The following is a 144179-nucleotide window of genomic DNA, read 5'->3' on the forward strand; positions in this document are numbered from 1 at the left end:
CAGGATATCTTATGGCAGTAATGTTGTTTGCACTAGATACGTTTCCTCAATTTATTTTAAATTTTCCTGGATAAACTGTGAATAAAGTGTGTTCAATGTAATATACATTTTTATATACATTTTTTTATAACACTAATCTCTGCTACGAACTCTTCAGTCAACCCTGAGGAGGGATTCGGATCACTGTCAGGGACTGAGTTTGCTAGAATGAATCGTTCGCAATAATCTAGAAAAAAATATTTATTGAATCTACAAAGCTTCTGAAATTAATATAAGTGTACCTATGGCGTCAGGAAAATAAGAAAAGCTTTTTTCCACATCGAAAAGAATTGACACTTTCAAGGAATTGAATGTCCCAAGAAAGGTTATCACCATTGGTTATGCTTTCAATCGAAAAAGACCTGACAATAAGAATACCAGAGCTCAACCAGTATGTATTAGACAGATTTGTTCCAATCATAGAGAGGAAAATAAACTTACTAATTAATTAAGGTGATTAATCGGATAAAATGTTCTGCATTTTTTTATTTTTTAAAAACAGAATTTTATTTAATATAACATGTCATATAGCATTTGCATCTAAAGTTATGCTGATTAGTCAATGAGTCAACTTTTTAATGCCATCCCTATTTCCCCCCAGCGCAGTATTTTTGGAGTGTACAATAGCTGTATTTTATGCTTATGAATATAGCAATACTCGCAAACTCATATTACTGTGAAAACCCACGTGTTTTCAGTACCATTGCATACGAGTCTAATTACCACTGCTGACGCACCTGGTCACTTCGGACGCGCTACTGCACGGGCCCACTAGCTCTACCCTACGCTGAATCCATTAGATAGTATTCCTATACTTTAATGGCCACCTAGTACACGTTGGTTTGTGTTCTTACACTGCACTTTTTATGTAACACATCCGCATACTGAATTTACAGACAAATTGTAATTTTTCAACAATTAGTTATGATGGCTCTCTTGAATTTCATCTATGCTAAATATAACTTTTGCACTAACTGTAGTCTGTATAGTTTCATGTTCAATTTTTTATGCAAAACACGCCACACATACGTTGTTGACATTTGCAACTCAAGTGAAGCACAGGGTAACGATTTTCTCGGGCTCCTTCTGAAAGCTCCTCTTACTCGTTCAACGTCATTTGCACTCACACCTGGCCCACCATGTGTCTTCTTGGCACACAGACACCCTGTTTCAACGAACTTCTCATGCCGATTGTAGTATGCCTTTCATGTTGGTGCTGCTTTACCGTACTTCAACCTAAATTTTCGTTGGACATCTGTTGCACTCTTTGTTTTGTCAAATTGTAGGACGCAGAAAGCCTTCTCACCTGCAGAAGCGCCACCTAGATTTTGGTACCACCTAGTGGCGATACATGGAACTACCCGTTACACCTGCAATGAAAAAAAATACAACTTCAATGTTTCAAATTATTTACTTCGTTAGTTTACAAAGCTACTAGTTTGGCTACAATATATTTTTTAAAGTGTTCCCGGACTTTTGAAACAAACTGTATATATATATATATATATATATATATATATATATATATATATATATATATATATATATATATATATATATATATTTGGGCGTTACAGAGGGAAGGGATTCCAAATTTATGCCAAAAAGAGAGTATTTCAGTAGCTTCTTATTTTGAAATTCACCAAGCAGCATCGATTAAATCCTAGCGAGGTCTCTACCACTAACAGAATAACACAAAACAATACTCGGATCGAAAAGCGCAACAAGAAATTAAGAAAGGTGATGGCATCGATTATATGCTGCACCCAGTATATAGTCCTGACTTCGACCCTTTAGATTATTACCAGTTTTGGTCCATAACGCAATTCCTAAAATCACAATACTTCATCAAGCAGAAAGATATGGAAACAGTAGTAACTGATTTTTTCTTTGTGGGATTTAGCACACACACACACGCACAAAAAAAAGTTTGCAAACCATGTCAGGGGTTAATTTTGGCTTCTAAGCAGGACTGCCTGCCTTCAGATCCATATCAGAGAGCCTAACGCCTTAACGTACTTTCAGAAGCTTGAACACGACTATTTTCAATTTTCTTTCAGAAATGAAATGAAAATTTTCAATGTAAAGTTCTATGGTTAAGCCCTTTAAGCTAAGGGAAACGGATGATTATGGCAAGTGAATGATGATGGAAGAATTGGTGGAATGTAATGTGGGAGGAAACAGGAGTATCCCGAGAAATCTAGTGGACAGGATGTACTCCACCACAAAGTTCTATGGCCGGGGATCGAACTGGGAATGCCATGCACCAGACTTAAGGTCTATAAAACTGAGCCACCGTGTATACTCCATTTTGAAGTTTCTGTTTCAGTTCCATTGTATTGAAGAGTGAAGTATCCCTTGGAAACTTTCTTTTCAGAACAAACGAGTTACAGCATTTCGTCAGATTATTAATGAAATGTTAATTTGTGAAATATGAACAAAGCCGTCTGAGTCGTTTCTGAAACAAATATTGGTTGAAAAAGCTCTTTCCACGAGTAAATTACCGTTACTAGTTTTTTTTTTCTTTTTAACGGAGAAACGAGTTATACACATTACAAAGTTGCTAACGAAATATTGATATATGAAATATAAACAAAATCCTTTGAGCTGTTTTCAAAAAAAAAATCTAAATTTAATTTGACTCAACAGACATTTAGGTAGCACCTAAGAAGCAATAATAAATACAAGTACTTTTAAACATTAATTTCCACTTTTCTCCCGTTGTTCCATCTGTTCAACAGGTGGCAGAGCGTTATGATTTCTAGATAGGACGAAATCTATTAATTGTATTCGTTTTAACAGTTTGTAAAGCCTTTTGTTATATAGCAATGTGCTTCCCTGACTCCTTTATATCAATCCTTTGCTATAAGAAAAATATATTCTTTCTCTTAAGCAGAAAAAACTGAAATTCTCATTAAACATCAAATACACGACTGTTATAATATTTCGTCTGGTGTCTTTTGTTTTAAGTCTAGGGAAATGACTAGAGGTTAAATTAGAATTTTTATAATTTTAATTTTTTAAATTTTAGGTTTCTATACAAGCAATCAGAACTTGAGAATTTCTTGAAGGTTCTGATGAAACGCAATAATAATAATAATAAGAGTAAATGATGCGCTGCTTTCCCAGACTTATAACACACAAATGACGTAGTAAATCTAATAAATGAGCACAGTGTGGTGTGGTTTTCATGTGGAAATTTGAAAATAGTTGTTGTGCTATGTACCAGGTGACATTTGGGGAGGGCAGGGGATAATTTCCCTCCTTGAGTTCAAGAAACACATGTTTTTTGTACTAAATTGTATACTAGTAAACAAATAAACCAGATAACACACTTATGTCAGGTGACACTCTGGTCCTCCCTCATGGCAAAATCGGAAATGATGGTTCTGAGTACAATGTTGAAAATTAAAGCGTTACTGTGCTGTATAATAATAATAATAATAATAATAATAATAATAATAATAATAATAATAATAATAATAATAATAATAATAATAATAATAATAATAATAATAATAATATCTTTTAAACTAATCGTCATTGTTGGTTAAAATACATTAATGTCGTTGCTTATTCACTGAACCAAAATTGGAACAATGATCTAATATGAATTATTATACAGAGTCCCGAGTTAGAAACCCGGTGAATTCTAAAATTTTCCTGCAGCTCCACATAGGGTACTCGCTAACGCTCTCGCGCTTGGTGCGAGCGGTCCTGGGTTCGTTTCCCGGTGCGGACACGGTGGAAAAAATGTATTTTTTTTCCCAAATGTGGAATTCCTGGTACACCTTCCAACTGCAGGAAGAGAAATCACGGACACGATATAATTTAAGATAAACTTGCGTGGTGGGTTTTTGAAGCAAGGACTTCTACCAACAAAAGCAACACTCTACCACAGAGCAAAGTGAATGATGAAGATACCACGGTTTTTTCATTCTTGAAGAAAATAATTTAGTTTTTTTCAACCTTATAACGAACGATATTTCTTTCTAATTTCAAGAACTCTACTTTATTGTAAGCATTCTGCTAACGATTTTTTTTCTTTATCGAATAATCTCACACTCATAACGTATTCCTTTCTATTTTAATAATTCGTACTTAATTGCACGCAGTGTGCTAAGGACGTATTTTCTTTACCGTAAAGTATCGAAATATCCATACACACTTGGTAACTCGTTGTTTATTATAACTATGAAAACTTATTAATGCTACGACTGCTAAACTAACAGAAACCACAAAAAACAAGTTTCCTTGTGATGAATATCAAACTATTGATTTCAGTTTATTATTATTATTATTATTATTATTTTACCGCTTTCATCCAAGCAACTACCATTTGCGCCCTAGTTTTTAAAAGAAAACCAACAGAAGCAAATTAAACGTTTTCCCCAATTTGGCACGACCGAGAATCGAATTAGAAACACCATGTTATTAAAAAAATCTCGTCATAGCCACTGGACCACCAAAGAGAAGGGCTTCGTATAATTATGTGGGAGGAAACAGAGAACGACGAGAAGAAACTACGTACACGATAAAATTAAGGGTAGCCTTTTGTGTGATAGATTATTGAAGCAGGGACCTCTGGCAGAACATGTAGTGCTCTAGCGTAGACCAAATTGTTTTATGAAATAACCATGTTTTCTTCTTCTTGAAGATAATAATTTAGTTTCTTTCAACCTTATAACGAGATTTCTTTCTAATTTGAAGAACTGTACTTAGGGATGAGCACGAGCGAGTTCGAGCGAGTTTTCTTTGAAACTCGACTCGACTCGAAACAGACATCCTTTAGCTCGACTCGGGAACTCGGCTCGAAAAATTTCCTCCAACTCGACTCGAAACTTGACTCGAATTTTGCTCGAGTTTCGAGTCGAGTCGAGCCAAAACGATCCAAATCGAGCTAAATCCTGTATGTAGTTTCAAGTACTCTCTTGAATTATTCCACATAGACAATATAATTATTATCAATGTTACTACTTCTACTACAAATTATTATTATTATTATTATTATTATTATTATTATTATTATTATTATTATTATTATTATTATTATTATTATTATTATTATTATAACACCGTGTATAAACATGAAAGATAGGCGGTATGTATCTGGATACTAAGAACTAGTTGACTGCGACCTAGGTAGTCGTGAAGACTGTTCATGAGGTTGGAATTTGAATTCCGGAGGAGCAAGTATTCGGGCTCGAGCCAAAATTTGTTAAAAGTTATAGGGCGCCGGCCAAACATGTTCAAAACTACTCAGCCCGGGTTTAGGGTTGTCAACGGCTCGAGCGGCTCAACTCACAGCTCATTCACTATGGAGCCGAACCGAGAAGTAGGGATGCGCACGAGTTAAGACACGTTTCGAATTTCGATTCGATTGCTCGTAAAAATCTTGATTCGACTCGAATGTCTCGAAAATCTTTGCTTACTTTTTAAAATTATTTCGGAGAAACAGCTATTTGCCTTGAAACCAATACCGTACGGTACCAGCATTTATTACTTTGAAAAGGTACAGGTATTTTTAAAGTTACTATTTAACCTTTCGCCAGCGGGCTTTGATTTTCTTCTTATTTGAGTTAATTAAAACTAATAATTATATGTCATGATATTTGATAGTACTTTAAATATGCTAACAATACTTAAGTATCTATCCAGATATCTAATTTGTATAAAACTGTTACGTTAAAGTGAACTTCATAAATTGTCTAAGTGAGCAATTGATAGTCTATAATAATTTATTGGACTTCGTAAGAAGTTAGTCAAGTGCTATATCTGGAGAATTGGATTAATTCTGATTTAATCTGGAGCATTGAATTAATTCTGATAAATCATTTTGATTTAAATCAAGATTTAAATCACTTAATTTTTTTTAAAAATAATCAAATGATTATTAAAATCAAATTCCGAAATAAATTAATTTGAAGTCAAAATAAGTAAAATCCCGTTTCTATTCTGTTATTTCAATTATGCAGGATAATAATTTCAATTATGGAGATATGTACAGTACAGTATGAAAACGACTGTTATGCAGAGGATAATTAGCGAAAATCCCGTTTTAAACGGATAACAAGGCAATCTTCATTTCTTCTTTTGTAACATAGTGTTTGTAAATCGTAAACTATTCCAACGGGGAAATCGCCATTCGAATTTGACTAAAATTCTTTTATGTGCATGTCTGTTTGTTCCCAGATATACCGGGTGAGGCATTTAAAACTGTTTTTGGAAATATCTTGAAAACCACAAATCGGATTTGAAAAAAGTTGTAATAAAAGTTGTTCGTCTCGAAGGGGGACATCCAATGATACCACACTCGACCCCCTACTCCCACCCCCGGGGGCGGGAGGGGGTCAACTTTGAAATCTTAAAGAGGAACCACCATTTTTATTACATATTCTGATTCTCCGTAAAAAACAAAAATACGTAACTTCTGCATTGAACATTTTTTTTCGTTGCGTGATAGATGGCGCTGTAATCGTCAAAAATCAAAATGGCTTACAAACGAGAAATGAGGCATTTAAAACTGTTTTTGGGAATATCTGGAAAACTACAAATCGGATTTTGAAAAGTTGTTGTAAAAATTGTTGGTCTCAAAGGGGGACATCCAGTGATACGACACTCGAACCCCCTTCCCCACCCCTTGGGGGCGGCAGGGGGGTCAACTTTGAAATCTTGAATAGGAACCACCATTTTTTATTTCATATGTTGATTCTCCGTGAAAATATACGTAACTTTTGTATTGAACATTTTTACGTTGCGTGATAGATGGTGCTGTAATGTACAAAATAAAGATAGGTTACAAACACTCGGGAAAATTAAAGTGTTAAAAAATACACATCAGATTAGAAAAGTTAATACTTGTGATATTTTCGGAAATACCACCAAATTACATCATAGTTGATTCCTCCTCTACAATCTCATATTAGAAAGGCAGTTATTATAAAATCTGTAATGATAAACCGGTGTTTTATAGCAGAAACACTTGATCCTCCAGAACTTAATACATTACTATGTCCACATTGTTAGTGTAATTTCTGTCACAGATGTCACTTAAAGAGACAGCATTTGGAAACACTTAAGGTTTGTTTTTATCAATGTATTAAAATCTAGTTTTAGCGTTTCTCAGAAACAACGACGTGGATGTAGTAATAATTTGTTCCCTTCGGGATGCTTTTTTAATATGAGTTCCCTTGCCTTTCACCATCCGGAGCAGGACGTTTGGGCGAAAGGCCGTTTCTGCGCAAGATGTTTGGGCTCAAAGCCGTATATCTAAATAGGTTAATCTACTTAAATAGGTTATAATTATAATGTATTTCATAACGAGGACCCGGATGTTTTCGCACTAAAAGCCTTGAAAAGAGACACTAATATCACTAATACTCTTTCATAAAAAATAACTGCACAACTTAAGAAATTCAGAAAGATGAAATTTGACATCAATTTTCTAAAAAAACAAATCTTCAAAAACTAAATTTTCGTTACGTTATTACAGTATGCCTTATGGTAAACAGTCTCAGTTGCATTAAATGCTTAGGCCTAGTTTTGTTCTAGCAAATTTTTGTATATGCCTAATGAAGAAGGAAAAAAAATCTTATGTTACATTTACCATGGCATTATCATTGCATGACGGAATTATGAGCCAAACCCAGCAAGTACCGTAAGACGGGGTTACTTTGCACAAGATTTAAGCCATTTTAAAGAAAATTACTGGGAGATTTACGGGATTTGGGACTTTCAGGTTGAAACCTACCCAAATTGCACGATTTCTTATTTTAAAAATTTAATGTTAGTCATTCCTATGCGTATAAACTGAAATCCTAGTAATTTCTAGTCTAGTCATTAAAAAAAAAAAAAAAAAAAAAAAAAAAAAAACTAAGTCTTTGGGAGTAAAGCCTCTCTCAAACTACTTTTCTGGATCCGCCTTTGTTCATAGTTTATTTTCCAACAAGAAATTCATTTCAGCATCTTCCTAAATAGGAAATTTACCTAAATTTAGAATGCAGGAGGTTCCATTAGTAATAATTTCCTATCTAAGTGGTATTTTGGACCGGTGCAAAGTAACCCCGAGTACAGACTGAAACTCCCTTCTCCTAGTTTTACTTTTTTAATGACTTTAAAACGTTTCGCATTTCAATTTCAACTATTGCATCAAAGTTTCATTATACACGGTAGTATTCTACGAAACTGACTTAACTTTGACGGAAAATCTTGTACTTGATATCTTTCAAATTTTGGCGGCCTTTACAGTGACTGCTTTCCATACCTCTACAACAATGAATCCTCTCGGTAATTGGAACTGATGTTAACGCCAACATTATAGCCAAAATACAGTTAAATGTTCTATCTTACGGTACCAGTTGAAACTTTCTGTTTTCTGTTCATAGTTTTGCCGACAGAGAACTGTGAAACTCTTCATATTTTGTGCAAAGTAACCCCTGATGTGCAAAGTGTCTTACGGTATTCTACAATATCAACAGTTTCAGAATTTCTGTACAACAGTACGAATTTTTCATCTGCCCGAATATATTTTCTTCTTTCCATGGGAGGGTTTCTTCTCGAAGCATTGCCTCGTACACTAAGTTCTGCTTTTTTCTGTCCTTCGAAGTGTATCAATAAACTGCAAACTCGATCAATATCGTTCCTTTATGTTAGATATATTATAAAGGACAGAAGTTTAGTTTGGGGTGTCACAGGCTGCCTACAGTAAATTTTATTTGGACCACTCCTCCTATTTCAATGAATAGCTAGTGCCTATTTTTATGAAATCTGAAATAACTTTCTGCTAATACAATAGTCTCAACTATCCGGCCTAATGGGCAGATCGAATAACAGAAAAAGCATTCAATAAATACTCACTTGCTGAAACACCCACCCATAGGATTAAAAACTTAATTTTTGTTCCCAAAACAGATCTTATTCATTTTTCTGACCTCTTGGTACAGACCAGTACTTAATAAACATTTCGTATGTTTTGTAACATTTCTTTTAATAATTTATTATAGAAAACGAAAATGCAAAAATGAAAATATGTGCAGTATTGTACACATTTTAATCACATTTTTAAAATAACTAATCTTACAGAAAACTTTTTTTTTTACACAAATTACATGTCCTAATTACATACATCTTAATTTATTAAAAAAGAAATATTCTTCCAAAACTAAGTCGCCTAGTACGGAGCAGGCCGGTAGCAAGCCCAAAAATGTAGGGGGCTCGGCTGAAGTTAGGAGGGACCCGATCCAACCATATTATAGTTCATTTGCAAGACTACCGTGAAAATTTTAGAGGGGCAGGAAAAATTTAGGGGGAAACCAGCCTCCTAGACCCCCTGAATACGAGCCTGGTACGGAGATCTGATACTAGAGATGCCGATAGTCGAGAATTTGCTGCATTTTTTTAAATTTATTTTCTTTTTACTGGTACAGATAAGTTGTTCATGACGTTCAGGAACTTTGCTGTGTTCAAGATGTTATTTTTAGTTTTTGGAAAATTGTTGGGGAAGTTTTTTTGAAATTTCCAGTGCCTATTTTCATATTTTAGTGCCTACATATCCGGATTCTAGTTATGAAATACAGTATATGTAGGTAAGAAACCTATTTGTATAAAAGGTTTTGTGTTCAAACATTTCGCGCCCAAGCGGCCGCACTTAAACATCTCGCTCCCAAATGTCATGGACCCTGACCATCGAAGTGCTTGTTTCAAGGCGAGTCCTCTTGCCTCTCACCATCGTGGTGCTTGTTTTAGGAGAGTCTCGTTGCTTCTCACACATCTCCATTGTTTACTGAAACAAATGTTCGAAATGGTGCCCGTTTTCTGCAACACACATTACCAATTTTACATGTACAGCGAGAGTCTGACCATGGATTGCGACGCACGATCGCAGTCCTTGATTCATAGACTGTAATTTTAATGATAAAAAATGTATCGCAGAAAATAGTCACCATTTCGAACATTTTCTTATCACTTGTCAACGGCGTTTAGGGATGGGCAAGTTCGAGCGAGTTTTCTGTGAAACTCGACTCGACTAGACTAGAAATAGATTTCTTTGAGCTCGAATCGAAACAAACATATTTGAGCTCGACTAGAAAATTTCCCTCCAATTCGACTCGAATTTGGGTCGAGTTTCGAGTCGAGTCGACATAAAACGAGCCAAATCCTGTGTGTAGTTTCAAGTACTCTCTTCAAGTATCCTACATAGACAATATAATTATTATCAATGATACTACTGCATATTATTATTATTATTATTATTATTATTATTATTATTATTATTATTATTATTATTATTATTATTATTATTATTATTATTATTACAACACCGTGTATTAATATGAAAGATAGGCGGTTTGTTTCTCAATACTAGAAACTAGTTGTCTTCCGACCTCGGTAGTCGTGAAGCTTAGGAGGCAAGGACTTCGGAGTTTGAGATCCAGAGGAGGAAGTATTCCGGCTCGAGCCAAAAAAATTAAAAGTTATAAGGCGCCGGCTAAACAAGTTCAAACCTGCTCGGCCCGGGCTTAGGCCTATCAACTACTTGAACAGCTCGGCTCACATCTCATTCACTAACGAGCCGAACCGAACAATAAGCCGAGCTAACAGTTCACCAAACCGACCCTGCTCGAGCTTTAGACTCAATTCAACAAAACAAAGGAAATGGCTTATCCCAACCGAGCCGATGGCTCACCTCAAGCGAGCTGGGTCGAGACATCGGCTCAGCTGAGCCGAGGCAAACTAAGGTCGTTATAAAAATCGCTTGTCGTCTTGTTATCGAGACGAGACTAGAGGCAACCAGTGTCCCCTCTCGTGAGCAGCACAAAAAGTATTCTACTTTACTGCTTGCATTTTACATCACTTTCACTTTGCAGTCTCATCAGGCCATCATTTTAAAACGAGTTAAAACGAGCAGAATGAGAGCTATTTATCAAACTCGATTCGCCTCGAAACTCGAGTTCATAAACAATGACTCGGATAATCCCTAACAGTTTTTACCCATTTTGATTTATTGAAGATCACTGCGCTATCTATCACGCAACGAAAATTTTTTAGTACAAAAGTTGTGTGTTTTTACATGCAGAATGGGAATCAGGAATAAAAAACGGAGTTACTATTTAACATTTCAAAGTTGACCCCCTCCCGCCCAAGGGTGGTGGTGGTAGGAGGTCGAGTGTGGTATCATTGGATGTCCCCCTTCGTGACGAACAACTTTTGTTACAAATTTCTCAAAATCCGATTTGTAGTTTTCCAGATATTCAAAAAAAAAAAAAGAAAGTTTTAAATGCCACATTTCTCAAGTGTTTGTAAGCCATTTTGATTTTTGTCGATTACAGTGCCATCTATCACGGGGCGAAAAAAAATGATCAATACAAAAGTCACGTATTTTTTCACGGAGAATCAGAATATGAAATAAAAGAATGGTGGTTCCTATTTAAGATTTTAAAGTTGACCCCTCCCGCCCACGGTGGATGGGGATAGGAGGTCGAGTGTGATATCATTGGATGTCCTCCTTCGAGACGAACAACTTTCATCATACTTTTTTTCAAAATTCGATTTGTAGTTTTCCATATATTCCCAAAAACAATTTTAAATGCCTCATTTTTCGTGCGGTTAAGCCATTTTGATTTTTGTCGATTACAGCACCATCTATCACGCAAGGAAAAATATGTTCAATACAAAAGTTACGTATTTTTTTTTCACGGAAAATTAGAATATGCAATAAAAATTGGTGGCTCCTATTTAAGATTTCAAAGTTGACCCCTCTCCCGCCCCCCGGGAGTAGGGGGTCGAGTGTGGTATCATTGGATGTCGCCCTTCGAGGCGAACAACTTTTATTATAACTTTTTTAAATTCCGATTTGTAGTTTTCCAGATATTCCCAAAAACAGTTTTAAATGCCTCACCCGGTATATTAGAAACTTTAGATTCCGAATTCACGAAATATGCAAGCCCTCATCCTTTGTCTAGTGATTAGTGCACGTACCTACATAGTCTCTCTGCTGATAAAGGATAACGTAAAATCAATCAATGAAATATGCAGTACACATGAATCCATAAAATTAAATATAAACCATAATATTCATTCGACCCAAAGAAAAAACTTAGAAGTCAGTTTAGATGCACATGATAATTTGAGGTACACTATATAGAGCCAAAGTTTCAATAAATACTTAAGGTATTTTTTTGGCGTCTAATACTAGATGAACACGTTGGGCGTAAGGGCAAAATCTCATGCTGTACATTTGTAATTTGTCCTTTTGAAGAGGCGGACATGGAGATCCTGAAAAAATAAATAAGAAGATAAAGCACCAGGCAGGAATAGCACAAATATGTAAAATAGTATATCTAAGTGTTTAATAAGGGAAATAATAAGTACCAGTAGTTTCGAACTACAGAAGAATATTTCCAAATTAACACCTTCTTTACTTACATATTCACAGTTAAAAATATACCTGTGGTGCAAGGGGGCCCTAGCTCGATCCTCCACCAAGTAAGTTGGTGGTAGGCAACATCATGTCCGTGTTTTTTTCCGGATACTCCCGTTTTTCCCACATTATCATTCCACAATTTCTTCTATTGATATACCACATTGACTTGACACCTAGTCTTCCGTTCCAAGCGCTGCTATCGGCTGAAGGAATTCCACTCCCTTTCTCCTGTTTACCAACAGCTGAACCCTTATTGGCTCAACGCGTGGGTGTGTCGAGGGTGTGAGCTTTAGTTCGCATTTTTGTCACAGATCAAGACATTTTAGTAGCACTATAGCATCATTCACTTGCCTTAATCATCCATCTCCCTTAGCCTAAAGGGAATACCCATGGCACTATAAACTGAAAAATTTCAAAAAATTCACAAATACATGTACGTGGGTTTTCTCGGGGTTCTCCCGTTTCCTCTCACTTTCTTCATTTCACCATTTTATTCCTTTCTCATCATCATCACCCCCTTTAACCAACACGGCATAACTATGGGACATAAAACTGTGAAATATTTCATTTAATTTTATTTCAAGAAATGCGTAACATACAACTACATGTGTTTCAGTAGCTGTACGTTTGCATGCCAGTCTTTTATTGTTTGACTTTCGTACGAACTCTATCATAACTCGTCAACAAAACATTGTGACGGGAAACTGTCTAGTCTCACAAACAGTGCAAAATGTACAGTAATTAAAGTTAGGTTGAGCGTTGTTCCAAATTCGAATTCTATTGGCTTAAAGACTGAAGCAGACCCCCAACACTGGCATTAATATAACTGAAATTGTACATATTATGTAATTACTTATTTTCTGAAGGTTTAATTTTAACTTTTTGAAATACTTCAGTAACAACGTAATAATCAGTTTCTCAACCAGTAATTAGCAGGAAAAAAAATCCGCTAAAATTATTTTTTTTTATCAAGTCACATTCAGAATCAGATCTACAGGATGGTTGTAAATCCAATACCTATTTTTAATTTAGATTATTTTTAATTTAGATTATCCTAGAAACTAACATTAGCTCCAGCTAGCGTCTAATACTGTTTACTAATGTGAGGTTTACCATTTATGATTTCAGAAGCTGATCTAGTGAAAACCGCAAAGTGGCTAATGTATGCAGCGTAGAAGACAGAGCTAAGATTGCCACCAAGTATGAAATTTGGAGGTTGGAGGTCGGTCGCAGCAGTTCTGATCTAATTCTATGCGAATTCTTCCTTTGGGGTTGGGCTAAGGAATAAGTGTACAAGTTAAAACCAAGGGCTATTAACAGTATTGAACAAAAGATTTGTAAAGCGTTTGCAGATGTTCCAGTTGAGATGCTAAGAAGAGCCGTAAATTGTGTTCCTAAAAGATTCCAGAAGGGTGTAGAAAATGCGGGTGCATACGTTGAAATGTAACTTAATAACCAAATGGTACACCCTAATAACGTATTCAATGGAAATAGAACTGTGATAGGCTGTTTACTTTTTGAAATATTCATTGTTACAAATAGGCACTGACTTTACAACCACCCAGTACATTTCTTACTATGATAAAATAGTCACAAAGAAGTTTATGAAATAAAAATGGAATTTACAGATTGGATAAAAAGTCGTGGCAACACTGTTCCGACGTCAGAGGGGTGTGTCTCAGCACTACAAGAATTACATATACGATAACGAAATATGAGGTGATAAAGTGTGGCGAATGATAACGACTGTATGTAAAGCCAGATTGTCATTTTACAAGAATCTTGCTTCCTACCTGCTATCGACCTCCCGCTGACAAAGAGAAAAACTGTTTTGCCGCATCCGAAACAACCGATTCTTTTTTTTTATGGGGAGGAGAAGCGCGCCAAAATACGTTTTTAATGAGGAGGTTCACTATTTGTCTACTAGAATACAGTGCTACATGGGTGGAGATATATTTCTTGGTTTCAGAAAGTTATAATGTGTAAACAGTAAATAGAAAGATCGGGTTCAAGATTTTTTAACGACAGCTACAAGATTCTTGTAAAATGACAACCTGGCTTTAGTCAAAAGCTGCAGTCCCGTAATGTAGAGGAGTAAACTGGAAGAGTCATAACAATATGTTTCGGAAAGGCGAACAACCTGCGTGAATGAAGATCGACACTGCAAGTGGGCGCAGTACACAACAATGTTTCCTGGGACTTCGTAACGACCTTTTCGCCAAAATGGAGGTAACACTTTGCAGTAAGCACTACGACAAAAGAGGAGCCATCAATGCAATGAGTGTGCGACGCCTTCCACACATGTGGCAGAAAATGATAGAGGTCGGAGGTCATTAAATTGAAGGAATTAAACAGATGTTCTACGCAAAAAGCCAGACACAAATTACAATAATGTTGCCATTACTTTTCATCCAGCACTTGCAGTACTGAGTTAGTTAACTCAAGTGCGAGAAAGAAATTCACTAGATGTTATTAATGTTTTTCTTGAAACATCGTAACACCGAGTTCTGTATCTCGTTTAAATGTAGCGTTATATTGGGCACTCTAGTGCCGAGCATAAATTTTCAGTAATTAATACGGGCATCCAAAGGACTTGTTTGTACATTCATTATACCATTTACATATAATTTATAGTAGCCACATCCTGAATAAAGAAATATAACCTGATGCTTAACTACTTCTCTATTAGCTATTGTTATGTTTCCTATTAGTAAACTTAAGAAAAACATGCGCGCAATTTCATTTTAGGGTGCGCTACCAAGAGGATATGTTGAAGGGTGCTGAAAAGTTGTTGGGTAATGCCACATTCGAGAAGAACACTCAAGATTTCAAGAAAAACGCGCCCAATCCAGGCTCGGATCAAATAGGACAATGTTCCAGGGTTCATTACCGCAAAAATTGTCCATTTTCCAACATAAGTCCATTGGATATCAATGGCGGGATATTTTGAAGATTGAACTATTCGCGGAGATATAACAGTTTCCAAAATTGAAGTAAAATATGTAAGCCAAAGAATGCATATTAAATTATATATATATATATATATATATATATATATATATATATATATATATATATATAATTTTATATATATATATCTATATCTATATATCTATATCTATCTATCTATCTATCTATCTATCTATCTATATATATATATATATATATATATATATATATATATATATATATATATATATATATATATATATATATATTTATATTATATATATGGATCCGCTGTAATTGTTCAGCACAGAGGTTCCCACCCACAGCACGGTCACCTGGATCGAGTTCCACAACACTGGTTGAGTTGATTTTGAGTTTAACGCCCCTTTAAGCAGCGAGGCTATGCGAGACGGAACCTACTAATGTGGAATCCGAACCACATGAGCTCCCGCCGGGAATCGAGTTTTCACAACACTGCGTTATCGATACTCGATCATATGCATAACATTACCTTCGTTTCAAAGTTCCTTTCTGATTGATTGAGTAGGGCTTAACGGGGACGTCAGCACTGAGACTACTTGTTCCACATCATCGTCAACAGAACTGCTCAAAAACGAACTGCCTTAAATGACATTTAAAAATGAATATAGTAAAATATAAGGAGAAAAATGCTACAAATTAGAAATAAAACGTTGGTCAGTAATGCCTCTTGTGTCGATAAATAAATATGAAAATAACGAATATACAGGGTGGCCCAAAAGTAGATATACACCCCTGCATTGATCAAGTATAACATTCTAGTTTATGGATTTATTTGCTTCGACTGTTCTGGGCTTACGTCATAAGTAAAATTACGTTAAGAACAAATAATAAAGAGGCTAGGTCTACCTGTTTGATAACAATACGAAATGATATAAAATACTGTGTGCTGATCAGTACGGGACTGTATACTTACTTTTGGGCCATCCTGTATAACATTAATAAAAATAGTAATAACAGTAATAATAGATAAAAAATATAATAGCAATGATAGTAATAATAAAAAGAAATATTAACGTTTGAGGCGAACTTTACCACGTGTGCCAAGTACCGTCCACTCACTATCCATCAGATCGTCTTCCATGTCAAATTTCAAAGAAACTGCAGTTTTTTTTCTTAACTACCCTGGGCCTGGTTGTAGCCACTGATGACTAGCGATAAAATCACAAAAAGATCCATGTTTAATCACCTAGAACGATCCAACTTCAAAATCTATCTGTCGTTACGACCATTGTTGGCACAAGCAGTTGTTGTATACGAACAACTTGCTAAGCTCCATGTTTGAACTGTTTGACCATAATGCGGAAACGAGTTTTGTCAATCTCTACAGAGTTTGTCCTGAAAGTAATGTCAGTAAGTCTATTAAAAATCATTTATTGAAATTATCGTTACAAGTATTTAAAAATCTTCAAAACAGTCTCCTTTTGCGCCGATATATCGGCTCCAGCGGAACTTCCAGCTCTTGTATGCGTTGCAGTAGTCGTCCTCCAGGAATGTCCTTTAATGCTGCGGTGCAAACTGCTTTGATCTCGTCCCCTGTCTCAATATGCTCGTCTTTCAGGGGTGTTTTGAGGCGTGGAAACAGAAAAAAAAGTCGGGGAGAGCCAAGTCCGGGCTGTACGGGAGCTGGGAGATCGTTGGCAGCCCTACTTTGACCAGGTAGTCGGTGGCGATGAATCATTGTTCTAACGAGAGCTGCATTTTCACTTGCACAAGATCAAAAAATAACTCACATGGACAAAGATTCATCGCCCGTCCTCACTCTCCGGATACTCGGAGCACACTGAGAGACAGAGCGCTGCTTAGCTGGATTCCTCCACTATCAGTTTGAACCGGTTAGACTGCGTCACAATAAATTCACTGACTTTACTTTTAGGACATACCCTGTATATGATGACTATCGCTGTAGTCCACGTAATTTCTGGTCTTTATTTCCAACGATTCAAAAGAAACCTTCCATCTCTCCACTGCGTCTACCATATTGGATTCGTCCTCCACCACGGACCTGTTTGACTTCTTTAATTCATGCAAATAGAAACGTGTACCTATTCAGGGTACAAAGAAAGCCTCCGCTCACAAAATTTCGTACGTGGTACTTGTCTAAATCCATGTGTCCGCCATATTGATTTCGCTTTTTAGTCCCTTTTGAGAGGAATTTCTCAAATCAATGAGATATTTGAGTTCTGTAAATCAAAAGCCTCTATATACCAAATTTTGTTCATTTGTATTAGGAAAAAGATTCTTTTCTGCGAATCCGCCATATTGATTTTACTTCTCTTCCTTTGGGGGATGGATTTTCCAAAACATTGTGTAATAAGTGTAATGTTAGTTTTCTGTATATCGAAAAGCCCTCATATACAAAGTTGTGCGCCCATAAATTTATCAGTTGAAAACAAACATTTCCTCCCCCCTGTGACCGCCATATTGAATTACTGTAAATATTATTCTGTGCCTCAGAAAGCTCTCATGAAGTAAATTTTGTGACTTCATATTTAACGAATGAGTGGCTAATGTAATACTAATAAAAATAGTCTATGTAATAGTAATAATACACGCTTTTCCAATACTTTGTTCTACCTTACATGTTATTGGTCAGTTCCCTGGAACAAAAGGAAATTGATAGGAGGACTGTAACCACACTGAGGTTTCACTGAACGTATCGGTAGAAGCCTCATTGAAATCGATCAAGTAGTTTTTGAGCTACTAAAGGACAAATATACTTACTCTTCTTCATTAGAATTCTAATAGTATTGATATGTAATAAGCTTTATGTAATTACTAGATGGCATAAGTTTTATTATAGGTACAGGTGAATAATTTTGGAGATTAGATGTGGTATAGAAAAAATATGCAGATAGTAATTAGGACCCTAAATAAGCTTCACAATAAAATAAATTTTGTACACTGAAATATACTGTAGTGGCGTGTTTTTAGATTTTATCTTTAATAATCACAGTTGGTTAATATGCATTTTGCTGTATAACAACTCGAAGGGTTTCTCATGATCGCGCAAATGGCGGCGTAGCTATTGGCTATCCTGTTACTCTTGCCATCCGACAACATTTCCTCACATTTCGACTTCCGGAATACCTTATAGTCACGACCTATTTTCGCGAACTGTATGTCACTCTTGCAACTATCTATATACGTCCAGGTCACCCTATCCCACTTAACTTCTTTCATTATATCTCCAATAACTTCCGTAACTATATCATTATGGCAGATATTAACATTCATAGTCGGCCAGAGCGAGAGAAACAACAGTTCATTAACTTCATTGAAACAAACACGACAGGCATCATTCATCAACTTCCAGCACACACACGACCCATCTCACAAACCACCCCAGACATTGTGATTACCTCTGCCTCTCTTCATAATCGCTGTAATGTTACAGTTCTGGGGAATCTGGGTAGCGATCATTTACCAATCAAGTTAACAATCACATGTTTAAAATCTTCTCAAACCCTATCCAGTCATACTGCTCGACGTATCCTGCGTTTCGATAAAGCAAACTGGGAAGCTTATAGAACTGATATAGCTACTGCGTTGGCGGAAACTCCTAGTCCAGAAACCGAAGAAGCACTTTATACTACACTAGATACTATCAACACAGCACTTCAAAATGCCGGGAATAAACACATCCCTACTACCAAGCTTACTTCTCCAAGCCGTCCTCCGTTACCTCCGCAATACTTACCTCTCATACGACGTTCCAGAGCCCTTTACAAAGAATATATCCATACCAGAAACGAAGAAGCTCTTCGTCATCATCGTCAACTTCAACGCACCGTCTCCAATTACCTTAAAGCTTATAAATTACGCAACTGGGTAAAAGCCTGTAATTCCTTAGCCGAAACAGCTCATCCAACACAATACTGGAAGCGCTTCCGTCAGCTCACAGGACAATCCACTCGTACTTCATATCCGTTAATAGATAAAGATTCCCCACTACAAGGTGACAAGGATAAAGCCGACGCTTTTGCAACGTATCTCCAGGGAATCTTTACCCCATTACCACCTGCATACTCTCAGCGTCTTCATCCGGTTGAGAAACTTAATTTTGACACCTTTTGTCTTCAACCTGACATCTCTCATACTTTCCCGCACAAGACTGCTCTTACAAAACCAATTACAGTAACGGATATAACTCGAACTGTCCAGAACAAGAAAAATACTGCACCTGGTTTCGATGGGATCACTTATCGCCATATTAAAGAAGCGCCTTATCAGCTGCTTTTCCTCCTTTCTCTCATTTATACATTCATCCTGCGGACAGGCTTTGTTCCTTGTGAGTGGAAGACTTCCAAAACACTGATGTTCCTAAAACCACACAAACCACCAAATACTGTTTCTTCTTACCGGCCCATTCAACTTACTTCTGTGTATTGCAAAATTCTTGAAAGAATACTTGTTCGACGCCTTCATTCTTATCTAACAGAACGTAATATAATCCCTCTGCATCAAGCTGGTTTCCGCCCCGGTTTTAGTATCAATGATCAGTTACTTCGTCTGTCTAATATTATTACCAATCAGTTTAATACACAATTTCCATCTTGCCTAGTGCTCTTCGACCTGGAAAAGGCATTCGATAAGGTATGGCATGCAGCTCTCATATATAAACTTATCCGTCTGACACTTCCCATATCATATATCAGGTTTATCTATAATTTTCTTCACAACCGTATTGCTTATGTTGCTCTTAATGACACTCTCTCGCACCCGATATTTATTCTTTCTGGAGTACCACAAGGGTCTGCCTTATCACCTTTGCTGTATCTTCTATATGTAGCAGATATGCCACCATTGCCGCCAAACACACATATCTTTCAGTATGCAGACGACACGGCATTTCTTACATTAGGCCGGACTATTCACCGTATAAGTACTGAAATTAATGCAGCAATTCAAACTTTTCTCACCTGGTGTACGAAGTGGCGTCTGAAACTCAACCCAGATAAAACACAAGCAATAGTCTTTCTCCCGCCAAAACGCAGATCACGGGTACATCGAAATCCTTCACTACTGAATATCCAAGTAGATAACATGCGGGTTCATCCAGCTAAACATGTAACGTATCTGGGAATTATTTTTGACCAGCACCTCACTTGGCGCCCTCACCTTCAGAATGTAATACAGAAAGCATATAACAGGATTAACCTCCTCAAACGCCTCACGGGTACTACTTGGGGACCACGAGCAAATACCATTCTTAGTACCTACAAAGTTTTCTTACGACCAGTCCTGACCTACGGATTCACTGCATGGATAGCCGCACTCCAGCGTCATTATGAAAAACTGAAGATACTAGAACGACATGCCATACGAATAGCCTACAGAATAAAACTTCCTAGTCCTACTCAAGATCTTTACGACATTATGCCTTTTCCATATCTTCTGTTCCATCTTGAAGCTTTACGGACGAAGTATATTACTAACCGATTCGAGTCCCGGCATCCGTTACTCCTCACCACAATGCAAGCAGACATCCCGTTCAATCCACCTCGCAAATTACAGGATACACCTTTGTCGCTACTCTTTGCACTTTACCGCTATACCCTACCTCCTGATCATCCGGATTTAGACGCAGTTGCAGCTTTTTCATCATCCGTCGTTCCTCATTACATAGCCCCTTCATCCTTTGCACAATAACAACGTTATGTCTTACCAGGGCACCGTTGGTCTTCATCACGTCCACAGTTGGACAGAACATAGCATTCATTTGGTACACTATCACATCTGTGTTGTGTTGAGACAATGCACTTCATGTTCCTCTTTTCATTTACTTCTTCTACTTTTCTTTTTTTTTACCATGATTAAATAAAATAGAACCTGAATAAAATGATGATTAACTCCCCGTGTAACCAAATTGCACTTAGACCATCTATTGTACTTGTATTAGCAGCACCAATACGTATTGTAACCTATGCCAAAGAGAGGGCGTAACCCTCTAATGGCTGGGAGTAGGAACTTATTTTATAAGGATGAAGCAATTAGATGAATAACAATTTCAATGTTACAATATTCCTGTACCCCAAAAAAAAAAAAAAAAATTCTCATGATGTCTACAAATCGCAGTAATGTGTTGCATCGATTTTTCTTTTTGGAAGAGAGATTGCCGACTTCCTTCTTCGAAGGGAGATGGCGACTCACTGTTAATTAACATAACAAAGGAATTAAAGTATTTTTAATGACACACAGTATTGTCGAAGATTCTGGACTTTACAAATGAAGTGAAATAAAAGTTCCACGTTCCACAGGTGTGTTCTTTAGGTTAAAGAACACTGTTGAATGGTTATGAAAAACTGTAGTGACAAGCATGTGGGAGGAAAAGGAAAAACCTACGAACACGATATTGCCCACCAGAAACTAGCATGGTCTGGGATCGAACCAGGGATCGCAGAGATTATTCTCGAGTTCTGTTCCTATTCCTAGATGCAGATCTTACTACAAAATACTACTTCGTTATTGCTATTAGGTATAGGATTGGAAACGTATGGAAGTGGTTGTTAAGTTCAGCGCCCCATTCAGCAGCGAGGCTATATGACACGTTGACCTACTAATCAACGTGGAATCCAAACTACATAGCTCTTGCAGGGAATCGAACCCGGGTCTCCCACACCAAAGGCGCGTACGCTAACCGCTTAGCCACGACGAAACTCACGTACGGAAGTACTGGTACTTTCAGCACTTGGCTAACATTAACATGATATAAAAAAATTCTCACTCCAAAAATGATCACCAAATATGACTTTTAAACTTACCGAAGAGCTCGTCCGAAAGAATTAAACTCCTGTTAATGGCAATGTTGCCGAAGATAATGGATTTTTTTTATTTCCTGGTACACTTTAGCGGAGGAAAAAAAATACGAGATATCAACAAGAGATTACAGTAAAATGTCATTGCAGCGAACTTCAGTTTAACTTTTTCAGGACGAACGGATCAAGGGTTAAGCCAGCAGTTTAAACCTCCATAGTTCGGACCCTAATTAACCTAGAGTGATGATTTAGGTGTATTTCTTCAGGAAGGACGAAACTTTCCAACGGTATGCATTTCTATTACATAGGGAGTCCCACAGCGGAAGGGAGGAGGGGAAAATTTCGCTGTCTTAGTTTCCCCTCCCCCTCAGCATTTGGGAGGGGGGAAACTTGTTCCTAATTGTCACAGAGATATAAGACATATCTCGTTGGAAAGCATAGAAGACAGATTCCAATGAGGTAACTTTTGTGCCACTCATGACCAACCCTTAAAAGAAGAGAAAGTCAAAAATCGGGAAAAAGAACTTTTTCAAAGTTTGTGCGGCTATAGCAACACTATTATTTGTCATACGCAAGGAGGGCACCAAAATTACCTTGTTGAAATCTATGTTCATTTTGCTTTAAATGAGGTATAACTCATATCTCTGTGACAATTAGGGGCGTCGCAAGGGCTGCCATCGAAAAATATACAGGATGGTTAACGTAGGTATGATGTTCCGAAGCTTTTTGCTCCTTTGTTATACGTCCTTCATTTTTTGTACAATAATGTAGACAAATAACAGTGTTGCCCTAGTCCCACAAACTTCGAATTTTTTTTCAAATATTTTGATTTTTTTTTACGGCTTGGGCACGGGCGGCATAAAAGTTACCTCGTTAAAATCTGTATCCCATAAGATTTCCAACGAGGTATGGGTTATACCTCTGTAACCATTAGGGGCGTCGCTAAGGCTGCCAACGTTAGAGTAGACCAAAATGTCGAAAAAATTGTACAGAGCGATTCCCGGTGGAAACACGTTCGGAACTTGGTATTGAACTTTCGCTCTTAATTTTCTTGCATGATTATACCCAACGTCTGGCGTACTCGTGAAAATATTTTTTCCTGTGTACGATAAGTAACAGTGTTGCCAGCCTCTCACAAATTTCCAGAAACATTTTTTTTTTTTTTTAATTTTGTATAGATTGTCCAGTTCACATTCAAATTTCCAGAAACCCTGTCGTTATTGTTCTATTCAACATTTTAGGGGCCGTTTTGAACCCATAAATTTAACATTGTTGCAGGCCGAAACTATGGAGTTAGGCAACCAGTAGAGAAGTTACGTATGGCGGGTTGACAGACGTTGCACGCGCTTTGCTTAAATCTGAATGGCAAAACCTATTACATGCTGGTAACTCCTAAGGCCTCAAGAAACACAGTGAGAGGTACTCGGACGGATATAGATTTATTAGAGAAAAAAAACCATTTCCGCTTGATATCGTGTTACTTCTACGAATTTGCTACAAACTCACTCCAACATATACACATAGCAATTCACTTCCTTTGTGAGTCTCCTATCCTTTACTTGTGTAAGGAGGCATGCACAGTGGGAAGGAGATTCATGGTCATAACAGAACGATGCGCTGAGTAGATAGCACAGGTTCAGCTAGTAATAATGAAAACAGGAAAAGAGAACAATGCATTGAAAGTTCGATATATACGCCGTTTTGTTCTAATAACCACCTTCGATTTTCACTATATACCAGAATAACTTTTCTTTTTTTTTTCCTCCGTCAATATTTTTGTTAAAATATATTCGCTTTAAAACTAGAGTAGCTTTTGCGTCATGAAAAATTAAATGTTACCAATAACTATATAATTAACGTTCCTTCATGAGCTATATTGTTTTCATCGTTTTCGGGGTCGATGAAATGAACAGTGACATCCTCAACGGTGTTTAAGTCCAAATGAAATGAAAGGAAAGGAAACCCATACACACGGTATTTGTCCACCACAAAGTTCACTTGGCGCAAGCTGGGATCGAACCAGGGATCCTTGCACCAGGGGTGAACGCTCTACCACTGGGCCACCGCGGCCCTAACGTTTAAGTCGAACTTTCTCCCCATTTGCAGAGGGTGAGCTGGGGTATGTGAAAAATAAAATGGCAGATTTGTGTCGAATTTATAGTTTCACAGGTCGAAAAAATGTCTGATCCGTTTGAAATTATACTTGCAAGATAGTTGTGTGCTCTGTTCTTCAAAAGAAAAACCGTCAAAATTAAATTAAAGACGTTTTGGAAATTTGGGAACACTGGAGATCGACTTCTGAATCCCATGCAGTAAACAAGAACTTCATAGCCACTGAACCGTCAAAGGGGAGGGCATCGTATAATTATGTGGGAGGAAAGATGGGAACTCCGAAAAGAAACTACGGACATGATATAATTGAGGATAACTTTACGTGGTTGGTTCTTGAAGCAAGGACTTCTACCAACAAAAGCAACACTCTACCACAGAGCAAAGTGAATGATGAAGTAACCACGGTTTTTCCTTCTTAAAGAAAATGATTTAGTTTTCTCAACGTTATAACGATATTTCTTTCTAATTTGGAGAACGGTAATTTATTGCAAGGAATCTGATAAAGATCTTTTTCTTTTTTGAAGAATCTTATAGCATTCATAACGGATTTCATTCTAATTTAAAAATTCCTACTTTATTGCACGCAATGTGCTAAGGACATATTTTCTTTGCTGTAAAATTGAGAACGATCCACACACACCTGGATAAATCGTTATTTTTAAGATATATCTGAAAATTATTAACCCTTGGGGGAAATACAGTGTTGTCTTTAACCATTTATTTACGTCCAATACCAAATATTTAAGTCGTATCTTTTATTGGTTAAGTCAGACATAGACCAAAGAACACCCCAGATGCATTCTGAAACCAGATGATCAATTTGCTGGCGCCAAATGGGGTGAGGCGTAACATCATTGTTGTTTGTTTGAGACAATTTTCAGAAACTTTTCCCGCCCTTACCTTTCAAGATATCATATTGAAATTCTGCATAAGCATTGTTTACACCCCTCACTTTTTATAATCTCTTGTAATCTCTTCGTCAACCCGCGCCCGGGCTTGAGAGGTTCAAGAATTTCAAAAAGATGATTTTCTTTCTGGAAATTTGCCAGACTTCCCCTAACTTTTCATTTCTGTTGTACGATATGGGCATGAGAGTGGTACTCTTTTAAAGGTTGTTTTATTCTTAAGAGAATAAAGCATTATCGTAACTACTAGGAAAGACTTACTATATAGTAGTGGCACGGAAACTCAGCGGTAGAACCCTCACCTCAGGTGCGAGGGGTATCTGGTTCGAACCCCGTACAGCATCGTATCTATGGATTTTCGCGGAGTTTTTCCAATTATTTCCTCTTTTTCATACCACCAATACTTTCACAATAATTTACGCTGATTCGTCATTCGTTTTCCTTAGCCCAAAGGTATAATGGGAAGCAAAATTAAAAATTTCATTTGAGTTGAACATTTAGAAGTTTTTAAGGCGACGTCAATTTTGTGAAATTACTAAGAAATTGTACTTCTTGTTGTATCCGTATTCTTTATCTGCACAGATTCAAGATTGGTAGATATTCAATTTTGTACGGTAAGAATGAAATTTTATGAAATTGGTAACAACAACCTGATTTGATTTGGTTCAACAAATATTTTCGCAGCATCTAATAAGAAAAAAATAAATTCTTGTAAACATTAATTACTACTTTTGTCCCGTTGTTCAACAGGTGGCAGAGCGTTAGGATTTCTAGATAGGACGAAATCTCTTAATTGTATTCGTTTTAACTGTTTGTAAAGCCTTTTGTTATATAACAATGAGTTTCCCTGACTCCTTTATTTTAATCCTTTGTTATAAAGAAATATATTCCTTCTCTGAAGTAGAAGAAACTGCAATTCTCATTAAACATCGAATACACGACTGTTATAATATCTTCTCTCGTGTCTCTTGTTTTAAGTTTAGGGAAATGGTTAGATTTTAAAGTAGAATTTTCTATAATTTAAATTTGACTATAGATTTTAAATTTCTATACAAGCACTCAGAACTTGGGAATTTATCGTAGGTTCTTAGGCTATTGTTAATAATAATAATAATAATAATAATAATAATAAATGGTGCGCGTTCCTATACTTACAATCTACAAATGGAGTACTAAACCTAATAAATCAACAGCGTCTAACATCCTTTTCATGTGAGAGTTTCAAAATAGATGTTGTGGTGTGATAGCAGGATACAAAACAATTTGGAAATTTTGGAAGGAAGGAGTAGAACCAGGGGCGCAATTTGGGGAGGACATTGTAGTTGCTCTCGCTGAGTTCGAGAAACACAAGCATCTTTTTTTAAAAGAATGAATTGTATACTAATGTACTAATAAAATACATGATATTGTTATGTCAGTGGACAATGTGTTCTCTACCATTCATGGCAGAATCCGAAAAGATGGTAATGATTACAAAGATCCACATTAAATCATAACTGTGATTCACATGTGAAATCAGGATTTCAATAAGGTGAAAGATCCATATTTATTATTATTATTATTATTATTATTATTAATAATAATAATAATAATAATAATAATAATAATAATAATAATAATAATAATAATAATAATAATAATAATAATAATAATAAGAAGAAGAAGAAGAAGAAGAAGAAGAAGAAGAAGAAGAAGAAATGATGCGCGGCCTTCCCAGAATTACAACACATAAATGATGTACTTAACCTTATAAATGAACACAGTGTTATGGGCTTTTCATGTGGAAATTTGAAAATAGATGTTGTGATGTGTACTACGGTGCAAAACCGAAGTACAAACAGGGGCGTCATTTGGGGAGGGCAGGGGGCAAATTTCCTCTATGAGGGCAGCGGGCTTTAAGAAAAAGAAGCTTTTTTTTTACTATATTATACAGAGTGGTCCAAAAGTAGGTATACGGACCTGCATCAATCAAGTGTGACATTTCAATTTATTGAGATAATGAATTTATTTGCTTTGGTCTGTGCCAACCTTAAGGCATAAGTGAAAAGAAATTAAGAACGTACAATGAATAAACTAAGTCAATACGTGTACAGATAACGATAAGTAACTGATATATAATGCTATGAGCTGGTCAGTACAGGAGTGTGTACCTACTTTTGGGCCACCCTGTATACTAGTATACAAAAACACCAGATAAAAGTCTTATCTCAGTTGACACTCTGGTTCTCCCTCATGGCAAAATCGGAGATGATGCTGCTGAGTACAACGTTGAGAATTAAAGCGTTACTGTGCTTCACTGTGAAATCAGCAATATTGAGTGAGATATTCCTGAGATTTCCTTATTCACACCAGACAAATACTGGGATGCTACCTAACATATAGGTCCGACGCCACTTTCTTCCTTCCTTTTCCTCGGATAGTGTGATCCCCGAGGGACATCATCCCTCGCACGTAAAGAGCTATCATGGTCGTAGATGCCCAAAGCCCAGAGATGTAACTCGTCCTTTTCACTTCTAAAATTTTCGTCAGGCAATCTCATCACAATAAGGCATTAAGAGATAGCAGACTCTGACCTTGTGTGGAAAGTTAGAAATAAAGGGCCATATGCAGAGTCGTTCTGACGTGTGATTAGAGGCATACTAAAGAGTTCGACTAACATGTTTCCTTCTGTAGTCAGGCCTTTAGTATGACGCTAATCATACGTCAAAATGACTCTGCATAAAGCCTCATGGCTCTGAGTTGATGTACGTACTATTCAAGGGACTTATTCCTTACCAGGATTTGCTAAAATTAAGCAGCATAACACAAGGCAAAATTAGCATGAATCAATTATCCATTATGATTGTTATAATGGTTTTGACATTATGACTGCTTTGTCCATTATCCCAAACTAAAACACAGAATTTGCGTTACGTTGACGCAAACCATTACGGAATTGGACCACAAGAGTTTCCCAGTCGAACTGTGCCATCTGAAAATGAAATGAAATCTTTAAGCTTTACGTTCCACGATTAAGCCAGTTAGGCTAAAGGAGACGGTGATGATGAGAGATGAGTGAAATGGTGGAATGAAGAAAGCGGGAGGAAACGGGAGAACCCCGAGAAAGCCCACGAGCACGGTGTTTATCCACCACAAAGTCCACACGGCGTGAGCTGGTATCGAACCAGGGACCCCAAGCATCAGAGGTGAACGCTCTACCACTGAGCCACCGCGCCCCACTGTGCTAGCTGGCAGGTTTCATTTCTCCATCAGTTGTAGCTCAGAGTGTATAATTTTTATTTATTTACTTAATGCAACGTCCGTTCTTCGCACGGGAAAATAGGTTTGTCGAACCCTCTCTTTTCTCTTAAGATACGCATTGCAATGAGAGTATAATGATAAACACATACAAGATATTTTGAATAAGCTATTTAGTCAAAGTATCACAATAAAAGCCCAGCTTGAAGTAGGTACTAACTGTGTCCAAAATTCATTTCAAACGAGTTGATTGTTTCTCCATGATGTGATTGAGCTCCTTCGTAGATAAGCGGTTAGCTTTTGGCGAGGGAGAATCGGGTTCGATTCCGGGAGATCGGGAGCTCACGTGGTTTTGATACTACGTATAATAAATGACAATGATAATCCCATGATAATCTCTGGACCAGCTAACATGCACGTTCTTGACTAGACTTGAGCTTAAATGCCATTTGGATGTCACAAATCAACTTAACGACTTTGAAATGTGTGGATTCAACACTAAACTCATCATTTTGGACATTTTATTTTTCATTCCTTATCACTTTCATTTCGATTAGAGTGAATTCCTATTTAAAAAGCATTGGTAGTGTCACTATTCTTCTCAGCGACTCTGATATCTATAGATTCAACACTGAAATCAGTCATTTTTTTATTATTTTATTCACGCCCTCCCCTAAGGGTAGGGATGCTAAAATATATTACCCCTGAGACTTAAACGAGCTTATGTGACATCTGGACTGTTACCAATGAGCTTACTAGCTCGACTATCATTCATTCGACACCAAAATAGGTCGTTTTCGATTATTTTTACATTCCACCGCTTTTCCATTCCCCAGGATTGCTAATGAGACCCGTATTTCATTGAGATGACAGACATCAGAAGTATTACGGTTCATTCCAGCGACCCCAAAAAATTTTGGTTCGAGACTAATATCGATCACCTTTGACTATATTTGCATATCAAACTCTTTTCATTGGAATGCCATTATTCATCTCAACGACCCCAAAATTTATGAATTGGAGATAAATATCGGTTGTTTTCCATTATTTTTGCATGTGATAACAAGGCAAAATCATTTCCTTTGTCGATAATACGAACTTTGCATAACAACAGTAATACCAATTACAAATTATCAAAATTTGAAGAGAACTTCAGGTAAAAATGTTGCTCATAATAATATACACACAATAATTTACCAAAATCTGAAACGAAGCAAAAGAATGGATTTAAAGTTAACGGATTTATTTATTATCTTTTATTTAAATTAATCAGTAGATGAGTATTTCAATCTTTTTTGAAATAATAATAGTAATATAATCATATATTAATAATATCGGTACTCAGTCAATTTACTATAATGATCATATAATAGAACGGTTGTTAAAGATAATTATAGAACCCTGAAATAACAGCACTAGCACTATATATATGGTCTTGTGTATGAGAGTCCCTTGTTGAGTTTCTGGCTACGCCACTGATATCTAGTATTAATTAGAGCTATTTCGTAAAAATATATTAATAAAAAAGTATATAAATTTTGAGATTCTCAGTTTATCTGTGAATCCTAGTATTCAGCAAACTGTCACTCGACAGAACTTTTCTGCGTGATGAGTAATAAATTTTCTATGAGCTATTTTTTTTTATTTTATTAATAATAGTGACAAATAAATATTTTCACATATAAATAATAAATGATATATTATCTCAAATGTTACTATAATTACAAATATTAAACGATCTTTATCAAATGTGAGTCTATTTAGAAGTTGCTTTGTAAATACACAACGCTTCGCACCACCTAGTGAGCTTATTATGATTTAATGGCTACATTGCCATTAACGTAGTAGAGTCTCTCAGCACTGGCATGACTTCATTATTTTTTTTAATCTTCGTTTGTATAATAGTAAGGGTCTTCAAAATCACATTTTATTGGGGCCATAATCTATGGGCGCCAAATAAGAAGGGCGCAAATTGACTAAAAATCTAACATCAGATACGCATATTTTATGTCCATGAACTTGGCAGGCCACCTATAGCAGGCCACAATTTCGATTGCACACATCGTTAGTGCTTCATTAGTGCTCGTTAGTGCTGCAAACCCCATCGTTAGTGCTACAAAAATAACGTCTCAATTTTTAAGTCACCATTGGCCTGCTAACTTCAGGCCAACAGGCCAACATATTAAAATCACCCCATATATGAAATTGCCGGTTCGAGCAGCGTTAATGCTCGTTAGTGCCATAAACGTTATCGTTAGTGCTTCTATATATACAGTTTCTAGGATAACAAAATGAGTACGTTTTATGAAGCTGGCAGGCCACCTATGGCAGACCACGATTTCGACCTCATATATCATTAGTGCTCGTTACTGCCGCATACACATTGTTAGTGCTCCAAAGACAACGGATATACATTAAAAAAACATTTTCCGACCTAAATTCATGTCAACACGCCGCACGAAAATTACAGCAGACCACAATCTTAATTTCACCCATCGTTACTACATCGTTAGTGCTCGTTAGTGCTTGTTAGTGCGCATGTCCCATCGTTAGTGCTCCATAAATAACGCCTACATTTTTGAAGAAACGCTTATTGGCCTGCTAAATCATGCCAGCAGACCATAGACGAAACCTACTGCAGACCACAATTTGGATTACTCCAGTCATTAGTGTTTTGTTAATGTTCGCTAGTGAAGCACATCCCATCGCTAGTGCTCTACAGACAACGGCTATTTTTTCAAGAAAGGCATTATTGGCCGACTAATATCGTGCGAGCAGACCTGGGACGAAATCTACGAAAGATGACAATTTTGATTACACACGTCATTAGTGCTTTGTTAGTACTTGTTAGTGCCACATATCATATCGTTAGTGCTCCAGAGGTAATGCATACATTAAAAGGAACATTAATGGCCTGCTAATTTCATGCCAACAGAACAAGAGTTGCACTTATGGCAGACAACAATTTCGATTTCATCGATCGTTATTGCTTAGTTAGTGGTCGTTAGTGCTGCATATCCCATCGTTAGTGCTCTGTAGCTAACGCGTTCATTTTTTTAAATAAAAAGCAACTATTACTTGCCTGCTAATTTAATGTCACAGGCCAAACACAATATTGACGGCAGACCACAACTTCGATTTCACATATCTTGAGTGCACTGTTAAAAATGGTTTCTTAAATTCGAGAAAAAAATTCTCGTATTTCAGAACATCCATTTCTTACCTGTGCACCGAATAATACATTCTTAAGAGCGAGATTTCGATTTTCTAAAATCATTTTGAGAAATAATGACTCAAATGTGAGGAATTATATCTCATTTTTGAGGGTGCAAATGTTTTCTCAAATTTGAGAAAAAAATGTATTTTTCTTAAAATTGAGAAAGTAACATTTGATGAAATGAAACTTATAACCCCAATTTGGAGAAACACATTTCTCAAAGAGATTTGAGAAATATCTTCCTCGAAAGTGTAACGTTCTCTGTCTGGCATCTTACCCATATGCTGTGACGATCACTCTTCACTTCCCTCTTGCTTTAGTGCTTCCCTGGATCTGTGTTTACTACAAGTGTTTACCAGTGTTTCAATATACAGGGTGTTCCGAAAAGACTAGCCTGAAATTAATTATTGGTGTCCATTTCAGGATCACTCAGTAGTATGTTTTTAAGTGGAGGAGTGTAACGTGAATAGAGACTAGAATGAAATTTTTTTATTGTTTATAAAAACAATTGATTGAAAATAGACCTAGAAAGAATTCACGGAAACAATCCTCTTAATTTCAACAAACATAATGTAGTGAAAGGGAAAGCAAGAACTATTTCTGACAATAGAAAGGTAGACCTGTGACGAGATAAACAAGGACTTCCTGATTGACGTCACAGAGAATAACAATTTTGTGGTTAAGAAAGTCCAAGAATAGAGAACAGGAAGATAGAAGAGAAAAACAAACTGTGTATAAAAACACTAGTAAAAATTTACTAGGGTTCAGTTCGTTCAGTTGGTCAGTAAATCATTATCGGACGAAACTATACGAGTCGCGATCCGCACTCTGTACACGCGTAGACTTTGTCCGTCTATCCTTTCAACTGTTGGATGCACTTGGAAACATGTAAGTTGGGATTGTTCTTTATTTGTTTCTTTACATGCATAAGATAATACCAGAGGTAACATAGATCCTAAACTAATTCCTCAAGCACCTTAGGCCCATGGGCCAGGACTGTAATTTTAAAGTAACATTGTTCTCTAATTAATTTGCATATGAAATTAATCCAAGGTTTTGAATACTCATGTCCAAAACTATTTTGACTTAATGGTTCAACCTAATGTTATTTATTTAGATAATGGACTGGAGAAATAGATATAATTTCATTGTAAATGATTGTCAATGTTTAATGAGCTTGTTGGTCCAAGATATTGTGCCGACATTCGCGTCGTGCCTTATGTACAAATTGATTTTAGTTGTGAGGGCCAACTAAGCTCATCCTTTCAATTCAGATTCATTATAAATAAATGATGGACTAGATTCCTAGTATCTTTATTTACCAGTAGTAAATAATGCAAATCCCCTCTCTCTCACGTGACATGGTAATTCACTTATTATAGTGATCTACGCAAATAGTATTTATATTTATGTAATATTCCATTCAGATTCATCTGTAATTTGATATATATTAGTGTAATATCTTTTCGAATAAGAAATGTGTTAAAAGTTCTCCCGGGGCCTGCACTCGCGATCTATACGCATTCAACGCCGTTAAAGGTAACTGAGATGAACCGAACTGTTCTTCAAAGGCCGCTTTTAATCCTGCCCAGTCTTTTGTACGTAAAACATTTTCCTGTGTTTTGTACCAATATAAGGGAGGACCACTCAAACACGTGGGAAAGATGGCCTTTATGCGATCTGACGACCAACCGTTAATCTCGGCTAAACGTTCAAAGTTCGCTAAGAATCTATCTACATTTTCGGAAGGTCCATCAGAGAACACATCTAAAGAAACAGAAGTGATAATCATCGAAACGGGGTTAGCACTATTAGATCTACTGCCAGAGCGCGTATTAGCCATAGTTAACACAATTACCCACTAAGAAACACAACTAAACAAAAAAATGGCACATTGCACTGAGAGAGAACAGCGAAAAAAATACAATGTCACTTAAAGATTAGGAGCAAAGGTCATGCATAGCATAAAATCAAAACCAAAGTAGCATAATCCTTATAATTCCTCTATAAGTTCGGGGAGCCATATTAAACAAATATGAATAATATTGCATTATTACATAAATATAAGTACTAGTGAATAGATCACTATAATAAGTGAATTACCATGTCACGTGAGAGAGAGGGGATTTGCATTATTTACTACTGGTAAATAAAGATACTAGGAATCTAGTCCATCATTTATTTATAATGAATTGAAAGGATGAGCTTAGTTGGCCCTCACAACTAAATCAATTTCTACATAAGGCACGACGCGAATGTCGGCACAATACCTTGGACCAACAAGCTCGTTAAACATTGACAATCATTTACAATGAAATTATATCTTTTACTCCAGTCCATTATCTAAAATAAATAACATTAGTTTGAACCATTAAGTCAAAATAGTTTTGGACATGAGTATTCAAAACCTGGATTAATTTCATATGCAAATTAGTTAGAGAACAATGTTAAATTAAAATTACAGTCCTGGCACATGGGCCTAAGGTGCTTGAGGTATTAGTATAGGATCTATGTTACCTCTGGTATTATCTTATGCATGTAAAGAAACAAATAAAGAACAATCCCAACTTACATGTTTCCAAGTACATCCAACAGTTGAAAGGATAGACGGACAAAGTCTACGCGTGTACAGCGTACGGATACCGCGACTCGTATAGTTTCGTCCGATAATGATTTACTGACCAACTGAACGAACTGAACCCTAGTAAATCTTTACTAGTGTTTTTATACACACTTTGTTTTTCTCTTCTATCTTCCTATTCTCTATTTCTGGACTTTCTTAACCACAAAATTGTTATTCTCTGTGACGTCAATCAGGAAGTCCTTGTTTTCTCGTCACAGGTCTACCTTTCTATTGTCAGAAATAGTTCTTGCTTTCCCTTTCACTACACGTTGTTTGTTGAAATTAAGAGGATTGTTTCCGTGAATTCTTTCTAGGTCTATTCTCAATCAATTGTTTTTAATAAACAATAAAAAAAATTTTATTCTAGTCTCTATTCACGTTACAAAAGGAAGAAACGGTGCACAGAAACGGGGTTCCCAAATACGAGAAGACGGAGAAAGATGTAAACATGCAAAAAAAAAAATCAAACTATTAGTACACCCAGAATGTATATTAAATAAACACCTATAGTTATAGATATTGTTTAAAACATAACACATTTATATCTTCACTTCAACTCAAGAAAATTCCACGAATATCACGATGACTTGTATTTTAGATGCGTTACTTATTCCTACTGCATCAGACAGTTGAACATTTTTCTTTTTATCACTGTCCACTTTCTCAAGACTTTTCTTTTTCATTGACGTGTTTTACTCAAGATTCTCCCGTTTCCTCCAATATTATACCAACTTCTTGATAATTCGGATTCAAGAATTATTCGTCTGTTTCAGATTAATGGCAACAATTTCTGCTGGAGTGTAACATCCCACGCTTATGCTACGAATCTCAGTGAGACGTTATGATGATAATGAGCGAAAAGGCTGTAATGAAAAAAGTGAAGGAATCCCGAGAAAACAGACATAAGATATTTACTCACACTGCCCAATTGACGGAGGTGGAATCAAACTAGGGACCCCATGCATCGGAGGCTAGTTCTATCACTGAGTCATCGCAGTCCAGTATGCCTACATCTCTACCATAAAAAGTTGCCTACATGAGAAAACACAGTGTTCGTGAGCTTTTCCAGGATTCTCCAGTTTCCTCCTACAAGAAACGTAAGCAGGTATTTATTTCGGAGGGGCTCCAAGTTCAATACGAGAACGCAAATTGTATTAAAATACGTACAATTGCCCCTAACATTAGATAAAACTTACATAAAAGTAGCGATTTCGGGGAATGTCCGGAGTTCCAGGACTCACCCCTCCTTCCATCTTCTTCATTACGGCAGCGACATGCAACAGTTTCTGCCCCTCATAAATGAAGTCTTTCAGTTTTACTTCCCACAGTTGTGTTGGGTAGGCTAAAGAAGACGATGATGATGAGAATGAAAAAGATATTGGAATGAAGAAAGTGGGAAGAATGTGAGAACCCCGAGAAAATCCATGCACACTATGTTTATCCACCAGAAAGCCCAATTGTCGCGAGCTGGGAATCCTGGGATCAAAGCAAGGGCCTCATCGCGCCAGAGGTGAACGCTCTACCACTGAGCTACCGCAGCCCCTACGTTAAATTAAGAGCAAATGCGTACAGTACTATGCCACAAATAATCTGCAAACTTGTCATTAAAACGATTACTGGTGGTGAAAAAAAGGAGGCGCCAATCTATGCTCGACGATCAGTACAAAGTATCTTTGTATTACAATTCTATAATAATAAATTGCACGTTGTTTTCTAACGCTGTTTCTAACTACACAGATCACTTATGTATTCTTTATTTCCGTATTATATAAGCTATTATTATATTCTTTATTTATATAAGCTATTTTGCACATTATAACGAATAGCGAAGGGTGTAAAACATTGACATGCCTCCCCGTTCTATTGCAATATAGAAAACAACGTGCCCTACGGGGCTCTGACCGGCCTTCACTTGTTATTGCTGCACTCGTTCTGCCGTGTCGCGACAAAACGCTGTATCTTGAGTTACATTGTTTTGTCGCTATAAGCATTTTTGAATTTCCCCCACCGATACTTATGTTCACCAGGCCCAGCATTGAGCTGAGTCAAATACTTTTGAAAATATATCAAAGAGAATTTCGATGTAAGTAGGAAATTAGCCGGTCTGTAGCGACTTTACGGCTCTTTTTCTCAAAACTGCTCCGCCAAAGTTACAGCGTTTTGTCGCGACAGGGCAGCGTTATTATGTGAATTGCGTATTGAGCTTTGATACTTAAAGAAGCCAACCTGACTGCTATAGCCTATATAACCTGTATGAGGTGGGTCAGTGTTCTACACCCTAACGAATGTACTACAGTAACTTTTAGTCTATGGTAGTATGTTTACAATTCACCCAAACTTACGTTCGAAAGTTGATATGTATGCTGCTCCTCGCCGCTGTCACATGACATGTATCCATTCGCCACCTCAGCTGCATCACCTACTGCGTATTCATATCCATTCGCACTCTGCTACAGCTGAAATCCTTTATCTCGTTTTCTGAATAGTAATTGAGCCCTAGCAATATTACACCCTAGTAAAGCAAAGTAATATTATTTTGGTGAGATTGTTACCGTTACTTTTTAATCATCTATGATATTGCAAATCACGCACTATTCCATTCTCATTTTTAAGAAGTGAGAAAATCTCATAAATGGGAACCTGAAAATTTGCCTTGAGCTCACAAATGAAAACACGCTTGGAAATAGTGAGACATTTTTCCTCAAATATGAGTAAACATTACTTATTTTGTTTTGAACTTGCATTTTTCTCATTTCTGAGCAAGGAAATTTTTAAGAGTGCAGTCTTAACATATTTCAAAATGGAGCATATTGAAAAAGAAACATTTAGGTGCTATCCTACCTGACACTTATCACTTCAAAAGTATTTAATGTTTGTCAAAATAAGTTCCGAGCTAGGGGAGTTCGATAAGGCTGAGGACCTATCGATTTTCGGAAGTGAAAATTTATCGGGTTGTCATTGGTTACTCGAAACCGTTCGAGTATTTGAAATTGTCGAAGTTTCGAGTATTATCAATATTTCGAGTATTATCAAAGTTTTGGGTATTACGGAAATTTCTTGTTTTTATCAATATTTCGAGTATTATCAAAGTTTCGGGTATTATCGAAATTTCGAGTATTATCGAAGTTTCGAATATTATCGAAGTTTCGGGTATTATCAAAAGTTCGAATATTATCGAAAGCAGAGATGGAGTTGGTAAATAGGTCAAGATTTGTGAGTGGGTCAGTGGATCGTGGATCAACAGGATGTTACCCACGCTGACCCACCGACTCATTACGATCCACCGATCCATTCTGCTCAGTGCATTGTAGACAGCATCTCATAAACACTGGTGAATTTGTCTCATTTTATTTTCAGGGCCTCCATTTCTCTTCTTTTTCCATTTGTTTCTATTGAAAAAAGAACTTCGGTCACTTTTGGATATTTTCAATTGTAATAATAGCAATATGACAATACTTGGCTTTTAAGACACAGCTTGTAAGTTTTTAGAGGAGCTAACTACTGGAAAAATATTTTTGAATCACCTGTAATATATGAATTATTATATCAACAATTGAATGTAACTATATGTGCGTGATCATCATGGCCAAATTGCAAAGTCAAATCAAATGACTTTTGGTAATTTGTTAAGCTCCAATCACAACTGGGAAGTTATCATACGCGTTTCGCTTTCATGATAATACATATCCTAAGAGAAAGTCCGAATTTTTCCGAGAAATTGGGTATCTCACAAGTCGTTCAACTTAGATCAAATTAATTATATAAACTCTTTATTAAAAATAAACAGAATATATACTAGCATTTTTCAGAATTCTCTTTTATTGGGGGCTGATTTTCTGTATATTGAAAATTGGTAGTGAATTGATTTGTAAAAATAAGCGAAAACGATCGATATTAGTTGGGAAACAAATTGAGAAACAATTATTAATTGAGAAACAAAACCTACAGTGCTTTGCATTTTAAATCCACTGCTTTCTATTATAATACTTGCTGGAGCTTATGTATGGAGTGCTCAGAGCATAAGGCAATCAAACCAAAAAAATTGCGAGAAAAATAGACAAAATTTGTACTGTAAGGTAAACTTCTCTTTCTAGATTTTTTTTCAGAGAAACGACTATAAACACTATGGAGTTCGTAATAAAGTATTGACATATGGAATACAAACGAAATCCTTAGAGCTGTTTTCAAGAAAATTATTTTTTTTTTTATTTTCATCCTTCAGTAAACTGCTCTTAATTTTAGGGGTAAGAAATAATTTCGCAAACCCCCTGGAGAATCTTATAGAAATCTTCAATTTAAAATTTGGTGCAAATATGTTTGAATAATAAGGCCTGTAGAGGAATGGATACATTTACTTCATGACCAACGGACAGACAGATAGAAGATCAAAAAAATCAATTTTTAATTTGTAGGGGCCATTAAATATGTAAATCCGTGGAAATCTCAAATTCGACTTTTCCAAGATCACCATACTTCTTCCCTCCTAACGTCTCTCGGAAATTAGAAGAAAAAGTGAACATAGTAGGGTCTGAACATTATAATAACTACTAGTAAAAAATTGCTTAGGTATTAGGAGCACGGAAACTCAGCGGAAGAGCGCTAATGTCTAGTGAAAGCACTGATAAAAACGGTTTCTTAAATTCGAGAAAAAATCCTCGTATTTGAAAACATCCGTTTCTTACCTATGCACATTCTTAAAAGTGAGACTTCGATGTTCTTAAAAGTGAGTAATACATTTTTACAAGTGAGATTTCAATGGACTCAAATAATTTTCCGAAATAATGACTCAAATGCGAGGAATGTTAAATAGAGAAATGTGTTTCGCAAAAGCAAGAAATGGTGCACACAAACAGTTCTCAAATATGAGAAGGAGAAGGGAAATGGCACAAACAAAACATAAACATACAAAAAAAACTATTAGTACATATAGAATTTATATTAAATAAACATCTACAGTTATATTGTTTAAACTATAACACATTTAAACTTTCATTTCAACGCAAGAAAATTCCACGAAGAACACGGACTTGTATTTTAAGTTTGTTACTTATTTCTACTGCACCAAACAGTTGAACAGTTTATTATTTTTTTTATCACTGTCCACTTTCTTAAGAATTTTTTTCATTGACTTAGGTTTACTCAAGATTCCAACGTTTCCTCTAACATTATACTTCTTGATAATTAAGAGTCAAGAATTATCGTCTACTTCAGCGTAAAGGAAAAACTTCTGCTGGAGTGTAACGTCACACGATTATGCTACGAAGCTTAGGGAGACGTTATGATTATAATGAATGAAATGGTGTAATGAAGAAAGTGAGGGAATCCCGAGAAAACACACATACGGTGTTTAGTCACACAGCCCACTTGGCGGAGCTGGGATCAAACCAGGGACCCCATGCATCGGGGGCGAGCTCTACCACTGAGTCATCGCGGTCAAATATGCCTACTTATCTGCCATAAACAAGTTGCCTACATGAGAACGCAGTGCGTGCGCTTTTTCAGAATTCTGAAGTCTCCTTCTACAAGGGACGTACGAGGGAATTTATTTCGGAGGGGTTCCAAGTTCAATACGAGGAAAAATTGTATTAAAATTTGTAAAATTGGCTCTGAATTTTGATAAAATTTACATAAAAGTAACGATTTCGGTGAAGGTTCTGAGCCCGGGTCTCACCTTCCACCTTTTTCATTACGGCAGGGTCAAGCGACAGTTTCTGCCCCTCATAAATATACTGAAATTCCACTCCTAATTACAGAATTCAGATTGGAAACAAGGACACAAACCCGCTCATGCTAAAACTGGCAAGAAAAGTACGTCCACATTTTCATTACACCATTATTATTCATCTTTATCACTGTCTCCTTTAGTCTTAAAGCACAATCTTGGGACATTAAACGTTTAAAAAATGAAATGAGGTCTGAGTTTTACGTCCCACAATTATGTCAAAGAGGCTAAAGGATACGATGGGGATGAGAACGAAAGAGATAATGGAATGAATAAAGTGAAAAGAAACGAGAGAACCTCGAGAAAACCCAAGCACACTGTGTTTATCCACCACAAAGCCCACTTGCGGCGAGCTGGGATCGAACCAAGAGCCCCAGGCACCAAGGGTGAACGCTCTACCACTGGTTACCACAGATCCTACGTTAAATTAAGAATAAATGCGTACACTACTATGCCACAAATAACCTGCAAACTTGTGACATTGAAACGATTACTTATGATTTAAAAAGGAGGCGCCAATCTATGCTTGGTAGTCAGTGCAAAATACCTCTGCATTACAATTCCATAATAATAAATCACTTTTTTTATCGCTGTTTCTAACTACAAAGATGACTTATGTGTTCTTTGTTTCCGCACATACGCTATTTTGCACCTTATAACGAATGGCAAAGGGTGTAAAACATTGACATGTCTCCCCATTCTATTGTAATATAGAAACAACGTGCCCTACGGGACTCTAACCTGCCTTCACTTGTTATTATGTGACTTGAGTATTGAGCTTTATTACATAAAGGAGCCAACCTGACTACTATAGCCTTATATAACCTACATGAGGGGGAGTCAGCGTTTTACACCCCAACGAATGTATTACAGTATATTTTAGTCTATGGTAGTATGTTTACAATTTACTCAAACTTACGTTTCAAGGCTGATATTTGTGGTGCTTCTCGCCGCTGTCACATGGTGTGTATCCATACGCCACCTCAGCCGTATCACCGTAATTCGTACTCATATCCATTCACAGACTGCCACAACTGAAATCCTTTATCTCGTTTCCTGTATAATAATTAAGCCCTAGCAATATTGCAACCTAGTAAAACAAAGTAAGGAAACTGTTAAGGGTGAGGTGTACCTGTTTTGAGCCCTGTACACATGCTTATTTGTAGTGCACAGCATCGTATGTATGGATTTTTCGGAGTTCTTCCAATTCCTCCCTCATTGTCATTCCACCAAATATTTATGCTCATTGATCATTCGTTTCATTTAGCACAAAAGGCATAACAGGAAGCAAAACCAAATAATTCGTTTGATTTAAACATTTAGTGCTTTAGAAAATTGTGGAATTAGTATAAATTAAATAACTTGTGTCCGTATTCTTTATCTGCATGGATTCAAGATTTTTATATATTTAATTTTGTATGATAAGAATAAAATTTTGTCGAATTGGTAACAACAACCAGATTCAATTCGACTCAACAGATGTCTACGCAGCACCCAAGAAGTAGAAATAAATCCTTGTAAACAGTAATTTCCACTTTTCTCCCGTTGTTCAACAGGTGGCAGTGTGTTATGATTTCTAGATAGGACGAAATATATTAATTGTATTCGTTTTAACAGTTTGTAAACCTTTTCCTTATATAACAATGAGTTTCCTTGATTTCTTTATTTCGATCCTTTGTTATAAAGAAATATATTCCTTCTCTGAAGCAGAAGAAACTGAAATTCTCATTGAACTTCGAATACACGACTGTTATAATATCTCCTCTGGTGCCTTTTGTTTTATTAAGTCTAGGAAAATGATTATATGTTAAAGTAAAACTTTTTAAATTTAAATCTGACAATAAATTTTAGATTTCTACACAAGTAATCAGAACTTGGGAATATATCGTATGTTCTGATGGTACTCATAAAAATAATAATAGTAATAATAAATCACCGCGGCAATTTGGTCCCCTCTCCCTCGTGGCATAATCTGAAATAAGGCTTTTGAGTACAACGATCAATATTAAAGCTTAACTGTGCTTCACGTGGAAATCAGAATTTGAATAACCTAAATAATAATAATAATAATAATAATAATAATAATAATAATAATAATAATAATAATAATAATAATAATAAAGCCTTAAACGTATTGTTGGTTAAAATACATCAATATCGTTTCTGGTTCATCGAACCAAATTTGAACAATGACCTAATATAACTTTGGTGTGTTCTGTTAGAATCTCGGCGAATTCTCAAATTCTCCTGAGGTAATCCCACCATAATAAGGCAATTGCATTAACAGATGGTGGACTCCGATCTTGTGTGGAAAGTTAGAAATAATGGGCCTTACCAGAGTTGTTCTGACAAGTGATTAGTGCTATATTAAAGATATCGACTAACGTAAGTTTCCTACAGTAGTCAGGTTTTTAGTATGACGCTAATCATGCGTTAAAACGACTCCACATAAGGTGGAATGGCTTCACAGAGAAAAAAATGAAAGAAAATCTTTGAGTTTTACGTCCCACGGTTATGCCGGCTAGGCTAAAGGAGACGGTGATGATGAGAAATTAATGAAATAGTGGAATTAAGAAAGTGGGAGGAAACCGGGGAACACCGAGAAAACCCACGCATACGGTGTTTGTCCACTACAAAGTTCACTTGGTCGGAACCGGGATCGAACCCGGGACTTCATGCACCAAAGGTGAACTCTCTATCACTGAGCCATCGCGGCCCCCGGCTCCAGAGAGATGATATAGTACTAACCAAGGGCCTTATTCCTAACCAGGCTTTGCAAAAATTGTGGAGCGTAAAGCAAAGCAAAGTTTGCAAGAATCAGTTAAAAAAAATAACTGCTTTGTTTATTATCGGAAGTAAAACGCAAATCTTGCATTGAGTCGAAGTAGACCGTTACGGAATGCTTCTTTAATAACACTGTTCAACAAATTTTGATCGAAAGTATGTAAATTCTTTGAAATATCGATTTTTACATTCATTTAAGCATAATATGAAAGGAAATGATAATAGAAAAATTTTCTTGGCTCAGGTTGTGAAAAAAATGCCCTTGTACAACAGTAGCTGTATATATACAAATGTATTAATATTCATAGAACATTTAAGCAAAATCCTTGTAAAAACCTACATTTCACTTTTTTTTATCTATTTCACAGTGATGTGATAAGCTGGGGAGTTAAGAAGTACCCTAACCTATAGTTTTCTATACCCTTGTACTTCCTTTTTCAAAATTGCGCAAATACCAGTTTCACAGCGATACAGAAAATAAAATAACCGTGGTCAAGTTAAACATTAACAATTCCGTAATAAAAATCAGTATTAACATCAAAACATGAAAAATTTGTACAAATACCTTTTTGTGCAAGAACTACATTGCAATGTAGACAAAAGTTTCAAGTGATACCTTGTACAGGATTATGTTTATTTTATTTTGAGCGTCTTCGCTTGGCTTGCCTTTTGTAGGTTACATCTGGAGCATCCCTTGCAATAGTCCAACAGTAGTCGGCCAATATGTTAGAACTTCACTTTCCCTCATATCTCTTCTCCATGGCTGCAATATCTTGATGGAAACGCTCACCATGTTCGTCACTTACTGCTCCACAATCTTCGGAAAAGAAGTCTAGATGTGAATGAAGAAAGTGGAGTTTTAGAGACATATTGCAACCAAGATTTTCGTAGCACAATAACAACTTTGCTACCAGTTGTTTGTAATTTGTTGCTCGGTGTCTTCCCAAGAACTGTGAACAAACACTCTTCAAGCTTTCCCACGCAGCTTTCTCCTCACCTTGGAGAATTTCGTCGAACTTGTGATCTTTGAATAGTTGCCTAATCTGTGGCCCTATGAAAACACCCTCTTTAACTTTGGCATCACTTAATCGAGGGAATTGTCCTCTTAGGTACTTATAGGCCTCATCCTCTTGGTTCATGCTCTTAACAAAACTTTTCATAAGACCTAATTCAATATGTAGAGGGGGTAGCAAAATTCGGTTGCGATCTACCAGTGATTCATGCTGCACATTTTTCACTTCCGGCTGAAGAGTTTCTCTGGTACTCCAATCACTTTTGCGGTAATGAGATCCACGATCTCTACTGTCCCATTCACATATAAAGCAACAATACTTTGTATACCCTAACTGCATACCTAGCAACAGTGCTATTACTTTAAGGTCACCACAAATGAGCCACTGAAAATCGTAATATTTAATGGCTTGAAGCAAACGTTTCAAGTTTTCATAAGATTCCTTCATATGAACTGCGTAACCTACAGGAATTGAAGGAAGTTCATTTCCAATATGTAAAAGCACTGCCTTTAAAGTCACCTTGGACGAATCTATAAAGAGCCTCCACTCCGTAGGTTCGTAATTAATTTTAAGTGCCCTCATGAGACCATTTACATCTGTACATGCCACAAGTGTCTCTTCCATAGTAAAAAATGAAGTGAACATCTTCTCTCTACTCCGATACACTGAAATATTCACTTTTTCCTGCAATAAATTCCATTGCTTTAAGCGTGACGCTAAAATTTCGGCTTTGCTTTTCGAGAGGTCCAAGTCTCTGATTAGATCACTTAGTTCCTCTTGAGTAAGTCTATGTGGTTCACATTGAGGTTCTTCTACAACAAACGTAGGGTCCTTCGAAGTACTTGATTCAGGAGCTTCAACTTCTTGATCATCATAAGAAAAAAGATCGTATTCTTTAGGTGGGTCAGGAACAGGTAGTCCTTCTCCATGTGGAACAGAGCGCATTGCAGAAGGAATGTTAGGATAGATCAAGGCCCGCTTCTTCTTCGTGGAAATTCCCTTCTTGACGGAAGGAACCATACAAAAATAACAGTCTCTGATGTGGTCGCTTGGCTCCCTCCAAATCATGGGCACTGCAAAAGGCATTGAGCGCCCCTTCCCATTAATCCAATTTCTTAGATTGCTGGCACAAGTGTTACACACAATGTGGGGTGCCCAAGATTTATCTTGGTCTCCAATTTTACAACCAAAGTAATATTGATAGGCTTTTCTTATTAGTGGTGTTATAGTCTGCTTTTGTGAGGAAAATGTCACTTCCCCACACACGTAGCAGAAGCTATCCGCACTGTTTACACAATTTCGCGGCATTTTTGTTTATTGAAATCCTCAAACTGTCACTTGAAATAGTTCCGACAAATATTTAAAAATATACATTCGAAATACCAGTATTTTTGCGTGCTTGTAGTTGTACTTTTATGTCCTGCACTACACAAACGTCACACCCAAAACGCTGATAACTGCACTAAACCTGTCTTTTCTAACAATAGCAGAACACTACTGAGATAAGGAACACAATGAAACCAAGCGTTCATACAGTTTTTCCAGTGTTGCCAGATCAGTGTAACATTTTACCCCAAACGAAGCGAATATATTTATTTTTAAAGCGTTATTATTAGACATGCCTGTAAAACGAAAAGTAGAGCTAATATTCGAAAATAACTTTCAAATTCGTGATCAGCACCACAAAATCAATAAGAATTAGCTGATTTTGTTCAATTTACATTTTCATTGTTGAACAGTGTAATTACCCAGTCGAACTGTGCCATCTGGATGGACATAGCTCTCCATCAGCTGTAGCTCAGAGCATATAATTTTTATTTGTTTACTGATGAAATGTCCGTTCTTCGCACCGGGAATATGTTTATGGAAAACATGTGAACCCTGTTTTCCCCCTTAAGATACACATTTCAATGTGAGTATAATGATAAATGCACACAAGATATTTTGAATACGACCTTTAACAAAGTGCCACAGCAAAGGCCCAGCTCGAAGTAGGTCAAACTGTGTCCAAAATCCATTTCTAAAGGGTCAGTTCTTTCTCCATGATTCAATCACAAACAACATACAACGTCAGTTTCAATATACCACGAAAACAATTGTAGAAATACTTTCTCTTCATTAAAACTGGCATTTCGGAAACTCAGTTACACTTATGAAAATTGACGATTTGATACGCATATCCTTCGTTGCCTCCATGCTGATGAGAGTTGAAGTTAAACTTTGAAGTCCATCGAAAGTGTCACTATTCATCTCAGCTGCTTCAAAAATTAGTTTCGACACTAAAGTCGATCATTTTAAATCATTTTTATATTACATCCCCATTGTTTATTCTAATCCACTCGCAATGTCTTTGTCGTTTCGTCTATCGAGAATTTAAGAACTATAGAATAAATAACAACGATAATCCCCTGATAATCTCTGGTCCAGCTAATATATACGTTCTTGACTACACTTTGATACCTCCCAACATGGAGTTATCATGTTGAAAAATTTTCGAAACGCCCTGTATAATAGTGCAGAATAATATATGATGTAGGATATGTAAGGATGTAATGTCGTCATTTAATTTTTCTCGTAATATTAGAAGATAGAACTAAGTTAGGAAGTGCATTAAAGTAGGTTTAGGAATTTATTTCGTATTTAATATCTATGTTTTGTTCATTTCTATCTTAATTTCTTATATTTCTTAAAGATTCTGCTTATTTCTTTTATTTTTCATCTGTAGAACGCTTTTCCTATCTCCAAGCATTCTGAAAAACTCTCCCAGAAATTTCTTTAAAATTTTATTTTAAAATTATCCTTCATAAAATTCTTTAGATTTTTCAGCCATCTTGATAGAAAATCGTCAAAATTCACTCGGTTTTGGTGCATCATCTTCAATCTTGTCTTGTGTGACGTCAGTAGCACAGATTTACAGAATTATCTATAATTGGTCGCTTTCCTTTGAAGTCTCTGATAATTAGCTCATCATCAATCTTCGTAATGTTACGTCACATTGTTGTTGTACTTTAATGGCGTCAGCCTCAAGAGAGCAGTCCCCAGTTACTGCTCGTCAGATATTATCAGAATAAAGTGGTAAAGAAAGCCGCTCCAGAACGGATTTTCCTACTAAAAGATCTAAAAGAGTTCAATTGCAAAATTTGCGATATTTTTGTGTTATTTGTTTGGACGGAACGGAGCGAGCAGCGAGGAGAATTAGTGAAGCAGCCCAATGTAAATTGTCGTCTGTATGAACTATGGACGAAAGCTGATTACTACATGAGTAGGTAGGGCTCTGAATTTTTTTGAAGAACCGTGATGGTTAATGGATATTAACCGGTTCCACTCTCAGTATAGTTGATAAGAGTTGTGTGTGTGTGATGTTTATTTCTTCTGTAAACTGAAATATTCAAGAAAGATCCATTTTTCGTCAATAGGAATTGGTACTCGTAAGGACAACCAATGGATGTGTATATAAACTCACCCAACTGTAAGTAATGTTTCGTTTTATTTCTGAAGTGGCTCAATCGAAGTAACTTGGTAACCTGGATTTGGAAATACTTTTTTTTGACCTCGAAATTCACCAAGTTACATAGTTGCAAATATGGTGTTCAGTGAATTATAATAATATAACCATGTTTTCGTAAATTCCTTTCCCGTAGGATCTATACAATTACTGGACTGGTTAATGATTGAAGTGGGTGCAGCGTAAACTTGATCCCCAAAGGTTTTTTACTTGTAGTACCTATACTAATGAACCACTAACGTCAGAGGTTCCTGTACTAAGAAGCACTAACGATGCACTAACGATTGCACAAGAAGAGATCATTAGTGCTCTTGAATTTGGGGGAATTTGATGCAATGAAAAATTCCTCATGCATTTCTTATGGGAGTTTCGTGATATGTAATTGGTCATAACTACATTAATAGTGAAGCACTAACGAAACCATCAGTGTTTTCCAGAAGCAGTAACGATCCACTAACGAATGGCATTTATTTCTTCGTCAATGTTTAAAATGGGGGCCAAGTCCACGATGGCCCTCTAAATATGATTTACTTGTAGCAGCTACATAATGAAGCACTAACGTTAGGAGTTGATGTACTACGAAACACTAACGATTGCACTACAAGAGATCATCAGTGCTTTTGAATTTCATTGGAATTTGACACAAAGGAGAATTCTCTATGCATTTCTTATGGCAGTTTCGTGACATATAACTGGCTATATCTACACTAACGGAGAAGCACTAACAAAACTATTAGTATTTTCTAGAAGCAATAACAATGCACTAACGAACGACAGTAATTTTTTCGTTAGTGCTTGAAGTGCGGGCAGCCTGATCTTCGCCCCCCAAAGGTTTTTACTTGTATCATCAACACTAGTGAAGCACTAACGTTAGTTGTTGGTGCACTAAGAAGCAGTAACGATGCACTAACGATTGACACTGATTTTATAGTTAGTGCTTCATGGTGGGGTTCAAATTCACGGTCGTGTAATTTCAACTCCACTAATGGACAAATTGACGCACGACCAAGCACTAACTTTGCACAAACACTTGACATTAGAAAAGCAATTCTTTGTCAATCAGGAAAAATCTGGTGACAAGTTCACGGAAATTAATTTCGTATAACGTATTAATTTCGATATACAGCACTAACGTGCAAATTTGGGCACCAACCAGCACTAACGTAGCACAAACGTTTGTCATTAGGAAATAATTCTATGTCAATTACGGAAGAAAGCGGGACCAACTTGACGGAAATTTATTTCGTTTTAACGGTGATATTTCAACAGCACTAACGCTCAAATTTGGGCACTAACCAACACTAACGCAGCACAAATGTTTGGCATTAGTAAATCAATTCTATCTCAATTAGAGAGAAAGGCGAGGCCAACCTGACGTCAAGTAGGATCCGAAATTTAAATTGTTTGCAACAGAGTCAGTCCATTCTGAGTGATCAAGCATGTGTCGCTCGACCATCTCCAAACAATCTAATTTTCTCATGAATGTTTATACTATATCAGGGTACTTCAAAACCACAATTAATTACTTTTAAATCGTCTCGTAACGACGCAGCTTCTACCGCCATTTTGCGTTTTCTCCATTTCAATCGTTTACGTTGTTTTGAATATCTCAGCAACAACGAATTTCCAGTTGAATTTGTGAACAAAACATCTTCTACAGTATAAGTCATCCCTTAATACTTTGATCCCCTTCTGCTCAAAAATACAAAACGCACTTTGTTTTATGTTATGGTATGCTAAAGGAATAACTATTCCCAAAATTTCAGATTTTTTATCCAGGCCCACTGGAGATATTGGACAGTGAAATATGCCAAATTTGCATAATTCCCCAAATTTACGATATTTTTTCAGGCCTTTGGGAGCAGCTACAGATCTGCAATTTTTTTAGTATAAACTTATGATCTTGGACTACTTGCACACAAAAATTCAGACCTCTACGTCAGTTGCTTCCCCTTCCCAAACATGTCTTCAAAGTCCAAAGATGTTGCTACTGTAGGCCTTGATTTCACCTCTTTCGAGTGGTTTTAGGCAAAAATGTTAAGAGGGCAAAGTTTAAGCTCTGCACAAGTTGGACACGCCCAACAATTTTCAATTTGCTAGGACAAACATATGCTGAGATATTCAATACAACGTAAACGATTGAAATGGGGAAAACGCAAAATGGCGGCAGAAGCTGCGTCGCTAGGAGATGTTGTAAAAAATTATTAATTGAGTTGTGGTTTTGAAATATCCTGATATAGTATAAACATTAAGGAAAAAATTAGATCTTTTTGAAAAGGTCGAGCGGCAATTTTTCTTTTTTCTCGATCACTTGGCATGGATTGACCCACCATTGTTATTTGGATAACACGAACGTTTTTATGTGGGCATTAACCAGCACTACAACCACTCGTAACGTAGCACAAACGAATTGCATTATTTATTTTTCTCCGTGGAAAAGTGGTGGGACCAACTTGATACTAATGAATTTGCGGCACTAAAGCACTAACGAAGCATGAACGACGTGTCAAGTAAAAATTGTGGTTGACTGTATGTTCGTTAGTGCTCGCATATCCGTTGATATTATGTTAGCAGGCTAATAACTATTATTTTAAAACAATAGGTGTTATCCGTGTATCACAAACGATAGAAGTTTCGGCACAAACGAGCAAGAACATAACACTAACGTTTTGAGAAATCAAAATAGTGGTCTGCCGTAGGGATTGTTGGTATAAGTTAGTAGGCCAATAAATTAGTAGTGTCTTAAAAATGCGTGCGTTATTTTTGCAGCACTAACTATAAGATTTGTGGCCCTAACGGGCACTGCACGTTATATGCAATTGAAATTGTGGTCCGCTGCAGGTGGCTTGCCACCTCTATTGTCATGAAGTTAGCTGGCCAATATGTTATTTTAATAAGTTAACGTAATATGTGAAGCACTAACGATGGAATTTGCTTCACTAAGGAGCAGTAAACAAATACTAACGATGTGTAAAATAAAAAAAAATCCGATGTAGATAGAATGCATCTAGTTGGAAAGAATATAATGATTTCTTTTAAATGTCGGCGTTATCTGCGGGGAACTTGCGATGAGATTCATCACCAACGACCAATAAGGAATCATTAACGATGTGTGAAATCGAAATCGTGCTCTGACATAAGTGTTATGCCTGCCTGTCCTTTGACAAAAAGTTAGTAGGCCAATAACGATTTTTTTTTATGTATAGGTGTTCTCTGTTGAGCACTAACGATGAAATTTGCGGAATGTACGAGCAATAACGAACCACTAACGATGTGTGAAATTGAAATTGTGTTCTGAAGTACGTATTGTGCCAGGTCTATTGGTAGAAGTTAAAAGGCCAATAATGTTTTTTTTTTTTTTTTTTTTTAATATAGGCATTATATGTGAGTACTAATGATGGTGTATGCGGCATATCAAAGCAGTAATGACCTAGCCATAGCCGTTATCTGTAGAGCAGTGACAATGCAATATGCTGCACTAAATGAAATTGTGATTAGGTGCAGCTCTTGTCCCTGGTCTCCTATAACGAAGTTAGCAGACAAAATGATGGTTTCTAAAAATGTAGCCGTTATGTGTAGAGCACAAATGATATAATATACAGTATTAACGAGCACTAACGAACCACTAACGAATGATAGATAAAATCAAAATTGTGGTCTGCTGTAGGTTTCATGCATGGCATTTTGGCATGAAATTAGGAGGGGAAAATGGATGTTTTAAAAATGTAAACGTTATCTGTGGAGCATTGACGATGAGATATGCAGCACTAACGAGCACTAATGACAGGTGTAACAAAAATTGTGATTTACCGTAGATTTCGTCCCTGGTCTGCTGGCATGAAATTAGCAGGGCAAGAATATCTTTCTTGAAAAATGTATCTGGTATCTTCGAAGCACAAACGGTATAATATGCAGCACTAACGAGCACTAACTAAGTACTAATTAAAAATGTAATCAAAATTGTGATCTTCCGCAGATTTCGTCAATCGTCAACTGCCATAAAGTTAGCAGGCCACTAACAACATTCTTAAAAATGTAGCTGTTATCGTTGGATCACTAATTGTGGGATATGCGGCACTGACAAATACTTATGAAGCTCTAATGACGGGTGCAATCAAAATTGTGTGCTGCTGTGGATTTCGTCTCTGGTCTCCTGTTATAAACTTAGCATACCAGTAATGTCTTTCTTAAAAATATATCCGATGTATGTGGAATACTTAGTATAAGATATAGAGCACTAACGATCACTAACGATTGGATTTGCGGCACTAAAGAGCACTAAGGAAGTATTAATGGCAGATGTAATCAAAATTGTGGTCTGCGGTAGATATCGTCCCTGGACTGCTGGCATGAATCTAGCAGACAGAAATGTCTTTCTTGAAAGATGTAGCCGTTTTCTGTGAGGTACCAAGCATCTGATATGCGACACTAACGAGCACTAATGAAGTACTAATGACGAGTGTAATCTAAATTGTAGTCTACCGTAGATTTCGTCCCTGTTCTAAAGGTATCAAGTTAACAGACCAATGCTTGCTTCTTGAAATATATAACTGTTATTCGTAAAGCACTAACGATGGGATGTGCGACATTAATAAGCACTTGCGAAGCACTAATGACCGTTGTAATCAAAATAGTGGTCTGCTGTAGATTACGTGCATGGATTTTTGGCATGAAATTAGGAGGTGAAAATGGACTTGTTTTTAAAGAAATATAGCCATTATTTGTGGAGCACCAACCATAGGATATACAGCTGTAACTAACACTAGCGAAGCACTAATGAAGGGTATATTAAAAGTTGTGATCTGCCCAATATTTCGTCCCCGGTCTGCATGAAATTAAAAAGCCAGAAATGTCTTTCTTTAAAAATGTACCCGTTATATGTGAAGCACTAGCGGTCGGATATGTGGTACTAACAAGTACTAACGAAGCAGTAATCTCGGGTCTAATCAAAATTGAGGTCTGCTGAAGGTTTCGTGCGTCGTGTGTTTGCATGAAATTAGGAGGAGAAAATTGACTTCTATTTTAAAATTGTAGCCGTTATCTATTGTGCATTAAGGATCGGATATACAGCACTATCAAGTACTAATGAAGCACTAAAGAAGTGTATGATAAAAATTGTGGTCTGCAGTAGATTTCGTCCCTGGTATGCTGGAATGAAGCTACAAGGCGAATAATAGCTTTCTTAAAAAATTTAGCCAGTATATGTGGAGTACTAACGATGGGATATGCAGCACTAACGAACAAAAATGAAATGAAATCTTTGAATTTTACGTACCACGATTATGCCAGTTAGGGTAAAGGAGACGGTGATGATGATCAATGAATGAAAAGGTGGAATGAAGAAAGTGAGAGGAAACGGAAGAACCCCGAGGAAACACACGCACACGGTTTTTGTCCACGACAAAGTTCACTTGGCGAGAGCTGGTATCGAACCCAGGATCCGAAGCACCAGAAGTGAACGCCCTACCACTGAGCCACCTCGGCTCCTCACTAACGAACAATAACAATGGGATGTGCAGCACTAACGAGCATTAAAGAAGAAGTAATGACAGATGTAAACAAAATTGAATCGCTTTCTGTTAAAAGGGCATTTGTAACATTTTTCACAATTTTAACTTTTTTAAAGACGTAAATACTTTAGAGGTAGATATAACAATTTGTGTTAAAAGGACGTGTGTATCTTGAAACGTGTTACAAATATAAGGCATTTTCCTTTTATTCATAAAGGAAACTGTCTCGAAAAAAATTTTTTTGTCATTTCCCAACAACTTTTTTTTTTATTGCACATACGCCCTTTTAACAAAAACCGATTCAATTATGGTCTGCCGTCTATTTCGTCGCTGGTACACTGGCTTCATGTTAGGGGATGGTTTTCTTGGGATGGTTTTCTTGAAGAATATAGCCGTTATCTCTGAAGCACTAACGGTTTCATACCCTGCACTAAAGAGCACTAACGAAGGCTAATGAGGGGCATAATCAAAATTATGGTGTCCCGTAGATTTCGTCCCGAGTCTGCTGCCATAATGTTAGCAGATCAATATTGGCTTTCTTAAAAAATATAGCCTTTATCAGTGAATCACTAACGGTGGAATACACGGCACTGACGCGTACTGACGAAGCATGAATGACGGGTGTAATCAAAATTGTGGTTTCCAGTAGATTTCGTTCCTCGTTTCCTGGGATGAGGTTAGCAGGCCAATAATATATTTCTTAAAGAATGTAGCCGTTACATGTGCAGTACTAATAATGAGATATGCAGCACTAGCGAACACTAACAATGGGGTATGCGGCAATAACGAAAATTAACGAAGAACTAGTGACAGATGTAATCAAACTTGTGGTCTGCCGTAGATTTCGTCCCTGGTCAGCTGGCATGAAGTTAGGACGGCAAACAACAGTTTTCTTGAAGAATGTAGCCGTTATTGGTGAACCACAAACGGTTGGATATGCGGCACTAACGAGCACTAACAACGCAATAATGACGGTTGGAATCAAAATTGTGGTTTGCGTAGATTTCGTCTCTGGTCTGCTGGCATCAAGTTAGCAGGCTAATACTGGCTTCTTAAGAAATGAAGCACTTACAATGGGATATCTCTGCAATACTAAGGACGAGATGTGCAGCACAAACGAACATAACGATCAGATGTGCGGTAGTAATGAGCACTAACGCAGAAATAGTGACACATGCAATCAAACTTGTGGGTTGCCGTGTATTTCGTTACTCGGTTGCTGGCATGAAGTTACCAGGCCAATAATGTTTTTCTTAAAAGATATATCCTTTTCTGTGAAGTACAGTACTAACAGTGGGATATGCGGCAGTAACCAGCACTCACGAAGCACTCATGTCCGGTGTAATCAAAATTGTGGTATCCTGTAGATTTCGTTCCTTGCGTCTCGGTATGAAATCAGGAGAGGAAATTGACTCAGTAACAATAAGATAGACAGCACTAACGACCACTAACGAAGCACTAAAGACAAGTATTTAAGAAATTGTGGTTTGCCGTAGATTTCGTCCTAGGTCTGCTGGCATGAAGTTAGCAGGACAAGAGTTTGCTTTATTGAAAAAATAATCTGTGATCTTTGAAGCAATGACGGTAGAAGATGCGACACTAACGAAGCACTAATAACGGGTGTAATCAAAATTGTGCGTTATTTCTGTAGCACTAAAGATGGGGTTTGCGTAGGGATGTGCACAAGTCGAGTCGACTCTAGATTTAAGCCTGTCTCGACTCGAAAATGCGAGCCAAGAAATACTCTAATTCGAGTCGAGTTGATTCGAGAGTCGAGACATGTCTCGATTCGTGCGTATCCCTAGGTTTGCGGACTAACGAGCACTGGCGAAGCACTAACGATGTGTGAAATCGAAACTGTGGCCTGCCATAGGTAGTCTGCGAATTTCATGGACATATTCAACACCGATAGATGGCACTGTATAACTAATTCACATACTTTTGGATCGCACCTTGTATCTGTAGCTAATTAACTTTTAAGTCGCCGTAAAGAACCTGGATTTATCCGAAAGAGTGACAGTTACAATCTTTCCTTCAGACTCTGAACCGATTTTTTTTTAAATGTCGCAATATATTAGCGTGTTTGTTCTATGGGGATCAACTTTAAAACAAGAAATGGTGAATTTCTATCACTTTCAGTTTCAATAGAGAGTTACTGGAATAAATTAAACCTATTCTTCAGGTGTTGAACATGCTGAAAAAATTCTCGCTATCTATGAAAAATGTTCTTGTACGATACCACTTCTGCTTGACTGGAGAGGTAATTAGGTAGATGGATCCTATTGCCCTGGATTCCGAAAGAAAGCTTAATGCTACTTCTTACTGAAAATGAAATGAAATGCAATCCTTGATTTTAACGTCCCACGTTTATGCCTTTTAAGCAACAGGAGACGATGATTAAAGCAAGTGAGTAATAATGGAAGAATTGGTGAAACGAGAAAGTGGGAGGAAACGGGAAAACTCCGAGAAAATCCACACACTTACTTGGCCGGGGATTGAACCAAGGACCCCACGCCTCAGAGGTAATCGCTCTATCACTTTATTTTTTTAAAGAATTCTCCCCAACCAGGGCATTGTTCACCATGGGCAACTCTCGTACTATTTACGTAATCCAAACACGGCAGGGACCCGAACACACAAATATCGAGCACAGTCAAAATTAGGCTCATGTTCCAGAGAGATTCGAACCCCCAATGGGCTTTTCACCTCGCAATTGTCAGACTTCCGCCTCAGACCGCTCGGACACACACATCGGCTACCACTGAGCCACCGTGGCTCCTATTTCTTACCGATTAAATTTTATGGTGTTTAATATTTAAACCGAAGTAGTAGTGAATATCAACACTTCTGGTATTATTAGAGAGATCTGGGTTGCGATGGTATCTTTGCTTGCGGTGTCGAATCGATTAAAAGAAATGTTCCAATCTGTTACTGTTTTTATTGTTCGGCGACAAAAGTTGAAACCGGAAATGAATAATTTTTACTAGTTCCCGTTTGAGTTGATGGTTAACCAATGAGATGGAACCTATTCTTTGGACGCTGAATCGATTTGAAGAAAGATAAAGCACTTCTCTTACCAGTGGCGGATGTAGCCCGGGGCCGGGGGGCATAGTCCCCCCAGTTTTTTGAGTGACAAGAATAATTTAAGCTATTATTTATACATTTTTGAAAGTTTATGGTAAAGTCACGATAAAACTATCATAGTCTGGGTTTTGGCTTCCTCCAAGTTTTTAACTTCTAGATCCGCGACTCTCTCTTATCGGTTTTCCTCTGATACCTGTGTACGGATAGACAGGCAGATAGAACCGCTCTTTCAGACTTCCGACTCTCGTGGCTGTGTGAATAGCCTACGTCCCTCTGGCTAGGAGACCCAAGTTCGATTCCCGGTGGGAGCTCATGCGGATTCGGATCCCACTTTAAGCTGTAGGTCCACGTTTCATTTAGCCTTACTGCTGCACAGGGCGGTTAACTCAAGTATAATCCCATCCAATTGAAGACTTCCGATACATGTGCATGATTTGATTTAGCGGTGTTATATTTGGCTCATAATTACCGAGCTATAGGTCACTCTTAACTAGCAGCCTTAATATTGGATTAAGAAAGAGGTTTGTCAAGTGCTATATATGGAGTACTGGACTTTATGGTTCAGAAACTTGGACAATACGGAAGTTAGAGAAGAAATATTTAGAGACCTTCAAAATGTGGTGTTGGAGGAAGATGGAGAAGATAAAATGGACAGAAAGAGCAACAAACGAAGATGTTTTAAAACGGATAGGAGAGAAGAGGACGTTTCTAGCCATCATCCTTCGTAGAAACGCCAATTGGATTGGACACAAAATTGCGCAGAAATTATCTTCTTTATACCGCTATAGAAGAAAAGATGGAAGGAAAGCGAGGAATAGGAAGAAGAAGAACACGAATGATCGATGATTTGAAAAACAGAAGAAAATATTCGGAGTTAAAAGAGAAAGCTGAAAATCGAGAAACACGAAAGAAACTGAAAATTTGGTAGAAGAAAAGAAAACAAATTCTCATTAGTCCCAGAACCTACCAAAAGGCAGAATACTTAATAATAATAATAATAATAATAATAATAATAATAATAATAATAATAATAATAATAATAATAATAATAATAATAATAATACAGGGAAAGCGTTTTCAAAATTATGAACAGTTTTGATCGCCCCATATTCTATTTTACTTATACTTAATCCGTACAGAAGAAAATTAATAAAATCCCAACAATATCTGTTGATATCAATATAGAAGAAGAAGAAGAAGAATATATTTAAATTAAATGCTAGGATACGTTATAGTGGATTGTTAAGTGACAAGATGCGTTGGGTGCTGTTGTTTGTAAGTCTTTTCATATTTAAATATTTTAGTAATTTCAGAAATGTTAATCTCTCTGTTTCTTACAATATTTTGTTCAATAATTCGTTATTTAGTTGTTTACAGGTATTGAAGTAGTAATTGCTACGAAAAAAATACTTTTACGCCATTGTTAGAATTCTCCGAGATGTTTCATTCAGTACGTAAAAAAAGACATTGTTGTGTGCATTATTTATTAAAGTACTATAGAAGCCAATATTTTAGCTTTTGAATAGTGTAACTGCATTTACTTATAATTAAGTATTTTGCTATTAAATTAAATATTCAATTACTCTGGTATTCTTAAAAGATACTATTTAATATTTACTATTTAAGATAAAGCTGGCCTTCGTTACGAAGACTTTTTGTGTGTGTGTGTGTGTGTGTGCATCGGGTACCTGAATTCTTTTGAAGGCTACCCCAGAGGGAATCAAACCTGAACATCATATACTAGAGGCGCACGCACTAGAAATTACATTAGAAGGATAGGGTCCTTGATCTAATTGTTCAGTGTCTTAGTGGGTCCTGCAGTAGTTCATTAGGGGAGGTGCAGGCGCGCTAGAAATTATACCAGAAGGCAAGAGTCCTTCCCTTAAATGATTTGTGTGTTAGTGGTTCAGTTGACTTGATTTTGAATTTAACGTCCTTTTCAGCAGCGAGGCTATATGAGACAGGATCTACTGATTAACGTAGAATCCGAACTACATGAGCTCCCGCCGGAAATCGAATCGGGGTCTCCCACGCGTACGCTAACCGCTTAGCCACGAAGCTCTAGTGTGTTAGTAGATCTGGCAGGGGCGTCATTTAGGAGGACACGCGCCTGAGTGTGAGAAATATACATTTTAATCAATATAGTAATATAGTAAAAGAAAAATTGAATTACAAGTGGAGACTGTTCCCCCCAAAGCAAATCCTAAAGTGACGCCACTGGAAAAATGAAAACTGAAAAGAATTCTTTCAGTTTTAAGTCCCACGGTTTTGTCGGCTAGGCTAAAGGAGACGGTGATGATGAGAAATGAATGAAATAAAGGAATGAATCAAGTGGAAGGAAACGGAAGAACCCCGAAAAGACCCACGAACACGGTGTTTGTCCAACACAAAGCACACTTGGTACGAACAGAGATCGAATAAAGGATTCCATGCAGCAAAGGGGAACGGTCTAACACTGTGCCACCGTGCCCCCCATGTGACGCCACTGGAGTTCTGTTGCCTGGTTTATACTGTAATATCCTTATATGCGGATAGGCTTGTATCTTGTTTTCTAATCAGCTATGTGGAAGCAGACACCACGCCAGTTTTTGTTTGTTGGAAGGGACAAGTGGAGGAGCAGGGAAATTTTGGGAACCATCTTTTTTTTTTTTTTTTTTTTTTTTTGTATACCAAAATTGATAGTTTTAAATTACTTGACTTAAATAACAAGACGTCTGGGGGCCTTTAGAGTACATACATAGCTATTAGGGAATGTCCTTCTCCTTGCCCCTTTATGGCATAATAATTGTGCACAAGTAATGCAGAAAAGAAATGTTTATATTTCCATGGGCCTGCCAGTTTCAGGTTGCATAGATATAAAGGAAATAATTTTTAAAAATATCTTTGGCAATGCATCGAAAATTACTTGAAATAATTTTATCGCCAGCTGCTCTTATCTAATTCTTGATCTGCAACAATAGGAAGAAAATTAATTTTAGATAACTATGTATACCAATTTTGAAAGCATTTCATATTAGCGATTTTGATAATACGGTGTTAGTATATTTAATTTGCATTTTATTCCAAAAGGAAATTCTAAATTTAAGTCGAGCATAAATAAAGGAGTTGAATTTCTGACTGGAATTAAACAATCCAACGAAAGAGAGGGAAAAAGAAAAATTAACAGCAAATTTATATATTTACCATTTTGCACAGAACTTTGTTGTATAATACTTGCTAGTGCTTACCAAGATTTCATATTTAAACCAATATTAATGTTACTTAGCTATTTTCTTGTGAACTCCCATTGTTATAAAATATTCGCTCATATCTTGAATAAGATTTCGTAAGTTTAAACAACGAACTGCGTGTGTAAACTTAGTGTATACAAACGTATAGGCACGCAGTCAGAAATTTTTTTTGTTGGGGTGTCCATGCTTTTCGAGGGGAGGTCCAATGCTAAAAACCACTACGTCTGTGTAGTATTGAACGGGTATTATTCTGTGCGATAAGTAATTGTAAAATACTTCAACCTATATTTTCAGGAAAAAATGATAGAACTAGCTTTTTTTATAAGAGAAAGGATACAGATGAAGTGTAAAAGCAAATATTCATTCTACAGCAATCATTCCCCTATTAAGTATAGTTTTATTAACAAAGTGTACAGTCAGGAAAAAAAGTTCTTTCCGTTTGGGAAAAATTCATTTCGGCAATAACTGTGGTATGGCTAGAATGTACAGAAAAGGGCCGCGGTGGCTCAGTGGTAAAGCGTTCACCTGTGATACATGCGGTCTCTGGTTCGATCCCAGCTCGCGCCAAGTGAACTATGTGATGAAAAAACACCGTGTGCTTGGGTTTCCTCCCACTTTCTTCACTCCATCATTTCATTCATTTCTCATCATCACCGTCTCCTTTAGCCTAGCCGGCATAACCGTGAGACGTAAAAGTCAAAGATTTCATTTCTCATTTCAGATTAAATTCTTTTTAATTTACTGAAAACTGTACTCAAATTGTCCTTCCAATATAAAGTTATTTACGAAACTAATTTCAGGAAACGGAAAGAATTTTCTCGCTGACTCTACAAATGTGTGTTGAATTAGGAGAGATTTTAGGGGGCCCCAACCTGGTGGACTTCCCTGTGGGTACGCCCCTGATGAATCTTGTACTTTGAGTAGTATGTGCGTGCCTGTTCGGATGGTTTGTCGCTGTTAGGAGTATGTGTGTTACCGTTACAAAAGAAACAATAGATGCAGTCAGCTGCTTAACAGAATTGTTAAGTAGTTTAGTTTAACAATCAAAACTTCTTTTATATACACAGTGTGTCAAAAGTCAGGGGTCATGAGCCAATGAAATGAAATGAATTCTTTCAGTTGAACGTTTCACTATTATGCTTGTTAGGCTAAGGTTAGACGCATGATTAAGGAAAGTGAATGATGATAGAAATTATGTGAAATGAGAATGTGGGAGGAAACGGAGAACCCCAGGGAAACCCACGGACACGATGTTGTCCACCACAAATTTTCTTGGCTGGGGATCGAAGCAGGGATCCCACGCACAAGAGGTAAGCGCTCTACCACTGAGCCACAGTGCCCCCCCCCTTCGTCCATGGTCCAACTGTGATGTAGGTAAGAATGTGAAAAAAATTGGAAAGATAGGAAAGTTATTGGAAATAAGTGGTTTTCAATTTAAAATTGTATTTTTTTTTCAATTGCACCAGTCGTTTATGATCCACACTGATAAGACACCCTATCTTAAATAAAAAGCAACGTTCTCAATTGATCAAATCATTCCTTTGGGCCCTCACCGTACTAACAATACAGCATTATTGGGAACCAGGTATTCTAGGGTTCGGCATACAACAATGTGAACTCTCCCGTATCATTTTTGCGTGGCCTTACATTGTGTTCGATCAGCATGATCAACTGTAATCGCTGCTTTCCTATTTGTAATAGAGCTCTTTACCAGAGTGGAGACCCAACGACTAATGCAATATGAAAAAAAAATCGCAATTTTAGATTGAAAACCACTCATTTTCAACAACTTTCCTGTCTTTCCATTTTTTCATATCTCCACTCATAACAGGCTATGGCCCCAAACTTTCGATACACCCGGTATTTACTCTATCTTCAGAAAAAGACAAAAAAATCTCAACAATTACTTGATGGATAACCATCAATTTTGGCCAAGATGTTGAGGGTTAAACGTTAGGACTGGAGCCCGTTGATACAGGTTATATTTAAACCGGAAGTGACACACATTAATAATTTCCGGTTTTTACATTGATCACTATATAAAAAAAAAGCTTGTAATAGATAGCGAAAAGAGGCTTCTTGCAACGGATTAAACATCCAGGAAAAACATTTCGTCTCCACCTTTAACTCTTTATTAAAACCGGAAGTGATAGAAACCCACTGCAATTTCCGGTTTCAATATTGACCCACACAGAACAGAAAGATCCACAGACAGTGGATTCTGGTATCAATTTAGCGTTCTAAGAATAGGTTGTATACAATCTTTCCTCTTAACTCTCAATTTAAACCGGAAGTTATAGAAATCAACCACTTCCGGTTGTAACATTGTTCGTCACTCAGTGGTGGTAATGAATAGTGAGAAGTGGTTTTCTAAAACCATCTAAGCATCCAAAGAATATATTTCACCCCACTGAAATCTTTCTACTCAAACCGGAAGTGCTTGTTTATTAAGGATTTGTAATATTAAAGATTTCTATGGAAGGTTTAATTGCATATTTAGATATTCTTTTTTGTAAAAAAAACAAATGCAATATTAAACTTTCTATATAGAGAAGAAAGGGATTTTGAGATTGACTCTCTTGATCCTATAATAATACGGAGCATCGAAAACGTTCTTCCGCTCAGAAATACTTCTCTAAGCACCTTCTATTTTCCCTTTCTTCTCTTGAGGCCGCTATGGCTCAGTAGCAGAGCGTTCACCTCTGGTAAATGGGGTCCCTGGTTTGATCCCAGCTCGCGCCAAGTGGATTTTGTGTTGGAGAAACACCGTGTGGGAGGGTTTCTCGGAGTTCTCCCATTTCCTCTCACTTTATTCATTCCAGCATTTCATTAATTTGTCATCATCACGGTCGGACATAGCCAAGACGGCATAACCGTGGGACGTAAAACTAAATTCATGTATTTTTTTCCTTTCTAGGAGTATTAAGCGAATCCCCATACATTGGACTTTGCATATGAGTAAAGGAAAATTACAATTTTATAGCGAAATTTTCAAAACAGCTGAAGCATGTATTTCTTTATTTTTATTTCAGAATCTTTGAAGGAAATTTTACACTTCCAACTTAGTCGAGTCCCCCACATCGAGCACCCTGTGAATAAATTAAGGGAAATTTCAATATTATTGACATGACTCATCCATTCCCCCCTTAGAAGAAGAATTTTCGAAAAATCTGAAACACATATTCTGTTATTTTTATTAAAGAGTTTATATACCGAATTTTATGTCTCCAACTTAAGCGACTCAACACGTTCGACAGTTTGCGAGTAAATAAATGGAAATTTCAATATTATAGAAAGTGCCCCCTTTTTTCTCTTTTGGAGTAGAATTATCAGAAACCCGGGAATAGGGTTATTTCCTTATTTTTAATTAACCCTTTTACACTTTATGGCTTATATGTCGATCATGACGTCGACCTTCGGAATTTGCTTTATCAATCTCTAGTAAAGCTTTTTGCACTGAGCTTTTTGCATTCTTTCAAGCGGGAATGCATCAAAAATATGTTTCATGGGCATTTTGCAGCCACGCGTGCGATACTTAGGGGCAGTAATATCACAGACATGGACGAAGGCAAAAAGAAAAGGGCAAATTTTAGAGCTTTAAAAAAAAAATAATAATAATAATAATAATCCTGATATATCGTTATTAATCCTAGGATTAATAGTATATCGCCATTAGTCTGTACGTCGTTGTGTTTGTAATGAAGGAATGTTTCCAACTGTACCACTCAAGTTTTCCTATAATGTACCAGAAGCAGGAAAATCCCGCCCAAAGTGGAAAAAGGGGATATTTCAGGATTTTTTTCCTTTTTCGGAAATTCCTCCCCTCAAGTACATAACAGGGACATGCGAGTGGTATCGTTTAAAAATTAGAATCATTCGAAACAAAACGAGGTACGAATCATGATCATACGGTAAATAGAGATTTTTCAAAAACATTCTCAATTTTCCCCTATAACACGTTTTTAGTCAATGTGTTTAGTAAAGTAGCTACAGTGTCATCTCTATTTGTTGTAAGATCATGGTTCGTACCTCATTTATTTGTAATGGTGCAACGTTTCCAACGGTACCACCATCGTTGCGCTGTCATGCACCTGAGAGAATAAATTCCCGAGAAAGGGAATTTTTGAAAATTTGAATTTCCCTCTACTTCTTTATGTAATTTGGATGGTAATTCCTCCCCTCAGTTACACGACTGGGATACGCAAGTGGTACAGTTGGAAACACTTCTCCAATACGAACAAAATTAGGTACAAACAATAATCCTAGAGCAAATAGTCTTGGTGCTAGAGCTGATTTACTAAATTTCCCTCCCCATTTTTGGGTAATAATTACTAATGTATTGTTATTCAATAAGCTCTAGCGTCAAGAGTGTTCATTGTACTATCGTGCTCTGTACCTCATTTTGTTCGTAATGAAAGCGACGTTTCTAAATGTACCACTCCTGGGGAAGCATATTCCCGAAAAAGTGATTTTTTCCTGACAAATAATCTCATCTTCTTAATTTGAGCGGGATTTTTCCACTTCTGGTAGATAATAGTTAAAGTTGAGTGATACAGTTAGAAACATTGCTTCATTACAAACACAACGAGGTACGAACTATGGTCCTACAATGAACACTCTTGACGCTAGAGCTTATTGAATAACAATACATTAGTAATTATTACCCAAAAATGAGGAGGGAAAATAGTAAACGAATTTTAGCACTAAGATTATTTAGCCCAGGATCATGGTTCATAACTCGTTTTGTTCGGAATGAAGCAAAATGTTTTGTAGTAACATTTGCATGTCAGTGTCGTGTACCTGAGAGGAGAAATTAACGGGAAAAGTGAACTTTTTTTAAAAAAAAAATCTTTTCCCAATTTGAGCGGGAATTTTGTTGCCTTAGGTACATAATAGGAAAATTTGACTAGTACAGTTGGAAACCTTGCTTTATTTCGAAGAAAAAACGAGGTATGAAACATGAGTCTCCTAAAAATAGTCTTGACGCAATAGCTGATTGAGTGAAAGTCTACAAAATACCTCAAAAAACCCCAAAATTTAAAAGGCTTAAAGGCTTAATTATCTCCAACTTGAGTGAATCCTCACATTTAGCACTTTACAACTAGAAAAAACAAAAAAATAGAGTATTTTATGATTGTCCCTTCCCCCTTGGAGCGGAATTTTCAAAAACGAGGAAACATATATTATCTTATTTCTAATGAAGAGTTCATGTGCTGAGTTTTATCCTTCTAACACCAGGGATTCGTGATATACACTATTTTTGGGGAAATTTTAAATCGCCTTTAAGATGGGTATTTCTCCCCCAAAAAAATCTTACTTTAGTTTTTTCTTCTACGATAAGAAAAGTATTTTCTCCAAATATCAGTTTCTATCTATAGCAGTGACCTGGACGATGGTAAGCCTTCCATTTCTACTTTTTTTACATGATAGTATAGACTAGCTGTAAGCATCCAGTTACCGGGTATTAATTCAGAACCTGGATAAAAAGAGAAAGAACCCGTCATTACCCGGTCTTAATTCATTATCTGGATGAAAAGAAAAGAAAAAGACGAATGTTTCTATCTCAGTGCCCGCGTGTTTATCCCTTGTTGTTATGTAAGCCCGCAGATCAAAGAAATATGAAATTGCATACGGACAAGGCGTTCTAAGAAGTAATCAGGGGAAATATGAATTTATCCTTTGCTGTTATGTAGGCCAGCGGAACAAAGAAGTAATGTGGGTTTCATATAAGCAACGCGTCCATCAAAATAACCAGAGAAAAAACGTGCATATTTGATCTCCCCGATACCTCTAACCGAGGCGAATATCGAAGAAGTGGGTACGTACACGATTAGGTCTAAGCTTTAGGTTGCGCTTTTGTATGTGAAATTCTGCTCACACATATTATCTATACCATTATATATATTAAAAAACAAAGTAGCAATGGGTGACTCATCACGGCCGAGGCCATACTATTGTAAGTAGAAACGTGAAATTTAGAGAAAATACTCCTTTTGTCACGAGCATAATAAATAAGCAAGGATTTTTGGAAATAGTCTAATGAGGGTAAAAGAGGGTTCAAAATTTCCCCTAAGAATAGTTTATTTCGTGAATCAAAGGCGTTTGAGAAATGAAACTTGGCATATGAACTCTTAATTAAAAACAAGAGAACGTGGGTTTCAGCGTTCTTGGGAATTCCACACCAAGTAGGGAGACGGACATTTATAAAATGCTCAAATTTTCCTTTTCATCAATCAGAAAGGTCCTAATGTGAGGATTCGCTTCAATTGTAGATTTGAAATTTTGGATACCTTAGTAGCAAAATCAGTTAACCCAATGTAGGGAAAATGATGGCGATGCGACATACAACGTTGGATCAACATCAGGTTTGGCCATTTTAACGACCATTTCCCACTCATTTCCCAACCAAAAGAGCGGTTACCCTACATTTAGCCAACGCTAAACGTATTTCTTGGTTAGGAAAACAGTCAATTTTAGTACCGTTGCCTGAAGGTCGGGAGAATAGTTGATGTTGGCCAACCATACATTTAACCAACGTTGGGCAGACGTAAGTTTTCCCGTTATAGGTTCGCACCGACCATCACCCACCGTTTTGATCAAATCCCACTCAACCCTCAACGGTGGGCCAACCAAGCTTGCTACTAGCGTATAGACTTTAAAATAATTCTGATAATTCTGCACCAAAGGGAAAACAAACGGCAATTTTAATCGTATTGGAATTTCCTTTTATTTAATAACAAAGTTGCAAATGTGAAGATTCGATTGAGTGAGGAATGAAAAACTCATTATATAAACTCTCAATGAAAAATAAAGGAAACTTGTATTTCAGCGTTTTCAAGAATTCCGCTCCTGGAACGAAAAGGGGGAATATAAATAATTATATGGAAAAATGAATGTGATTTACTGAAAATTCATGCCATATTAATATATCCAAAAACGTAAGATTTTAACAAAATAAAAAAAAAAACTTCTTTTGTTACGATACCAATGATTAAGATTGAAATTATTTGAAACTAGCGTCAATTACCTGCTTTGCTGGGTTCAAATAAGAAAAATTAGCAATATGTTCAATTGAAGACTTTGGGACAAAAACAGGCTAAGTCCAAAAAATAAAAATGTAAAGGAGGTAGCTTCACAACGGTTTCCACTCATCCCATTTTCTTCAAACTTGGCACATATATAGTAAACCGAAAATAAATCGTCACGTATTTTTTTTTGTTTCTTTCGGAAAATAGGTTAAGGGGGGCAAAGGCCCCTTTTTCAAAAATGAGCCCTCTTGATTAAAAGGGCCACATTAAAGAAAAGAAACTCTGCCGATGCAAAGATGACTACAAAGTAGGAAATAATGGTTTTGTCAGTTTTGCGAGAAAAGAGTTTCAAGGGGTAATGGCTCCCTTCGAAATGACAAAGGACCCGCACAATCTTTACGGAAATTAGATTTCGGTTGAATTGCTTGCAATCGTGGTACGTTTGTACATATTGTGTACATGAGAAAAAGTCTCAATGGGCACAACCAAAAATCACTGACCATTTGGCCACTATAGGGCAACTTTTTTGAAAACAGTCGAAGATTACGATATTCTGGGTTTCAGTAAAAATGACCGAAACCGTGATATATTGTAGATATTTTGATCCTGAGAAAACTTCTTAACGGACATAACCACCAATCACTGACCGTTTGGCCACTACAGGGCCACTTTTTTGAAAGCAGTTGAAGATTACGATATTCTTGATTTTGTGAAAATGACTGAAACTGTGATATGTTGTGGATATTGTGATAGTGCAAAAAAAAGTCTCAATGTTCACAGCCACCAATCACTGACCGTTTGACCACTACAGGGCCATATTTTTGTAAACAGCGGAAGGTAACGGTATTCTGAATTTCGGTAAAAATGAATGAAACCGTGATGTTTTGTAGATATTGTGATCATGAGAAAACGTCTCAATTTGTACAACTATCCATCACTGACAGTTTAGCCACTATAGGGCCACTTTTTTACAGGGCGGATACTGATTTCAAGAAAATCGTAGACCTTTACGTTGGCGTCCCTAGTACCCCTTCTAATTGTCACAGTGACATGAACTATACCTCGTTTTAAAGGCTATGGAACGCAAATTCCAACGAAAGGACTTTTGTGCCCCTCATGCCAAACTTGTAAAAGAAGAATAAGACGAAATTTTGTAGATAATGAGATATTTTGTTTTAGGAAATTTGTCAAGAGCTGGCAACACTGTTGCTTGTCGTACGCAGGAAAAATATTTTCACGTGTACGCCAGTCATTGGGTACAATCATGCAAAAAGTGAAGGGCGAAAGTTCAATACCAAGTGAGAAAAAAATCCGAATATGTTTTCTACGAGAATCACCCTGTACACATTTTTCGAAATATTTTGGTCTACCCTGACGTCCCTAATTGGCACAGAGATATAAGCCATAACTCATTTGAAAGCTTGTGAAAGCTTTCAACAAGGTAACTTCTGTGTCCCTCGTGCCCAACCCGTAAAAAAGTAGAAAAAAGAAATTTTAAAAAAAAATTGAAATAAAAAATACATTTTCCCTAAGTTGGCAACACTGTTTTGTCGTTCGCAAGAATGGCATACACAGGGTATCATTAGTTATGATGTTTATTTATCTTTATTGATACCACCTTTATGCTTGTAGCACCTTTGGAGGGAGAATCTCCCTTCCCCAAATGCTGGGGGGGAGGGGAAACTTGTACATCCAACTTCTCCCCTTATCCTTCCGCTGCTTGACTCCCGATGTAAAGTCTTTCCAGCCTCAGAACAAAGTAGGCGTAAACAAAGCGAAATGAATTACTCCGCGGCTCACACGTGTTTTGGCAGCGAGAGACGTGAACAGCAAGATCGTCTGCTTACTTACTGTTGTCGCATAATTTCCAGACTATAAGGCTATAGTTTGTTGGTAAATAATTAACGGACTGACACTGACTACTGCTATGTTGGAGATTAGTATTTTCTTAAATACTTATATAAACGAGATTGTCTCTATTCCTGTTGTCCTCTCTTGTGTTTATAACACGAGACGAAAATGGATTATTGTCACACATCGTCGCCATGAAACTCTGCATTCTACAATAATTTTAAAGGAGTGGGGAAGGCGCGTGAACGCATACGTATGCGCAGTAAATACTATATGTCCAGATACGGGTGAGGTTGAAGTAAAGCTACATCTGTTGTTAAATATTATATATATATATTGCGTTTATTATCACAAAATGGAGGATAAATTCAGATATTTTTATTTGAAATTATTATTTAGTAGGGATCATATTGCGGTAGGATACTAGTGCACTGAGACCAACAGCCAATCACTGGTCATCGACAAACTGGTAGTCAGGTGGGTTTGTTTACATCTACTTTTTTCTAAGGCTGGAAAGAGAATAGACGAAATGCACACCGTTAGAACGTTCGATCCTTCCTAAAGAGATAGACACCTAAGTCAACTCTTTAGGTTTATTAGGAGGGAAGTGATGGAGGTTTAAACCGCTGGCTCAACCCTTGAGTCGTTCGTCCTGTAAAGGTTAAATGAGCAGAAGGTAACGTTATTCTGGATTTCGGTGTAATTGCTTCAAGCCATAACATGCAGTTAATATTGGATCCTGAGAGAAGTTTCAATGGGCACAACCACCCACCACTGACCGTTTGACCACTTAAGGACCACGTTTTTAGACAACGGCAGAAGGTAGGTCTGGATTTCGGTGGAATTGGTTGAAATCGTGATATATTGTAGATATTGTGATCCTGAGAAAACGTCTCAATGGACACAACCACCAATTACTGACCATTTGGCAACTACAGGACCGCATTTCTTAAAACAGCAGAAGGTAAGGATATTCTGGAATTTTGGTGGAATTGTATGAAGCCACGAAAAGTCATATTCAACAAGCAGGAGAAGGGATGGGGGAGAGTAGCGTCTAACATCATTTAAGCATAGACAACATTCCGATGTTCATCTTGAGGGACAAAGGAAAACCCTGGAAAGCACTGGACAATTTTTCTCAGGATCATAATATCTACAACATATAACAGTTTCAGTCATTTTCATCGAAATCCAGAAAATCACTATCTTCGGCTGCTTTCAAAAAAGTGGTCCTGTAGTGGCCAAACGGTCAGTGATTGGTGGTTATGTCCGTTAAGAAGTTTTTTCAGGATCAAAATATCTACAATATATCACGGTTTCGGTCATTTTTAATGAAATCCAGAATATCGTTATCCTGGCTGTTTTAAAAAAAGTGGCCCTATAATGGCAAAACGGTCAATGATTTTTGGTTGTGCCCGTTGAGACTTTTTCTCAGGTAAACAATATCTACAACATATCACGATTTTAAGCAATTCCACAGAAATCTAATTTCCGTAAAGATTGTGCGGGTCCTTTGTCATTTGGAAGGGAGCCATTGCCCCCTTAAACTCATTTCTCGCAAAAACGACAAAACCCGTATTTCCTATTTTGTAGTCATCTTTGCATCGGCAGAGTTTCGTTTCTTTAATGTGGCCCTTTTAATCAAGAGGGTCCATTTTTGAAAAGGGGACCTTTGCCCCCTTACCCTATTTTCCGAAAGAAACAAAAAATACGTGTTGTTTTATTTTTGGTTTACTATATATGTGCCAAGTTTGAAGAAAATGGGATGAGTGGAAACCGTTGTGAAGCTACCTCCTTTATATTTTCATTTTTTGGACTTAACCTGTTTTTGCCCCAAAGTCTTCAATTAGTCAGTCACTTTTTAATATTACTGAAGCACTTTCTGATAGACGATGTTTTTTGTCTTACATTCTTCAAACAGAACATATAAATTTTCTAAATTTACAACACGAGATATTCCCCCCTCTTCCAAGCTGTGGGGCTGAATTTTGATTTAAACAGCATCGGAAATCTCACTGTTTATCTCAGAAACCCTGAAAACTATGGATTCGACACTAATACCAGTCATTTTCAATCTATTATTATTAACTCCTTCTTGCTCCTTCCCTAAGTATCACCGTCAAAGTGAAATTAGAAAAAAAACTATCCCATGTTTGAACCTCATCTATGTTGAAAAATTGATGGAGATCGTTCGGATTGTTCAAGAGTTATTAAGTCACGGACGTAGTCACTTTCATATTTATTTATATAGAAGAAGATACGCCTGTTAAGATAATTAAAGAAGATTCAAATGTTTTATCCAAGATATAATACCGTATAAATCCTTGAAATCATGGAGATGAATCCTGGCATATAAACTCGTCTTTAAGGATAACCGGACACTTGTCCCAGTGTTAAAAAAAAAAAAAAAAATCTTTTAAGAGGAAAGAAATATTTTTATTATTTTTATCCCTTCACAGTGAAAGTTGTGATCTGTCTTGTTTGTAATCGTATCACGGGGAAATGACTGAAAACTTTGAAATGAATCTTGGGACATACTTAGTATCTACCTCAAGGTAGGTTTTGTTACCACTTTGATTAAAGGGCATATCCTAAAGGAGTATTGGGTTCAAAATTAAATCGAAAAATAAAGTATCTCGTAAGACCCTAAAGTTACGAAGGCGAAAATATTGTACAGGGTGTCCACATGAAACCTTCCTGATTACAAATATTAATTGCATGGAAACTATTAGTGTCATAGAATAACGGTTTGCGGCATCTTGGAGAGCAACTCAAACAGTTTTTTCTCTATCTATCCACTTCTATATGGGCGCCGTTAGTAGCTCTCAGAGTATCCAATCGATAATCAGTTTCCCGCCATGTGTTGTATAGCTTGCATGTGTGTGTGTGATCGAGTTTGTAACGTAATCGACACATAAATGGAAATATTGTAAATTAATAAGAGAAAATTTGGTAAGTTATAGAATGAGGACAGTTACGCACCTAATACAAGCGCCTCTAGTGGCGATTTTTCGAAGTACAAAACCTTCCTCCTTGATGTGGAAGGAATGATCGCCATTGCGGCTCTTGAACCTGTAACTGATAGTGGTGGAAAAAAGGCTCTCCTTAATAATGATAAATTCACGTTGTTTTCGGCTTTGAAATTATTCTAAAGTATATTACTTTGGAAAGCAGGTTTGCTAGTAACTAAGAAAGTAACTTTTCAGGCGAGGCGTTTGGCAAATTAGAAAAATAGGAGAGAAAATTTCATATTATTCCTAACTTCATTTTGTGCCATGTTATATCTATATAAATTATATTTTTCTTTAGTCCTCATGTCTATAACTAATATCAATTATGTTTAATATGCTTAGTATATATGTCTTATGTATTTACGTATGTTTCTTTGTACTAGTAACTCAAGAAAGGTAATTTTGATATTTAAGAAGTTTCGTGTGAAACTCGTGCGAACATGTGCTAATCGGTTAGCTTCAATAAGCTTTAATGGCTGTCGATTGAACTGGTTTAAAGGAATTTTTGGAAGTGAAATTAATCATCAAATTGAACTTACTTACGAAAAACATTTTATATATTTAGTGTATTGGAAATTCGAAATTGAAATTAGCATAACCTATGCGAAAACTGAAACACAGCCAAAGAACATTTTTCATGATATTGCTTATTTGACTTGTTGTTGTTATATGCATATTATTTCGTTATTAGTTATAATAAAAAAAAGGACTAAACCTAGATAGTGTTAATCCAAATTATTTCCATGCATTTCTCATTCCGCCGCCACTTAATTTGTATGAGCATATATTTTTTTTTCTTTCGATGCTTTCAACCTCTAAATTGCTACAAGTTGATGGCTTCTTCAATTTTGTGACGAAAAGCAGGAATATCACGTACAAGTATGGCGTAGACTCTATCTTTGGCATAGCCCCATAGGAAGAAATCCATAGGAGTTATTCCGGGAGATCGAGGTGGCCAAGGAGTGTATCCATCGCGCCCAATCCATCGCTGTGGAAATCAGTGAGTAGGAATTCAAATAAATTAATGGTCTTGACATCTGGTGGGTTCCATTAGTACTTTCGTCTGAAGTTCCTTTGCACGGTAATTGGTGATTTAGTCTGAGCCAACTACACCATACACTGCGCTCGCTTGTGCTGTTGTCATCTTTATTCATGAAGACCTGCAACAAATAACAAAAAACTCATATAAACTTTGTTATTTGAACACATAACAACAATTAACAACCAACAACAAAAAACTGTTTGAGTTGCTCTTCAAGATGCCGCAAACCATTATTCTCTGGTTTCCACGCAATTAATTTTTGTAATCAGGAGGTTTCATGTAGGCACCTTGTATGTATATAATTTCTTCATTATAAATAAGCACACACGTGACCCAGCATTTTTCAAAATTCCGGAATAGTCGTTGTCTGTTGTTTGTGGTCGCATCACGGAAAACGGATTACTCGTTTGAAACGAATCATTAAATATAGTTAATTCCTGCTTCAAAGTTTTTATCCTAAGGGGTAGGGGAGCTCAAAGTTTATAAAAAAATAGAGTATCTTATCACCTCTCATACTCGTTCATTGAGATGTGTCCTAAGGGGCAACGGGGTTGAAATATTTTCCGTAAACATATTCCCTCCGTGAGAAGAACAGGCATTTCAGCTAGTTTCAGAGATGGAGTGGGTTGTAGGTCAAGTTTTCTAAATGGGTCGCGGGTCAACAGAACACGACCCACTTCGACCCATCACGACCCAATCCGACCCACTCTGCTCAGTGAATTGTAGACAACATCTTCTAAACACTGGTGAATTTTTCGACATTTTACTTTCAAGGCCTCCATTTTTTTTCGCTTTTCATTTGTTTTTATTGACTTACCTGACATGAGTATCTCAAAGTGATAAAAGAACTTCAGGCACTTTTGGATATTGATATTTGTAATTGTAATAATAGCAATAAAACTTACTACTTGCTTTCGAGACACAGTTCAATTTTGTACTTTTTCCCCATATACGTTGGCCTATTTTATCTTGATTTGAAAGTTTCAAATCTCATCCTATTTTTCACTGAAAAGTACCTGTAATTCAGCAAGGAAATAATTAAATGTGATAATTAAATTGAAATTCATCGTAATATGGTCCATAACAAACCCTTTACCATTTCTTATCCCAAAGGTCAGATCCACTGGTACGGTAACCGAGCTATGCTTGAACGATTGACCGTATAAATTCAAATTCCGATTAGTGACAATTTTCACAGCCTTGTTTTAATACAAGTGTGAAGTCTTTAGTCAGTGGAGAGGAGGGCGTGGACCAAGGGCGCCGATTTCCCTGTAAATTTGGGGGGGCATTCAGATGCAGAAGGCATATATATCAGCTTTAGGGAGCCTCGGTCCCCCTCGCCCCCCAGGATCGGCGCCCTTGGCGTGGACCATGGGTAAGAGTTGATAACGATGGGTTTTGGTGGGTGGTGAGTAAGAGTGCACTGGGTCATGGTGGGTCAGAGTGGGTAACAGAGCGTTGTGGGTTGTGGGTCAGGATGGATCGTGGGTCCAGTGGTTGGGCCACGGTGAATGGTAGATCAGTGAGTCATGGATCAAGTTTTCATTGACCCACGCCATGTCTAGCTAGTTTTTTGTACGAGTATAGATGTTCCATACATTACCTCATTTTAACTGGTTCGAGAAGGTAAGTTTGAGCATCTGTAATTTAATTTAAGTGTAATTAACAATTACTACTGAGTCTTTGAAAGTAACCAAATGTTTAGTACAGCGTTAAATTATGCTTCCCTTTACAAGCCATTTGCATAGCAAAAGGAGTGGAACAGAATAACAGCAAAAGTAGAAAATGTCGTATAGCAGTGGGAAGCAAATATGCGTATGTGAATAATGTGCCGAATACACTAAAATGTCGGCAATCATATTTTAGTACTTTGAAAGTCTGCGTTATGAGTGACATATGCATTTGAAAAGGGCGGACATAAACTTGAATAAAATATACAAAAGTGAAATACATGAAAAGTAGTTAAAATGCTCGTTCTTCGCACGGGGAGAATAAAGTTCGGAAAGTATTTGTACCCTTTCTCCTTTTAGGATACATTTCAATGAAAATCATTAGGTAATGATATTACTATTGTTGAGCATGTCCTCTGTTTTGTGCACACTTCTAACATTGCTCACTTTCTGTGAGTTTTTCCAAGGATATTAGAAAATAGATTATCTGCCCATATGTATCTTCATTCTATGAACTTAATGAATTCAAAAAACAAGCGAGCATCGGCACGTCTGATTGACTATGCTTGCTTCCGCCAAGAATATTGGCTCAAAACATAGCGATCTTAGTAGGCGGAGCGGGCAGGGTGGGCGGTGGCGAAACTGTGACATACAGCTTCACATTTATTTATAGGCAGATAGGCAGATTCTCTATTTTATATCCTTGTCTTCTTGTCTTTTCCTCGTGTATTTATTGTTGCTGGATTTTTACTTTTTATTCCGAGATTTTATTGTTTTTTCACTATTTATTGTTCGTTATATATTTTTTTCTATTGTGACTATTATAAATATTTATTGGTGTTGTTCTATCCTACTACCTAGTGTTCTTCTATATTTCCCATTCCTTGTTATTGTTATTCCCATAAATTTATTATTCTATCTTTCTTTTTTTTACCTTTTTCAGCAGTATTTTAACATGTTGAATTTTTTACTTTTATTTTTGGCATGTGTATTTATATCGAGATGGGGACAAATAGCTGACGTCCCAATTAAACTCTAATCAATCAACCAATCAATCAATCAATGAAAGTGCAATTATAAAAGTCCTTTTCACTCTCATTCCGATGCGGGCTGAAGTAGGACTTAAACAGCATCGGGAGTGTGAGAGTCACTAGTCACTTCAGCGACCCCAAAACTATCGGTTTTACACTGATATTGATTATTTTTGATTATTTCTACATTCATCGACTCCAAAACTATCGGTTTTTACACTGATATTGATTATTTTTGATTATTTTTACATTCAGCGACCCCAAAACGATGGGTTTTACACCGACATTGATTATTTTTAATTATTTCTATATTCAGCAACCCCAAAACTATGGGTTTTTACACTGATATTGATTATTTTTGATTATTTCTATATTCAGCGAGTCCAAAACTATGGGTTTTACACCGACATTGATTATATTTGATTATTTCTATATTCAGCGACTCCAAAACTATGGGCTTTTACACTGATATTGATTATTTTTAATTATTTCTACATTCAGCGACCCCAAAACGATGGGTTTTACACTGATATTGACTATTTTTGGTTAATTCTACATTCAGCGACCCCAAAACTATGGATTTTACACTGATATTGATTATTTTTTATTATTTCTATGTGTCACGTTTCTAATCCCCTCAACGCCCGTCTGGATGGGAGATAAATTTGACTTAAACAACATCGGGGGTGTCACTTTTCATCTATGAAAACTATAGATTGAACACTAATATCGGTAGTTTCCGAGTATTTTTACATGTCACGCACCTCACAATTTCCGCCCATCACCCCCAAGCCCAATGGAGCTGAATTCAGACGATGGCATCTGGAGTAGCAGAGTCACAAATCATCACAGCGACCTTAAAACTATGGGTTTGACACTACTATTGGTCATTTTTTATTATTTTTGCATGTCACCCATTACGTTTATTGGGGATAAATTAGACAGTATTTCACGGAAATATGAAAATTTCATTTTTTGGCTGGTTAATTGCCCCTTTTCCAGGAACCCACGACGATTTAATTACGCAGCGAAAGGGTTAACGTCGCAGAATTATGCTCCCAGGCTAAGTTCAATGGTAATTATGATAATGAACGAAATGGTAAAATGAAGAAAGTGGTAGGAAACGAGAGAACCCCGAGAAAACAAACACAAACGGTATTTGTGCACGGTAGCTTTGGTATATATAGTTTCAAAATTATGTTAAGTCTCTACTCATTATAAATTCATGTTTTCAGTGAATTTAAGCTCCGTCAAATACATGCATTCAGTGTATTATCAAATGAGAAAAATGCTGAACAGAGCAACCAAAACATATACAGTACTAATAGGTAGTTTGTGTCGATGTTCTTTGTTGCAGGTGATTATGCTTGTGGTAAGCTCATGGATATGGGCGGCTTATGTAGACTCTTCAAGGCAGAAAGAGAACTTCAGCAGCCGGATTGTGTCAAAAGCTGTACTTGTATTGTCAGTCGTTTTTTTAGTGTTTTTTACCCTCAAGATGCTTCGTGTGCATGCCCAAGTAGAAGAGGTGAGTATAATAGCATACGACAGTAAACAAAACCACTTATTTATCAATACCGAACGGAAATTAATGTTCTTAACCTACACACTAATGGGTCACCATTACATAGCTTTAATAGTGAAGAACTAGAAGACATCGAACTAAAAATTCGGTTCATTCTTGTAGAACAGTCATTTCTATTTGAATGGTCTGTGACGTCACAGTGTATGGCTTGCCTTCTCAGTAATAGGGGAAAGACTTAGGAGATAACCTGACGTTGATAAAAGACAGTGGTGACTGGGGAAAAAAAATAAAATAGTTTTGCATATTACTCGTGCACACGTGAGTACATGTACATTCCCAACACTTGCTCTCCTACGTCATCCCCTACCCCCTTTTCCTCTCTGTCTTTCTCAGATTGTAAAACTTTTCTCCTTCGTCATTCTCTTTCCTCTTTTTCACGTTGTGATTGACTCTGCTTTCCTCACGTAAAATTGTTTTCTTGCGTTATCCCTCCTCCTCTTTCCTCATTATTTTTCTCTCTGTCTTCCTCTGAATGTAAAACTGTTCGCCTACGCCAATGCCTTCCTTCCTTTCCTGATCTTGTTTTAGTCTGCTTTTCTCAGATTCTAAAACCGTTCTCTTACATCATCCCTTTCTCTCCTCTCCTCATTGTGTTTTTCTCTGTCTTTCTCAGATTGTAAAACATTTCTCTTACGTCATCCTGTCCCCTTCTTTTCTCATTGTGTTTCTCTCTGATTTTCTCAGATTGTAAAATCTTTCTCTTACGTCATCTCTTCCCCTCCTTTTCTCGTTGTGTTTTTCTCTGTATTTCTCAGATTGTAAAATCTTTCTCTTACGTCATCCTTTCCTCTCCTTTTCTCATTGTGTTTCTCTTTTGCTTCTCGGACCCCAAAATCATACATTGACCAAGTGGAAATGACTGTTGCAGATTGCCCAAAATGCTTAGTTGCCCAGTTGATTCAAGTATCGATCGTGGACACAAATAATATTTTTTTCTTCATATGGTTGTTGTAATTATCTTCCTTATCTCCCACTAATTATCCCCACGATCTGACTTTAGGTAAGGCCGCCATGTTAAATAAATACTTGAGAAGAGTCACCTTCATTGGGGTTTTGGCTAATATTTCAAAAAGGGCAAAAGTTGGACAGAGAGGGAAAAAGATCAATTAGAAAAGAGTAGAAAATTTCGTATCAAACAGAATTCCTTTTTAAATGTGTTTCTCAAAACTCAACATTGTCCAGAAATAATGGCCGCTTTTCGATAAATTGTATTTAAGAAATACCTGAGAACAGTCAGATTGATGTCAAAATACTTTTAGGATTAATTGCTATCATTCATTTGTAAATGATGTTTTTTATCACCAAAATTAAATTTTAGGATATTTTTCATTTCTTGGCGATCGGAGAAATGTTCTCCTTCCCTCGAGCTACCTCTATTTCTAAAACTATTAATATATTTTGTGTTCTGTCATTTTAAGAAAAATGAAAACTCTAATGCTACTTATATCGTTTGTAAGATTTAAAAAAATATTATCTAAAGTCAAATGATGACCATTAATCGTAAAAGTATTTCAATGTTCCCATCAATCTGACAATTCTCAGTTGTTTTAATATAATTTTCCCAAATGTAACATCGTTTCTGAAGTTTGGTGAATCTAGGGGAAAGTTTGAAAACTTTATTTGATAGAAAATTTTCTGCTCTTTCGAATTGATACAGTTTTTACGAAATTAGCCAAAAATCGAATGAAAGTTACTTTTGTCCGCCATTTTCTAATACGGCAGACATAGCAAAAGTCGGATCAGTGGGAACTTTTAGTATTTAATAAGGAAGTCAATTATAACAATCCTTATGAAGGAAGAAAAATTACTAATTATGTTCACGAGCACCATATAAGCGAATTCTAATTCGATTGGTCTTAGATCTCAGAAAGAGCTTCGGACTGGTCAATTATATTAGACGATGCTGATTGTAGTGGAGGTATTGTAGCTTCTATTCACACCGTTCACTTTGTTAATGTTCTCTGAGAAGTGACAGCGCCAGAGATGGAAAGGGGTAAACAACCCTTGGTAGCTCCGCCTTTCCCTCCAGACATATTCTATTGTAAAATAGATCAAGTAGTATATAACTATCCTCTACGGTGGGGCTTCTCAACCTGGAGGAAGTACCTATAAAGGCCCGCGAGAGGAATAGGCCCTACCTGGCGGTCACAAAGGGAGGTGAAAGATAAGTGTAAATTAGAATCTAGAAGTAGAAAAAAATATTTTTAATTTCTTGTTTTGATATACATAAATTTAATTCCAAGCTCAGTTATAAAATACAGTGAGGAATATTAAAGAAATATTAAAGAAATTCCGTACACCCTGTACGGAAAGGAAACGAGACTGGAATATTTATCGCTGGAAAACCTTGACTTTGGTTTAGAAAAGAATAGTTTGCATCATTTATCAGTTTGCATCATAAATAAATTATTATGTTCTCGTCTGCGCGAAAGGAATTAGAATCTCTAAACACTAATTGGCAATAGATGTGCTCTGTTTATTAATAAATAAGCAATTGAGAAATAATTTCGTCAATAATTGGAGTTTCATTTCGGATCCTTTGTTATTCTTTGCAGAATTATTTGTGTGTAGGGCTTAGACACATATAAAACTCTAAGCTATGGCCACCAATAATCAAAGAGCTTATTATAAACCGCAATTATACTGTCCGACAATTAAGTAATGAGACTGATTTTATTGTGACCAATCAAAGATAATGTAATAATAGACCCTACCTGTTTATTATTCAAAGTACATCCCTGATGCGTCAATACAACGAGTGGCGCAACCCACCAAGATGTAGAACGACCTGTGCAAATCAGTTTGTGATATGTTCTGTAATACTCTTGTCACTGCTGCTTGGATGTCCTCAACATTGTCAAAAAGTTATCCTTTTAAAGGTAACTTCAGTTTAAGGAAGAGAAAATAATCGCAGGGGGACATATCTGGAGAATAGGGGGTTCTGCAGCACACACACTTGTGTTTTGACCAAAATTTCCTGAATAAATACTGCCTAGTGAGCGAGTGCATTGTCATGGATAAGGAAGCACCTACCTGTGTTTAGGGATGCACACAAGACAATATTTGTGGCTGTCTCAACTCGAAAAATGTATATTTCTCTACTGGAAGAGCCGTGTCTCGACTCGAATTTTGTCAGCAAAATCCTGTCTCGACTCGTCTCGTGCGTATCTCTACCTGGGTTTGAGTATTCAGGCCGAACACGACGAATTCTCTTGATGAAACGTTCCAAAACACTTAAATAAAACTGGGCATTCACTGTGTGACCTTCTGGTACAAATTCATGATGAATGATACCCTTACTGTCGTAGAAACACAGGAGCATTTTCTTCACTTTTGACTTCTGAAGTCGAAGTTTCTCCGTAATCCCGATACACTCTCCGCATCAAATCAATAGTATCTGTGGCACTTTTACCTAGTTTAACACAGAATTTGATATTCGCTCTCTACTTCATGCTGCTTGCGTGACAAGGACCTCTCAGTGACTGCTCGTAATGGCGTCGTATTTCCCGTCATGCTTCGTGTGCGACAATGCGGTGTTGCCAGATTTTAGAGGAGGAATTACTCTTTCGAACGCACATATTGGTTTCTGGATTGCATTCACTGTTTGGTCACAATAAAATCAGTCTGATATTTAGTTGTCTGACGGAGTACTTATAGCGCTCGCTAGAAAGATGATGTGATAAAAGGGATCGTGGTGTTAAATATGTTGGGAAAGTCTCCATCGAAAGTTAAATGCATTCTGAATTTTGACCTCGAAATGCCCAACAACCTATTATTAGTTAGTCATTTCTGGTCTACAAAAATCTATTCGATCTCATAGCGACAAGAGTAGCTATGATTTTCTAGTAACTGAGATGTTCTTATGTTTCATTATACAGAGGTTGATTCAGTTATATTAAGCTAAATTCAATGTGCAACTGTACAGCGCATGCGCAACCCATCGCCTTGAGATTGCCACGAGGTAAGTAATAGTATCTCATCAGTCAAGCAGTAAAGCAGTGTTGTCGACTGTAATCTGATGCCGACAAAACTTAACAGAGCGTGGGAGAGGTTCACTGTGACCATTTCCAACTTTAAGTTCATGGCGCCGTGCATCGTAGAAATGTATAAATTGCGTAATTTTCATGTAGGTCGTGTCATTGTGAATAATATTATACGGAAATATGCGTCACAGAGTCCTGGGCCCACCATATCAACACGAGCAGCTACAACTGTTTCCCGAAAGCTTCATAACTATAGCCGGTTTCTGATGCAGGGACAAACTTCGTCTCCGAAAGGTGCAGTAAAACGTCAAAATCAGTGCTACGCACTACCGGACTCATGTTCTGACTGAAATGTACCAGTATGTAATCCCAGCATTGTACGGACAAGATGTGAACCAGGTTGAACTGCACCAATACAAGGCATTCAGCCACACGACGAAAACATCGTTGGAATTCTATCGCCGTATGGAACAGGAAACTGGAATTGCAGCAATTCCCTTCTCTGACATCCCTGTAAAGAGTCCAGATGCCAGCCCAAAATTTCATTGTGCTTTCGGACTTGTCAAGCGGCGCCTGTCCCATCGTCGAGTCAGCACAGTCTTCCGCCTGTAGAAAGCCAGGAATGGGATGCAACACCCATGGCCCGGCTGCAACGCAGTCTCCTACAATGAAAACTTCAATGCCGGGCAATTGTCTAAAGAGGTGGTCTGCAGATTGAATACAACCAGTGGTGAAAACACCGCATTTACTACGTAAAAGGCACATTATAATTCATATCAATATAACTGAATCAACCTCTGTATTTTAAATAAATGTATTAGTTATTAATTATAAGTATAGAGAAAACTAATATTGTTGACTGGTTGTTTCTTCGTTTTTACACATACTGTAATAATTATTTTTCGGGTTATCTTTCCAGGAAGTCTTTTTTGATTTTGAAGATCCTGCGGTATGGCGCCGTCGCGGCTGACGAGGACATTACAAGAAAGAAGAATAAACTTGAAGAAAAGTATTTTTAATTGAACGTAATAAAACAGAATTAAATGTATAAAATTAATTTTCCTATTATTTATAATGTTCCGAGAGCTCTTTGTTCACTTCGAAAACAAATTTATTAATATAAAGGCAGGTTCTCACTTTACAAGAATCTTGTAGCTGTCATAAAAAAAATCTTGCAATCCTACAATATTTCTCCATGTTAACATAGTCTTGAAAGGAACATGCAACTTTTTTTTTTCATTTTGCAAGGAGTCAAACCATGTGCAACTTTCTGGGTAGTCTTACTTGCTACCTGCTATCGTCCTTCCACTGACATAAAAAAAAAAAAAACGAGTTTTGCCGCTTCCGAAACGACGGACTCTTTTGGACAGGAAGAGGCCAAAATACATGTTTTTAATGGGGAGGTTCACTATTGGTCCACTAGAGTGCAGTGATGCATGGGTGGAGATATCTTTCTTGGTTTCAAAAAGTTTTAATGTGTAAACAGTAAATAGAAAGATGCAAGATTTTTTAATGACAGCTACAAGATTCTTGTAAAGTGACAACTTATCTTAAAAGAGTTTGGCCATAAGAAACTTCATTTACTCTGTCCGTACGTGAACCCTTCCAAAAGACACAAAATATCAAGAACAACTTAATGAACCACTATCAATGTAGGCCATGTAGAGAGTCAAAAGCAAGGATGTTATAAAATAGAGAATCTGCTCGTAGGTATCTTCATTCTACTAACTCAATGAAGCCAAAAAACAACTGAGTATCGGTACGTCTGATTGGCTACTCTAGTTTCCGTTATAAATGTTGGCTGAAAGCATTTCGACCTTAGTGGGTGGATAGGGCGGAGTGAGTGTGGTGAAACTGTGACGTATGGTGACCGGCGCATACCCCGGGGAGGATAAGGGGGACACGTCCCTCATCTTGGAACTGCGAGGACTGTCCCCCAATAATCAGAATTGAAATGTGTTTTCTAGGAGCAAATGTGATTATTTGTGTCCGACTGCCAGAAAGGAAAGTGAGATGAAGTTGATATCCCTTGGCTTGTTTCATTAAAAAAAAAATCGTATTTTTTAATATTTCAAACTGAACTTGGTGTCCTGGTGCATACATGTCACACTAATCTGAATTAATTCCACTCCTGCTACTTGGACATAAATTGCAATAAGTGGCAGAGGAGGATATGTTTCTCTCCTTATGTTGGAAAATTGTCTCAGCTGTAGATAAGGGCATAAATCCTGGGGAAATCGGGAGACATGTCCCCCAATATTGGAACTGGGGGAGTCCCCACAATAATCCGATTTGAAAAGTGCTTTTTGGGGATAAGTGTGATGATTTGTAATACTGATATGTACCACTACTTCATCTATATCGTCTGATATACAGTATACAATAGGTTCATCTGAGAAATGAGATTCATCTACCGTAATATGAGCCTCCCTTCCCCCAGATCGTATCCTATACCAAAAAGGAGATATTCGCGATAAAAATGGGATTTTTAAAAACAAAATCCGTTTTCCCACTTTGAGCGGAAATTTCCCGCATTTGATTCTTTTCATGGAACTTTTACGGACGCAGTTGGAAACACTGCTTTACTGGAATCAAAACGGGGTATGAACCATAATCCTATGATAAATCCTATGATCCTTGACACAATAGATCATTGAGTGAAAGTGTACAAAATACCTCAAAAAAGCCATAATTTAAAAAGGTTTATGGTTACATTGCCACTAACATAGCAGAATAACTCAACACTGGCAATACGGATAACACACTTCGATGAAAATCAACGAATTCTTCGTTTGTAATTAATAGTCAGGGTCTCTTTAATTATATGTTAGTGGGGCTATAACCTATGGGCGCCAAATAAGAAGGGCGCTGGGTAGAAGGACACACAGGTTTTGTCACTTAAAATTATAATTACTTTAAAAATCTAACATCACGTATGCATTATAAAGAAGTAGCAGGGGAAAGAATGGAACAGGTGACTAGTTTCCGACACATGGTTAATATTATCAGTGATTGATAGTACGAACAATAAAAGTGAAATAAAAGCAAGGATAGGAAAGGCGAAAGAAGCACTTAGGAGGAAAAATATAGTATGTCTTGTGGGACTTTGAATAAAGAGCTGAGAAAAACACAAAATGCTTCGTGAGGAGTATTGTACTAGGGCAGGTCTGAAAGTAACGCACATATTTTTTCTCTCCCCAAGTATTGAAGCTTGAATGGTGAAATTGCACGACGAGAGAGTTTGAAGTTTGCGTTACAGATGATATTTTGTTCTATTGTGCATCTCTAGCGAGAGAAGCCTGAACTGCGAAACAAACATGGCGCACATGTTAGTGTCACCCATGTGTGAAGAGCAGCGAAGTGTGGTTAGATTTTTGGGGGCCAAAGGGCATACAACGAGTGAAATTCACAGGGTATGCGTGGCGTGTATGGGGACGATTGTATGGACCGTAGCAATGTCTCGAGGTGGTGTGCATTCTTTGAAGAAGGTCGTGAGAACCTTAGCAATGCCCCACGCACCGGGCGGCCAGTAACTACTTCAACAAATTTGGGTCGGAGGTGCTTGAACATCCTCCGTACAGTCCGGACCTGGCACCGTCGGACTTTAATCTCTTTGATCCCATGAATAAATTCCTGGCCGACCAACACTGCAACAGATGTGGAAGTGAAATCAGCAGTCCACAGATAACTATACTCCAACCAAACAGACTTCTATGAACAGGTCATCTTGTAACTGGTACCACGCTAGAAGAATTGTGTTGAGAAACTTTGTGAATATGTAGAAAAGTAGGTCAAAGATTAAGTTAATCTGTGCTTTGTTTGCTTTTTGGTACATGTTAAACTTTTATGGAAAAAACATATTGTGTGTCACTTTCCAATCTCTCCTGGTATTGTAAAGGGCAAAAATATAGAAATTACGCCAAAAGGCTTAAAAAAAATAAACCTGGAAGGTTTCGAAATGTGGGTGTAGAGAAAAACGGAGATAATAAGACGATCATGTACATTAATTTTTCCGCAGTTTTAGGATCATGCAGCGGGCGTTATAAGATTGTGCTGTCAGCATATTCCGTCTGCCTACTACTCCACATAATAAATCTCCAAAGAAAGCTACTTTTGTTGTTGTTTTTTTTTCAACACACAGCTAGAACGATTGTTGCTTTCGAGTTCGTTAATGGAGTCACCCCGTTGTATCTTCATGGCTAACGGTGCGTTTAACGCTGGTTATCCATATCCCTTCCATGGATAATGTAAATCGCGCATGATCCCCTTTATTGTCATTACCACAGTTTTTTTATTTCTCCAATTTTTACTATCATAATTCTTATTATATTCGACATGAGAATGTTCTGAATGAATGGGTTAAATCGAAGAAGGGAATGACAGACGTAGGAGGGATGTGAGAAGACATTTTGTTTTCTGAAAGAGTACAAATGACAGAAGGAAGTGATTAAGAGGTGATTTCACCAATATTAATCAACATCTATTTGGAAAACGGTTTATATACTAAAACAACGGAAATGAAATGTTTAACATAATTCCAAAATGTTGCTCTTTAGGCGAAACGAAATGGATAATTGGTGAAAGTGAACGATTATGAGAAAAGTATTGAAATGAGAATCTGGGAGGAAAGGAAAAATGAAGGAGCACAGGAGTGAAACGATGATGCTAACCACAAACTCACGTGATCCGGCATCGAACCAGGGACATCTCGCATCTGAGGTGAGCCACCGTGTTCCCATGTGTAGCCTATATAATAAAAATGGTATTTTTTAAATGGTATTTAGTGTATTCCGTTTACAGATGATGTTCTTACAGCGAAAGCTGAAACTAAAATTGACAGAATGTTCAGAGTTTGAGAAAAATCTGCGAAGACTATAGGCTGAACCCAATGTTATAGGTCGTCACTACATCTCAGTCATTATTTTCTTTGGTAGCAAAAGTGTGCCTCCATTGGGGACAGAACCGAGAACGTAGGTTGGTTGAGGACTGTCAATACAAGGCTCCTCGTGTTGTCCACGAGAAAAGAAGAGAAATAAGGGCATCTCATATTGTGTTGTCTCGTAAAATTTGTAGAACTTTTGTCTCGTCTCTACTCCAGAATAATTTAGTTTTTGTCTCATTTCGATTCTTGGAATTTTTTCCGTCTCGTCTCGAAATTTTTGTGCCGTCGCTTTGTAAATTTATGTAATATATCTCCGCCCTGATGGTTTTCCCCGAATTTTATTTTCTGCCCACATCACGAGAGGCCCATTTAGGGTATGATATAACAACATTCCAACCAAATTTATTATTGAAAAAAAATGAGCCCTTTAAGTTTTACATCCCACGGTTATACCGTTTAGGCTAATGAAGATGGTGATGATGAGAAATGGATGGAATGGTGCAATGAAGAAAATGGAATGAAATGGGAGAACCCGGAAAAATTCACACACATGGTGTTTGTTTACTATAAAGTTCACTTGGCGCCAGATGGGATCGAAGCAAGGACCAAAGGTAAACTTTCTTCCATTGAGTCTCCGCGGCCTTGATATTTTATTATTGGAGAATATTGTTGTAATGAGTTGCATTAACCTCCTCAGAACGGAAGGCGAACCTTGATAGCTGGAGCTAGCGTTGCCTATGAAGTCATTACTCAACACTGATGCTAAGAAACCTCCCCTGGTCCGAATGGCATCTAACCTAACCTTGAACGAATCGTAGGAAACTCGAAAAATTACCACAAAATATTGGTAGTTGGCAGCACGTCATCGAGAATGCAGAACACCAAGTCGAGGTAAGTTGTAAATTATAGATGTGTTTGTTATTTTCTTTTGAAAGACAAAGTATTACTAACATTTATTAGATGGTTGCTAGAAGTAAATGACATCCAGGTGAGATGTCATTCGGACCCGGGGAGGTTCCTTAGCATCAGTGTTGAACAATGAATTCATAGTCAACGGTAGCTCCAGCTACCAAAATTCGCCTTCAGGTCTGAGTTGGGTATAGTTTTCATTATGTTGGCGCAATCACTTTATCAATATATAGATTTTATACTATGAATCAAGGAACATTGAAACAGTGCTTGCGATCTAAGACTTATCCAGTGAACTAGCGTTGCCTGCAAGACACGAGAAATTTCTCGTCTTGTCTCGAAAACTAAGCGAGAATTTTGATATTTTTCATCTTGTCCCGAATTTAAAAAATATGCTTCTCGCATCGAATGCAATCTCGTGTTCAATACTGGACGCCTGGCATTTTAGAGACTTCGGCAAATACTGATGCTGATGTAGAAGCACCGTGGTAGGTCATCTTAGATCCGCAGGTTTCCATTTCACAGAGGATGAGTGAATTCCTTAGTTGCACTGGAACGAGGGTAGAACAAACAAAATTTCCAGGCCACAATGAGGATCAAACCCGGGACGTTGTGTTGATAGGTAGATACCTTACACATATCACTTTGAATATTTCAATATTTCAGCGCGTAACTGAAAAATGTCCAAAGATGAGAGAAAGAGAAATATTAATCGATAGCTGTCACTGAGCTGATAAATACGTAAGGATAAATCTTCATGTCTAATTTTTGAGAAAATTGCGTTAAAATCTCCTGCAGTCAACAATAATCAGATCAATTACCTGTCATCTGTTAAAGTGAAACTGACACTAAAACATACCTTATCAAGCTTTCCTTACAGTCAAAAACTCATTTCAATTAATATTTTTAGAGACGCAGTTGTTAATTTTTATGACTCAATAACAAACAAACAAAACACTTAATTGGGAAATGGTCCATTTAATATTAGTAAACAAACCACTATTACTCAAGGTATTTTCAGAAAGCCATGTTCGATTTCCGGTGTTACCTCATGTGGTTCGGATCCCACTTTAAGCTATAATTCCACATCTCTTATAACCTTGGTGATGTTGCAAGGAGACGAGACAAGAAGAAACTTCAGGTGCAAAGCCACTTCTCGAAAAGATGTGCTTGTCTCGTCTCGAATGGTTCTGTCTCGTCTTGTGGCATCATTAGAGCATCTTGGGCAAACAAAAGAGCTGTTATGTGAAGTGGTTAAAATTACAACCTTTAACGAAATTTGGTTTTGTTAACAGAGTACAACACAACATGACTACAATCTTCCAACATCGACTGCTTAGTTTCGACTGAACCAGTAATGAATTGCTTCGACAGGAATATTTGTCAATATCGTAGGTACAGTCGAAAGGCAAGCCTTCCCCACTTATTCCCTGAATTTTTTTTTTTTTTACAACTTCTGGCGTAGGATTGACATATAATCCAATTTTAGCGGTTACCACTCGATTTTCAGTTCCTATATTCGTCTTCCGTTTAATCATCTCTTAATCACGAAAAAACGCCTGCTTTTTGGATTGGAGAAAATCTAAGACATCTTTGTCGATAAAGTGTTGTATTCAACCTAAACCGCTACATCTCTGTGTCAATCTCAGTCGTGATTCAGTTAAGTTTAGGCTCAAGCTCTGGCGGAACAAGTCTGTTTTTACTCAGTGTATATGTTCACCTAGTCTTTATATATTCAAAAATGATTGCAAATTGAATTACGGTATCCTTAGCATTTTGTTTAGATTAGACTTATTATTAACATTTTTTTTCTATGTTGTAAAGCCGTGGTAATTTTGTATGTTAGTATGATTTCAAGTAGGAATCTTTAAAAATGATTAGAAATTTTATAAGAGATGAACCGAGACTCCTAAATATGTTTTACCTTTTTTATGAAACTAAATTAGATTTTTTTGTGTGTTTCTTGAGAAAAAACCGTATTAACAATATCTGTCACATATCGCTTGCTTTTCTTTCTGTGAAAAACTTGCTTTACAGATACCTTTCTGTAATACTTACTTAATACTTACTTTACAATTCGAGACGCAGATTTGTTGTACTTAATAAAACATTAAAGGCAAAAACTAAATTTGTTTTACTTTACTTTCATAAGAAAAGTACATTGGAAGTGTCACTTAACAAAGAAATTAGAAAAAAAAATAGTCCGAAGGATCCCAAGTCAATATTTGTAATACACAAGTTGATATCAGTACTTACGGTTTAGAATCCCCCGCTTTTCTAATTTTAAAATATGGCCAGTGTTGGGTAAGTTACTTGTAAAAATGTAACACGTTACAAGTTACTTTACTTTCTTTTAAAATGTAACGCGTTAGTAACGCGTTCCTGGCCCCCCGAAAAGGAACTGTTACTTTACTTCGAAAGTAACGCGTTACTAACGCGTTACTTTTAGGTCCGAAACTTTAAAAATGTGAAAAAAAATGACTTCAATTTTCCGTACTACTAGCCTATTACTATCGCTATTATTATTATTATTATTATTATTATTATTATTATTATTATTATTATTATTATTATTATTATAACAACACTGTATATAAAAATGAAAGATAGGCGGTTTATATTTGAATACTAAAAATCTAGTTGATTGCCAACCTCGGTAGTCGTGAAGTCTAGGAGTCAAGGACATTGTTCACGAGCTCCTGAATTTGGGTTGAGGATCTAGGTTGAATTTTCGGGCTCGAGCAAACACTGTTAAAAGTTATAAGGCACTGGCCAAATATCTACAAAACTGCTCGGCCCGGGTTTAGAATTGTCAACGACTCGAGCAGCTCGGCTCACAGCTCATTCACTATCAACCCGAAACGAAAAGTGGGCCAAGCCAACAACTCACCCAACCGACTCGGCTAGAGCCCTCGGCTCAGTTGAGCCGAACCGTGCAGATGGCTCATCCCTACCAAGCCAGCTCGAGCCGATGTTCACCCCAAGTGAGCCGGCTCGAGCCATCTTCTGAGTTGAGCCGAGCCGAGCTGAGTTTGTTATAAAAATCTCTTGTGGTCTCGCTATCGAGACGAGACGAGATGCGAGCAGTGTCTCCTCTCGTGAGGAACACTAAAAGTATTCCATATTATTGTTTAGCTTACATTTCTCATGGCTTCCGTTTTCCAGTGTAATCAGGCCATGAGATCAAGACGAGTTAAAACAAACGAGCCATTTATAAATCTCAAGTCGACTCGAAACGACGCGAAAAACTGAATCGGCTCGGAACTCGAGTCGAGAATATTACCTTTGACTTGACTCGAAACTCGACTTGAATTCAAGTCGAGTCGAGTTTTAGCTTGACTCGTGCTCATCCCTATGCGTTAGAAAAAATGGTTGCTAATTATTATTATGCTAAACTATTTATATAATAATAACAATGTTGTTATGTAAAATTAAAAGTACAGAATATAGAGAGTCATTACATTACAACTAATAAAATGAGAACACATGAACTGGGAGGGAATCAAAACTTGCTAGTAACAATAAAATCGATACATGCTCTCTAAAGCTAGTTTCAAATTCTATAATCAACGGGACTCTAGGATAAGCAAACTGATCTGAAAGAACTTCAATATTGCATACCATCAGCAAACTATTTTCTAGTAATAAAGTAGGCCTCATCATCAGAACACAGTTTACTCATGTTAACTCCTTACTGTAAATCGTTAATTATGGCACCCTATTGTTGATAAATATTTTCCGCCGGGACACATCAGAAACTTTACTTTTAAATTCCGTCCACCATCATCCTCAGCTCTTAAGAAAAAAATTCTTTCAAATGTTCGAACTGTAAAATATTTTCGTTCTCCATCTTTATAAAAACAACACCAATCAAAGTAAAATAGACTACCGGTATCATTGCACTCCTAGTTCACTCACTGAATGTATTGACTTGGAGCTGTCAAAATCTACGACAAAATCTTCCAGGTGCTTGCAATCAGTACACGTGATTTCCCTAACGCTGTCCTCATCTTCAAAAAACAGAACTACGAACTTATCTGTTTCTCTGTGTGTCTGTGACTGTCGGTCACTGACATACGTAGTTCATGATCGATTGTTTCATTCTGAGAAATTCACTTATAGGAAAGAAACATTTGTTTCCCAAAAAAATATACATATATTGTAGTTACTCATCCGAAATGTAACGCGAGAAAAGTAACGCAAACTAGGAACGTTATTTAAAAATTTGTAACGCGTTACCGTTACAGTTACTTTGGAAAAAATGTAACGCGTTACTAGGAAACGTTACTTAAAAAGTAACTCGTTACTAGTAACGCGTTACTTGCGTTACGTTACTTCCCAAGAATGGTTAGGTCGGTCTCCATACTACGTCAGGCGCAGTGGAACAGCAGTGTCCAATGGCTGCAGCAGACGGAGGTAGTGTAAAATGGGAGACCTCTCAGATTTTCAAAGAGGGCAAATTGTTGGTGCGCGCTTATGTGGAGTGAGTGTGACGGCAGTGGCTACTGTGTTAGGTGTGTCGCGTGGGACAGTGTCGAAGGTGATGACGGCCTACACAACACACGGGAAAACCATATCGGGGAAGCGGAACAGTGGACGGAAGAAAATCATGAGTGACAGGTCACGCCGGGTATTAAAGCGCATTGTCACGCAGAACCGTCGTGCCACTGCGGAGCAAGTGACGGAGGAACTCAATCAGCACCTCCCCCACCCTGTTTCGACAATCACAATCCTCCGCGAATTACATGACATGAACTTACGGGGTCGTGTTGCACGGGCCAAACCGCTCATCAGGGACCATAACGCTTTCGCACGCCGCAAATGGTGTCGCGACTATGCAACTTGGACCGTTGAGGACTGGAAACGTGTGATATGGTCGGATGAGTCATCCTTTACCTTATTGCCAACCACGGGCCGTGTTTATGTGTGGAGAACGCCGAAAGAAGCTTATGATCTGCAGTGTCTCCGCCCAACCGTGAAACATGGCGGCGGCTCGGTGATGCTGTGAGCCGCAATATCATGGTTTTCATTGGGTCCTGTGGTCACACTTAGCGGACGAATCACTGCCAACGATTATGTTGCAATTTTAGGAGACCACTTGCATCCTATGGTCCGGATGATGTTCCCGGACAATGACGCCATCTTCCAGGATGATAATGCACCCATTCACACAGCTGGCGTTGTTCCAGCGTGGTTTGAGGAACATCGGGATGAAGTTCAACACCTCTCCTGGTCCGCCCAATCCCCAGATCTCAACATAATTGAACATCTGTGGTCCGTCTTGGAAACACGACTAAGGCGACGATTTCCACCTCCATCCTCTCTCACAGAACTGGCCGATGCTCTGCACGAGGAATGGTGTAAAATTCCACTTTCTGCCATTCACAACCTCTATGCCTCCATCCCACGTCGCATCAAGGCTGTTCTGAAGGCAAAAGGTGGCCCGACACCATATTAATCTGTTAAGTTGCAATTTCGTTCAGGTGTTTCCATTTTTCTGATCACCATCTGTATAACTAGGTAATTGGGTTTCGCGGTTTTCTGGAAAATAGCGGTTGAGTGGGCACGGACCTTCTAAACTGTTGATTATGAAATATCAAAAGTGGAAGTAACTATGCGTCAGAAGTTCCTAAAATATGGAAAATTGCGACGAAACTTTGTTTAGGGACAATTTGCAAAACAATAAATGAAATCGGTTTTAATTTGTGCGGAAAAACAATGTTGGGGCCTAGGCACCCTCCGAAAAAAAAAGTAAATATTACCGTATATAGCAGGAAGGAGTGGATCGAAGCATATTAAATTGTGTGTAGATATTGAATAAACCCTATGTAAAATAAGGCCTTTCGTGTTTCTCAAGTGTCCCTATCCATTTTGCTACAAATTTGGCACATCAACAGCAAACAGGAAATTAATCGACACGTGTTTTTGTTTATGCGGAAAAACATTGTAAGGGTTAAAGGTGCCTCCTGGAATACTATAAAATACGCTATACTGTTTGTGCTTGTTGTTGATCTACCAAATTTGAAGAAAACGGATTGGAGACACTTGTGAAGCACGAAAGGCCTTATTTTACATATCCAATATCTACATACAATTTCATTGGCTTCTGTACACTCCTTCCGCCATTCAACGTCTCGGTCCACTCAACAGCCTTTTTTTTCTTTTCAGGAAAATACGATACACATATTCCATTATCTTACCACTACAATATTTGTGCACAATTTCATTCACTTCGGTCCACTTCTTCTTGCATTTCGGGTATCAACTTTCAAAATTTTGGAAAGGGGCTTTTCCCCTAGAACCGTTTTTCCGCAGAAAATTAAAAAAAAACGTATTCGTTTATTTTTTGTTTATTGTCCATAAAGCTTTGTTCGAATTCTTCAAGTCCTTTAGGGACTTCTGACACACTGTTATTAGCACTTTGATATTTCAAGATCAAAGGTTGGGAGGGGTCCGTGCCCACCGTTTTATTTTTCAGGAAAATACGAAACCCGTATATCCTCATTTTGTGTCTACAATATCTGTGCACAATCTCATTCACTTCGGTTCACTTCTTCTTGCCTTTAAGACTTCAACTTTCAAAATTTTGGGTGGGGACTTTTGCCTCTTAAAACCGTTTCTTCGCAGAAAAATAAACGTATTCGTTATTTTATTTATTTATTTATTTATTTATTTATTTATTTATTTATTTATTTATTTTGCGTATCGTTTATACACAAAGTTTGGTTGCAATTCTTCAGGTCCTTTACAAACATCTGACATACTGTTATTAGCACTTTTGATACTTAGTAATCAAAGGTTTGGAGGGGTCCGTGCCCCACCATTTTCTCCAGGAATATACGAAACACGTATTCTCTGATTTCACGTCTGCAATATCTGTGCACAATTTCGTTCACTTCGGTCCACTTTTTTTCCTTTCGGGCGTCAACTTTCAAAATCTTGGGTGGGGGCTTTTCCTTCTAAAACCGTTTTTCCGCAGAAAATAAAAAACATATATTCGTTTATTTTATGTGTATTATCTACCTGCCAAATTTTATCAAACTCGGAGTGTTACACTTGGGAAATGTTACTTGCAAGAAGGTTTCGTGTTTGTATTGTAATCTCCAACTTAATATACTGTATGCATCCTGAATTCTGCCTGGTGTATGGGTAGCCCACATGACTCAAGTGTGAGGGAGGTTGCATAACATTTGAGGGGTTTTACGGCTCTATTACTATACTAAAGGCAAAGTTAACTTGAGAGCCGAATCACAAGCTCATTACTACATATTGGTGCACGAACCTTTTCAGAGAAACTTTAGTGTGTGTGTGTGTGTGTGTGTGTGTGTGTGTGTGTGTAGGTTTGGGTTTAGTTCTCAATCGCCAATTGTTTTGACTGGTGCTGCTCTGGTTCACAGCTGATATGCACGGAGCTGTGCTTTCTCGTTCTTTTCCTGCCGCTAACGAAAAATATGTTTCTTGGCCTATTTGTTTCTAATAATTCATGAAGACACAATAATAGTCATACATGTATAGGAAATTCGCACGTGATGTATTTGAAATCCTCAACAAGTAAAATCCGAAAACATGAACACGACTTCGCTTATTCATTTCGATTGATTAAGGTAAGAAAGGATAAGAAAGAAGTTACCTTCATATGTCTTACCTGGAAAAGGTCAATTATAAACAGAAAAACACGAGCAGCCACCCTCCCACACAATAAATTATTATTATTTTTATTCTCTCTCTCTCTCTCAAATTACCGCAACTCTACGTTGGCAGTGAGTAAAGTAGCAGCAAATCGGCAACAATCATATCAACAATTTCTCCAAGTTTTGTCTGCATATTTTTCTCTTAGTCGAGCGTACACATTGATAACAATTTACTTTGCTTGACATTAAAGAGGTTTCCTTCTCTCGTGTTTGCGATAATATTGAGATGATAATTTCGATTCATTCATGTTTTACAATTTCGCGCTCAACACTCTCCATGGTATCAGTTTCACTACAACCACGTATCCACACTAACGCACGCACGCAAACGATATTTGGCAGAGCACTGTTACCATCTGCACAAAAATAACTGAAGTTAACACGTGAGCCTCGTTCTTTCTTTTCTTTCATTTACTAGCAGGCAAAGAAATTTCTTACGGGATAGCTACTGTATTTAATTTATATATCATATAAAAATATTAAGCCATTTTCTATCCACTGTGGACAACTTCCAACATTGATCTAACAACTAATTTTACTGGTCTTCATTTTTGATGCAAGATTTTTCAAGTTTATAACCTTGCAACATTTGCAAGAGACTCGCATCTTCGATGCCGGTGTTTTGCTCTTTTCTTTCTTTCTTTCCGATTCTGAATCGTGACTTCATTTTTATAAACCGTTACTAATAAATCTAGTACCTTTTATTTTAAATATTGTTGCTGTATTGACATTTTTGTATACTTACACTCAATTAGCTCTTTGAACTGATATCCTAAGTAGTGTTTTTCGTATGTAATGTGAAGAACTATGTAACGTGCGCGGAGTGGCCTGAATTGAAGCTGCGTATCTCGGCTGTCAGGATAAGGTTGCGGCGACCATATATAAAGTATTTGGAATCAGGAGGTACTCAGTGTAATTGACAAACCTAAGATAGGCAACCCTTCGTGCATAGCAGTGGTGTGGGTTGTCCGCATTTTTAAGGTGTAATCCACAAGTGTTTCATTTATAGGTACTTTCCGTATGAAACAATGTAGGCGGTCAAGATCTCACATACAAATGGATGTCTATAACATATAGCTGACGAAGGTAACATAAGTATATGCATGTGATATACGGAAAACTGTTAGATATCAGACATCCTGCAACGGCATGATGTAACATCTAAGGACAGTGCCTATGTAGTATACGGATAACGTATGCTCCGTACTGATTTCTATAGAAAGCAAGAGGATACCGTATATTTATACAATATACCGCTGTCCGAAGAACGGATTTTTCTCTGTGTAGATAGCTTAATTTTGCCTCTTTTCGCTTCTCTGCTAGTTTAATGCATTTCTAGTCGAACCATGGTTTGTTCCTACGTATTTCCGTGTGTTTCAATGTTTCTTTTGCTGAACTTTTAATGCTATCTTTAATTTCAATCCAAGTATCCTCAACACCAGTGCACTGCGAATCTTCTAAAATCGATAATATATTCGAAACTTCAATCTGGTATTCCTCTCTTACCTGGCTGTCTTTTAATTTCTTTAAATTAATTCTCTCCGTTTTCGGACATTGAATATTACCTTTATTCAACGATAATCTCTCTTATTATCGCTGCTACCAGGTAGTGATCAGTGTCACAATCAGCCCCTTTAAACGACCGGACATCAATTATGCTAAATTGCCTTCTTCTATATACTAAAACGTGATCAATTTGATTATGTGTTTTTCTGTCTGGTGATGTCCAAGTATATTTATGAACGTCGCGGTGTGGGAATTTTGTACTCTTCACGATTAGGTTTTTGGATATTGCAAAGTTCACGAGTGTAACACTGTTGTCATTACTTTCGTCTTATGTAAAACTGTCTTATATATCGTCATCCTTATCTTCAGTTGGGGCATGTGCATTTAAAAGAATAATATCACACCACCGTCCCTTAAGAGTAATAAAAGAAAGTCTGTCAGTGACAAATTCAAACCACTTAATTGCTGGTAATATTCGTTTGTAAACGAAAACCCTGTTCCTAACTGGAAACTTTTATTTCCATCCCCGTAAAAGAACGTAAAATTTTCGGAATTAACAGGTCCATTTCCTTCCCACCTAACTTCCTGAACTCCTACTAGGTCTATCCTATATTTCTCTTAACTCACTCGTTACGGATTTTAACGCTCCTAACCTATAAAACAACGTTTCCCAACCTTTCTCAACTTGCGGCACACTGCAGGTGTAACTTGAATTCTCGCGGTACACTCATATAGATATTATTATTATTATTATTATTATTATTATTATTATTATTATTATTATTATTATTATTATTATTATTATTATTATTTGTAAATATAAATATAATGGTATTTTTTTCTGTGATTTCTGATATCCTTTTCACAGAGAAGAAAGCTCAATCACTGGTGTCCCCCCGTGGTAAATAATTATGCTTATTTTTTTATTTTAATTTAAAAATAGAAAACAATTGCAATGAAATAAAAAGAACTCATGTTTTTATAAATACACATTCTTTTTCGAAAACTATATCCAACCCTTCACTAAGAACGAAGATCACTAAATAAGGAACGAACAAACAAATCTCATTTACTTTTAAAACACAAATGTAGGGAATTTGTATGCATGCTTGCTTTGTAAAAGGATTGAATGATATTTTAAAATTTCAAGTTACGAAATAGTCTGCAACAATAAAAAAGCGATAATGGTCATAACAATAACAAATACTTTTTTGAACATGAAAAATGTACAGAAAAGTAACACAGCATGAAACTTGAAATTGTACATTTATAGTAGAGGTTCATAGTAATGTGAAATACAAATATACATTGTTTCCAATGTCTTGCAATTTGATTGCTATAGAATTAATAATTTTGTTTCGAACTTCTCGCGGCACACCAGCGTCCCATTCGCGGCACACCGGTTGGGAAACGCTGCTATAAAGACTTCTAATATTCCATGTTCCAAATCTCATGTCCATTTTCTTTTGCTGAGGTCGTGCCAAGTTCGCAGTCCTTGTCCGAGGCTTTCGTGAATGTTTCTGAACAAGTCCCTTTTTTTACAGGATGAGGTTGTTAGCCTTACCCAAAACCCCCAAGCTGGAGGACCACTCTTAGTCGTCTGTCCGCGACTGCTTATTCAGTATATTCGCAGCTAAACTCTATATCTAGAGGCCTTCTCCTCGATCAGCAACCTGAGGACGCGCCATGCCGTGGTAACAGGAACCCACGTTACATAGATAATAATAAAAATAATAATCTATGGATCTTTCAGCTTAATAAAATACTGCTTTTACAAGTGAGGGACAATTAGACCCTACTCTTTAATGTGGATCGATCTACTTTTTGCGTTGTTAAAGTCATGGAGGGCCCAGGGCCGCAACCAGGAGGGGCTAGAGGTGTCTGCCTCCTAAACTTCTGATGGACCCTCCAGACATCAAGACATGATATTATTATTAGAAAAGAAAACAATTTAGATATTTGTAAGAGAATTTGTAACGACTTGGCCCCCTATCTCTTGGACTACCACTGGGACATATGTGTCCCACGATACATTCTCAGAGGACCGGTGGTAATTAACCGCATGTTATTGCTATGAATCATGTTCCACTGGTAAAGAAAAACCTGCTAATGGTTTACATAATTCTTATAAACATTATCAAATAGACAGTAATGGAGTGAACGTAGTGATAATGGAACAGAGGAAAGTGAAGAACAAGGTTATAGTGATAAAGCAGTGGTTGCGTGTACTGCCATTTGGAAATGAGGCCGAAATGCAAAATATTTGTAATCATAAATACGACTCAACTGTTTTTCTGACAATATGCGCATCATAATTGAACATACAAGATGATCATTCATGTCACTACCACTGAGACATAAAGGTCCCATATAAAAATATCAGTGGGATACATATATCCCACCCTTTCCACGTCGAAAAACGAAACGGCGGAAAAAGTTATATATATTTGTATATATATTTGTAGTTTGAAACAACTTAAAGTAACCATATATTAATATTTCTCACTCCGAAAAAAATATTGGTAGTGAAAGGGTTAACATATTCATGCCCCTGCTGGTTTCAGGCCTGGGAGGCCATTTGCCCCTGCCTTTCCGAAATGACGCCCCTAGTTATACACCTCCCCCTGCAATTTCCAGATGTTTTTGCACACGATAACACACCACAACATCTATTTTGAAATATCAACTTGCAAAGGTTATTACAATTTATTTATTTATTGTTCTTAAGAATTAAGAAGTTCCAAAGTCGTGTCTAGAAAGTCAGAGACAATGGCGTTTGGAGTTCACACACTGACCAGTCATAACAACTTGCACGACCCCGTCTCCGTCATTTGCGGATTTATCGCAAGGAAAGCAGAGTAATGATTTTTTATTATAATTATTAATAATGAGTCATTGTCTCAGAAAGTTCGAGAAAATATCAAAATTTGTTCTAATTAATTGTTTATTACTAGACTAAAATTAATATTATTAGAATGAATATCTCGATCTTCCATTTATCCCATACTTAAATCAAAAGACACCAGATAACATATTTATCACAGTTGGGAAATCAATGTTTAGTGAGAATTTCAGTTTTCCCTACTTTAAAGAATTTATATATTTATTTACAAGAAAGAATGGAAAAAAAGGGAGTAAGAAAACTCATTTTTATGTAAGAAATGGTTTTACAAACTGTTAAAATGGAAGCATTTAATTGTTTTCTTCTTACCTAGAAATAATAACGCACTGCCGTCTGTTGACCAACAGGAGAGAAACATGAATTAATGTCAACGAATATTATTTTATTTTAGTAGGTGATGTGTAAATATCTGTTGAACCATATCAAATCAGGTTGTTGTTACTAATTTCACTAAAGTTTATTCTTATCGTACAAAGTTGAATTTATATCAATCTTGAATGCGTGCAGATTAAGATAAGGAACACTGTAAGAAATTTACCTTCTTACCAATGTCACAAAATGGGCGTTATTTTTGAAAGTACTAAATGTGTAAATCAAATTAAATTTTTAGTTTTGCGTCCCAGTAATCCCTTTGGGCTAAAGGAAACGAACTATTAATGAGCATAAATTATTGTGAACAGAATTGGTAGCATGAGAATGAGGGAGGAGAAATTGGGAGAACTCCGAGAAAGTACTTAAACATGATGTCCACCACAATCTAGCGTAAATACGGGGCTCCAACCAGGTACCCCTCGCACCGGAAATGAGGGCTTTACCACTGAGTCTCCGTGCCCCTAGTATATAATAAATTTTTACTACTACTTACTGTAATGTTTCAGACCCTACCATGTTCAGATTTTTTCTAACTTCCAAATGGCGACAGGAGAGATGAAATATTTTGATTTTGGAAAAGTAGAATTTGACATTTCAACGGATTTACACGTTTCATGGCCAATATACTCCAGAAAAGTGATTTTTGGTTATCAGACGTATGTTAGTTTGTTCGTTCGTCACGATGTAAATCTGTCCACTTTTCTAGAAGCCTTATTGCCCAAACGTATCTGCACCAAATTTTAAACTTAAGTTTTTTCCTAAATATTCTCTAGGTTTCTTTCGTATTTTCTTCCTACCCCTAAATCTAAGGGTAGTTTACTGAAGGTTTAAAATTAAAATTTACAATTTTCTCAAAAACAGCTCGAACGATTTCGTTTATATTTCACAAACCAATGTTCCACTAACAATTCTATAATATGGCATAAGTCGTTTTTCTAGGAGAAATCAAAAAGGGGTAGTTTTGTTAAACTTTCTTAAAACACACTTATATGTTCAGTATAACCAATATGCCTTTTTTTCATTTGTAGTTTGACTGTTTCATAGCTCATTCCACTTTTTCTTTTCTCTTCTACTCACCATATGAATTAAAGATTGCTAAACAAGCATGTAGGCATCCAAATGATACAGTAAATTATCGCACTGAAAACATATTCAACTGTCTAGAAAAACAGAAAGCTGATGCGATTGGGCGGGAACATGGATTCTTATCTTTATTCGTACAAATGGTCTTCCAATTCTTTTTTAGTAAACAAAGTTAGTACACACGTTTTGGTAAACTACAGAAAATATGTTTGAAATGATTCTATTTTTTTCTCAGTGGCTTTTTAAGTAGTTCCAAGAGTTATTTTTTGAATTTTTAATTTTAAAAAAAGTAAAAAAAAGAGAGATTCGAGGAAGAAAAGCAAAATCTTTATCTCCGAAATATGAAAACAGAGGCTTTATAATTGATTTCGTTTGTATCACCAACTGTGCCGAAAGTCCTCAGAGAGTAAGGCCTCTTTAAAACAAGGAAGACTTCATAACAGAGAATGACTGGGGAAGATTCCTTGCATAACATGATCTATAGAAAAATATACAAGAGAAAAATTTCATCAAGTAGTATAGTGATAAACAAAATTTGAAATGGGCCATAATAAATTTAAGACTCAGATTGAGGTAGTGAAAGAATATAAACTATTGTAGATGTTAATAACTGGCTGGAACAAACGACAGGCTTTTAGCAGTTGTAGTAAGATATGTAAATTAATGGGTAATTAATTTTGTTGATATCAGATAAATTAAATTATATGCAAAATGACAAAACTGGACGTGATTTCCTTTGCACTGAAGGTATCATTTGCTTATACTAGGGATGACCAAAATTTTCGGAAATCCGGATTTCGAAAAAAAATCCCTAATTTAACAAATTCAGGTATTCAAAAAATACAGAATTCGAAAAAAATTCCGTGCTCCGAATTCGGAATTCGGAAAACTTCCTTATTGTGAATTCGGAATACGGAATTCAAAAAACAAGATAAAGTTATATGCTTGAGAAAGTAAAGAAATAAATTGTCCTCTCCTGAACCATACTATTCAGAAGGGACATAGTCCAAACCTATTTTCATTTATTTTATTGAATATTTCCGAATAAAATCCAAAATAATCATACTAAACTGATGTTACTATTTTTGAATAAGTTGCTTGTCCGTATAATACACCTCATGTGGGAAAATCGGGGAAAACTGTGAGTTTTCTGTAAGTAACTTTTTCAAAAACTTTGCATCCATTTGGTTCGAGCCTGGATTTACGTAGTTATCTCAAAATCACTGAAAAAATATGTTACGTACGAAATACGTGTGATGTGATGTTTTGAAAACTAAGAGAGGATTTCTTTCTTTCTTTCTTTCTTTCTTCCTTTCTTTCTTGCTTTTTTTTTGTGTGTGTGTGGAAAATCTCAAGCAGGCCAACCTTTTGAAGCAGGCACGTCGTGAAGTAAATATTTCCTAAGACAAGACTATTTGTTTCTGGATTACGTTTTGTACCTCATTCTCTTCAGAATAAAACAACCTTTTGTACCACTCTCATGCTCATATCATACAACAGAAATGAAAAGTTAGGAGAAGTCTGGGAAATTTCCAGAAAAAAATCCTCTTTTTGAAATTTTTGAACCTCTCGAGCCCGGGCGCAGGTTGACGTAGAGATCATAAGAAATGATAGAAAGTAAGGGGTATACACAATGCTTATCCAGAATTTCAATATATCTTGAAAGGTAATTGCGGCAAAATTTTTTGAAAATTGTCTCAAACAAAAAAAAAAAAAAAAATGATGTTACACCCCACCCCATTTGGAGGCAGCAAATTGATCATCTGGTTTCAAAATGCATCTGGGGTGTTGTTTGGTACATGTCTGGCTTAACCAATAAAAGAAACGACTTAAATGTTTGTTATTGGACGAAAATAAACGGTTAAAGACAACACTGCATTTTGGTACGGAAACATACCATGTATTTCATAAGGGTTAATATTTTTCAGTTATATCTTAAAAATAACGATTCATCCAGGTGTGTGTAAATCGTTCACAATTTTTCAGCAAAGAAAATATGTCCTTAAGACATTGCGTGCAATTAAGTACGAATTTTCAAATTAGAAAGAAATCCGTTATGAATGCTGTAAGATTCTTCAAAAAAGAAAAAAATCGTTAGCGGAATGCTTGCAATAAAGTACAGTTCTTCAAATTAGGAATAAAAGTCGTTATTACGTTGAGAAAACTAAATTATTTTCTTCAAGAAGGAAAAACCGTTGTTACTTCATCATTCACTTTGCTCTGCAGTTGAGTGTTCCTTTGGTTGGTAGAAATCCTTGCTTCAAAACCCACCACGTAAGGCTATCCTCAATTATATCATGTCCATGATTTCTTTTCGGAATTCCCATGTTTCCTCCAATTATACGATACTCTCCCCTTTGATGTTCCGGTGACATTGAAGCGTTTGTTTACTGCATGGAATTCAGAAGTCGAATCCCAGTGGTCCCAAATTTCCAAAACATGTGTAACTTAATTTTGACGGTGTTTCTTTTGAATAGCAGAGCGCACAACTATCTTGCAAAGATAATTTCAAACTTATCAGACATTTTCTCGACCTGTAAAACTATGAATTCGACACAAATATTACATTTTTGACATTTTATTTTTCACATCCCCCACCTCTCCCTCTCCAAGTGGGGAAAACTTCGACTTAAACGTTGGGGCCGCGGTGGCCAAGTGGTAGAGCGTTCACTCCTGGTGCAAGGATCCCTGGTTCGATCCCAGCTTTCGCCAAGTGAACTTTGTGGTGGACAAATGTGTGAATTAATTTCCTTTCGTTTTATTTCATTTGGACTTAAACGCCATTGAGAACGTCTCTGTTTATTTCAGCGATCCCGGAAACGATGATTTTTATACTAGTATAGGTAATGTTTAATAACTTTACATGTCTCAATTTCAACTCCCCGCCCCAGGGTGGTAATGGTGGCTGAACTTGAACTTAAATGGCATTTGGAATGTGATTCTTTATTTGAAAGACCACAAAAACTAGAGATTCGACACTAATATCGGCCGTTTCGTTATCTCTGCCCTTCCCAATTCCCTTAACTGTGCTCAAAGGGTGTTGCCATCACTTGCGGCTGAACTTCGACGTAAATGTCATAAGAACTACCAACAATTAAGTAAGTGACACTAAAAACTAATGATTCGACACTAATATCTGTCGTTTTCTATATTTTCACATGTCACTATTTCACTCCTCTCCCCATTGCCAATGAAGTTTAAATCGGATAACGGCACAGGAAGTGTCATTCTTGATCTGAGCGATCCTGAAAACTATGAAATTCGACAATAATATTTCTCTATCGACAGTGGCGGATAAAGCCTGGGACCAGGAGGGCTAAGCCCCCTCCGTTGTAGCTAACGCTCTCGCGTTCGGTGCCAGTGGTTCCTGGTTCGATTCCCGATGGGGTCACTCGGTCGAAAAAGTATAACACGCTTTTTCAGGTCAGCCACCCTGAATGTGGTTTTTCTGGGCTTTCCTCATTCACACCAGACAAATGCTGGGTGGTACCTTACTTATAGGTCCCAGGCCGCTTCCTTCCTTCCCTTTCCCCAGATAGTGTGCTTGCCGAGGGACGTCAGCCCTCAAATCGTGACTGATTAAATAGCCTTAGTTTCCGAAATCCCAGAATTCTAACTTTTAAATCCTAATTCCCCCGCCCCAGTTTCTTGAGTGACAGAAGTAATTGAAGCTATTATTTATATATTTTTGAAAGTTTATAGTAAACTCATGGTATATCTATCATAGTCTAGGTTCTTGGTCCCCCCCTTTAGTTTTACCTTCTAGATACGCCACTGGCTTTCGATCATTTTATGTCTTCCCCTCCCATTCCTCTAGAAGTGACAGGGTCTCACCCAACCAGGGAACTGACCTTGGACTTAAAGGGTGTTAAATTATCACTAATCAACTCAGGGATTCCGAGAACTATGGATTCGTTACTAGTATCAGTAATTTTCAATTATTTTTAAATGTCATCGTCCACCTTAAGGAGTTCTAAGGCGAACTGAATAGGGAATTAAAGGGCATCAGAAGTGTTTCGGCGACCGTGAAAAACACGGATTCGACACTGATCTCAGTCGTTTTTGATCATTTTAATATGCCCCCTTCCCCTTCCCTCTATGTGTGCTCTGGGTCAAAGGCGCCGATTTCTCTGTAAATTTTGGAAGGACCCATTCAGATGCAGAAAGCATATATGACAATTTTAAAATAAACTTCATCCAAATTATGCCAAATGTAAATTTACAAAAGCAGTGAGGGGGACCACATGAGATTGTGGGGGGCCCGGGCCCCGACGGCCCACCGTGATCGGCGCCCTTGCTCTGGGTCTTATCTCAACAAAACCTTTTCCAAACTCTAAGTAATTAATATGTATCAAGTTCGGTTAAAATAGCTCCAGACCTTCCAGTTATGCTGGAAGACACACACATGCATACACTCATACATTTATTTATGTATATATATATAAAAATAAAGGAATGAATTATTATAGTTTGTTATTTTAATTATCATAAGCTTATTTTACTGCTTAAAAGTTAATAAATACATGGTTTTAATAACATGCTTATTAATTTATTCTATCTTAAATAAATACCATCATTCATTTAAAATTTTCTATATTCTCAAAAATATTTCTCATTGACTGGTGCCTCTCGCAAACCTTTTGTAGATCCGTCAATGTCCAGCGCCTCTCTTGTTTACCCCGCATGGTCTGTAACCTCATTAGCATATAATTAACGAGACCCTGGCTATTAATTGTGAACGAGATTACAATGATTTTCATCTAAGTATGTTGTTCGCATTGACAATGCTGCTACGTTAATGACAATGTAACCAATAAATCCTAACTAGCTCACTAGGTGGTGGTGAACGTTGTGTATTTAGAAAGCAACTTCTAAGTGAAATCACATTTGATGGAGGTCGTTTAATATTTGTAGTTATTGTAATATAGGAGATAATTTACCATTTATTACTTACATCTTGAAATATTTCCTTGTCATTATTATTAATAAAATCAGAAATATAGCTCATAGAAAATTTGCTACTCACCATACAGAAAAGTTCTTCCAAGCGGCAGGTTGTTGAAGATCAGGACTCACACGGAGTGCTGTTATTATAAATGTTTTATGATTAGTCTTTTTATGTGACATTTCTGATTATTATAATTACAAATTAAGGCCATCTCACACTGAGACTGCTTCCTGAGTTGACAGTAGGCAGCACGCTTTTGTCAGTTACTCAGCTGAGTCGAGCTGAATCAGGCCAATGCGTACTGATGCGTACTGTTTGGCCCACAAATATATATGTGCTACTGCTAATCACAATCATCACAATAGTGGCCTTCAACGGAACCGATTACCAGTTCAAATGCAAACTGCATATTCCAGTGGATCAGAAACTTTACATAAATGTTTCTCTTAAAAAAAAAAAATGAAAATTTTGAATTTCTATATTAAGATTAATCACAACGCCACTTAACTGGAAAGAATCAATTTCTCTCTACATTTGCAGTAGGTAGTCAAATACTACAAAAAAAAAAAAAGTTGCTATATATACACAGTATATGTATATATTCATGCCAGAAACGCACATTACTCACTGTTTCTATTGTTTGGAACGATTCTCTAAGACATTATACACCATCATTTACGTGCATTATTCCAAATGTCTACAGATTGATAATATACGTGCAAACTCGTATGCCACAAAAGATGGTTCATGTCAAGTACTATACTGTATTATTCTTCCTTGAAACGATTCTCCAAGATGTTTTATACTCGAATTTTCGTGGATTTTGTACAATTAATTCCGTACAGATTGATAACTTGCCTCCAAACTAGGGATGGCCGAAACCAGTTCCTGAAGGAACAAGTTTTCGGCTCTGAACGGATCCGGTTCCGAAACCGGGTTGTCCGTTCCAGGTCTGGAACCAGTTCCCAAGATCCGGTTCCGGAACCGGGTTTTCGGATTTAGGTCTGGAACCTGTTCCAAAATCCGGTTCTGGAACCGTTTTTTTCGGATTCAGATCTGGAACCGGTTTCGGAACTGGTTCTGAAAACCGGATCTCCAAGAACCGGTTACAATGGAAACAGAACTTTGTGTCCATACCTAGTTTTCAGTTGACCCTCCTTTCCATTTCAAATTTCTGAGTTCCTCCACCCTCTTTTCGAGAGACGGAGATCCTGCAAAAATTTAAATATTGTCAGTAAATTTTCCCATGTCTATTTGTTAGGTTCAATTATTCGTAAGGCTGCATAAACGGATTTTCCAGTCGGCTATTTTAGGTGTAAAATAATGTAAACATTTTCGTGCAACTCCCTGTATTATAAATTTCTCGTTATTTTCTCAATTTGCAACCGCTAAACTGGAGTTGTTGGCAGGCTGTGAACAATGTGCAAGATGAAGTAATGGAAATGACAGTCAGGCTGCATCCGTTTTTCTCATTTGGCTAAACAAAATGGTTAACTGGCAAACTCATTGGCTGAACAAGCAAATTCGTTTGACTAAACACCCACTGCTGAAACAACATTTTTTTCTGGAGGACACAAGCGTGTCTTGGCGCAGAGGGCACAAGTGCCTGGTTCTCTTTGCAGTGTTTTAAACGTCAAGTTTGTGCCTCCTTACGGGTCTTTGGGGGTGTTTCGGATCCAGGTCTTGAACCGGTTCTGAAAACCAGATATCCAAGAATTGGTTCCGCCGGAACCGGGACGTTGTAACCATCCCTAATGCAAACTGATGTGCTATATAAACTGTCACTTATATATATATATATATATATATATATATATATATATATATATACAGTGCAGTATCGGATATGATCAAGGGAGGGGATAAACCATAGTTTGCCGTTTTATCCAGTGTAAAGCAGGATTGAAGCCCATTTTATCCGGTATATATACTTGAGTGTCAAGGAGGCCTATAGCCCCTACAATCACCTTGCATCAGCCCATATGTATATATACAGATAGATATAGATATAGATATAGATACTAGGTGGCTAGTAAAAGTGAGAATTGTATCTATTTCACGTCAGAGCAGGATGAAACAGATGGACCCACGCGGAAGTGGTCCATAGGGAGCAGGTGTAAAGCGACACTGACTATACGTAAAAACTATTATTAATACAAAACACAACAATCTGCTATGAGTCTATTATCAGTACAAAGTAGCTAATATCCCCAAGTGTTACATCACGTAATATTTTGCGTCGATTTCGAACCTACCATCCTCCGTAGAATGAAAAAGTGTGAACTTTTTGAGAGCGAGGGTCTAACACAGTGTGGAAATTGAAGCAGTTGAAGGTGTGGGGGAAGTTAGTGTGGGCCAAAAATATACTTGAACTAAGAGTGTACTCTTGAGGCAGTGGCGTATACTGGTTTGATGACTTGGGCTACCACTAACTTTTATATTACCTGTACATTATTATTATTATTATTATTATTATTATTATTATTATTATTATTATTATTATTATTATTATTATTATTATTATTATTGGATTTTTTCCACTTTATTTTACAAGTTTCAAAATAAGAAAAGAATACACCAACCTTTTATCAAGTAGATAAATATCATTTTCTCTTCATTAGCAAGACTTATATTATCTTATTAGTGTTACGGAAAAACGATCGTACATTTCTACCTTTATTTGTTGGATTAAGTATCACAACATTTTGCAATGGGTAACCCTACTCACCAGAGCAAATGGAAGCTGTCCGAGTAATAATGAACGCTGAAATAGGCGATTAGGAAAGAAGGACCCTCAGTCTGTGAGAGCTACGCAAACTACTGTAAAACACTAAATTTTCGTTGCGCTAACGCAAATAGCTACGGAACGAGGCTTGTGATGTAAAAAAAAAAAAAAAAAAAAACAATTCACAGAGAGCCCCAAAATCCACTGTCATTACTCGTCTAATTTCCTTTTACTCTTAAATCACGCCCAAGAAACCGATTTCTCTAGAGGCAACTGCTTTTACCTAGCGGCCAGTTCGTACGCTGTGGGTGGAGGTGGAGCGAAGGGGAATGCTCTGATATGATTCTTACTGTAGTAGCTAGAGAGTGATTTCTGCTGCGTTGTCATATTGAAGACTCTTGAGTTCGCGAGACAGGCTGCGTGCTAAGAATTCAGTGGATCTATCTAAATGCATTCACATACTCAGAAACTTTAATCATTGAAAGAAGATTCTAACGTATGAAATCATTATTATAACTTAGTTCATATTATAACTTTATTTTGTATATTCTAGGGCTGCTGTCGGTAGTCCGCAAAATACGCCACTGTCTTGCAGACTGTGTTAATTTCTCAACACATTCAAAAATAAAATTGTACTTACAGGAAAATAACTCTGTACAATAGGGAATAGGTTATAATTTCTTAGTTCACAGTATTTTTCTCACAAAAGACTTGAAAAATCAGTTTTCCTAATTTACATAGTGTATAAAGGATCTTGGGTATCCTCTGTGAGAGTGTCTCCATAAAGTGTGCTCATAATTGTAATTTGTGTAATCACTAGAACACTACGTTAAATTTCAGTTACAAATATGTATAACCGAATTATTAAGAATATTCATTCATAGTTAACTTTCTAGTTTAAAAGAGGTGTATTATACAAAAAAGGTAGCATAGATATTTGTTAAAAACTGTCTTATATCCATTGTTCACAGTAAAATAGCTTCCAACGAAACATTAGAACTAAACCTGAGAGACTGAAACACACCTTAATCTGTTCACTGTTCAGGAGATGTTATTTTTCAGCGTTTCGGATAACTCACTGTACCAATGGCGTATTTACGATTTTGTTTCGGGAAGAGCTATGCACAATACGGGGAATTAAGGGATAATTGCCCACCTGAGTTGGAGAATTAATATTTTAATCAATTGTTTACTAATTCTGTATTAGGAAAAAACGTCAAAATCGTATGTCGGTTGAGGATCTTACCTCCGAGGTAAATCCGAAATGGCACTCCTACAAACACACCTTGAAGATTTGTAATCTCATTTCAACTTAACTGATTTCAATTTAGAAAAAAATGGAAATATTCTCTTTTATCTGTGTAAGTTTTCATCTGAAAGAAAATGTTGAGACAAGTTGAAGTTGAAATATACTGATTGCAGTTTTAATGGCAAGAATTGTAGACTGGTGAATCTTATGTGATATAATACACACAAAAATTTAACAATCAAACATTTTATTCTATTCATAGAAGAAAAAGGAAGCATCTTCTTGACGTACATAATTTCCCGGGCTACGTATTTCCCCTCTCTTGATTTTCTTTAATTCAAACATTTGCTTTTCTTTATAACTAAACGATGTAAATATTCCTTTGCTATAATATCTAAAGTCCCGTTATGCTGATATCCGTGCAAGTTGGTGCGGAACATCAGTTTGGCTTATCAGCTTCTCACAGTTTTCAAGTTACTGACGACGGCCGACTCAAATCACAACCAACAACGGTCGAAACTATGATAGGAGAAACGAAAGAAAGTAACAACCAAAAAAAGAAACAGAAGAGTAGAATGGACGAAAGATTAAAAAAAAGAAAAGACACAGTTCTTACGTGGAATGAAATTGGACAAATGCAGTATTATTTGTGAACAAAGAGCATAAGAAAATGGAAAGTCAATGAAATTCTTAGAAATGGTGAGAAGGATTAATGTTGTAGTCCTACGTGGAATGCAAAAAAACATCAAATTTATTTCGGGAGGAGCTTGAGCCCGATAACCCTCCCCCTAAATACGCCACTTCACTGTACTAAAATTTCTCGGAGTAGATTCTATTTCGACAAAAATTCTTTTTTAGTAATTTGAAAAACTGATGATTTTTATTTGTATAGACTATAAATTTAATTTTTGTAATTACACATGAAGGTTGTTGGGGTTATTACCAAGTCCATCCCAAGAAAGCACAAAGGGAACGAGGTTCCGGGGAAATGTTTGGAGGTGCCTTGGAATTTCCCCCTTTCTCCCCTACAATTACCACACTGGTCTAACATACTCAAGAATATAAAAGTTAAGCGAGATGGCTTTTGTAATGATACACTCCAACATCCCTGGCACCAAAATGTACACGAATCCTTTCAGAATATCCAGAGACACTTATTTATAAGATAAAAGTGAGCAAATACCAAGTGAATTTTGAATGTAGGTCTTTAAACTATCTGCAGAACGGAAGTTGTAAGTCAGAACGTTATTAACCCTTTCACTCCGTAAGTCGATTTTGTTGATGGAATGAAAATTTCCCTAACCTGCGAATGTCGACTATTGTCAATTTTTTTAATTTTTTTTGTCTGTATCTTGGACTTGTCGAGAGTAGTCACCAAAGGAATTTCTTTCGACTTTTGTGTTCTATTTTCTTCGGTAAATAACAGAACCTCAAAGAGTCGCACGGGAAACTTTGGCAACTATTCCCGACTAGTCCAACATACGGACAAAAACATTTAAAACATTGACTGTAGTCGAAATTCGCTGGTTAGGGAAATTTTCTTTTCGTCGATTTAAGCAGTGAGAGGACTAAAAAAGAAACATTCAATACCAATTACCTCCTGTCAAAATTACTGGCTCAGCTCCTGTCTCAGTAGGAACATGTAGCTAAAGACGCTTATTAGAAACAGCTGAAGGGACTTTTGCCGGCTGCTTGCAAGGAAGTTTTGTCCAGCAAGCTTTGTCCGAGGGCAAAATCAAAATGTGAGGAGAAAGCCCTTTGACACTAGTTGCTAAAGGATGAATCCTGCACAACAGCGACAATTTAATTTGCTTCAGCTCCGGTGAGACTGGAGAGGAGTTAGTCACCTTGGAGGCCACCATGTTTCGTAACCGGAAGAAACAGTGACGCAGATCAACTAAATGCCTGTCCCGTTCCCTTTTATTTATAGAATAGAATTTATGAGGTAAAAAGAAACAAAATCCATGTGAAATGCAAATAATCTCTTTAATTTTTAAGTTGTATGAAAATACAACTTACTTTCACCCCATTTCTTAACTTGACTTTTGAAATGTGGAATGCTACAATTCATCTATAGAGTATTAAGTGCGTTCAAAATATGGTTTCTCTTTCAGAATTTAACTAAACTAGGTGTTTATATTAATAAACGATAAAATTAATTTACAAAAAAGAACAAATATATGTATTTATTATATTGAAGAAATCTTAAATGTAAGGGGGTTCTGAAGCTTGAAAATTAACATTCAAGGTTGAACTTAGCATTCACACACACACATACACATCTATCTATCTCTCTCTCTTTCTCTCTCTCTCTCTCTCTCTCTCTCTCTCTCTCTCTCTATATATATATATATATATATATATATATATATATATATATATATATATATATAACGTGACACTCCAGATGACGTTTAAGTCCAAGTTCAGCCCCTCATTAAGCATAAGACCACCTTAGCACATTTAGGGAGTACGGTAGACGTATAAAATGATCAAAAAGACCGATATTAGTGTCGAATCCATAGTTTTCTAGGCCGCTGAAGTGAATCGTGACACTCCTTATGGCGCTTAAGTCCAAGTTCAACTCCCGTCTGCACGCCTGGGGAGAGGGGTGGCATGTAAAATAATCGGAAAGATTGATATTAGTGTCGAATCAATCACTTTCGGGATCGTTGACAAAATTTGTAACAGTCCAGATTCCGTTCAAGTCCAGCTTCCAGTGTGGGTAAAATCTCTTAGTTTCCTGAGGGGTGTGAGAAAGTGTAAAAATAATCAAAATGATCGATATTAGTGTTAAGTGCTAGTTTTGAGATTGTTGAAATGAATAGTGACACTTCCGATGCTGTGTAAGTTTACGTTCAGCAGTAATTATCACCCCTGCGAGTTGGGAAAGGAGTTATGCAAAAATAGTAAAAAAATAACCAATATTAGTTTCAAACTCATAGTTTTTCGAGTTGCTGAGAGGAGTAGCCACACTGCAGATACCGGTAAAGTAAAAATTCAATTCCCATTGATATGGGAGTGAGAAGGCAAAACGTTAAAGATGACTGAGATTACTGTAGAATCGATTGGGATCTTTCGTCGATTACTGGGTTTTCGGAATCACTTAGCCTTTGGGTGCCAACCCCGATGATATTTGAGACCAAGCTTAAGCAAGAACGAACATTTCAGCTGGCTCGGGAATTTACAGTGTTGTTAGTCGTTATTTATTCTTTTAATTCCTTACTTTGTGACTATATTTATTTTCTTCAGTTCTTAATTTTCTGACAGGGTAACGCCCAAGGAATTGATCATGCCATATGTATATATAAAAATCTGTGGTTGTGAGCATGTTCTTCCACACTGCAAAAACTAAAAAAGCATTTAAACACTTTCAGTACAGATGTTGAGGCGGAAATATATGAAATGTGTGTGTATAAAGTGTCCTTTGCGTATCCAAAAGCGTTTATTATCTGAAAACAGTTGAAACACAAAGTGATGGCATCCATTTTACACATTTTGTACACACATATGGGACATACTTGGACAAAATAGCATTTAAACACTTAGTACAGATGTTGATGGGGAAATATATCAAGTCTTGTTTATAAAGTGTGCTTTGATGTTTGATGTAGACATGGGCGGTAAGTCCAGTAGCTGAAAAAATATTATCATTGCTTCAATTGGTTTCCTGTGTTTTCAGCCTTTTGTTCAAACAGTCTTCAATGCCATAGCATAAATAACATCAGAAGGCAGTCATTACCTTCCTACATTTTTAAAGATACATTACCACCAAAACTGGTTTGAGTATTTTCCTTTGTCCCTTGTTTTCTCTTGTGATTTCGCTTGCCATTATTTAATAGGGATTTTGTAGGCTCTCAGTGTTTTATTTACGAATTTTCTAGAGGGGAGGGGAATCTTGAATCTTGGGCTAGCAGTTAACCACATAAGAATTGCAGCAATCCCCCTCCCTCATCCGAAGGGAGCCCATCTCTCCAACTACTTGGGCGCAATTTCCCCCCGAATATACTATTCGCCCCCAAAACAGAGTGCTTAAACTCTTAGCGAGATTCCCCCTCCCCAATGAGTTTCTACACAGATTTGGTTTGCATGTCGATTACATTGCAGGCTACATCACTTAGTAGTCCTTGTCCGTTCTTTCTAAACAGGATCAGTCTATACACTATTTTCGTCCACCTTCCGTCATAATTTTATCTTTTCAAGCCACAGAAAATACATTCATTCACCTTCGCAGTTGCCGTTCTTAAAAGGGAAATTATAGTATAATTAAAATTGTGATTCTGTCATTTTGAAAGAAAATATGCCCTTCCCCCAAAGAAAAGTCTAACCAACGCCCTAAAACCAGCCTGTGGGTATCCCTGCCTGCTCCAAATAGAAAATAGAATTTACATATTCTCTGGGCGAGTATTTGAGAGACATTATTACATCTTGATAAGTATATAAAATCTTATATAAACCGACTATTTACTTGGAAATAAAATTCATATAGTTAGCAAGTAATTGTTTTTGTATATATATAACTACGCAGTACAGCCATAAATAAATATTTTGTATTACTAGGGTAAACGGGCCGGTCCTCGACCACTTAACTCATTTTCTTATTATCCTATAATCGTTGTTCAGAGAGCGGAACAACGTAGGAGGATGCAACTACTCACGTGTGTTCCTAAAGCTATATATCATCTATATTTTATCCAAAACGGAGGTAACTTATACCATTTATGTAATATTAGTCGGACAAACACCGATGATTGCGATCAGGGCCGGATTTAATGTTTCGACGCCTCTATGCCCAAAAGCATTTGGTGCTCTCCACCCCTCCGTCTATGAGCACAATTTTAACAATACAAAATAATAATATAGAAAAAACTTATTTTACAAATATCTTCGTTTTTGTACAAATTTTAATGCATTTTCATTTTGTATCCTGTAAAGAAAAATTTGAATTGTTGCAAATTCATTTTTTTTTAAAGTAAATTTACAGAGAATGATTAATTTGAGTTTTACAATACGAGCTAGTTGAATAATACAAGAAATTCGTTTCGAATTTTCGACTTTATGTAATAGTTTTAATATTGAAACTACCGAGAATGTCTCTAAAATGACCAGAGTAACTGTTTGGACTGTTGGGATTTATCTAGATAGAGATTGGTAAGGTGGCAGATGTCGAGGGCCACATACGAAAGATAACCAAGGGAAGGAAGCGAAGCCACAACCATCTATTCCGACGGTCATGGCGAAGCGCATCATGCGGACCGACCTCTATGCAAATGTCTACTGCAAGTATAAGGTTAAAATTTCACTTCTCTTCGACTAATGATTCAAGCCATAGATTTGCAAATTCAATTACTTCTTGGAAAGCTTCATTTTTACTTTATTATTATTATTATTATTATTATTATTATTATTATTATTATTATTATTATTATTATTATTATTATTATTATTATTATTATTATTATTATTATTATTATTACTGAACTTTGATTTTTTGGGGAGCCGCGGTGTCTCAGTGGTAGAGCGTTCGCCTCTGGTGCGTAGGGGCCCGGGTTCGATCCCAGCCCCCGCCAAGTGGACTTTATGGTGGAAAAACATCGTGTGCGTGGGTTTTCTCGGGGTTCTCCCGTTTCCTCCCACTATTTCATCCATTATTTCATCATCACCTTATCCTTTGGCCTAACCGGCGTAAGCGTGGGAAGTTAAACTCTAAGATTTCATTTAGAATGAAGGGTTACGAGAGATGACAACTATTCTTAGATGCTTAACCAGATTTCAAAACCTACTTCTTGCTAGTTCTTACCTTTTTTGCAATATGTATTGAATCCGCAAGTTGTAATGTACTTCTATCATTTCCGATTTCGGTGGAAAGATAAGGATGGTAACTAAAGATATTCTTGGGATGTTTAATTAATTGTAAAAAAAAAAAAAAAAAAAGCTTATATCTAATACAGTTTTTACTATATAGTGATCAACGTTAAAACCGGACGTGATTGATTTCTGCCATTTTCAGTTTGAATAGAAGGTTAAGAGTGAATGTGAGAACTTTTCTTACAAAACTAAATCGATTCTTAAAAAAAAAATCTCTTTTTATATAGTTTTTGATCTATGTAGATCAATACTGAGACTGAAAGTTGTAGTAAATTTATATCACTTTCGATTTTAGTACATTGTTAAAGATGGAGATGAAAGGTCTTTTTGGGACGCTGAATCAATTGCAAGAAACCATGTCTCGCTATATGTTACTGTCTTTGCTCTATAGTAATCAATGTTAAACCAAAAATGGCTAATTTCTACCTCTACCCATGGGTAAATCATCTTCATTAACGAAGTTTTCGAAATTACTATTATAGCTATCGATCCCAGGAGACGAAATTCAATTATTCACTTGCATTTAGTAGTTCGCGTGTAAAGCAAAAGTCGCACGAACTAATATTACAATATTGTAAATTCCACTTGGGTGATCCTGATAAATCGACGTGTCTTTGTCATATTTGGTTGTATTACATAGTAATCCTGTGGAACAGACAATGTTGAAGTATTGAAAGTCTAGGTCGTGTTATATGAATATTTTTCGTTATGTTGAGAAAGTGGTATCGGTGTACTTTGGTATTGAAAAAAGAAAACACCGAAAACTAGCCAATTGCTGAAAACTATTGAAAAGTCGACTTAGAAAAATCCCGACATTTCAAACTATCGATGGATACATCGAAATATCGCAAGTCCTACGCACAACCCTGTGCACCAAAGGGGCGCGTGTTAGCTAATAGGCTAGCGGAAAGAGCTGTGCCAAAACTCACGAAATCGGCGGTCACGAGTTCGGAACTCACGCTCACTCGACCTCAACCTCACGAAGTGAGCGTGAGGTTGAGTGAGTGTGAGGTCAGACTAGTGAGATGAGCGCGAGGTTGAGTGAGTGTGAGGTTAAAATGATGTTGTGAGCGTGAGGTTGAGTGAGAGTGAGGTCAGACTGGTGATGTGAGCGTGAGGTTGAGTAAGCGTGAGGTCAAACTGGTGATGAGAGCGTGAGGTTAGAATGATGTTGTGAGCGTGAGGTTGAGTGAGCGTGAAGTCAGATTGGTGATGTGAGAGGGAGGTTGAGTGAGCGTGAGGTCAGACTGGTGATGTGAGCGTTAGGCCAGACCGATGAGGTGAGCGTGAGGTCGAGTGGGCGTGAGGTCAGACTGGTGAGGTGAGCGTGAGGTTGAGTGAGTGTGAGTTTAGAATGATGTTGTGAGTGTGATCTTTGAATAACGTGAGTGTAAGGTTGAGTGAGCGTGAAGTCAGACTGGTGATGTGAGCGTGAGGTTGAGTGAGCGTGAGGTCAAACTGGTGATGTGAGCGTTATGTCAGACCGGTGAGATGAGCGTGAGGTCGAGCGAGCGTGAAGTCAGCCTGATGAGATGAGCCTGAGGTTGAGTGAGCGTGAAGTCAGACCTATGAGGTGAGTGTGAGGTCAAAATGAGTTTGTGAGCGTGAAGTCGAAATGATTTTATGAGCGTGAGGTTGAGTGAGGTTAGGCCAAAGAGGTCACCTCTCGAAGTAACATTTTATGTATGCAATCTATGACAAGTTAACTGTGCAGAGGTATGATGACATTTCATTTATAGTGGAAAACATTAATAGTCTGAAAACAAAAGTTCAATCTAAACGCATCGACCACTATTTGTTCATTATTGTACATATCTTGTAAATTATTATTATTATTATTATTATTATTATTATTATTATTATTATTATTATTATTATTATTAGTAGTAGTAGTAGTAGTAGTAGTAGTAGTAGTAGTAGTAGTAAGAATTTACAAGGTCGATGGTAGCCCATGCCACCAAACCAGTATACGCCACTGGTTCTGCAACAGTCTTTGATAACCTAGTTGATCGCAAAGCAACGCAAAAGATGCAACCAGTACTTAAAAATATTGGGCCTTATGCTGAGTCAATCTGACGCGTGATTAGTACCATACTAAAGTGTTCGATTAACATATGTTTCCTGTAGTAGTCAAGCCTTTAATATGACGCTAATCATTGTTCAAAACGATTCTGCATAAGGCGGATTATGTCGAATATAGTAAACTAAAATGAAAAATTTGTCTTGCGTTGGTACTAACCGTAATGGAAAGGGAAGCTTTATTCCTTTATTTCCTAATTTCATATAATTCAAAGAGCTTGTATTTATTTAAAAAATAATAATAAAATACAAATTACCCATGTTAATTTTCTGATTACATATATCTACAGCCATATTCTGTAACGGTTTGCGTTCACGAGACAGAAAATATGTGCTTTCTTGTGTGAGAACCTTAATAGCAGTTATATTGGCATATTGAGACTATTCATCGTGTTTCCGTATGCAAAATTTTTAGAGACTGGTACGGAATAAGGTCCATTTGTAACTTAAAAGTAATCGAGGGAAATACACAGAGTCGAAAGTGGTGACAGTTCAACTGAATGGACCACGAATCGATCAAGTGAAAACGCCCATTAATAAATCGTTTCCTAATGACCATTACGTCGTTCCTAAATGAGTTTGCTCAGAGGCGACCTCAAGAAGCATTTTACGCAAACTCGAATTAAGTAATATCCAGTTTGTTTTATAATTGTTTGTGACAATAGTAAATGGAATACAATGAAATTATATCGATATTAAACAATTCGGTTCCGACCAATGAGGTAAATATCTTTTGAAAAGGTGTCCCAAGTGTTGTTTTGTTAATACCATTTGACAAAATTTGGCTTTTTTGCTTTCATTAAGTAAGTGTTTAAAAAACACATTTTATTTGTTAGACTATTATTTTCAGAGGCTGTTAGAAACTTTAAGTTTGGATACAAAATAATTAATATTTAACGCTCGATGAAAACTTAGTGTCGAAGCATGTGTTATCCTTGCAGTGAAAATTCACTGATGAAGATATAAAACTTCTTTTTATAAAAGTCTCCCTCATTTGTAGGAGTTATATCAACTGCAACTAACTTTTCTATTCAATTGTTTTCAAAGATAATAGTGTGACTAAATAAATAGTTAAAGTATCTAATATTTCAAAGTTTGTTTTCCCCTCGATCTCATTTTAGAAAGGAGTAAATGCGTTAACTAAATTGCATATTTTTGCCTGCCATCTAGGAATTCTTATTAAAATAAACAGTAATTTTTATTTAAGTTTGTTACAACAAGCTGTTGGTTTCAAGAGTCTTTCCTGAATAGGGGAAATGCATGTTTTCCTTTGTGAGATTATCCAGGTAATGTAAATATCAAATAAATCTTATTGCTGGGAGAGAGGAAATACATAACCTATATATACAGGGTGATTCAATAAGAACGTACCAGGCCTATCGCAGCTAATACTGCACGTAGAGCCTTCAAACAAACAAAAAAAAAAATGCATTACCAAATCGTATTTGTAGAATGCAATAGAAAGAGTAACGAGACCAGTGGCGTCTCGTGAATAACTCTAACGGTTGGCAACTTCAAAATTTGAAATGGAAAGTTTTATAGCTGTTGGAATCGTTCGAAAGGACATTAAATGTTATGCAACTTTTAGAGGACAAACTTTGCTATATACTTTCCCATTTAGCCGCTAGAGGCGTTGTTGCAGACTTGTATCTGACTACCCGTACCAGGCCTATATCGCAGCTAATACTGCACGTAGAGCCTTCAAACACAAAATTGCAGTACCTAATCGTATGTGTAGAATGCAATAAAAATAGTAGCGAGACCAGTGGCGTCTTGTGAATATCTCCAACGGGGGCAATTTCAAAATTTGAAATGGAAAGTGGTATAACTGTTGGAATCGTTCGAAAGGACATTAAATGTCATGTAACTTTTAGAGGACAAACTTTGTCAAATCCTTTCCCATTTATCCGCTAGAGGCGTTGTTGCAGACCAGTATCTGACTACCCATACCAGGCCTTTATCTCAGCTAATAATGCACATATAGTCGTCAAACAAACAATTGAACTACCAAATCGTATGTCTAGAATGCAATAAAAATAGTAGCGACACCAGTGGCGTATCGTGAATTTATTCAACGGGGGTCATCTGCAAAATTTGACATGGAAACAGGGTGTTTTTTTGTGCCTGCATTGAAACAAGCGCACAATGGGAGAAACGTCGAGATGAAACACGTTGGCATATTTCTTCCTCTGTGGCAGCAACACGGTCGCATTACTAGGTGAAAGTCAGATGGTGCGAAGGTGTCCCCAGTCACACCAGGCGAATGCCGGGAGGGTACGTGCAAACCATGCCCTGGCAAACAACCGCCGACGCCTTTACAGGATTAACTCGAGATCTAAGCCAAGGGTAGCCCAGACCCACAATGATGTGGACGCGCGATATATCTTGTGTGCGTACGTACATTATGAAATATATCTCAAATCCGAAAGCATGTGTTGTGGGGTTGTATGTAGTTGTTTCAAACAACACACTCATTTACCATTGCCAGTGATTTTGTGGTGGTACTCTTTTAGATCCAGTAGATAGCACGTACATGACCTTGCTCAAAACATAATCTATGCGGCCTAGAACAGGCGATTGCTGCTATGTCAGACAGAGGGCAGAAGGAGCGATGCTGTAGCGAAAACAGGTAACACAAGCGTGTAGAGTCGGAGAGTGATTAACCTCTGCAGTGAGTTAAAGTGGTCCGTGTAGTGGACAAGATGTCGTGCATTGAGTTCTACTACCCGTGTGCATTAAAAGCTCGTGACGGGAAGAATACTTCCACAAGCAGTGAAACCTCTTTGATTGTGTTGATGTTTGAGTGATTGTAGTAGGAAGTGTCGGTAGTAAATAACATTCATGCGGTATACGAATTTGGAGGAATTCCAAATGCTCATGATTTTAGGAGAATGCCGAGAAAATTATAGGGCTGCAGCTCGATTATACGCTGAACGCTATCCACGGCGACAAGCTATTTCCCACAATCTGCTGCGGAGATTAGCAGCACGATTGCGGCATATAGGCAACATGCGTGGACGCTATCGTGTCCGGAGAAGAGTCATACAAAATGAAGACGTTGCCATTGATGTACTTGCCACTATTGCAGTAAACCCTAATGTATCTTCGCGGCAGATTGCACGAGATCGTGGTATGAGTCAAGGTAGTGTCCTGCGTATTCTGTGGAAATCACATTTTCACCCGTACCACCTCTCTCTGCATCAAGAACTAAGTGATGCGGACTGTAATTTACGGCTTCTGTTCTGCAACTGGGTGGTCAATCGCGTGAGAGAACATCCGAATTTCATTCACTAAATTTTATGGACTGATGAAGCAACATTCTGCAGTGATGGCAACGTGAATCTCCACAATGCACATTACTGGGCAGCGGAAAACCCTCACTGGATGAGAGAAGTCAATCGGCAACAACGATGGCGCATTAATGTGTGGGGTGGCATTGTAGGGACTCAGGTCATTGGGTCATGTTTTTTTTTTTTTTTCTGGTCATTTAACAGGTGCAATGTTTCGTGGTTTCTTGCGACACCATCTACAGCCGCTATTGGAAAACGTACCGCTCCATATACGTTAGACGCTGTGGTTTGAATTAGATGGCTGTCCAGCCCATAATGCTGCCGTGTGTAGAGAAGAGCTAAATGTTGTATTTCCGCAACGCTGGATTGGAAGAGGTTCCAATCCACAGTTTCCTCCACGGTCGCCCGACCTTACTTGTATGGACTATTTTCTTCTGGGGTGGAATTAAGGGCCTTGTATATGTCAACCGACCAACTACAATTCGCAACATGCAAAACCGCATTACAACCGCATTCCGGAACATCAACGTGGCCGAGTTGGAAGCTGTTGCTCACAATTACGTACAGCGAATAAATAGCTGTATTGCTGTTCGGGGACATCACTTTGAACATTTGTAAAAGCCAGGGGGCGTCGACTACACTCCGCAGAAGGTAAGCTGATTCTTTAGCTCTTTACTCATCTTTCTCTAATGGCTTGATTGCAACGCCTCAGCTTTCTGTCCCCATGTTTTGTTCCATGCTTTGGCAACAGCACATTTGGTTCGTCTTTCTTCGTTGCAACCAATAGTTTCTTCTTCCGTTTTGTTATAGCATCGTACATTGTCCCTCATCATAGTTCTCCTCATCCACTGCGCTTCTGTCGCAGCCATACGGAAAGCAGTCTCTTCAAATATTGCCATCCAAATATTGTCATTGGTTCCCTATTTAGAGCTTCATTCAACAGCAGCAAATATACTTCTGCTTATTGTTACAGTATGTGCCCTCCCCCCTTCGTGGTCTATTGCTGACGCCATTGTTGTTGTCACACGGTGTGATTCCGCGTGTGTACAATTGTACGTCCCGTTCGTTTCAGACCAATATTTACTCTTCCCTTTGGTTCAGCATGAAGAAACCCTCGCATCATCTGACTTTGACCTCGTAATGCGATCATGTTTTAGACACAGAGAAAGAAATATGCCAACATGTTTCCTCTCGACGTTTCTTCCATTGTGTGCTTGTTTTAATGGAGCACAACCAACCGACAGTGAAGCACTGCTTATAAGCAGTGAAGCGTCGACACCCATTAAAAAAAATAAGGTCATCACCTATGTTGTACATTATCATCATACACGAAGGTAAACTATGTTACATTTAGAAACATACATTGTATTTCTGTTACTATTGGCCCATTGTAGAATTTATTATCCCTTATGTCCAGAGTAAAATTTACCTATGAAAAGTATAAGATATTTTAAAAGCAAGACTTGCAAGACCAAGACCAAAACCAAGACTGGGTGTGCAAGACCAAGACCAAGACCAAAACCACGTGTTTTAGTGCAAGACCAAGACCATTCCGGTCTTGGTCTTGCATTTGCTCATCACTACTCCAGATCCGCTAGACCGATAACGATCAAATTTTCAACATAGATGAGGTTTATGACTAGAATCGCTTTTATGATTTAAATTTGACGAAACAACGTAAGAGAGGAGTAGGAGGGGGAGATATATAAAAATCAATTTTTATAAGACTGAAAGTGACTAGTTTTGTAACTTAATAACTCTTGAACTATATGACCGATATCAATCAAATTTTCAAGATACATGAGGTTCGGATCTGGAAATATTTTTTTTTTTTAATTTCACTTTAACGGTAGGTCCTAGGGGAGGGGAGGGATACTTTTAAATAAAAATTAATAAAGCCTAATAACTTTTAAACCACCCAACCAATCTCGATTAAATTTTCAACATATATTAGGGTCGGGCCTTGGGTGTTTTTTTATTGTTTCACTTTGACGAGCCAACGTAGGAGAGAGGAGGGGGAGATATATATGTAAAATAATTGAAATAAAAATGATTGCCTTTATGACTTTATCGCTCTTGAACCACCCGACTGATCTCAATCAAACTTTCAACATATATGAATTTAAGGGCAGGGATTACTTTAGGCTATTCACTTTGACGATGCAACGCATAGGAGTGGGACAGAAATTTAAACATGATCGAAAATTACCAATATTAGTGTCTAATCCATAGTTTTCGGGATCAATGAGATGAACAGTGACATTTCCGATTCGGTTTAAAGCCAAAATCAGCCCTGACAGTTGGTAGGGGAGAAAGACATATATAAAATGATCAAAAATGGCCACTATCACTCTCAAATTTATAGTTTTCTGGGTCGCTTAGATGAACAATGATACTTTCGATAACGTTTAAATTCAAATTCAATCCGGGAACTTCGGGTGGGGGAGGAAGAGATGTTTAAAATGAGATGATAGAAAATGACCGATATTAGTGCTGAATTCACATGTTTGGGGATCGCTGAGATGAACTGTGACCCTTTGATGCCATGTCCCGCAACATGGGGGCCCTATATATGTAAATGGTAAATGGTAAAAGAGCTATATATATGTAAATGGTAAAAATAATGACCAATATACTGTTTAATCTATAGTTCTTTGCGGTCGCCGAGATGAAGAGTGACACTAATTGAATTACGAAAAAATATAATTATTTCTGCAATACTAGAACACGAATCACATTTAATTTACAACTATGAAAAAATATTGTTACTACGTCATAACGTTCCGAAACATTAACAAAAACTGTGTATACATGCTTGTTGCAATAAACAATAAAATACATGAGATACAAAGATGTTCATTTAAATTATTTACTTGAACCCAGCAAAGCGTGTAATGTATGCTAGTAACAAATATATTTTGATGAACATTTAATAGCATTAGGTAAGTTAAATGAATATTTTCGCTCTCATATTAAGAGTACAAAGTAAAAATGTAATAAATATTTTACAAAAAAAAAGCGTCAAAACAGTACAGGCAGGCCCTATTTAGGTAAGAGCTATTCTTTGCTCGAGCACAGGGAGCCAGAATTTAAGGTTCTGCAAAATTTTGGAATTGTTTTAAGATTCACAATAAAGTAATATTTAAAACTAGCAACCCGCAGAGTCCAGAGCAAGCGCGAGAAAATATGTTAATGTGTTCAATTCGCCCTAATTATAGTAGTTACTAATCAGCTAGCTTATCTGATTATTTTTTTAAAAAGTCATCCTTTCCACCCCCACCGGAAGGGGTGATAATGAACTTGAACATAATGAAAACAGATACCGTTAAACTCAGTGACCTCTGAAACTATGAATTCATCACTAATATTTGTCATTTTCGATTACTTTCAAAATCTCGCTCCCTCCCTAGGGAGTGGAGTATGACCTTGAAGTTGAATCGGATTAAAACTCTCACTATTCATCTCAGCTACCCCAAGAACTATGAATTCAACTCTAATATTGGTCGTTTTCGGAGGGATTTTTGTGGGAGCGGCAAATTCGTTACAGCAAAGGGGCGCACAATACATAAATTCGGGCCTGAGTACAGGTGAATGTAGATTATCTTATGTAGGCTACCCTGGTTTGTGTTACTGTAACAACGCTACAGTATAGCCAACAAATATTTTCTGGCTTATAATTAACTTTATTAGTTTTGGGGACTCTGAAATTTAGTAGATAAATTTTTGTTTTGATTTCATATGGTTGAACGAGTAGTTATGCCTGAAAATTATAATTTCTCTTTTATTAGTTATAAGTTACATTTGTTGTGGTAGGTGCTGGTCAAGTTAGCACACCAAACTTTGCAAAATTTCAGGTAAAATTTATCACTCTGCCTGGACAGACATGCTTATAAGAAACAAATTTCGGGACTCGTCAAGTTTAGCCACACCATATTTCGCAAAATTTATAACTACAATACTCTGCATGAAAAGACGTATTCATAAGAAACAAATTTCTGCAGACGGCAGAATTAAATACTAACTCATACAGCTGGATTTCAGGTTTCCAATTGTAGAGTTGCTAGTGTAAACTTATTAAAATTCTTTACGACGATTAAAGTAAGTAAGTATATATGAAAGATTACTATTAGATTTTTGTGTATATTTTAGTTTCTCCCCCAAATCGCTTCGTAATGACTGGCTCACTTGGTAGTAATTACGATTCGTTATTTGTAACTGTGATGTAGTCATTCAATGGAGCCAGTGTGGACACATTGCATAAAAACTACAGTGCATAAAACACGAAGTAAATTGTGCTAGGGCGCCACTTAATAGCATGAATGCTATCTAGCCGAGTCAGAGCAGGAGGCCCGAGCGATAGCAAAGGGGTGCGTCCATTGGGTGTAGGTGAGTCAACGACAGTGGGTATACGCATAAATGAAGTCGTTTAAAATGGCTCACAATAAGTCACACTACTGGCTCAGGAGCCGTCGATCGATTTGGGGGACATACTTAATGCCATCCCTATTTTCCCCCAGCGCAGTATTTTTGGAATGTATAATAGCTGTATTTTATGCTTATGAATGTAGCAATACTCGCAAACTCATATTATTCTGAAAATCCACGTGTTTTCAGTGCCCTTGCATACGAGTCTAATTACCACTACTGACGCACCTGGTCACTTCGGACTCGCTACTGCACGGGCCCACTAGGTCTACCTTGCGCTGAATCCATTAGATAGCATTCGTATACTTTAATGGCCGCCTAGTACACATTGGTTTGTGTTCTTACACTGAACTTTTTATGTAACACATCCGCATACTGAATTTACAGACAAATTGTAATTTTTCAACAATTAGTTATGATGGCTCAGTTGAACTTCATCTATGCTAAGTAGGGTAATGTTATAACGTCTAGTGTGAATCATATAAAACATTAAGTGAAATAATTATAATATGTCAACAATTATTTCAAATGCTGTACCTAAACTTGACCTACACGCTACTTTCTGTTGGTGGCAGAATTAAATACTAAGTAATGCAGCTGAATTTTACAGCGCGGCAAGTTTTTACTTTCGTCATTTCATTCATTTTATTCGATTGAGTGATTTGGAATTTTTTCTTAGGGTTTTCAGATAGTATTTGTTCTTCTGTACTCCGTTTTATGTTATGAACATACTAAAGCAGAACTGACGTTCAACGTGACATTGTGTAGTGTAGGCGACGTTGCCAGTAACAGTTGTTACTTGAATAAATGATCCCAACATCGGCAAGTGACTCAATAATAATAATAATAATAATAATAATAATAATAATAATAATATCAATGCAAGTGAACCGTTTTGATATAACATGTTTTTCAATCTCTTGTGTGGTATATATATATATTAGACCAGGAGAAAATATCCATATTCTAAATAATAATAATAAAGTAAATGTAATTTCCATATTATGCGTTACTTCCGTTCCCTTCTTTCCAGAAGGTTCCATGATGCCTGAGGGCAATCTCTTCATCTTAACACCACGCTATGTCTTTGTGTGCCCAGCGTTAACTCAGGTTTCGACCGTCTAAACATTGCACCTAACTGCACCACTTAGTTGCTTTCAGTGGCGTAGCGAAGAGGGGGACCGGCCCCTTTCCAAAGGGGTCCGACAATGTACTTTGATACTTTGATGTTTGTAATTTTTTATATACTTTTATGTTTATATATTTTTTGTAATTTTTCTATATCTACATATAACAGCACTTGTCCCCCCCAAACAGATATCCTGGCTACGCTACTGGTTGCTTTATATTTTTCAAATACTTAGGCCTTCAAGTTATGATACCCTTCCTCCTGATGAATAAGGATTGACATTTATAAGAGATGCCCGCCTTGCTGATCTAATGCATAACTCCTTGGCAAAGTAGTTAGCCTTTAGAAACGTGCTTCCAGATTCGATTCCCGATGCAACAACAGAAAATGTTAATTTCACAATCATTCGTTTCCATTAATCATCCTTCCCGTTTAACGTAAAGGGAATAATCATGGGATGTTAAAATAAAATAAAAATCATTTTCGCTAACGGGACATAAATCTAAATTCTATTTTCAGTAGCGCACTACATCGTCGACACTGATACAGTGGACAGGTCATCGTCTTCTGCTACAATACCATGAATTTTTCGCAAAGAAGGGAGCTCATTTAATATGCATAAATGAATTTTACGGCGTGTTTCCGCTTGGATGAATATGTCATATTTTGGTTCGCATAAGATGTAAGTCCAGGTCTTATAAAGCCTCACTGTTGAACGACAGGCTAAACTCCAATGCAATCTTGTTTGATTTGTTGTGTTGCTATCCGCAAATTTTGCAAAGATTTATGCGGAATGGGGCCCTAGGCTTTTCTTGCGTGGATTAGAAACTTTCATTAGACCATATGCAGAGTCGTTTTGACGTATGTTTAGAGCCATACTAAACGCCTGTCTCCTGCAGGAAACATATGTTAGTCGAACTCTTTAGTATGGTACTAATCACGCGTCAGAATGACTTTACATAAGGACCATTTAGTTTAGTACGATATAATTTCAGTCGAACTTTTATTATAGTTCTGGTTCCTCCTAATGTTGCTTCAGAGTACTTCTGAACTGCTTCTGAAACAGAATCAGGTACTCCCCTTATTTTTTCTTTCCTTCTTATATTACCACGAAGCAGTGGTTCTCAAACTTTCCGATAACGCGAACCCCTGTTTATTCGGGAAGTGATCTGCGGACCCCCTTGCAATGCTAATCTGAAATTTTTCATGGTATTACAAATATACTAATAAGAATTATTGCTGTCAAGAAAAAGATCAAGAAAAATATCGCAATAAGTAATTTACTTTAGAGATAGTTTGTTTCCTAGTGAAGGAAATTTCAGTTGAAAATACAGTAACTTTCAGGACTAAAAATCATTTTTTTATAATTCACTTGATAAACAACGTTCTCAAATATGGGGTCACTAAATGTGAGGAATGAAATTATTTGTCTTTTTCATAATTGCATTGAAATCTGGAATATTTATTGTCACTATCAATCTTAGGTCCGATTCCACATTAAGACGATTTCGCTTTAAAATTTTAATACTGCAAAGAGTAGAAAAGGTATTTTAACATAAGTAAGTGTTAGGGAAAGGTATCAAATTTTGTAATGCCTTTTTACACTTTTCTTCGTACGAGCCGCGCACATGCAAATTGATTTGACTCGAGTTACTGGCAGTGGCGGATCTAGGAACATATTTTGGGAGAGGTTTCTCGGTAGGCTTGATGTTTATAAGCATAGAAATGATTAGTAACATTTACATTTTTAAAAAATCTGGAATTGGTGGTAGAGGTGGGAGTTTTCCGCCAGTTGAAATTGAAATTAATGAAATTCCGAGGTGTCATGCAGCTAATGTACAACTGCTTTTGAAAAAGTGCTCTAACAAAGAAGAAATTTCTCTTACATGAACTATACAAAGGTTGACAAGCCTCAGGCCAGAAATTTAGTAAAGTAGGAAAACATTTAAATTTGCAAACTTAGGTATCATTTCTAATTGTTTTCTTTTTAGTAACTGAAAAATACTTCTTGTTTAACAGGTGTGAGTTCCATTTTAATATAACACATTTCAATTTGTAGGGGTCGCGAACACTTCGGCAAGGTTCCACGGACCCCCAGCGGTCCGCGAACCCCACTTTCAGAACTACTGACATGGAGAATTCGCAGCCATTGTCTATAGAAATAACACAAAAGAAATTGAGGTATTCTCAACACTTGTAACAAAATTGGATGTCTAACAAACAGCACAAACAATAACACAGAGTAATATCACCAACAACGACAAAATAATAATAATAATAATAATAATAATAATAATAATAATAATAATAATAATAATAATAATAATAATAATAATAATAATAATAATAATAATAATAAGCGGGTACATTCCTAGGGGGCGCGGTGGTTCAGTGGTAGAGCGTTCACCTCCGGTGCTTGGAGTCCCTGGGTCGATCCCAGCTCTCGCCGTGTGGACTTTGTGGTGGACAAACACCATGCTCGTGGGTTTTCTCGGGGTTCTCCCGTTTCCTCCCACTTCCTTCATTCCACCATTTCACTCATATCTCATCATCACCGTCTCCTTTATCCTAACCGGCATATCTGTGGGACGTAAAACTTAAAGATTTCATTACATTTTTTTTCAAGCGGGTACATTCCGTAATAGTTCGCGTTAACCAATCGCAAAATTTGCAATTTAAATCCCGATAATCGACCAAGCAGTTATAATCCTTTGTATTTTTGCGTTGTCTGGCTGAACGCAGAATTTTGTGATGAGTGTTAGGGAATATTTTTGAAGAACAAAAGAAAAAAATGCGCAAAAGATCACTAAGCTCCTCACACAGATCACAAGGCGTGCAAAATGTTATGGAAATTGTTCATTCGACCTTTAGAAGCTGAAACTTTGAAACGGTTTGGATATGTGTCAATTTATTTCTAATAAGGGGTTTATGTACTGAATTTCAACATGACAGACCCCTGAAATACTGTCTTTTTGGCATAAATTCAGAATCCATTTTCCCCGTAGGATATCTGTTTCAACGATGTTTATATGATTACAGCCGTGTTCCAGCTTAGTTCTGCTAGGCTTATTCAGAGTCGTTTTGACATATGTTTAGCGTCATGCAAAATGCCAGACTACGGCAGGTAACATATGTTAGTCGAACTCCTTAGTACAAGAGTAATCACACGTCAGAACAACCCTGCATAATGTTCACAAGTTTGATTTAAATCGGACAAATATTACGGAAGTCACCATGAAACGGACAGACACAAATGCAGGAGATTTCAGTGGGTAAAGCTCTATGCGCTTGCTTCATTAGTTTGTGATTATTATATATTAATCAGACATGTTACACAAAAGACTAATACTTTCAGAAATCGATTACAGACACTGTAAAAGTCTTACTACTAAATAAATTGTCACTCGGCAGACCATTTCTGCACATTGAGCAGCGAATTTTCAGTGACCTTATAATTTTACTCTCATTGATAGTAATGACAAAGAAATATTTTTATTTATAAATAATAAAAGTTGTATTATGTAATATGTTAAAATATTTGTATCTATTAAATTACCTCCCTCATATATAAAGTCACTAAGATGTAATTCTGTAAATACACAACGTTCCGTACCATCTATTGAGTTTGTATTTATTGCTATTAACCTTTAAATGTCTATTGACGCAACTGCTGCGTTAAGGCTTTAAACCTCAATAGCTCAGTCTCTAATTAAGCTAATAATAATAATAATAATTTTGGTATCAATGTATTTCTGAAGAAGGAAGCTTTTCGCTGTATGTGTTTGGAGCGTACCACGTTGGAGGGGGAGGGTAATGTTCATATTTTTTTCCATCAAGTTTTTTGGGGAATCATCGTCTCCTTGGAAGTACACTCATAAAAATTGGTATGTGAAGCAACGAAATAATCCATTACATGATAATACCTTGTATGTGTACTTGTTGCTTATTGGTTTGAGGGGGGGGGGGTGTAAAGTAGGCCAATCTTTTGAGTCTCAGTTTTTCTACCTGAATTACATTTATTTTCAGGACGATTCCATGTAAGACAAGATATCTTTTCACTGAATTCGTTTAGAAGTATAAATATTGTTGCTGTGCGTGATGTGTACAGCATAAATGATGTCTATATAACGTGTTACTATAGTGAGAGGTGGAGTGGGGTGAATGTCAAATTCAACTAATTTTTCTTTTACGCATAATATTTTTTTGTTAATATTCCCTACATAAAAGGAATTCATTACGCTTTTCTTTATTTTTTAATATTGTTGGCACAAGTGTGTTACCAACGTATTAGCATAATTTTTCCAGCATAGGGCGAATGCAAGGTTGCCAGGTTCAATAAATTCTATTTTTTAATATTTCTAGGATATTTTTGTTTCTTTTTCTTCTTCAACGAATAGGGCAGGAGTTGCTCAAGTGTTAACTAATTGGAATCTGTGTTCCATAGGATTTCTAACGATGTATTAGTCATGAGTTTGTTATAAATACGGTTGTCACCAGTCTCCAACGTAAAAGTCTGCATCATCCCTTCGAAAATGAAAAACATGGTGTTTTTACAGGATTTTCGTTCTGAATTTTTACCTCGTCTTGTATTGTAGCAACGGCTATCATTTTATATACTATTTTCAAAAGTGTGTTGCCTACACATCAGGATCATTTTGGAAAGTGTAGGGTGACTGCAAGGGTTGCCAGAGCCCTCCAAATTATTTTTTTTTCTTTGACACGTGACATACGGCTCTTGACGCACACCGTATATTCCCCTTTCCCGTATATTTTTCTTGCGCTAATTCCAACATGGCGGCTTTTCAGACGTCCCCCATGATTCATATTACGCCTTTTCAGTGGAACTCTACATGCACTCCTTATATCCAACATTTGACCTCAATCCCTCTACTCGTTTCAAAATTAACATGTCATTTCTAGACATTTTCTACGTTCTATCTCTGCACCTTGCCCTCACTTATCTCCCACCCTGTATACAATCTGCCACTAAACACTCTCCTTTTCTCTGTTTCTTTTGGTGCTGAACCCCGTGTTAGAAATCATTTTCAGCCATTTAATTCACCAAATCGAAATGTTTCCTTGTCAGTTTAATCGAAGGGGTAAGACACCATTGGCCCCAGCGCCGTAACTTAAAATTTTTTTTTTCTGGAGAAGCAAGCAATAATATTTGGGCCCCTTAGAAAAAACTTTCGTGGGCTCTTCTGCAAAATTCGAAAATAGGCCCTTGCTTTCTATCTTTCTCTTACTCTTTGTAGCCCCTCGGAGTCTATGAAACCTCCTTCACGACCAAGGCTACTGGGCCGTTGGTTTCGCCCCTGGCCATTTCCATACATGACATATGTCAAAACCATAAAAATAAGTATCATTTCTAGGAGCCCTAACTGTAGACACATTTAATTCAAATGGGCCTACGACTCATTTTTGTTTTATTTACCTTTTCTGTGCTGTTTTGTTTATGTAATGTACCGAACTGAACCTGTTTTATGCTTCATTTGTAATTTATTGTTCGTATCGTATATGGAATAAGAACATTTTGTCTTAAAGTGGGCTCCCCTCGAACGGCGAGGAGCTTTCCTGGGAATCAGGGATGAGTACGAGTCGAGTTTGATATGTGGCTCGCTCGTTCAGCTTGTTTTAGCTCGTTTGAAATCATTGTCTGATTAGATTGGAAAGTGAAAACCATGAGAAATGTAAGCAGTAATGTGGAATATTTTTAGTGTTGTCATGAGAGAAGACATTGCTCGCATTTCGTCTCGTCTTGATAATACCGAGACAATATATTTTATACCGAGACAGTCTTAAATTTCGTGAGCACCAATATAAGTACATATTGTATTTACAATCCAGGTTGAGACCTGGACGGTCGAATATTGAGCCCAAACAGAGGTCCAGCTCGGGTAGTTATATCAACCGGTTCGGCTCTGTTCAACTGAGCAAACAGCTCGAGCTGTTCGTTCAGTTGGAACTGAGCCGAGCCAGTTGACATCACTACCCGGGTTGGGTTTCTGCTTGGGCTAAAAAATTCAACTGTGCAAGTCTCAGCCTTGATGGTAAGAACTACATATATATATTGGTCCTCACGACATTTGAGGCTGTCTTGTTATAAAAATGTATTGTCGTTTCGTTATTGAGATACGTTTCTAAGTCGTGAGAAATCACCAGATCGATATAAATTATGGCTGAAGAAAATCAATGGGGAAAAAATGTACGAAATACAATCACTCGTGTTCCAAACATCTTGAAGAGCCTGCCTTCAAGAAGTCAAGTTTACTGAAACAAAATTCAATGCAAGTGGCGGATCTAGGCTGGGGCCGGGGGCCTAGGCTCCCCAGTTTTTGAGTGACAAAATTGATTTAAGCTATTATTTAGATATTTTTTAAAGTTTTTAGTAAACATGATATACATATCATAGTCTGGGTTCTGACTCCCCCCCCCCCCTGAGTTTTTACCGTCTAGATTTACTTCTGGCTAATGCCAGGAGAATTATTTACACGCAAACTGAGAAAGAATGCTGTTCCAAGTATATTATTGAAAGGTTTAAAATCCGAGCCATTGAACAAGCAGCGATCTATGTCCAATTACCAACGTACAAATATCGTACAAGACGCAATTGACGGTTGTAGTCAAGACGAGACATTAGAGGGTAATAGAGACGATGTCACCCATGATTCTGAAGATACTGCTTTAGAAATAAACTATACAATGTGAATTAGGGAGTGAAGTATACCGGCTTGTAGAAGGAATCAGTGACGATGACTGTTCCTCAAGACATTGATTCATCGTTTAATTTCTCTGTATCATGTGAGAATGATGATGAAACGGGTGATGCGAGTTGTTCCTCGGACAGCTATGCGAATAAAAAAAATTTAACCGGTGAAGTGTTTTTCGTATTCTGGCAAACTTTACAGATGTTATTTCATTTTTGCCACATATGTCGCTTTCCTGTACATACCTTGAAGCACAAAATTATAAGGTCAGCGTTAAAAATTGCAACAAAACGTGAAAATGAACATACTTATGTTTGAGAATCGGAAGAATGATTAAAGAAAAGGTACTTAGGTGTTGCAGCAATCTCTTCCGCCATCTATTTACATATTGGTTTCGATTTTTTTTTTTTTGAAACGCTGAACTGGTGCTTTATGGGATACGTTTTATAATATTATACAAACGTTTGTACAGCCCACCATCAGATATCATTTTCTACATGCAGATGATATTTGTAAGTCTTTTCAATCAGTTCTGGAAAAGGAAACCGCACCTTTCACAAACGAAATCCTTGGCACTGTGTAGTATGTAAGCCTGCTCTCGCTCCTTGCCCACCTATGACGTCATTACAAAATCTTTCTTCCTTTTTTACTCGCTAACGACTGAACGTATCACGATCAAACAAACACCATTCCTTTTAGAATTTTCAACTCTATAAATGGAAATAAATTGTAAAAAATGTATTTCTAAGTCGAACTGTTTCCTTAATGTACGCCCGAGTTAAGCTTTTTGTTATGGCACTACCAAGATAACAATACATCGTATGGGTAGTGAAATATAATCTAAAATAACCATTTATTCTTAAATTTTCTTTTCTATTTAATTAAATATTGTTTTCTATTTAATTAATTAATCAAATTGAAAATATGTGTCAGTTGATATATCACATCAAGCTGAATAAAATTACGCTGTTCAGGGTGAATTCCCATGTGTATTTTCGAGTAATTAAAAACGAAATTTAATGGCGTTAAAATTTATGTCATTTGTTGCCAAGAGTTTCCTTTCACAGTAGGAAACGACGGTAGATTTTCACTATGCGGATTCAATACTCAAACTTCAAGTAGTACATCTAGAACTACTATTTGAATTGAGAAAAAGATCAAAAATAAAACCTGTGCCTCAGATGCTGAATCCATATCAAAAAGCCATTAGTTAATATCCCTTACTGTTTTCTTTCTGTGACAATAAACGTTGAAACCGGAAGTGATGGTTAATTTGAGCCACTTCCGCATTGTATAGCTGGTTAGGGGAGCCGATAGAACCTACTTATTGAAATCTGAATTAATGTATGCCAATCTTACTGTTACGTAAGAGTGATGAAGGAATCTTGCACCCATTGGGGACTGAACTTGAACTTACAGAGCATCATGACTGCCACCAATAACCTTAGAGACCCTGAAAACTAATGACTGACACTAGTATCTGTCCTTTTCGATATTTTTACATGTCACTATTTAACTCCCTCAGTGTGTGTTAATGGTGGCAGATCTTGAACTTAAATGAGTGTCACTCTTTATCTAAACAACCACGAGAACTATAAAATCAACACTAATATTGGTCGCTTCCAATTATTTTTATGTTTGGGAGTATTAGGGGACTTACCTCAATAGGAGCTGACCTTGGACTTAAGAGGGACCAAAATTATCACCAATTAACTTATTGACCCCAAAAATGATACATTCGACACTAATATCGTTAATTTACATTATTCTTATAGTTATGTCACCATTTTCTCTCCCTCAGGAGTAATAATCCGCGAAGAATTCGGATTTAATGTCATTCGCAAACGGATTTAATGTTAAACGCAACAATCATCGATATTAAATCAAGTGTACTTTTTCAGAATTAGTAAAAAAATGTAAACACTCATCCGTTGATTGATCTAAATAAAAGAAATAAATAAAGTATTATTTTGTAAATTAGAAAGAAATTAAACATTTTGGGTATCTGCAATCTAAATAAAAGAAAATAAATAAGTCAGTTGGCTTTAAATCTATTTTTGCTTGCTTTCAGATCTTGATAACATATTTGTCGGTAAGTCTTACTGTTGCTAAAAACAACAATTTTGTCTGAAATTATCTTCAAATCTTGATACTTTGCGATTGGTATTATTGTTATCATGGTCGACAGACGAAATTATTATGACTCATTTTTGCTCAAATTTTTACTTTCGAACACGAAGGGAAGTATGGTAATCGTAAAAAAAAAAAAAAAAAAAAATCGCAAAATATAATCTCTCTATGACTAACAGTTCCCGAGATATGTCTCCTTAAATCTCCCGAAATTCGAACTTTGTCATCCAATATCTGGAGAACGGTGGCCAGTTGGCCAGTAGCAAGTTGATCAGTGGTCACCGTTACTATTGGTACCGAAATATTTACCATCCTCTTAGTTATTGATCAACACCAATATCTCTCTGCGAATTACGGTTCCCGAGATATGGTTCCTTAAATCTCCCGAAATAGGAACTATTTTTTTGGCCAATATCACGCGAACGTAAGTCATAGAGTGATGATTTTGGTGTTAATCAATACGTAAGAGGATGGTAAACATTTTGGTACCGATATTAATTGCTGACCAGTGGCCAGTTGGACAGTGGTCACCGGTTACTAGTTGATTTTAGATAGCTATTCTAAAATGTTCTTTCCATCTAAAGAATAAAAATGTTCAAAGATGAGACATGTACCAATCCATAAATCTCATTGAGCTGAACAAAATTACGTCTAAATTCTCATGCGTAGATTTCCAGAATTTGAAAAAAAATCTTTGTAAACCTAAAAATTGCTGTTGTCCAAGAACCGTGCCATTTCTTGAAGTGAAAGTGATATTAATGTACGCCCGTGTTAAGCTCTTTGTTATGGCACTACCAAGATGACAATACATCGTATGGGTAGTGAGATAGAACCTAAAATAATCATTTACTCTTAAATTTTCTTTTCTGTTTAGTTAAATATTGTTTTCTATTTAATTAATTAAATATTTAAATAATTAATCAAATTGAAAATATGGGTCACTTGATATATCACATTGAGCTGAATAAAATTACGTTGTTGAGGGTGAACTCTGATGTGTAGTTTTCGAGTAATTAAAACGAAGCTTAATGGCGGTAAAATTTATGTCATTTGTTGCCAAGAGTTTCCTTTCAGACTGGGAAACGACGGTAGACTTCCACACTATGCGGATGCAATACTCAAACTTCAAGTAGTACATCTAGAACTACTGATTGAATTGAGAAAAAGATCAAAGATAAAACCTGTGCCTCAGATGCTGAATCCATATCAAAAAGCCATTAGTTAATATCCCTTACTGTTTTCTTTCTGTGACAATAAACGTTGAAACCGGAAGTGATGGTTAATTTGAGCCACTTCCGCATTGTATAGCTGGTTAGGGGAGCCGATAGAACCTACTTATTGAAATCTGAATTAATGTATGCCAATCTTACTGTTACGTAAGAGTGATGAGGGAATCTTGCACCCATTGGGGACTGAACTTGAACTTACAGAGCATCATGACTGCCACCAATAACCTTAGAGACCCTGAAAACTAATGACTGACACTAGTATCTGTCCTTTTCGATATTTTTACATGTCACTATTTAACTCCCTCAGTGTGTGTTAATGGTGGCAGATCTTGAACTTAAATGAGTGTCACTATTTATCTAAACAACCACGAAAAACTATAAAATCGACACTAATATTGGTCGCTTCCAATCATTTTTATGTTTGGGAGTATTAGAGGACTTATCTCAATAGGAGCTGACCTCGGACTTAAGAGGGACCAAAATTATCACCAATTAACTTATTGACCCCAAAAATGATACAATCGACACTAATATCGTTAATTTACATTATTCTTATAGTTATGTCACCATTTTCTCTCCCTCAGGAGTAATAATCCGCGAAGAATTCGGATTTAATGTCATTCGCAAACGGATTTAATGTTAAACGCAACAATCATCGATATTAAATCAAGTGTACTTTTTCAGAATTAGTAAAAAAATGTAAACACTCATCCGTTGATTGATCTAAATAAAAGAAATAAATAAAGTATTATTTAGTAAATTAGAAAGAAATTAAACATTTTGGGTATCTGCAATCTAAATAAAAGAAAATAAATAAGTCAGTTGGCTTTAAATCTATTTTTGCTTGCTTTCAGATCTTGATAACATATTTGTCGGTAAGTCTTACTGTTGCTAAAAACAACAATTTTGTCTGAAATTATCTTCAAATCTTGATACTTTGCGATTGGTATTATTGTTATCATGGTCGACAGACGAAATTATTATGACTCATTTTTGCTCAAATTTTTACTTTCGAACACGAAGGGAAGTATGGTAATCGTAAAAAAAAAAAAAAAAAAAAATCGCAAAATATAATCTCTCTATGACTAACAGTTCCCGAGATATGTCTCCTTAAATCTCCCGAAATTCGAACTTTGTCATCCAATATCTGGAGAACGGTGGCCAGTTGGCCAGTAGCAAGTTGATCAGTGGTCACCGTTACTATTGGTACCGAAATATTTACCATCCTCTTAGTTATTGATCAACACCAATATCTCTCTGCGAATTACGGTTCCCGAGATATGGTTCCTTAAATCTCCCGAAATAGGAACTATTTTTTTGGCCAATATCACGCGAACGTAAGTCATAGAGTGATGATTTTGGTGTTAATCAATACGTAAGAGGATGGTAAACATTTTGGTACCGATATTAATTGCTGGCCAGTGGCCAGTTGGACAGTGGTCACCGGTTACTAGTTGATTTTAGATAGCTATTCTAAAATGTTCTTTCCATCTAAAGAATAAAAATGTTCAAAGATGAGACATGTACCAATCCATAAATCTCATTGAGCTGAACAAAATTACGTCTAAATTCTCATGCGTAGATTTCCAGAATTTGAAAAAAAATCTTTGTAAACCTAAAAATTGCTGTTGTCCAAGAACCGTGCCATTTCTTGAAGTGAAAGTGATATTAATGTACGCCCGTGTTAAGCTCTTTGTTATGGCACTACCAAGATGACAATACATCGTATGGGTAGTGAGATAGAACCTAAAATAATCATTTACTCTTAAATTTTCTTTTCTGTTTAGTTAAATATTGTTTTCTATTTAATTAATTAAATATTTAAATAATTAATCAAATTGAAAATATGGGTCACTTGATATATCACATCAAGCTGAATAAAATTACGCTGTTGAGGGTGAATTCCCATGTGTATTTTCGAGTAATTAAAAACGAAATTTAATGGCGTTAAAATTTATGTCATTTGTTGCCAAGAGTTTCCTTTCACAGTAGGAAACGACGGTAGATTTTCACTATGCGGATGCAATACTCAAACTTCAAGTAGTACATCTAGAACTACTATTTGAATTGAGAAAAAGATCAAAGATAAAACCTGTGCCTCAGATGCTGAATCCATATCAAAAAGCCATTAGTTAATATCCCTTACTGTTTTCTTTCTGTGACAATAAACGTTGAAACCGGAAGTGATGGTTAATTTGAGCCACTTCCGCATTGTATAGCTGGTTAGGGGAGCCGATAGAACCTACTTATTGGAATCTGAATTAATGTATGCCAATCTTACTGTTACGTAAGAGTGATGAGGGAATCTTGCACCCATTGGGGACTGAACTTGAACTTAAAGAGCATCATGACTGCCACCAATAACCTTAGAGACCCTGAAAACTAATGACTGACACTAGTATCTGTCCTTTTCGATATTTTTACATGTCACTATTTAACTCCCTCAGCGTGTGCTAATGGTGGCAGATCTTGAACTTAAATGAGTGTCACTATTTATCTAAACAACCACGAAAAACTATAAAATCGACACTAATATTGGTCGCTTCCAATCATTTTTATGTTTGGGAGTATTAGAGGACTTATCTCAATAGGAGCTGACCTCGGACTTAAGAGGGACCAAAATTATCACCAATTAACTTATTGACCCCAAAAATGATACAATCGACACTAATATCGTTAATTTACATTATTCTTATAGTTATGTCACCATTTTCTCTCCCTCAGGAGTAATAATCCGCGAAGAATTCGGATTTAATGTCATTCGCAAACGGATTTAATGTTAAACGCAACAATCCCCGATATTAAATCAAGTGTACTTTTTCAGAATTAGAAAAAAATGTAAACACTCATCCGTTGATTGATCTAAATAAAAGAAATAAATAAAGTATTATTTTGTAAATTAGAAAGAAATTGAACATTTTGAATAGTATCATGCCCTATTCCTTTCATGTGAACGAAAACACAATAATTTAAACTATGCCTATACTGACAATTGCTCATTCTAAGAATTTATGAAGTTCACTTTATCGAAATTGTTTTATACAAACTAGATAATCTATTATTATTATTATTATTATTATTATTATTATTATTATTATTATTATTATTATTATTATTATTATTATTATTATTATTATATTTGAAGTTCAATCAAATATCAGTACATTAATTATTAGTTTTAACTAACTGAATTGAGCTGAAAATTAAATCTTGATCTGAAAAAGGTTACGGTAACTATTAAATTTATGCGTTCTGTGCGTTTCTAAATACTAAATGCTAGAATTGTTTTCAAGGTTGTTTATGAGTGAATATTTTCTTCAAAATAATACTAAAAATTTTGACGACTCGACAGATTTTTCCGAGAATACGTATTTCTCGACTCGTCTCGAATTTTACAAAGTGTGTCTCGATTCGAATTCGATTCGAGATTCGAGACATGTCTCGAATCGTCCGCATCCCTGTTGGTGGGCTCAAGTGCTGGCGTTGGAAAGGCCCGGATCCCCTAATGACAGCTTTGATATAAAAAATCGGGCCCTGGCCTCGAAACCCCAGAAATAGAGACCAACAATTTTGGCTCGGGTTTTTCTATTTATCTTCAGGTATGGAGCTGTTGGATGCGGATTGTAGCGTTGCATCGGGTCCTCTTACATTGGTGATGTCAGAGATAGGACCCGGAACCTGAGATCAGAGGAGTGAGATCCCAAAATTTTGGGTGAAGGTCTCTTCTATTTTTCTATTAAATATGGAGTTGTTGTACTAATGTGGTGGCGTTTGAAAGATCGGGATCGTTTAAGCACAGCAGTAATGTCAGAAATCAGTCACTGGTTTCGAACCCCAGAGATGGGGTCCCGAAAATATCGTGTTCATGGTTTCTTTTGGAAACTTCCTGTTTCCTCCTACAAAACTTTGTGAAGTTCATTTTTTTGGTCATCCAGTTCATATGACACGCATGCGGTTCCGAATTTGATTCCCGGTCGTGCCAAAGTTCCAAAACTCGTTTAACCCTTTTAGGATCCTGGCATTTTGGGCTATTTTTTAGACTTTCAGTCAAGCAGCTACCGCATCGTCACTATTTACCCTAGGATCATGGTTCATACTTCGTTCTCTTCAGAATAGAGCTGGCTTTCAAATGGTATTACTTGCATGCCCATACCATATACCAGAAGCGGGAAAAAATGTCAAAGTGAAAATTTCGGAGGGAAAAAAATTTTCTCGAACTTTGGCCCCCCCTGGACCCCCCTGTGTGATCGTAGCCATCTAAAAAAATCTGATAAATAGTACTCGGTATACTGAATGTGTGTGCCAAATTTCAAGTCTCTATCTTGAATAGTAAGGGCAAGTGAATTTGTACCAAAAATTCCCACAATGCCCCAAAGTACCATAAAACACTATGGTCTCAGGGAAAAAATTCCTGAGACATCCCTAATTACCCTAGGACTATAATCCGCCAATTATTCTTTTAAGAATAGAACTGTCTTTCAGGCGATACCGTTCACATGTCTCCATCATGTATCTCAGGCGGGAAATTCCTGAAAAAAGGGATTTTGGGGGGAAAAATTTCCCATTTTTCAACTTTAGCCCCTCTGGGCCCCCCTGTTTTTACGAAGAAATCCGAAAAAAAAAACTTCTGGTAAATACTACTCGGTGGACTGAATGTTTGTGCAAAATTTAAATCTTCTACGTGAAAAAAATAGGCCCGCCAGAAAAAAATTTCCCTACCATGCCCCACTTTTACCCTATACAGAAGTATATTTGGATAAAAATTCACTGAGACGGCCCTAATTACCCTAGAATAATAATTCGACCGTCGTTTTCTTCAGAATGGAACTGCCTTTCAGACGGTATGACTCGCGTGTTTCTATCACGTATGTGAGGCGGGAAAATGACGAAATACGGGATTTTTGGGGTAAAAAAATCCCTTTTTTAACTCTTTGCCCTTCTGGTTCCCCCTGTTTTAACACTGACATCGGAACAAAAAATCTGGTAAATACTACTCGGTGGACTGAATGTTTGTGCAAAATTTCAATCTTCTACGTAGAAAAATAAGCCCGCCAAAAAATATTGAACAAAGGCTTAGAAAATGAGAAAATAAATTTTTGACTTACGACGTCATCACTTCCTATGTCTGGACGCAGGACGGTCTGGAACCATACGTAATGTCTTCTAGAAGGCCTCTGGACTTGGAAAATAAAAAAAAACCGGACGAAAAAGCTCAAATAAAAGAGAAACAACGCAATGTACCATGAAACACCCGTATGGTACAAATTGTACCATGGGATCCTAAAGAGGTTAAATTTCCTTGGATGGCTTTCCTTTGAAGAGAAGGGCAGAACTGGAAGTTGCTTTGATGAAAGCCATGAAAAATTAGCACAACAAAAAACAGTAATTTGACTTTCGTCTCAAGGAGACTCGTTAACCGTGCTTTCTGTTAAAGTTTGGCACTCATAGCATTAATAATTTTGAAAGTTATAAGGAAAATAAAGAGTTAAAAAGTATGTGTTGATCGTTCCCAACTCCACTGAAAGAAAATTAGTCAGTAGAACATGTGCAATTAAGTACGAATTTTCGAATTAGAAAGAAATCCGTTATTAAAGCTGTAAGATTCTTCAAAAAAAAAGAAAAAATATCGTTAACAGATTCCTTGCAATAAAGTGCAGTTCTTCAAATTAGAAAGAAATATCGTTATAAGGCTGAAAAACACTAAATTATTATCTTCAAATGAAGAAAACATGGTTATTTCATAATTCAATTTTTGTCTATGCTAGAGCACTAGATTTTCTGCCAGAGGTCCCTGCTTCAATAACCTATCACACAAAAGGTTACCCTTAATTTTATAATATACGTGGTTTCTTCTCGTCGTTCTCTGTTTCCTCCCACATAATTATACGAAGCCCTTCTCTTTGGTGATCCAGTGGCTATGACGAGATTTTTTATAACATGGGGTTCCTAATTTGATTCTCGGTCTGCCAAATTGGGAAAAACATTTAATTTGTTTTTTTTTTTAATCGAGGGCGCAAACGGTAGTTGCTTGGATGAAAGAGGAGAAAAAATAAAATAAAATAAACAGAAATCAATAGTTTGGTATTCGTCTCAAGGAAACTCGTTTTTTGTGGTTTCTGTTAGAGTTTAGCAGTCGTAGCATTAATAAGTTTTCATAGTTATAAAAAAATATAACCAGTTACCAAGTGTGTATGAAGGTATCGTTACTTTACAGTAAATAAAATACGTCCTTAGCACATTGCGTGCAATTAAGTACGAATTTTTAAAATAGAAAGAAATCCGTTATGATTGTTGTGAGGTTATTCGAAAAAGAAAAAAAATCGTTAGCAGAATACTTGCAATAAATTACACTTCTTGAAATTAGAAAGAAATATCGTTATTAGGTTGAAAAAACAAAATTATTTTCTTCAAGAATGAAAAACCGTCGTTACTTCATCATTCACTTTGCTCTGTGGTAGAGTGTTGCTTTTGTTGGTAGAAGTCCTTGCTTCAAAAACCCACCACTCAAGTTTATCTTAAATTATATCGTGTCCGTGATTTCTCTTCCTGCAGTTGGAAGGTGTACCAGGAATACCACATTTGGAAAAAACTTTTACCTTTTTCCGACAGTGTCCGCACAGGGAATCGAACCCGGGACCGCTCGCACCAAGCGCGAGAGCGTTTGCGAGTACCCTACATGGAGCTGCAGGAAAATTTTAGAATTCATCAGGTTTCTAACTCGTGACTCTGGATAACAATTCATATTAGATCATTGTTCCAATTTTGGGTCAGTGAATAAGGAACGACATTAATGTATTTTAACCAACAATGACGATTAGTTTAAAAGATTTATTATTATTATTATTATTATTATTATTATTATTATTATTGCGTTTCATCAGAACCTTCGAGAAATTCTAAAGTTCTGATTGCTTGTATAGAAACCTAAAATTTATAAAATTAAAATTATAAAAATTCTAATTTAACCTCGAATCATTTCCCTAGACTTAAGACAAAAGACACCAGAGGAGATATTATAACAGTCGTGTATTCGATGTTTAATGAAAATTTCAGTTTCTTCTGCTTCACAGAAATAATATATATTTTTTATAGCAAAGGATTGAAATAAAGGAGTCAGGGAAACACACTTTTATATAAGGAAAAGGTTTACAAAGAATTAAAACAAACACAAGTAATAGATTTCATCGTATCTAAAAAGCATAGCGCTCTGCCACCTGTTGAACAGATGGAACAACGGGACAACGGGAGAAAAGTGGAAATTATTATATTTCATATATCAATACTTCGTTAGCAACTTCGTAATGTGTATAAGTCGTTTCTCTGAAAAAAAAAAAAAAAAAAACTAGAAACAGTAATTTACTCTTGGAAAGAGCTTCTTTAAGCAATATTTGTTTCAGAAACGACTCAGACGACTTTGTTCATATTTCAAAAATTAACATTTCATTAATAATCTGACGAAATGCTGCAACTCGTTTGTTCTAAAAAGAAAGTTTCCAAGGGATACTCACTCTTCAATACAATGGAACTGAAACAGAAACCTCAAAATGGAGTATACATGGTGGCTCAGTTTTATAGACCTTAAATCTGTTGCGTGGCATCCCCGGTTCGATTCCTGGCCATATAACTTCGTGTTGGAGTACATCCTGTCCGCGGAATTTCTCGGGATACTCCTGTTGCCTCCCACATTACATTCCACCAATTCTTACATCATCATTCGCTTGCCATAATCATTCTTTTCCCTTAGCTTAAAGGGCTTAACCATTGAACTTTAAATTGAAAAATTTCATTTAATTTCTGAAAGAAACTTGAAAATAGTGTTGTTCAAGCTTCTGAAAGTACGTTAAGGCGTTAGGCTCTCTGATATGGATCTGAAGGCAGGCAGTCCTGCTTAGAAGCCAAAATTAACCCCTGCCATGGTTCGCAAACATTTAGTGTGTGTGTGTGTGTGCAAAATCCCACAAAGACAAAATCAGTTACTACTGTTTCCATATCTTTCTAGTTGGTGAAATATTGTGATTTTAGGAATTATGCCATGGACCGGAGCATCTAATAATCAGAAGGGCCAAAGTCAGAACTATATGATGGGTGCAGCATCTAATCGATACCATCAACTTTCTTAATTTCTTGTTGCGTTTTCCGATCCGAGTATTATTTTGTGTTATTCTGTTAGTGGTAGGGACCTCGGTATGATTTAATCGATGCTGCTTGGGGAATTTCAAAATAAAAAGCTACTCAAATACTCTCTTTTTGGCATAAATTTGGAATCCGTTCCCTCTGTAACGCCCAAATTATATATATACATACATACACACACACACTCACACACACACATCTATATATATATATATATATATATATATATATATATATATATATATATATATATATATATATATAGTTTGTTTCAAAAGTCCGGGAACGCTTTAAAAATATATTGTAGCCAAATTATTAGCTTTGTTAACTAACTAAGTAAATAATTTGAAACATTGAAGTTGTATTTTTTTTTTCATTGCAGGTGTAACGTGTAATTCCATGTATCGCCACTAGGTGGTACTAAAATCTAGATGGCCCTTTCTGGAGGTGAGAAGGCTTTCTGCGTCCTACAATTTGACAAAACAAAGAGTGCAACAGATGTTCAACAAAAATTTAAGTTGAAGTACGGTAAAGCAGCACCAACAAGAAAGGCAATCTACAATTGGCATGAGA

The sequence above is a fragment of the Thermobia domestica genome, chromosome 17, assembly GCF_964235325.1.
Source record: "Thermobia domestica chromosome 17, izTheDome1.hap1.1, whole genome shotgun sequence".
Taxonomy (NCBI): domain Eukaryota; kingdom Metazoa; phylum Arthropoda; class Insecta; order Zygentoma; family Lepismatidae; genus Thermobia; species Thermobia domestica.